Source organism: Bufo bufo, chromosome 2 (genome assembly GCF_905171765.1).
Source record: "Bufo bufo chromosome 2, aBufBuf1.1, whole genome shotgun sequence".
In the NCBI taxonomy this organism is placed as follows: Eukaryota; Metazoa; Chordata; class Amphibia; order Anura; family Bufonidae; genus Bufo; species Bufo bufo.
In genome coordinates, this window is record NC_053390.1 from 840,427,611 (window position 1) to 840,571,789 (window position 144,179).

Here is a 144,179-nt window from a genome sequence, read left to right on the forward strand (position 1 = left end):
GCTGTACACTGGGGGCGGGGCTCTGTGTGTCTGGAGCAGGAGAGCTGTACACTGGGGGAGGGGCTCTGTATGTCTGGAGCAGGAGAGCTGTACACCTTGGGGGCGGAGCCCTGTATGTCTGGAGCAGGAAAGCTGTACACTGGGGCGGGGCTCTGTGTGTCTGGAGCAGGAGAGCTGTACACTGGGGCGGGGCTCTGTGTATCTGGAGCAGGAGAGCTGTACACTGGGGCGGGGCTCTGTGTATCTGGAGCAGGAGAGCTGTATACCTTGGGGGCGGGGCTCTGTATGTCTGGAGCAGGAGAGCTGTACACCTTGGGGGCGGAGCCCGGTATGTCTGGAGCAGGAGAGCTGTACACTAGGGGCGGGGCTCTGTGTGTCTGGAGCAGGAGAGCTGTACTCCTTGGGGGCGGGGCTCTGTGTATCTGGAGCAGGAGAGCTGTACACTGCGGGCGGGGCTCTGTGTGTCTGGAGCAGGAGAGCTGTACACTGGGGGCGGGGCTCTGTGTATCTGGAGCAGGAGAGCTGTACACCTTGGGGCGGGGCTCTGTATGTCTGGAGCAGGAGAGCTGTACACCTTGGGGGCGGAGCCCTGTATGTCTGGAAAAGGAGAGCTGTACACTGGGGGCGGGGCTCTGTATGTCTGGAGCAGGAGAGCTGTACACCTTGGGGGCGGAGCCCTGCATGTCTGGAGCAGGAGAGCTGTACACCTTGGGGGCAGGGCTCTGTGTGTCTGGAGCAGGAGAGCTGTACACTGGGGGCGGGGCTCTGTATGTCTGGAGCAGGAGAGCTGTATACCTTGGGGGCGGAGCCCTGTATGTCTGGAGCAGGAGAGCTGTACACTGGGGGCGGGGCTCTGTATGTCTGGAACAGGAGAGCTGTACACCTTGGGGGCGGAGCCCTGTATGTCTGGAGCAGGAGAGCTGTACACTGGGGGCGGGGCTCTGTATGTCTGGAGCAGGAGAGCTGTACACCTTGGGGCGGAGCCCTGTATGTCTGGAGCAGGAGAGCTGTACACTGGGGTGGGGCTCTGTATGTCTGGAGCAGGAGAGCTTTACACCTTGGGGGCGGAGCCCTGTATGTCTGGAGCAGGAGAGCTGTACACTGGGGGCGGGGCTCTGTATGTCTGGAGCAGGAGAGCTGTACACCTTGGGGGCGGAGCCCTGTATGTCTGGAGCAGGAGAGCTGTACACTGGGGCGGGGCTCTGTATGTCTGGAGCAGGAGAGCTGTACACTGGGGGCGGAGCCCTGTATGTCTGGAGCAGGAGAGCTGTACACTAGGGGCGGGGCTCTGTGTATCTGGAGCAGGAGAGCTGTACACTGGGGGCGGGGCTCTGTGTCTGGATCAGGAGAGCTGTACACTAGGGGCGGGGTTCTCTGTGTATCTGGAGCAGGAGAGCTGTACACTAGGGGCGGGGTTCTCTGTGTATCTGGAGCAGGAGAGCTGTACACTGGGGGCGGGGCTCTGTGTCTGGAGCAGGAGAGCTGTACACTGGGGGCGGGGCTCTGTGTATCTGGATCAGGAGAGCTGTACACTGGGGGCGGGGCTATGTGTGTCTGGAGCAGGAGAGCTGTACACTGGGGGCGGGGCTCTGTGTGTCTGGAGCAGGAAAGCTGTACACTGGGGGAGGGGCTCTGTATGTCTGGAGCAGGAGAGCTGTACACCTTGGGGGCGGAGCCCTGTATGTCTGGAGCAGGAAAGCTGTACACTGGGGCGGGGCTCTGTGTGTCTGGAGCAGGAGAGCTGTACACTGGGGCGGGGCTCTGTGTATCTGGAGCAGGAGAGCTGTATACCTTGGGGGCGGGGCTCTGTGTGTCTGGATCAGGAGAGCTGTACACTAGGGGCAGGGCTCTGTGTGTCTGGAGCAGGAGAGCTGTACACTAGGGGCGGGGCTCTGTATGTCTGGAGCAGGAGAGCTGTACACCTTGGGGGCGGAGCCCGGTATGTCTGGAGCAGGAGAGCTGTACACTAGGGGCGGGGCTCTGTATGTCTGGAGCAGGAGAGCTGTACTCCTTGGGGGCGGGGCTCTGTGTATCTGGAGCAGGAGAGCTGTACACTGCGGGCGGGGCTCTGTGTGTCTGGAGCAGGAGAGCTGTACACTGGGGGCGGGGCTCTGTGTATCTGGAGCAGGAGAGCTGTACACCTTGGGGCGGGGCTCTGTATGTCTGGAGCAGGAGAGCTGTACACCTTGGGGGCGGAGCCCTGTATGTCTGGAAAAGGAGAGCTGTACACTGGGGGCGGGGCTCTGTGTATCTGGAGCAGGAGAGCTGTACACCTTGGGGGCGGAGCCCTGCATGTCTGGAGCAGGAGAGCTGTACACCTTGGGGGCAGGGCTCTGTGTGTCTGGAGCAGGAGAGCTGTACACTGGGGGCGGGGCTCTGTATGTCTGGAGCAGGAGAGCTGTATACCTTGGGGGCGGAGCCCTGTATGTCTGGAGCAGGAGAGCTGTACACTGGGGGCGGGGCTCTGTATGTCTGGAGCAGGAGAGCTGTACACCTTGGGGGCGGAGCCCTGTATGTCTGGAGCAGGAGAGCTGTACACTGGGGGCGGGGCTCTGTATGTCTGGAGCAGGAGAGCTGTACACCTTGGGGCGGAGCCCTGTATGTCTGGAGCAGGAGAGCTGTACACTGGGGTGGGGCTCTGTATGTCTGGAGCAGGAGAGCTTTACACCTTGGGGGCGGAGCCCTGTATGTCTGGAGCAGGAGAGCTGTACACTGGGGGCGGGGCTCTGTATGTCTGGAGCAGGAGAGCTGTACACCTTGGGGGCGGAGCCCTGTATGTCTGGAGCAGGAGAGCTGTACACTGGGGCGGGGCTCTGTATGTCTGGAGCAGGAGAGCTGTACACCTTGGGGGCGGAGCCCTGTATGTCTGGAGCAGGAGAGCTGTACACTGGGGGCGGGGCTCTGTATGTCTGGAGCAGGAGAGCTGTACACCTTGGGGGCGGAGCCCTGTATGTCTGGAGCAGGAGAGCTGTACACTGGGGCGGAGCCCTGTATGTCTGGAGCAGGAGAGCTGTACACTGGGGGCGGGGCTCTGTGTATCTGGAGCAGGAGAGCTGTACACTGGGGGCGGGGCTCTGTATGTCTGGAGCAGGAGAGCTTTACACCTTGGGGGCGGAGCCCTGTATGTCTGGAGCAGGAGAGCTGTACACTGGGGGCGGGGCTCTGTATGTCTTGAGCAGGAGAGCTGTACACCTTGGGGGCGGAGCCCTGTATGTCTGGAGCAGGAGAGCTGTACACTGGGGCGGAGCCCTGTATGTCTGGAGCAGGAGAGCTGTACACTGGGGGCGGGGCTCTGTGTATCTGGAGCAGGAGAGCTGTACACTGGGGGCGGGGCTCTGTATGTCTGGAGCAGGAGAGCTGTACCCTGGGGGCGGGGCTCTGTGTATCCAGAGCAGGAGAGCTGTACACCTTGGGGGCGGAGCCCTGTATTTCTGGAGCAGGAGAGCTGTACACTGGGGGCGGGGCTCTGTGTATCTGGAGCAGGAGAGCTGTACTCCTTGGGGGCAGGGCTCTGTGTGTCTGGAGCAGGAGAGCTGTACACTGGGGCGGGGCTCTGTGTGTCTGGAGCAGAAGAGCTGTACACTGGGGCGGGCTCTGTGTGTCTGGAACAGGAGAGCTGTACACCTTGGGGGAGGGGCTCTGTGTATCTGGAGCAGGAGAGCAGTACACTGGGGGCAGGGCTCTGTGTGTCTGGAGCAGGAGAGGTGTACTCCTTGGGGGCGGGGCCCTGTATGTCTGGAGCAGGAGAGCTGTACACTGGGGGCGGAGCTCTGTGTGTCTGGAGCAGGAGAGCTGTACACCTTGGGGGCGGGGCCCTGTATGTCTGGAGCAGGAGAGCTGTACACTGGGGGCGGAGCCCTGTATGTCTGGAGCAGGAGAGCTGTACACTGGGGGCAGGGCTCTGTGTGTCTGGAGCAGGAGAGCTGTACACTGGGGGCGGGGCTCTGTGTGTCTGGAGCAGGAGAGCTGTACACTGGGGGCGGGGCTCTGTGTGTCTGGAACAGGAGAGCTGTACACTGGGGGCGGGGCCCTGTATGTCTGGAGCAGGAGAGCTGTACACTGGGGGCGGAGCCCTGTATGTCTGGAGCAGGAGAGCTGTACACTGGGGGCGGGGCTCTGTGTGTCTGGAGCAGGAGAGCTGTACTCCTTGGGAGCGGGGCTCTGTATGTCTGGAGCAGGAGAGCTGTACACTGGGGGCGGGGCTCTGTGTGTCTGGAGCAGGAGAGCTGTACACCTTGGGGGCTGAGCCCTGTATGTCTGGAGCAGGAGAGCTGTACTCCTTGGGGGCGGGGCTCTGTATGTCTGGAGCAGGAGAGCTGTACACTGGGGGCGGGGCCCTGTATGTCTGGAGCAGGAGAGCTGTACACTGGGGGCGGGGCCCTGTATGTCTGGAGCAGGAGAGCTGTACACTGGGGGCGGGGCCCTGTGTATCTGGAGCAGGAGAGCTGTACACTGGGGCGGGGCTCTGTGTGTCTGGAGCAGGAGAGCTGTACACCTTGGGGGCAGGGCTCTGTGTGTCTGGAGCAGGAGAGCTGTACACTGGGGCGGGGCTCTGTGTGTCTGGAGCAGAAGAGCTGTACACTGGGGCGGGGCTCTGTGTGTCTGGAACAGGAGAGCTGTACACCTTGGGGGAGGGGCTCTGTGTATCTGGAGCAGGAGAGCAGTACACTGGGGGCAGGGCTCTGTGTGTCTGGAGCAGGAGAGGTGTACTCCTTGGGGGCGGGGCCCTGTATGTCTGGAGCAGGAGAGCTGTACACTGGGGGCGGAGCTCTGTGTGTCTGGAGCAGGAGAGCTGTACACCTTGGGGGCGGGGCCCTGTATGTCTGGAGCAGGAGAGCTGTACACTGGGGGCGGAGCCCTGTATGTCTGGAGCAGGAGAGCTGTACACTGGGGGCAGGGCTCTGTGTGTCTGGAGCAGGAGAGCTGTACACTGGGGGCGGGGCTCTGTGTGTCTGGAGCAGGAGAGCTGTACACGGGGGGCGGGGCTCTGTGTGTCTGGAACAGGAGAGCTGTACACTGGGGGCGGGGCCCTGTATGTCTGGAGCAGGAGAGCTGTACACTGGGGGCGGAGCCCTGTATGTCTGGAGCAGGAGAGCTGTACACTGGGGGCGGGGCTCTGTGTGTCTGGAGCAGGAGAGCTGTACTCCTTGGGGGCGGGGCTCTGTATGTCTGGAGCAGGAGAGCTGTACACTGGGGGCGGGGCTCTGTATGTCTGGAGCAGGAGAGCTGTACTCCTTGGGGGCGGGGCCCTGTATGTCTGGAGCAGGAGAGCTGTACACTGGGGGCGGGGCTCTGTGTGTCTGGAGCAGGAGAGCTGTACTCCTTGGGGGCGGGGCTCTGTATGTCTGGAGCAGGAGAGCTGTACACTGGGGGCGGGGCCCTGTATGTCTGGAGCTGGGCTCTGGCTGTTTTCACCCCGCCCCCGGTGTACAGTAAGACCGCCCCTTCTGTTCTCCAGTGCAGGAAGAAGCCGAGCCCATCAATAATAAGGCGCCTGCTGGGAATAGCTGACTGGTCCTAGCACTGGGACCCTCCCCCGATGGAGATATATAACGTACGGAGCGTCTGTCTCCGCCATCGCCGTATTCCGCTGCCATCTGATGGGTGTCTACACCGTTAGGGCTCATTCACACGGCCCTTGCCCCTCTCTTGCCGGATTGTGGGGTCAGCAATACACGGGGCCCCGGCCGTGTGCATCATCCGGAGATGTGGTGTGGAGCGGGAGCACGGAATGGAACCCCGCGAAAGCCTCTGTGCTGTCCCGTTCTGTAGGACGTGCTCTATCTTTCTGTGGAACGGACGGATCGCGGACCCCACATGTGGCTGGCCCACGCTCGGTGCTCGTGCATTGCAGGCGGCGATTTGCGGTCCACAGAACGGGCACGGCGCCCTTATTCTTAGGCAGGTGAGGTGCTCGGAGCACTGGGGGGCCCGGGGCCCGGGTGACAGACGCTTCTCACAGCATCAGGCCGATTTACATGGCTCCTCCGCGAAAACCTCCAGGAAGGATCCGTGTCACGGACACTGCACAGCAACTCCTGGAAATGGTCCACGAAATCCGGCCTGCGTCGTCCACGGACACACAGATGGGCGAGCCGCCCCCCCACTAAAACACGGATGTGCGAGTCCGGGCCGTGAGCTGGAGCCACCGGATAACATCAGAGGCATGGAAAACAGATTATTACTCCTGGAGGGACCCCCAAAACCTGCAGTCCCATGTAAATACCATCACCCCTCCTCCAATATGCAGTCCCATGTAAATACCATCACCCCTCCTCCAATATGCAGTCCCATGTACGCCCTGTCAGTAACCCGCGAGGCCCCGCCTCTTTCAGTGACGTCATTCTCACAGGAGCAGCTTTCTCCTGTCGCGGACAATAAAGCTTGTTGCAGCAGGGGGCGGGGCTCCGTACACAATATGGCGGCCTCCTTGTGGAGATGGGCTCGGGTTGTCGGTGGGGCTCGGTGCTCCGGTGTGTGTGCCGTCAGAGCTCGGGCTTTCTTCTCGGGTGATTCGGGTTTACGTTCTGACAACGTCCATGGTTCGCGGGGCGCAGGGTCGGGTGAGGGCGGGTGTCGGGGTTCAGGGGCGCTGTATCTTGGGGCGCTTGTTGGGGCGGGGCTCGGTGTGTGGAGTTGGGGGCGGAGTTCAGACTCGAGGCTCCGGGTGGAGGCGGCAGAACCTGTCCCCCCGCCCGGTGACCCCCCGGAATCCGAGCCCCCGAACCCCCGGAAAGTCTTCAACTTCATAGCGGACGTGGCGGAGAGGTGCGGGCCGGCCGTGGTCAACATCGAGACCCTGGGCCGGTGAGGGACCCCCGGACATGTGACAGGGACCCCCGAATATCTGATAGGGACCCCCGGACACGGGACAGGGACCCCCAACACCCAGCAGGGACCCCGACTATGTGATAGGGACCCCCGGACATGTGACAGAGACCCCCAACACCCAGCAGGGACCCCGACTATGTGATAGGGACCCCCGGACATGTGACAGGGACCCCCAACACCCAGCAGGGACCCCGACTATGTGATAGGGACCCCCGGACATGTGATAGGGACCCCCAACACCCAGCAGGGACCCCCGACTATGTGATAGGGACCCCCGGACATGTGATAGGGACCCCCAACACCCAGCAGGGACCCCGACTATGTGATAGGGACCCCCGGACATGTGATAGGGACCCCCAACACCCAGCAGGGACCCCCGGACATGTGACAGGGACCCCCAACACCCAGCAGGGACCCCGACTATGTGATAGGGACCCCCGGACATGTGATAGGGACCCCCAACTATGTGATAGGGACCCCCGGACATGTGATAGGGACCCCCAACACCCAGCAGGGACCCCCGGACATGTGACAGGGACCCCCAACACCCAGCAGGGACCCCGACTATGTGATAGGGACCCCCGGACATGTGATAGGGACCCCCAACACCCAGCAGGGACCCCCGACTATGTGATAGGGACCCCCGGACATGTTATAGGGACCCCCCCAAACACCCAGCAGGGACCCCCCCAAACACCCAGCAGGGACCCCCCCAAACACCCAGGAGGGACCCCCGGACATCTGATAGGGACCCCCGACACACCGCAGGGACCCCCGAATATCTTATAGTGACCCCCGACACACCGCAGGGACCCCCGAATATCTTATAGTGACCCCCGACACACCGCAGGGACCCCCGAACACCCAGCAGGGACCCCCAATACTTCATAGCGGACGTGGCGGAGAGGTGCGGGACGGCCGTGGTACTCCACAGTGACCCCCCCCCCAGGTACTCCACAGTGACCCCCCCCCCAGGTACTCCACAGTGACCCCCCCCCAGGTACTCCACAGTGACCCCCCCCCAGGTACTCCACAGTGACCCCCCCCCCAGGTACTCCACAGTGACCCCCCCCCCAGGTACTCCACAGTGACCCCCCCCCCCAGGTACTCCACAGTGACCCCCCCCCCCCCAGGTACTCCACAGTGACCCCCCCCCCCCCCAGGTACTCCACAGTGACCCCCCCCCAGGTACTCCACAGTGACCCCCCCCCCCCAGGTACTCCACAGTGACCCCCCCCCCCCCAGGTACTCCACAGTGACCCCCCCCCCCCCCCAGGTACTCCACAGTGACCCCCCCCCAGGTACTCCACAGTGACCCCCCCCCCCCCTCCCGGTACTCCACAGTGACACCCCCCCCCCCCCCCCGTACTCTAGTGACTCCTCTGCCTCCGGTATTCCACAGTGACCCCCCCCCCCGGTACTCCACAGTGACCCCCCCCCCCCGGTACTCCACAGTGACCCCCCCCCCCCCCGGTACTCCACAGTGACCCCCCCCCCCCCGGTACTCCACAGTGACCCCCCCCCCCCCGTACTCTAGTGACTCCTCTGCCCCCGGTATTCCACAGTGACCCCTCTGCCCCCTCCGGTTCTGAGGGGGTTAAATCGAGGCTGTATGTTCAGACAGGAGCGGGGCTCTGGGGTAAGGTGTCTGGATCCCGCTGTGTGAGTGCCGCCGTCTGCTGCTTCTTACTGTATCACCACTGTGATGATCTCGGGGTGGTGTTGGAGGACGGCGTGGACTTCATCACCAACTGATCATGGGAGGAAATGGGGGTGGTAGTTGTAGTTCTGGCCGTGATGATCTCCTGATTTATTTATTATACGCTGATATACTCTGCTGGACAGACATTAGCGCTCTGTCCCCAAGAGCTCACAATCTAAGGTCCCTATCAGGATGTCTTTGGAGTGTGTGAGGAAACCGGAGTATCTGTACCCTGAGGAAACCCACACAAACACGGGGAGAACATACAAACTCCATGCAGATGATGTCCTGGGTCGGATTCAAACCTGGTGCACTAGTGCTCACCACTTGGGGAGATGTGTTGAGACCTGATCCTGGAGCCATGTGTGATGGTCTTCTGGTCAGGGAGATTGATCCTGGAGCCATGTGTGATGGTCTTCTGGTCAGGGAGATTGATCCTGGAGCCATGTGTGATGGTCTTCTGGTCAGGGAGATTGATCCTGGTGCCATGTGTGATGGTCTTCTGGTCAGGGAGATTGATCCTGGAGCCATGTGTGATGGTCTTCTGGTCAGGGAGATTGATCCTGGAGCCATGTGTGATGGTCTTCTGGTCAGGGAGATTGATCCTGGAGCCATGTGTGATGGTCTTCTGGTCAGGGAGATTGATCCTGGAGCCATGTGTGATGGTCTTCTGGTCAGGGAGATTGATCCTGGAGCCATGTGTGATGATCTGGTCAGGTAGATGTGTTGAGGCCAGATCCTGGAGCCGTGTGTGATGGTCTTCTGGTCAGGGAGATTGATCCTGGAGCCATGTGTGATGGTCTTCTGGTCAGGGAAATTGATCCTGGAGCCATGTGTGATGATCTGGTCAGGTAGATGTGTTGAGGCCAGATCCTGGAGCCATGTGTGATGATCTTCTGGTCAGGTAGATGTGTTGAGGCCAGATCCTGGAGCCATGTGTGATGATCTGGTCAGGGAGATGTTTTGAGGCCATGCCTTGAGATATCCCTGTAATATTGGACTATAAATAAGAGTTGAGCTCCATCTGGACCATCTGGCTGCTGTATGAAGGATCCTTAAGTTGTCCCTTTGTTGTGACACCCCAGACAACTAATAGTCACTCGTTATGTTCTACATTGACCCAATACAGGCCACAATGACTCCATAGTGACCCCATACTTCCTGTAGTTTCCCTGTACACTTGGCATTCCCCCATTGTACTCCATATTGACCCTGACACCCAACAGTCATCCCATATTCTCAGTAGTGACCCAGTACACTTCACATTGACCATCCTCTTACAAGAGGCAGTGACCCTCACCCCATAGTCCTATCACGGGAAGCCTCCTTGGCTTTATGAGAACAGCTGGTGTAGACTTGTGTTTTGAGGTGCGCCATTTTGTTTGCCCCCACAGGCACCCGTTCACCGGCCGGGAGGCGGTCATCTCCAGCGGCTCCGGCTTCCTGGTCTCCTCGGATGGGCTGATTGTCACTAACGCCCATGTGGTGGCCAATAAGAGGAGGGTGAGAGTGAAACTGTACAACGGGGACACGTACGAGGCCAGCGTCTGTGCCATGGACCCCGTGCAGGACATTGCTGCCGTGCGCATCACCCCAAAGGTAACGGCGAGATCCCCCCACCAATGAGGGTGTGTATCCTGGAGATGAGTACCGGGGGGCTCTGTGTGTGTCTCCTGGAGATGAGTACCGGGGGGCGCTGTGTGTATCCTGGTGATGAGTACCGGGGGTTGCTGTGTGTATCCTGGTGATGAGTACCGGGGGGCTCTGTGTGTGTCTCCTGGAGATGAGTACCGGGGGGCGCTGTGTGTGTCTCCTGGTGATGAGTACCGGGGGGCGCTGTGTGTGTCTCCTGGTGATGAGTACCGGGGGTTGCTGTGTGTATCCTGGTGATGAGTATCTGGGGTTGCTGTGTGTCTCCTGGTGATGAGTACCGGGGGGCGCTGTGTGTGTCTCCTGGAGATGAGTACCGGGGGGCGCTGTGTGTGTCTCCTGGTGATGAGTACCGGGGGGCGCTGTGTGTGTCTCCTGGTGATGAGTACCGGGGGTTGCTGTGTGTCTCCTGGTGATGAGTACCGGGGGGCTCTGTGTGTGTCTCCTGGAGATGAGTACCGGGGGGCTCTGTGTGTGTCTCCTGGTGATGAGTACCGGGGGTTGCTGTGTGTCTCCTGGTGATGAGTACTGGGGGGGGGCGCTGTGTGTCTCCTGGAGATGAGTACTGGGGGGGCGGGGGGGGCGGTGTGTGTCTCCTGGTGATGAGTACCGGGGGGCGCTGTGTGTCTCCTGGTGATGAGTACCGGGGGTTGCTGTGTGTCTCCTGGTGATGAGTACCGGGGGGCGCTGTGTGTCTCCTGGTGATGAGTACCGAGGGGCGCTGTGTGTCTCCTGGTGATGAGTACCGGGGGGCGCTGTGTGTCTCCTGGTGATGAGTATCTGGGGTTGCTGTGTGTCTCCTGGTGATGAGTACTGGGGGGCGCTGTGTGTATCCTGGTGATGAGTACTGGGGGGGGCGCTGTGTGTATCCTGGTGATGAGTACTGGGGGGGGCGCTGTGTGTATCCTGGTGATGAGTACTGGGGGGGGCGCTGTGTGTATCCTGGTGATGAGTACTGGGGGGGGCGCTGTGTGTATCCTGGTGATGAGTACTGGGGGGGGCGCTGTGTGTATCCTGGTGATGAGTACTGGGGGGGGCGCTGTGTGTATCCTGGTGATGAGTACTGGGGGGGGCGCTGTGTGTATCCTGGTGATGAGTACTGGGGGGGGCGCTGTGTGTCTCCTGGTGATGAGTAACGGGGGGCGCTGTGTGTCTCCTGGTGATGAGTACTGGGGGGGGCGCTGTGTGTAACCTGGTGATGAGTACTGGGGGGCGCTGTGTGTCTCCTGGTGATGAGTACCGAGGGGCGCTGTGTGTCTCCTGGTGATGAGTACCGGGGGGCGCTGTGTGTCTCCTGGTGATGAGTATCTGGGGGGCGCTGTGTGTCTCCTGGTGATGAGTACCGAGGGGCGCTGTGTGTCTCCTGGTGATGAGTACTGGGGGGGGCGCTGTGTGTCTCCTGGTGATGAGTACTGGGGGGGGCGCTGTGTGTATCCTGGTGATGAGTATCTGGGGTTGCTGTGTGTCTCCTGGAGATGAGTATCTGGGGGGCGCTGTGTGTCTCCTGGTGATGAGTACCGAGGGGCGCTGTGTGTCTCCTGGTGATGAGTACTGGGGGGGGCGCTGTGTGTATCCTGGTGATGAGTACCGGGGGGCGCTGTGTGTCTCCTGGTGATGAGTATCTGGGGTTGCTGTGTGTCTCCTGGTGATGAGTACCGAGGGGCGCTGTGTGTCTCCTGGTGATGAGTACTGGGGGGGGCGCTGTGTGTATCCTGGTGATGAGTACCGGGGGGCGCTGTGTGTCTCCTGGTGATGAGTATCTGGGGTTGCTGTGTGTCTCCTGGTGATGAGTAACGGGGGGCGCTGTGTGTAACCTGGTGATGAGTACCGGGGGGCGCTGTGTGTCTCCTGGTGATGAGTACCGGGGGGCGCTGTGTGTCTCCTGGTGATGAGTATCTGGGGTTGCTGTGTGTCTCCTGGAGATGAGTACTGGGGGGCGCTGTGTGTCTCCTGGTGATGAGTACCGAGGGGCGCTGTGTGTCTCCTGGTGATGAGTACTGGGGGGGGCGCTGTGTGTATCCTGGTGATCAGGCTTTAGAGCTGGAGGAGCGGTGACGGTGATGAGTGGGAGGCGGGAGCGCCTTCTCGGAGGGCCGTTCATGTAAAGTTGGGGGAACTGATGCGTTCTGCTAGGTTGAGTCCAGACAATACCCCACCTCCAGTGTGACCTCCGTTCCACAGTGACTTGTGACCCCTGACCTTGTCCATGTTGACCAGTCTGTCCCTCTCCGCAGGGTCCTATGCCCACGCTGCCGCTGGCTCGCTCTTCTGAGGTTAGACAGGGGGAGTTTGTTGTGGCCATGGGGACACCGTATCTGCTGCGTAACACGATCACCTCCGGCATCGTCAGCTCTGTGCAGCGAGGGGGTCGGGAGCTCGGGCTCTCCAACAAGGACATGGACTTCATCCAGACAGACGCCATCATAGATGTAAGTGTACCAGGGGTCAGCAGAGAAAGGGTTAAGAGAAGTGGTGATATGCGTTACGGAGTGCCCTCCTCACCTTCTCATCAACTGTCACTTTCAGGTTGGTAACTCTGGGGGGCCCCTGGTCAATCTGGTGAGTACAAGTGGTCCTACGTTACAGTACAACAACCGTCATATTACACTGACCGTCATATTACACTGACCGTCATATTACACTGACCGTCATATTACACTGACCGTCATATTACACTGACCGTCATATTACACTGACCGTCATATTACACTGACTGACTGGTGTAGAACACACACTGACTGACTGACTGGTGTAGAACACACACTGACTGACTGACTGGTGTAGAACACACACTGACTGACTGACTGGTGTAGAACACACACTGACTGACTGACTGGTGTAGAACACACACTGACTGACTGACTGGTGTAGAACACACACTGACTGACTGACTGGTGTAGAACACACACTGACTGACTGACTGGTGTAGAACACACACTGACTGACTGACTGGTGTAGAACACACACTGACTGACTGACTGGTGTAGAACACACACTGACTGACTGGTGTAGAACACACACTGACTGACTGGTGTAGAACACACACTGACTGACTGACTGGTGTAGAACACACACTGACTGACTGACTGGTGTAGAACACACACTGACTGACTGACTGGTGTAGAACACACACTGACTGACTGACTGGTGTAGAACACACACTGACTGACTGACTGGTGTAGAACACACACTGACTGACTGACTGGTGTAGAACACACACTGACTGACTGACTGGTGTAGAACACACACTGACTGACTGACTGGTGTAGAACACACACTGACTGACTGACTGACTGGTGTAGAACACACACTGACTGACTGACTGGTGTAGAACACACACTGACTGACTGACTGACTGGTGTAGAACACACACTGACTGACTGACATATTACACCCTGTATTATACACTGACTAGTATATTACACACTGACAAGTTATCCTTTGTCCCCTTGTATTTCCGGTTGCAGGACGGTGAGGTCATTGGTATTAATACTCTTAAAGTGACGGCTGGCATTTCCTTTGCAATTCCATCAGACAGAGTAAGAAATTTTCTCCAACAGGCGGAGAAGCGGGGTCAGGGTAGGTGCACGGGGGTGGAGTTAAAGCACAGAGGCGGGGTCTTGGGGTATTTGGGGTGGGCACTCAGCCTCTGTCTTCTCCAGGTTCCTGGTTTGGTCGTTCTGAGGTGAAACAGAAATACATTGGAATCATGATGCTGACGCTAACGCCAAGGTACTGAGGGGGCGTATCTATGGTGGAGGGGGGCGTGTTTATGGTGGAGGGGGGCGTGTCTATGGTGGAGGGGGCGTGTCTATGGTGGAGGGGGGCATGTATCTGTGGTGGAGGGGGGGCGTATCTGTGGTGGAGGGGGGGCGTATCTGTGGTGGAGGGGGGGCGTATCTATGGTGGAGGGGGGGCGTATCTATGGTGGAGGGGGGGCGGTTCTGTGGTGGAGGGGGGGCGGTTCTGTGGTGGAGGGGGGGCGTATCTGTGGTGGAGGGGGGGCGTATCTATGGTGGAGGGGGGGCGTATCTATGGTGGAGGGGGCGTGTCTATGTTGGAGGGGGGCGTGTTTATGGTGGAGGGGGGCGTGTCTATGGTGGAGGGGGCGTGTCTATGGTGGAGGGGGGCATGTATCTGTGGTGGAGGGGGGGCGTATCTATGGTGGAGGGGGGGCGTATCTATGGTGGAGGGGGGGCGGTTCTGTGGTGGAGGGGGGGCGTATCTGTGGTGGAGGGGGGGCGTATCTATGGTGGAGGGGGGGCGTATCTATGGTGGAGGGGGGGCGTATCTATGGTGGAGGGGGGGCGTATCTATGGTGGAGGGGGGCAGACTATTTGTATTTTGTATGGGGGATTATATATATATTGTATAGGTGAGGTGTGTATGTATTAATGTCGGTATATATAGTATGGGGGAGAGGCGTATATAGTATGGGGGATGTATATCTATATATTAGAGGTGTGTGCACACATTCATGACTGTTTTACCTCTTGTACGGCCCATGTCTATCAAACACCTCCCCTAAGTACAAGATGGAAACTATCAGAGACTGCTTTACCCTCAGACCAGTGAAGTGTTCTCCCTGATAACATGAATCCTCAACCAGACCGCTAAAAGGGGCTTCACCCTGCACTTCCACCTGCATCCTCAAACCTCTTTACTCTGTGCTCCTCCTTCTAGACCTGTCCTCTGCCTTCTACATTACTCTGTGCCCCTCCTTCTAGACCTGTCCTCTGCCTTCTACATTACTTTGTGCCCCTCCTTCTAGACCTGTCCTCTGCCTTCTACATTACTCTGTGCCCCTCCTTCTAGACCTGTCCTCTGCCTTCTACATTACTCTGTGCTCCTCCTTCTAGACCTGTCCTCTGCCTTCTACATTACTTTGTGCCCCTCCTTCTAGACCTGTCCTCTGCCTTCTACATTACTCTGTGCTCCTCCTTCTAGACCTGTCCTCTGCCTTCTACATTACTGTGCTCCTCCTTCTAGACCTGTCCTCTGCCTTCTACATTACTCTGTGCTCCTCCTTCTAGACCTGTCCTCTGCCTTCTACATTACTCTGTGCCCCTCCTTCTAGACCTGTCCTCTGCCTTCTACATTACTTTGTGCCCCTCCTTCTAGACCTGTCCTCTGCCTTCTACATTACTCTGTGCTCCTCCTTCTAGACCTGTCCTCTGCCTTCTACATTACTCTGTGCTCCTCCTTCTAGACCTGTCCTCTGCCTTCTACATTACTCTGTGCTCCTCCTTCTAGACCTGTCCTCTGCCTTCTACATTACTGTGCTCCTCCTTCTAGACCTGTCCTCTGCCTTCTCATTACTCTGTCCTCCTCCTTCTAGACCTGTCCTCTGCCTTCTCATTACTCTGTCCTCCTCCTTCTAGACCTGTCCTCTGCCTTCTCATTACTCTGTCCTCCTCCTTCTAGACCTATTTTCTGCCTTCTACATCACTGTTCTCCTTCTAGATCTGTCCTCTGCCTTCGACATTACTCTCCTGATACCTCCTCACACATAACCTCCAGTCCACAACCTGTCCTCTCCATACATCTCTGACCTAATCTCCTGATAGCTCCTCACATGTATTCTCCAGTCCACACCCTGTCTTCTCCATATATCTCTGACCTAATCTCCTGATACCTCCTCACACATAATATCCAGTTATGGTGGATGTGAATTATGGGGAGTGATGGAATATGACAGGTGGTGGGGTTCATATTTGGGTGTCGTGTGTCATACCCCATTTATTTTTGTCTTACGTTGGCAGTATCTTGGCAGACATGAAGTTCAGGGATCCTGGATTTCCTGATGTTCCTCATGGGATCCTTATCCATAAAGTGATCATTGGATCACCGGCTCACCAGTAAGTGCTGTCATATACAGAGAGGTTTGTGCCCCCTGCTGGCTGTGATCTCTTACCCCTTCTTCTTCCTCAGGGCTGGTCTGAAGGCTGGAGACATTATCCTGGAGATAAATTCCCAAGCAGCCACCACCGCTGAAGACGTCTTTGATGCTGTAAACTCTCAGGCGAAGCTCACCATGACGATCCGCCGCGGGTACGAGACCCTGATGGTGAACGTCATCCCTGAACCGGTGGAGTAATGGACGTTTGTTCTAAGTGACCTTTGTGTTAAGAACAGGGGGAAGATATGGACTCGGCGTGTGCCAGTCTGACCTCATGAACCAGGTGCATTGTGGACAATGCCCACTCCCCAGGACTCAAATGACTTCTGCTAGTCTTGCAGGATAATATGGCTCAGAAGACTCCATCCTGCATGTGACAGGAGAGGGCGGACTTCCTAATATCGGGTTCAGTACAGTCGCTGCAGAATTTCCAGCTGAGGCATAATTTGCATTTAATTTACCAGTTCGTCCTTGAAGTGAGGTGCTGATATCAGTGACTACTCCCCATGTATGATGACTCTAACCACAGACACTTCAGTTATTTTGATGCGGAAGACCCCTTAAATTATAATTGTTTGCCTGGGATCTCCTGTGTGTGATGTTGTTACTACGTGAAATCATGTCCTGCCGGGTGTAATACCTTCTTCATCGTCACCTGTCTGCCATCTTCATAGTCACCCGACTGCCATCTTCTGTATCCTTTTGCCATTAGATTTAGGAAAACATTCAGGGAAAGCCAAAGTCAGCCGAGTTATTGTCGGTTATTCCTGGTTCTCCGCTTCATTACTTTCCATCTGTGTCATTACCTGATGGTCATCGTCATCTGGTTTTTTACCCATCATGTCTGCTTCCTTATCTGTTGTCTGCCATCTTCCTTCAGTTCCTGTCATCTACCAGCTTCTATTCTGTATACTTGTCACCTGCCAGGGCGATGGATGCTTCATGATAGTATTTTCATAACTTCTGAGGTCTTGTTACGCTATTGAGAAAATTGCTGACTTCACTGCTGGCCATGATGACATTTAAGAACACACAGGGCATACCCACAGAGTGCCCGTGTGACCTCTGCCCACCACCAAAAGCTTTTACTATGGACAAGTGAGCATCAAAACTGGAGCATAGAGCAATGGAAGATGGCGACCTGGTCTGATGAATCACACTTACATCAAGTGGATGGCTGGGTGCATGTGTGTTACCTGAAGAAGAGAGTGCACCAGGAGTCACTGTGGGAAGAAAACAAGTCTGTCTCTCGACAGGTCAGAGAGGGGGAATATACAGCAGGATCCCCTTGGTCAATGCATACTGGTCATTGAATATCATTTCCCTCATCCACACTCTGATACTTCTCTGTAGACCACTGTCACTCTTCAGTGTAGGAGACGGGAGCGCCGTCACCTTGTTTTCTCTTGTTTACATGTGGATACCGCCACTCTTTGGTGTAGGAGACGATACCGCCCTCACCTTGTTTTCTCTGGTTTAGGTGTGGATACCGCCCTCACCTTGTTTTCTCTGGTTTAGGTGTGGATACCGGCATCACCTTGTTTTCTCTGGTTTAGGTGTGGATACCGCCCTCACCTTGTTTTCTCCGGTTTAGGTGTGGATACCGCCCTCACCTTGTTTTTTCTGGTTTAGGTGTGGATACTACAATCACTCTTCGGTGTAGGAGATGATACCGCCCTCACCTTGTTTTCTCCGGTTTAGGTGTGGATACCGGCATCACCTTGTTTTTTCCGGTTTAGGTGTGGATACCGCCCTCACCTTGTTTTTTCTGGTTTAGGTGTGGATACTACAATCACTCTTCGGTGTAGGAGATGATACCGCCCTCACCTTGTTTTCTCCGGTTTAGGTGTGGATACCGCCCTCACCTTGTTTTCTCCGGTTTAGGTGTGGATACCGGCATCACCTTGTTTTTTCTGGTTTAGGTGTGGATACCGCCCTCACCTTGTTTTCTCCGGTTTAGGTGTGGATACCGGCATCACCTTGTTTTCTCTGGTTTAGGTGTGGATACCGCCCTCACCTTGTTTTCTCCGGTTTAGGTGTGGATACCGCCCTCACCTTGTTTTCTCCGGTTTAGGTGTGGATACCGGCATCACCTTGTTTTCTCTGGTTTAGGTGTGGATACCGCCCTCACCTTGTTTTCTCCGGTTTAGGTGTGGATACCGCCCTCACCTTGTTTTCTCCGGTTTAGGTGTGGATACCGCCCTCACCTTGTTTTCTCCGGTTTAGGTGTGGATACCGCCCTCACCTTGTTTTCTCCGGTTTAGGTGTGGATACCGCCCTCACCTTGTTTTCTCCGGTTTAGGTGTGGATACCGGCATCACACTTCGGTGTAGGAGATGATACTGCTCTCGCCTTGTTTTCTCCGGTTTAGGTGTGGATACTACCATCACTCTTTGGTGTAGGAGATGATACTGTTGTCACCTTGTTTTCTCCGGTTTAGGTGTGGATACCGCCCTCACCTTGTTTTCTCCGGTTTGGGTGTGGATACCGCCCTCACCTTGTTTTCTCCGGTTTAGGTGTGGATACCGCCCTCACCTTGTTTTCTCCGGTTTGGGTGTGGATACCGCCCTCACCTTGTTTTCTCCGGTTTAGGTGTGGATACCGCCCTCACCTTGTTTTCTCCGGTTTAGGTGTGGATACCGGCATCACCTTGTTTTCTCCGGTTTAGGTGTGGATACCGCCCTCACCTTGTTTTCTCCGGTTTAGGTGTGGATACCGCCCTCACCTTGTTTTCTCCGGTTTAGGTGTGGATACCGCCCTCACCTTGTTTTTCTCCGGTATAGGTATTTTATGTTTGTCTTTTCCATAGATAAATCCTCTCGCACTCAGCCGATTTCTCTCTTTTCACTCATTTCTTTAGTTGTACATCTTTCTGTCCTGATGATCTGACTTCATCCTCACGCTACCAGTTTTTCTGTTTATACCCTTCCCATTTTCTTTATACTCCCTCCACATTTTACCCACAGCTGACCAGGAACAGCCCTCATCTTCTGTGCACTCCAGGCTCCTCTTCCATATTGGTGTTTCCTCGTCCCTTGCACCGACATACCTGGCAGCTCTCTACTTGGGGCCAAGTTCTTTTCATGTCTCTCAGAAACATTTACATTTTTACACTTGTAATTTACATCCAGCAAAGGTCCGGCACCAGCTGGTTCCAGAATGTCTTCCTCTACTTGATCTGGAAGAACACCATTAATCATAATGATTTCCTGTCATGTTTGAGATCTGAGGTCTCATTAAGCAGAACGTTCCGCCATTAAACATTGCTGTCACTTCTCTGATTTGTGGAAGTCCTCTACGTGCGGGGATTCCAGGCTGTGCCTGGGCTTGTATAGTGAGTAGTGTTCTGCTGTATAATGCAGAGTCTGGGCTTAGGCATGTTATATAAGAACAGTGCCGACATCCATGTGTAGTTTAGCGGTGGTCCTCAGGGCCCACCTGATGGTTGTGTTTTCTGGATTTCCTTAGTATTGAGCAGGTGATACAATTAGTGTCCATGCATCAGGACTGACCAGCGATTCATTCTGTGGGATATTCTCAAATCCTGATCGCAGGTGGGCCCTGAGGACAGGAGTATTATAGTGTATGGATAGTCACTGTCCTGCCTCGTATATTATGTAGTGACTGATACCTCTGACTGCAATTGGCCATTTTTAGTAATTTGCTGCAGTCACCAGTTCAAAATGGAAGAATTTAGGAGAAAAACCCACAACTTTTAATAGCAAAAATAACCATAGATTTGTGGGAGCAGCCCATCGTGTGACAGAATGTAAACCTCGTAGGACGAGCAGAAGACTTGTATGTTAGTAGCACCCATAGAATGTAGAGGACACAAGTAATGGCTATATGTGAACATGTCGGTACATCTTTAGTAAATGGGTTGTTTAAAGACACTGAAGTCCTGAAGGAACTTCAGAGTACAGTTCACAGCCTCTTCGCTGGCTTTTGGGTTGATATCAGAAGCGGCTGATATGTAGTGTGGTGTTCACCTTACATCCCATCTTGTGCACCTCAACAACTCAGCTTAGCACCAAGAGATGAGCACAAAAACAAAGTATGATGGCTGATCCAGCACCGAGCCGCCAGTGCGTGGATAGTACGTGAGATGACACCAGGTAATGGACACCCACATCACCAGACCCCAACAGCTCCTCCTGTAAATGACCATGTTGAGGATTCTTGGATGATGCTTGCAAGAGGTGAAGGAACTTTCATGGTGGCGTTAAAGGATCTGGTTGTTGAGCTGTCCCCTATACTGTTCAAACCGCTTGTTAGCTTCTTCACTGAGTGCGTCGCCTGAAACGAGACAAGATGCAACATGGAGTCACACAAGAGCTAGCTGGGGGCAGGGTGTTATACTGCCGTCATGGGGTCTGTACCCCCACACTTTACCGATCTACAGGAGTCAGCATGTGGGTGCTCTATGGTCAGGACCCTCGTCAGTGGGATGAAGTGTCTTCTAGCTGTCCATCTGATAGATGGCTGGGTCTACAAGTAACCATGTTAGGTGGAGCTACTCTACCTAGAGACCACCTGTGTCTTTAGCAAGGCTGGGGGTCACCTGTACTCCACTCTATGGGGGGGGGATATGACCCAACTGCATTTAATAATTAGAATCACGGTGAAGCTTCCTGCAGGGGAATGTTTTCGCTGATGATCTGACCTAGGCCTCATGCACACTAATGTATTTTCATTCCGTGTCCGTTCCATTTTTTTTTTGCGGAATGTATACAGAACTATTCATTTCAATGGGTCCGCAAAAAAACAAAAAACGGAAGGTACTCCATGTGCATTCCGTTTCCGTTCCGCAAAAAAATAGAACCTGTCCTATTATTGTCCGTAATACGTACAAGGATAGTACTGTTCTATGAAGGGCCAGCTGTTCCATTCCGCAAAAAACTGAATGCACATGAATGTCAAGAGGCCTTAGGCCATATGGCTTTTTTAGTATTTTGTGGTCCTCAAAAAACTGATCCAGAAAAAATACGGATGATGTCCGTGTGCATTCTGTTTTTTGTGGAATGGAACAGCTGGCCCCTGATAGAACAGTACTATCCTTGTCATGGGACATGTTCTATCTTTGAATAGAAATGGAAGGCATACGGAGTACCTTCGTTTTTTTTTGCGGATCCGTTGAAATGAATGTTTCCGTATACGGAACGCAAAAAAAACTAAAAAATAAAAGATTTGTGTGCAAGAGGCCTTATGGTGTCTGATGGTTGTGTAAGCGGTTTAGACTTGTAGGGTGTAACGTGTCCGCAGCATTGGCCTGAGGGCGACACCGCGTTTAGAATATCTCCTGAGATCAGTTACTGTGAGGAGTCGGATGTTGAGCAGCGTCTCGCGGACGGTGGGTTCTCTCACTACTCCACCTTTGTAATCTCGACTGTGTATATGAAGAGCGAAGCCGAGGTTTTACCCATCACAACTAATCATCTCACTGCTTCCATGTAGTTTATATGACGGGTTGTCCGCTTCTCTGAACGCATGTACCGCCATCTCCTCAATGCTACAGCTGCCCATGTGACTCCTCCGTGGCTTCTCACCTATATGACAGTTGTGTATCCAGATTCGGTGCCCGTCGTATTTGCAGTTACATTTCATGGCGTTGTTGGTGAAGTCGCTCTCGGCCACTTCAAAATTGGGATTAATGACAACCTTATAACAGAGAAAGAGGGATGAGTATTCCTAGACGGCCTGTCTAGTGGCCCAACCTCGAGGGACACTTCCTGCACAGAAGATGATGAGAGCGCTTACCTGAAGAATGTAGTTCCCTGGCTTCACATCAGTTATATCGATCCATTGGCAGTCAATGTCATGACGATACAAATCCCAACATCCTACGGTGATGCCCTGCTCTCCGAAGTTGGCACATTCATACCTCTTACTGACCACTGCAAAGAGAGTGCAGGGTGAGCGCAGTGCACAGAGTCGGAGACGGCTGGGTTATTTCACCTAGATGTCTCCTCCAAGAGAGTCAGCAATTATGACATTAATTTCAACTTCTGCCATCAGAGGTCCCAGGTGAAACCAGCTGTGGTGGCAGAAGTTGTCCAACACTAGTCAATATCTATTAAGCTGACCCTACACAAGACATATGTAGACTGTACACCTGTGTGTGTCAGGGCAGCCCCCATCTAGAGTGTGTACCACCGAGTGTCATATAATGGTCACAGTCTCCGATATATCAATGGGAACCGCATAAAATGGATCAACGTCTTGTGTTGTCAGCCTGGCCGTGTGCTGAGCTTATCCTGTGATGGCAGTCTTCTAGTTGGCACTTACACTCTTGGCATTCAGAGTCCTCCAGGCAGAAGCTTGCTTTGTGGCCCTCAGCCACTTTAGTTCCATTGGGTGTCAGCAGGTCGTAGTGAGTGAAGATGTCCATGCTGTGGTAGTGCCTGCAGAGAACACAAATACAAGGCTCCTATATAATGCATACGCTCCTATACTGCACATGGTGTCCATCTACAGACAGGAGCACAGATTCAAAAGGTACAGAGTTGGCAGCAAATCAATTCAAATTCTCACGAATGGAGAAGAGAATTCTTAAAGATTCTATATTGTCAACCTACATAAGGACTCAGCAGATTCCTAAACAAAAAACAACAACTTTCTACCCAGATTATGAAGTCCTGCTAAGACCAGACATTTAAGAGGGGCCAAATACCTGCATGAAAGCTAAACAAGGCTTACCCATGGCACTCATGCCACACCCAGGAGTGTCTGCCAGCTTTGGGCCTAAAGTCAGCTCGCCCGTTATTGTGTATCTGGGAGGAGAAGCGGAGGAGCCGTCTGTGTCCGTAAGGCCAGTTGGCATGGCGGGCAGTGCTGGACAGACAGTTCTCTTCGGCTGCACAGTATAACATATGTAGTGGACGGTCTTCAATATATGCGGTCTCCTGGACAAGAGGTGCGTGTAGGATGAGGTCAGAAGCACCTGCAGATTACAGAAGGGACAGAGATGGAGGTGGTTCACTACGCTCACACTGGGGTCTGATCTTCTGTCATTGAAGCCTCCATCCACCAGAGCTTTGGTTTAGTGCCCAACGACTCCAGAAAACCCACCAGAACACAAAGCTACATCTTCTGCAGGTAGAGGAGGCAATGACCATCATGTGAGAGGTTAGGGGAGATGCTTACTCTCAGAACAGATGACTCCAGCCGCGTGCCTGGTGGCAGTGTTTTTGCAGCTGACTGACTTGTGGCGGGAGCACTGCTGAAGAGTCATCTCTGTGCCGCTGCAACGAACTCCACTCATAATCATCTCCGTCACGTTTGAGGCGTCCCAATACCAGGTTTCCTAAATGGAAAGGGTGACACATAACAGCAAGAGCGGAAGAAACGCCCAGAAACCATCTGATGATACAAATCCCATCCTGTCTGAGGAGAACTACCTATAACGGTCACAATGAGCAGAGATGCAACTACGCTAGGTGATGAGGAGGGCATACAGCTGTGCCCAAATCTACTATTACTGCTGGCATCATGTGTAAGACCCAGAAGTGTGGAAAACTGAACCTCCAGCTGTAATTATTATACATGTCCAGCTCTACAGCAACATGGACAATGTCTTCTCCCACCACCCAGATAGTCTTGTGGTCCCATTTCTTTAGTGTCACCTATGTGAGACTCCGCTGTACATACCGTCACCGCATGCAGAGAGTAACCCAAACCGAGCTGCCGACATGCCACCATTGCTTCTTTAGTAGTCCAGCCATCACTGCACAGGTAGCCCCAAGAGTTTCCAAACTTCATCTCCACGCGACCCTCAAACTGTGTGCGCCCCCCGATAATGCGTATCTGATAGGGTCAGCCCAGGAGCAGCAAGCGATGACACGCAGTAACAACATGTGAGCCGGACAAGGACAGAGAAGTGGATGTAAATTAGACTGCTCCGCAGAGCGTCGGTCATAAAGCAGAGGCAGACATGTACACAAGGCAAAGGTGAGGCAAGACATGAAGACCTCCGAGATGGCATACAAGACAGTTTTATTTGTGTAAGTCATGCAGCAAGATGGAAAACCATAAATGATCACCATAACAAGCACATGGCAGAGCACATACATGACCAAAGCCAAACTCTGCACACAAACTAGCCATGACCAAGCACATACATGACCAAAGCCAAACCAAGCACACCCAGACTCCACATTTCCAAACACGACAGAGCAGAGTACATACGTGACCAAAGCCAGCCCCACATGGCAGGTGCAACTAAAACTAATGAGAATCACTTGCGATGGTGTGGACCATGACGGGCATCCTCTATAAGGATGTGCTCATCTGCCGGGATCTTTCTGATGTTGAGCAGTACATAGGGTATTGGAAGCCATTAAGATGAGTGGCCAGAATCCTGGCTAAAAGTTTTGAGGCCTACACAGATTTTGGCTTTCACAAGTCAGCTGCTGAGGAGCGATCAGAGGCATTGCTATTAATTGTAAAGTTGTTCCTTGCCATGAAAATTAACTTCATCACAAAATCTCAATTTCCATTGCATTTCAGCCCTGCCACAAAATGGCCTGCTGACATCATGTCAGTGATCTGCTCGTTAGCTCAGAAGAAAGTGTTAAGGAGGACAAGGTGGCTGATATCGCTCTGAACTGCTGACTGCTTTATAAAGGGGATGCTTGAAATCAATGTGTTCTTCTATTAACCATGGTTACCTCCACAGAAACACGTGCACTCATCCGTTTTTTTTGCATCAAAAAGGCTTCACAGGGAAAGGCATTGCTGCTTGTAAGATAGCACCTATATCTACCATGTATCTGATCATCAAGAACTTCAAGAAGGAAGGCTCCAGGGAGATAAACAGTTCAGCAAATGTCAGGACCGTCTCCTAAAGAGGATTCAGCTGTGGGATCGGGTCATCACCAGGGCAGCTTGTTCAGAAATGGCAGCAGTGAGGTCATCTGGAGCATGATCTGGTGTCCAGAAGGGCACAAAATAAGCCATTTCTCTGCAAGCAAAAACATCAAGGACCGAATGACATTCTGCAGAAAGTACAAGGACTGGACTGCGGAGACTGAGACACCTCGAGAAGAAAAGGTGAGTGCTACCACGAGTCCTGTGTCATGCCTGCAGTAAAGCATCATGAGGCCCTTCATGTGTGGGGTTTCTTCTTATCCGAAGCAGCGGGCTCACTCACAATTTACCTAAGAGCCACGAATAAAGAATGGGATCCAAACCTCTTCTGGGATCAACTTCTCCCAACCATCCACAAGCAATCGGGGGTGATAACAAATGATTTTTCCAGCATGACGGACACCGTGTCACAAGGAAAAAGAGGCTCCGTGAACAAAACATCAACATTTTGGGTTGATAGCCAGGAAACTCCCCAAATCTCAATCCCATTGGGAATCTGCGGTCAATCCTTAAAAAACAGGTGGACAAAGAAAACCCCCCAAAATTGTGATAAATGCCAAGCACTGACAAGGCAAGAATGGGTTAATATCAGTCAGGAGCTGATATCTAGCATGCCGGGGCGAACGGCAGGAGTCTGTAAAATGAAGGAAATATTGAGTCTGCAGAAACTTGATTACTTGTAAAAAAAAAGTTAAAAACCTATGAAATGCTTATAACTGTACCACAGAAACATCTGCCAAAAACACTGCAGCAGCAAACCAGCTGTGAAAACCAAAATTTGTATCGGTCTCAAAAGTTTTGAGTGTTTAGAGAGGAGCACCTGGTTAGAAGTGGACAGTCACTGCACTCCCTAGATATCTCCTCCTGACCCCAGGGAAAATATGTGGATGGAACATGGTGGATAGGACTACTGAGGCTTCTTAGGTGGGACCTCACCTAGCATGACTGTGATCCACTACCCTCCTGTGTATGGCCCTAGCCATCGACCTATACACCACAGGACCTCATACATACCTGAAGGGCACTGCTGACAAATCCTAGACCCAACTGTTGGCAGACAACTGCAGCCTCTCTGGTTCCCCAGCCTTCTCCACAAACAAATCCCCAGCGCTCTTCTCCACGTGGACCCCACAAAACCTCCACCCGCCCCTCTTGCTGGCTCCGACCCCCTGCCAGGCGGATCTGAGGGGAATAAGGATCCCATGTTTCATGTCATCATAACACAGATCAGGTTAGGATACGTCTGAAGACTTCTGGGGTCACTTTTTTCCTGCCCAGACCATACTGTTCCTCATGCTATATCTACTACTTACAGGAGACCACACGGACAGATCACTAATGGGGAACAGCAGGGCGACCAGATTAGTTATTAGTGTGCCAAACTGGTTCTAATGAGCAAATAGACTTCTACCATACCACGGCCTGCGTGTGGCTTCATAAAGTATAGTGGGCACAATGCAGGCCTCTGTGTATCCTAATAGTGGGACCACAAATCAAGGAGCTTAAATCTCATTGTCACTCATTTGTGTTAGGCCTACATGGGTGCTATACACCGTAACCTTCTCCACACCTACACGTGTACAGATGGAACACTATACATGGGGCGTCCTCAAATGTACAGACCACAGAACATGGAACTCCACCAACAGTCCTTGTACCCTCAAGAACCTTTATTTTCCTTCCATATTAAAAACAGGTAAAATCATGTAGTGTACCAGCGACGTCTAGACCAGAAACGCGTCAGCAATACGCAACATGCTATAAATATGGATGCCATGAAGATTCTTAAGGCCACGAGGACTGTTGGCGGAGTTCTATTTTCTGTGGTCTGTGCTCCAGCCATTTCAGCTGTTCTCTGTACAACACTGACAACTGGACAAGATTGCCTGGAGTTAGGAAGTGCACAGGACGGGCTGAGGATGGTTTCTTTCATGTGAAGTTGTCCTAAGATGTACAGACTTACACTACAAAGTAGCATCTCCCACTCCTCTACGTCTCAGTGTAGACACAGAATAAGGATCAACTCTGTCTCGATAACCTCAATGATCCTGATAAATCCTCCACTGTTCCCCTATGTGATGCATACAATGTATGGTTGACACTTTCTCTGTCACACAATTGTGTCATGTGCGAATGGTGCTTGTAGTGTCAGGACAATGAGAGAGGCATAAGGAGAAGATGCCAGGATACAGATGATGGAGGTGAAGGCTCTGGTAGAGGTTTCCTCAGCTTGGGTCATGTTCTTCTATTCTCTATCATAAACTGAAACTCCATGACATGGTCCCATGATGGTCAGCTTCCAGCCACAAACACAATGTAATTGTAGGACAATGGCAACAGAATTTTCTTGACTGTTCATCTGACTTATGGATCCATTGCACGTCTACAGTGTCATCCAATCGGCCGTTACCTAAAGGGGTCCACCGGGATGACAGAATGGGCTGCTTTAGTTTTCCCCAGAAATACCAGTAAGAGCCTGCAAACATAATTGGTGCTCTTTTGGTGGTGGACCAGATGACAATTTTTTCCTATCATGGACAACCTCTTTGATCAATGTGTAAAATTTCTCAATTCTTACACAAACATAGAAGAGGATTCTTTACGGTAAGAGCAGTGACACTATAGACTCTTTACTGTAAGAGCAGTGAGACTATGGACTTTACTGTAAGAGCAGTGAGACTATGGACTCTATACTGTAAGAGCAGTGAGACTATGGACTCTTTACTGTAAGAGCGGTGAGACTATGGACTCTTTACTGTAAGAGCAGTGAGACTATGGACTCTATACTGTAAGAGCAGGGAGACTATGGACTCTTTACTGTAAGAGCAGTTAGACTATGGACTCTGTACTGTAAGAGCAGTGAGACTATGGGCTCTTTACTGTAAGAGCAGTGAGACTATGGACTCTATACTGTAAGAGCAGTGAGACTATGGACTCTTTACTGTAAGAGCAGTGAGACTATGGACTCTATACTGTAAGAGCAGGGAGACTATGGACTCTTTACTGTAAGAGCAGTTAGACTATGGACTCTGTACTGTAAGAGCAGTGAGACTATGGGCTCTTTACTGTAAGAGCAGTGAGACTATGGACTCTTTACTGTAAGAGCAGTGAGACTATGGACTCTTTACTGTAAGAGAAGTGAGACTATGGACTCTTTACTGTAAGAGCAGTGAGACTATGGACTCTTTACTGTAAGAGCAGTGAGACTATAGACTTTACTGTAAGAGCAGTGAGACTATGGACTCTTTACTGTAAGTGCAGTGAGACTATAGACTTTACTGTAAGTGCAGTGAGACTATGGACTCTTTACTGTAAGAGCGGTGAGACTATGGACTCTATACTGTAAGAGCGGTGAGACTATGGACTCTTTACTGTAAGAGCGGTGAGACTATGGACTCTATACTGTAAGAGCAGTGAGACTATGGACTCTTCACTGTAAGAGCAGTGAGACTATGGACTATACTGTAAGAGCAGTGAGACTATGGACTCTTCACTGTAAGAGCAGTGAGACTATGGACTCTATACTGTAAGAGCAGTGAGACTATGGACTCTTTACTGTAAGAGCAGTGAGACTGTGGACACTTTACTGTAAGAGCGGTGAGACTGTGGACTCTTTACTGTAAGAGCGGTGAGACTATGGACTCTTTACTGTAAGAGCAGTGAGACTATGGACTCTATACTGTAAGAGCAGTGAGACTATGGACTCTTTACTGTAAGAGCAGTGAGACTGTGGACACTTTACTGTAAGAGCGGTGAGACTGTGGACTCTTTACTGTAAGAGCGGTGAGACTATGGACTCTTTACGGTAAGAGCAGTGAGACTGTAGACTCTATACTGTAAGAGCAGTGAGACTATGGGCTCTTTACTGTAAGAGCAGTGAGACTGTGGACTCTTTACGGTAAGAGCAGTGAGACTGTAGACTCTTTACTGTAAGAGCAGTGAGACTGTGGACTCTTCACTGTAAGAGCAGTGAGACTATGGACTCTACTGTAAGAGCAGTGAGACTATGGACTCTTTACTGTAAGAGCAGTGAGACTATGGACTCTTTACTGTAAGAGCAGGGAGACTATGGATTCTTTACTGTAAGAGCAGTGAGACTATGGGCTCTTTACTGTAAAAGCATGGAGACTATGGACTCTTTACTGTAAGAGCAGTGAGACTATGGGCTCTTTACTGTAAGAGCAGTGAGACTATGGACTCTTTACTGTAAAAGCATGGAGACTATGGACTCTTTACTGTAAGAGCATGGAGACTATGGACTCTTTACTGTAAGATCAGTGAGACTATGGGCTCTATACTGTAAGATCAGTGAGACTATGGGCTCTTTACTGTAAGAGCATGGAGACTATGGACTCTTTACTGTAAGAGCAGTGAGACTATGGACTCTATACTGTAAGAGCAGTGAGACTATGGGCTCTATACTGTAAGAGCAGTGAGACTATGGACTCTTTACTGTAAGAGCAGTGAGACTATGGACTCTTTACTGTAAGAGCATGGAGACTATGGACTCTTTACTGTAAGAGCAGTGAGACTATGGACTCTTTACTGTAAGAGCAGAGACTATGGACTCTTTACTGTAAGATCAGTGAGACTATGGACTCTTTACTGTAAGATCAGTGAGACTATGGGCTCTTTACTGTAAGAGCATGGAGACTATGGACTCTTTACTGTAAGAGCATGGAGACTATGAAACTCTCTGCCTGAGGAGGTGGTGATGGTGAGTTCACTATAAGAGTTCAGGAGAGGCCTGGATGTATTTCTGGAGTGTAATAATATTACAGGTTATAGCTACTAGAGAGGGGTCATTGATCCAGGGAGTTATTCTGAGGCCTGAATGGAGTCGGGAAGGAATTTTTTCCCCATAAGTGAGGAAAGTTGACAAATAACCAAGAAGACACAAACAGAAGATGGGACAGCATCTACCATGATGGTACCACAGAGTAGAGACCATAGGCAACACTTCTCTGACCCTTCTGTAACCTGTGCTCTAGGTCTGGACAGACATGTAAATTTGCATCAACACTTAACGGAACTGTACGACTAATAAAGAAGTAGGGATCGAGCTGCATGAAGACCGCAGAGGATGACTGCTTTATTCTGCATGGAGTCTTGTTCTGCCATCATTGTACTCGTCAGTGGAGCACAGAGATGGAGTCTGCTGGAGGATGACTGCTTTATTCTGGATGGAGCCTTGTTCTGCCATCATTGTACTCATCGGTGGAGCACAGGGATGGAGCCTGCTGGAGGATGGCTGCCTTATTCTGGATGGAGCCTTGTTCTGCCATCATTGTACTCATCGGTGGAGCACAGGGATGGAGTCTGCTGGAGGATGACTGCCTTATTCTGGATGAAGTCTTGTTCTGCCATCTTTGTACTCATCGGTGGAGCACAGGGATGGAGTCTGCTGGAGGATGACTGCTTTATTCTGGATGAAGTCTTGTTCTGCCATCATTGTACTCATCGGTGGAGCACAGGGATGGAGTCTGCTGGAGGATGACTGCTCTATTATGGATGGAGTCTTGTTCTGCCATCATTGTACTCATCGGTGGAGCACAGGGATGGAGCCTGCTGGAGGATGACTGCTTTATTCTGGATGGAGTCTTGTTCTGCCATCATTGTACTCATCGGTGGAGCACAGGGATGGAGTCTGCTGGAGGATGGCTGCTCTATACTGGATGGAGCCTTGTTCTGCCATCATTCTAAGGTGAAGACAGATAAGTCACAGGGGCCTGATGAGATACACCCAAAATTATTAAAAGAGCTTAGTGGTGAGCTGGCAAAACCGTTAACAGATTTATTTAACCAATCATTAGTAACAGGAGTCGTCCCGGAAGATTGGAAATTGGCAAATGTCGTGCCCATTCACAAGAAAGGTAGTAGGGAGGAATCGAGCAACTATAGACCAGTGAGTCTGACATCAATAGTAGGCAAATTAATGGAAACCCTATTAAAGGATAGGATTGTGGAACATCTAAAATCCCATGGATTGCAAGATGAAAAACAACATGGGTTTACTTCAGGGAGATCATGTCAAACAAATCTTATAGATTTTTTTGACTGGGTGAATAAAATAATAGACGGTGGAGGTGCAGTAGACATCGCATATCTAGATTTTAGTAAGGCTTTTGACACTGTCCCACATAGAAGACTTATCAATAAACTGCAGTCATTGAGCATGGACTCCCATATTGTTGAGTGGATTAGGCAGTGGCTGAGTGACAGACAACAGAGGGTTGTAGTCAATGGAGAACATTCAAAACAAGGTAATGTTACCAGTGGGGTTCCACAGGGATCTGTACTGGGACCGATTTTGTTTAATATCTTCATAAGTGATATTGCAAAAGGCCTCGCTGGTAAGGTTTGTCTTTTTGCTGATGACACAAAGATATGTAACAGGGTTGATGTTCCTGGAGGGAAACGCCAAATGGAAAAGGATTTAGGAAAACTAGAAGAATGGTCAGAACTCTGGAAACTGAAATTTAATGTGGATAAGTGCAAGATAATGCACCTGGGGCGTAAAAACCCAAGGGCAGAATATAGAATATTTGACACAGTCCTGACCTCAGTATCTGAGGAAAGGGATTTAGGAGTAATTATTTCAGAAGACTTAAAGGTGGGAAGACAATGTAATAGAGCAGCACGAAATGCCAGCAGAATGCTTGGATGTATAGGGAGAGGTATAAGCAGTAGAAAGAGTGAAGTGCTTATGCCGCTGTACAGAACACTGGTGAGACCTCACTTGGAGTATTGTGCGCAGTACTGGAGGCCATATCTCCAGAAGGATATAGATACTCTAGAGAGAGTTCAGAGAAGAGCTACTAAACTAGTACATGGATTGCAGGATAAAACTTACCAGGAAAGGTTAAAGGACCTTAACATGTATAGCTTGGAAGAAAGAAGAGACAGAGGGGAGATGAGAGAAACTGCTAAATACATAAAGGGAATCAACTCGGTAAAGGAAGAAAGCATATTTAAAAGAAGAAAAACTACCACAAGAGGACACAGTTTTAAATTAGAGGGGCAAAGGTTTAAAAGTAATATAAGGAAGTATTACTTTACTGAGAGAGTAGTGGATGCATGGAATAGCCTTCCTGCAGAAGTGGTAGCTGCAAATACAGTGGAGGAGGTTAAGCATGCATGGGATAGGCATAAGGCCATCCTTCATATAAGATAGGGCCGGGGGCTATCCATAGTATTCAGTATATTGGGCAGACTAGATGGGCCGAATGGTTCTTATCTGCCGACACATTCTAGGTTTCTATGTTTCTATTGTACCCATCGGTGGAGCACAGGGATGGAGTCTCCTGGAGGATGACTGCCTTATTCTGCATGGAGTCTTGTTCTGCCATCATTGTACCCATCGGTGGAGCACAGGGATGGAGTCTCCTGGAGGATGACTGCCTTATTCTGCATGGAGTCTTGTTCTGCCATCATTGTACTCATTGGTGGAGCACAGGGATGGAGTCTCCTGGAGGATGACTGACTTATTCTGCATGGAGTCTTGTTCTGCCATAGCTGTATCTAAAAGGACGAGTACAGTGATCTTAGCTACATAACTCTCTTGGGGTGGTTCTTCCAGATTGTCGGGTGTTATTCTCAGTGCAGATCTTTCATTGCCTCTGCTACGTGTAACCTGGAGAAGGGGGGGGGGGGAGGAGGTTCCATTCAGGAAGTTCTGGGATGACAGCAGCTTGTTCTATAATTTCCATCTCTTCCCATCCAAAGTAAATACAAATGCTAAGTCCGTGTATGGAGGAGCTGGCACGTAAATCAAGAAGCTTCTGTCTGGGCGTCTTGTATGAGGTGGATGGATTACTAAATTCTGTGCTGATTATATGTACCAGCAAATTCCTGGGGCCGAAAACTGGCAGCAGCAGCAGGGCCAGGGGCCAGAAGGAGAAAATGAGAGGAAGCTGAGGAATAAGAGCGCAATCTGGAGACAGCCGAGGCTGACGTCAACAGTCAGGATAGTGAGGGGACAGCCGTCCAGCGTCCCTTCATCACTAATGGAGTCTGTCATGTGAAGCAAGTTCATATTTTCTGACATCCAGGTCTCAGATGCCGCCACAGGTATGGGGTACACAGCATTGTGGGGATGGGGTGCACCCAGTGCATCAATGTGTTGTGTAATGAAAGCTCCAGGGTTTATATAATCTACAATAACGTAGATAAATTGCGTAGTGCGGTGTTAGCCATAATAAATCTGGCAGTATTATGGGAGTGACACCTGGCTGACCAGCCAAATCATACTGCAAGCCTGACAGCACCGGGCTCCTTCTTCAGGAGAGTCTAAATTCCTAGACTTGGACACCTTCTACATATGGGGAGACTGTGCAGAAACTACGATCCAGGATGAATTTACAGACATCGGATAAAGCAGCGGGAATAGATCTATAACGCACATGTAATAATGGCGCTGCATGTAATGTGGGCATCGCAGGGAGCATCTCACCTTCTGGGACCCCTACACCGGTCATATTTGGTATTAGAACAATCGGCATGATGTGTTAAAAAAACATGTCGGGGCCCGGATATCTATTAGTGTGGACGGGAAGCCATGTTTTATGGATAAGTCATGTCTCCCAGCTGAATGAGAGAGGTGGAGCCTGCACAGGTAATGAGGGTCTTCCCAGGAGACCCTCAGCTCCACCCTCTGCCGAATGGGGATAAGACGAGGGATTCTGAACCTCTCTTTGACACAATCTGGGGATCGGATTGACATTGGGTGGTGTTCCACGGGACCAGAATGGACTCTTATTAAGCCCTTCGCTAAGTATCGAGAACCTTTCTCTCTCTGCTCGTCTATGTATTTCTGTAAGTCCTGCACATCTTTAATGGTTTTGCCTTGTGGCCTTAATGATCCCAGTAACCTCCATTATACGGATGCGGTTAGCGTTGCCGTGTATTTGCTATCAGTGTGGCCTGTGCTACTGTGGCCTGCCCGTGAGAGGGGCGCTGTGGGGTTTTCTATGAGCCCCTGAGTAATTTGTATGTGACTTTAAATGTCATAGATGGCAGCGTGTCGGGGTGTGATCTATGTTCAATCAGTGGCAGGTGTGGAGGGGCATGCGAGATTGAGTGTGTGGAATAGATGGACCCTTGGTAGTCCCACCCAGGTCACATGACAGGGAGGTCACGTACGTGACGTGGCCGTTCCTCAGGAGGCTTGCAGTATTTCTGTTGTTCAGCCAATAAAGCTTTCACTCCTCAGTCGATACTGCTGGAAGTATTCTACATCACATAGTTATAATCTACCGCGATGATGTCATCAGCTGACCGCAGAGTTGAAAGCAGCAGAATATCCATGCATTTACCATTCCTGCACTGAACAATGGAGAATACAACGATTTGGGAGGATACACCATAGGTTAGGGTTAGTCATGTAGATCCTGACAGCTCTAGTGTATGGGGCCACAGTGGCGGTATAAAGCTTACAGCAATTTTGGGATCATGGAGATGTATGAAGCTCAGGGAAATCCTGGGGATATGACGCTCAGAGAGATTGTACGGTCAGAGACTGGAGGAAGATCAGAGGGTTTGTACGGTCAGAGACTGGAGGAAGATCAGAGGGTTTGTACGGTCAGAGACTGGAGGAAGATCAGAGGGTTTGTACGGTCAGAGACTGGAGGAAGATCAGAGAGATTGTACGGTCAGAGACTGGAGGAAGATCAGAGAGATTGTACGGACAGAGACTGGAGGAAGATCAGAGGGTTTGTACGGTCAGAGACTGGAGGAAGATCAGAGAGATTGTACGGTCAGAGACTGGAGGAAGATCAGAGAGATTGTACGGTCAGAGACTGGAGGAAGATCAGAGAGATTGTACGGTCAGAGACTCAGGGAATATGTGGGATCACACGGACTGTATGAAGCTCAGGGAATATGTGGGATCACACGGACTGTATGAAGCTCAGGGAATATGTGGGATCACACGGACTGTATGAAGCTCAGGGAATATGTGGGATCACACGGACTGTATGAAGTTCAGGGAATATGCGGGATCACACGGACAGTATGAAGCTCAGGGAATATGTGGGATCACACGGACAGTATGAAGCTCAGGGAATATGTGGGATCACACGGACTGTATGAAGCTCAGGGAATATCTTGGATCACACGAACTGTATGAAGGTGGTCAGTTAAGGACTGCAGCCATGTGGACACTAGGTGGAGGGCTGAGGTCACGAGGATGGCCCAGTGACTGCAGATCCCTGCGATGATTCCACAAGCCGTCTCATTCATACTGTAGTATTTGCCCCGCGTGTGCACTGAACTGTCTGCAGGACACAGGGGCCACCACCATAACAGCGTTCATCTCATCCACCCGTCATGTAGTGCTCCACACACCCCTCATCCTGCCACTACATGACCTGGCAGTGCACAGAGGTGGCATACTGACCGTCTTCTCGTAGCCCATGTATGGGATGTTGCACCTGACGGCGGCGTCCTCGCTGTGCTTGCAGTCCTCTTCTGTGATGTTCTTGTACTGACAGTCCAAGATGGACTGCTCGTGTCCGGTGCACTTCACCTCATTCATGTGAATGGAGCCCATACCTGTCCAAGAGGAACAATTGCCATTAAAAGGGCGCTTCCATAGACGGGGTATTTTTTAAATTCAATACTGATAGAAAAAACATGTTGGCAGTACTACAGTCAGGTCCATAAATATTGGGACATGGACACAATTCTAACATTTTTGGCTCTATACACCACCACAATGGATGTGAAATGAAACGGACGTGCTTTACCTGCAGACTGTCAGCTGTAATCTGAGGGGATTTACATCCAAATCAGGTGAACGGTGCAGGAATTACAGCAGTTTGCATATGTGCCTCCCACTTGTTAAGGGACCAGAAGTAATGGGACAATTGTCTTCTCAGCTGTTCCATGGCCAGGTGTGTGTTATTCCCTCATTATCCCAATTACAATGAGCAGATAAAAGGTCCAGAGGTCATTTCCAGTCTGCTATCTGCATTTGGAATCTGTTGCTGTCAACTCTGAAGATGAGATCCAAAGAGCTGTCACTATCAGTGAAGCAAGCCATCATTAGGCTGAAAAAACACCACAAACCCATCAGAGAGATGGCAAAAACATTAGGCCTGGCCAAAACAACTGTTTGGAACATTCTTAAAAATAAGGAACGCACCGGTGAGCTCAGCAACATCAAAAGACCCGGAAGACCACGGAAAACAACTGTGGTGGATGAGCGAAGAATTCTTTCCCTGGTGAAGAAAACGCCCTTTACAACAGTTGGCCAGATCAAGAACACTCTCCAGGAGGTAGGTGTATGTGGGTCAAAGTCAACAATCAGGAGAAGACTTCACCAGAGGGAATACAGAGGGTTCACCACAAGATGTAAACCATTGGTGAGCCTCAAAAACAGGAAGGCCAGATTAGAGTTTGCCAAACGACATCTAAAAAAGCCTTCACAGTTCTGGAACAACATCCTATGGACAGATGAGACCAAGATCAACTTGTACCAGAGTGATGGGAAGAGTATGGAGAAGGAAAGGAGCTGCTCATGATCCTAAGCATACCACCTCATCAGTGAAGTATGGTGGTGGTAGTGTCATGGTGTGGGCATGTATGGCTGCCAATGGAGCTGCTTCTCTTGTATTTATTGATGATGTGACTGCTGACAAAAGCAGCAGGATGAATTCTGAAGGGTTTCGGGCAATATCATCTGCTCCTATTCAGCCAAATGCTTCAGAACTCATTGGACGGTGCTCCACAGTGCAGATGGACAATGACCCAAAGCATACTGCAAAAGCAACCAAAGAGTTTATTAAGGGAAAGAAGTGGAATGTTCTGCAATGGCCGAGTCAATCCCCGGACCTGAATCCGACTGAGCATTTCACTTGCTGAAGACAAAACTGAAGGGAAAATGCCCCAAGAACAAGCAGGAGCTGAAGACAGTTGCAGTAGAGGCCTGGCAGAGCATCACCAGGGATGAGACCAGCGTCTGGTGATGTCTATGCGTTCCAGACTTCAGGCTGTGATTGACTGCAAAGGATTTGCAACCAAGTATTAAAAAGTGAGAGTTTGATTTATGATTATTATTCTGTCCCATTACTTTTGGTCCCTTAACAAGTGGGAGGCACATATGCAAACTGCTGTAATTCCTGCACCGTTCACCTGATCTGGATGTAAATACCCTCAAATTACAGCTGACGGTCTGCAGGTAAAGCACATCTTGTTAGTTTCATTTCAAATCCATTGTGGTGGTGTATAGAGCCAAAAATGTTAGAATTGTGTCCATGTCCCAATATATTTATGGACCTGACTGTATACCAGCAGACAGCCCAACTGAGAGGTAATCCACTATCTGTATAAGACATCCTATCAGTTTACTTTTGCTATGAGGGGAAGATGTCATCTGCAGGGTAGTCTTCATAGTAACAGTAGGTATAGAATTGGGATGACAGTATGACAGCTCCTATGTTCTCCTCACAGGACGACACAGACAGAAGAGCCTTGCATGGATTAGTATCATGTGTGACGGTCTAACTGAGTCACTACATGGGATGGGGGTCTCTCTCGCCACAGTGACGGTGGAAAGTTGTCGGCAGTGTAACAGGAATGTGACATGCCTCCCACTGTGGCTGCATTCTCTATGCATGGGGCAGGCTCTGAATATGGAGCTGTAAGTCTACAGGGCTGTTCACACTTGTGGATTTCTCCATGGCTGTAATTCTGTAGCTTTTAATATGCAGCATGATCTATCAGATGGCAAGTGACTGCCCTGCGTCCCCATAGGAGTCAATGGAGGTCTTCTCCCCTAGAAGCCATGCCTCCCATACCTGCTTACATGCAGAGTCCGATCCGACAGGCTGTGATTTTATAGGAAATCAGAGACATGTGGAGGTAGAGAGGACATCTCTATGGCAGTCTACTACCGCTCAGACATGTGGAGGTAGAGAGGACATCTCTATGGCAGTCTACTACCGCTCAGACATGTGGAGGTAGAGAGGACATCTCTATGGCAGTCTACTACCGCTCAGAGACATGTGGAGGTAGAGAGGACATCTCTATGGCAGTCTACTACCGCTCAGACATGTGGAGGTAGAGAGGACATCTCTATGGCAGTCTACTACCGCTCAGACATGTGGAGGTAGAAAAGACATCTCTATGGCAGTCTACTACCGCTCAGACATGTGGAGGTAGAGAGGACATCTCTATGGCAGTCTACTACCGCTCAGACATGTGGAGGTAGAAAAGACTTCTCTATGGCAGTCTACTACAGCTCAGAGACATGTGGAGGTAGAGAGGACATCTCTATGGCAGTCTACTACTGCTCAGAGACATGTGGAGGTAGAGAGGACATCTCTATGGCAGTCTACTACCGCTCAGAGACATGTGGAGGTAGAGAGGACATCTCTATGACAGTCTACTATCGCTCTCAGAGACATGTGGAGGTAGAGAGGACATCTCTATGACAGTCTACTACCGCTCAGAGACATGTGGAGGTAGAGAGGACATCTCTATGACAGTCTACTATCGCTCTCAGAGACATGTGGAGGTAGAGAGGACATCTCTATGACAGTCTACTACCACTCAGAGACATGTAGAGGTAGAGAGGACATCTCTATGGCAGTCTACTGTTACATCAGGAGAGCAAGTGCCATGGTTGTGTGTCACGAACTGTGCAGAGGTCATCTCTTCCCCTATGCAGAATGAGGGCTGTAACTGTGTCCACCACCCCCTGCGGAGACTCTGCCCGGCAACAACAGAATAACAGCTGGACTTAAGGTTGTTTACCTGTAAAGCCTTATAAGGGCAATGGAATGTGATAATGTCATGTGACCTGCCATGAGAGAGGGGGGACTCGAAACTGTTGTTATCCCTCACATCTTGGGGAGGGGGATATGAAAACTGTTGTTTTACCTCAATAAATCAGTTTATGTTCTGAGTTCACATGAACCAGAGGTGTGTGGTGTCTTCTCTGAGGAAAAGGGGACATTAGGATCGCATGGTTCTGGATGTCCGAATGGTGTGATCTTGGGACAGTACGGAGCTACTCATTTGGGTTATAAGGGCCCCGTTACAATTTGGTGGCAGCGGCGGGATAGATCCCACCACTAGGGTGACGATCAAATCACCAACTGGGACCCCCCTTTGTAATGATGGAGCTTTACTATGAGACTCTAAAGAGGGAGACCCTGAAAGATCTGCTGGAGACTCGAGGAAGGACGTCTGGTAATAAGACCAAAGCCGTGATGAGCAAGGAGTTGTGTGAGTTAGACCAGCAACAAGGAGCGGTCCGAGTTGAGAGTCCTGTCCTACGGGACACACAGAAGCAGGTGGAGTGGCGACTTGCCCTTTATGGAGATCACCCCACGGTTGAGCAGGTGAACCAGGTGCTGTATCAGGTGCACGAGCTGGAGCGGGAAAGGCAGATGACCCTGCAGGAAGCAGTAGCCCCGGCCCTGAAGATAGGGGGGAACAAGCTACCCTATGGGGCATTCCAAGCATTTAAAGAGGAATCGGAAGACATTGACGAGTTCCTTGAGGTATTTGAGCGACAGTGTGGGAACTTATGTCTGGAGCCGGATGAGTGGGTCCCTGTGCTAGTGAGTAAGCTTACCGGCCGAGCACAGACTGCCTATAAGAGCATATCTGCTGAGGACTGCCAGGACTATGAACGAGTAAAGGAGCGGCTGCTTGCCCGATATGGAATAACCCCGGAGGCGCACCGAGTAAAATTCTGTAGCCTCAGAAGGAAGGTACAGCAGTCCTTGGTGGAGTGGACCCACTGTATGAAGCGGTCTGCGGAAGGCTGGATCTTGGGCAACCGGGCAGAGACTGTTTCGGACGTTATCCAGTTAGTACTGCTGGAGCAATTTTATAAGTTTGCTCCCCCTGCGGTCACAGAGTTTGTGAAAGACCGTAAACCCAAAACTGTGGACAAAGTAGCAGTTCTTGGGGACGAGTACCTGGACTCTCAACGCAACTGGCACCTCGACAATAATAGGCAAGTACTGAATGCGCCTACTCCAACCCGAACCCCGTTCCAGCCCCGACCCAGTCCGGCAACCCTTTCTCCCATAGCTGCCAGACCATCCTACCCTCTCTCAGCTGCCCGAAACCCTTACCGGACACAGTCTACTGAGAACAGAGTTGTGCTAGCAAGACCAACCCGTCCAGACCTGCGAACCTGTTTCCGTTGCGGGCAAGCGGGACATATACAGCTACACTGCACAAACACCTGGGGTCCCAAGAACAACCCTCCTTCTGCCCAAACTCCCGTTCTCTGCCTAGAAACCGAGGAGGACTTTGGGACCCTGCATGAGGTGGACCCAGTCCGAGTTGCCTCTGGAGATAACAGGGAACACCACCAGCAGGATGTGTGGGTCAATGGCAAGAAAGCTGAGGGGCTACAAGATACAGGGGCTACTATCACCCTTGTTAAGCCCCACCTGGTCCCCCCTGCAGGACAGTTGTCCAAATTCATAGCTGCTGAGTGGCCAGAGGCAACGTACATCGGATTCCCCTTGCCCAAGTTAAAATGAATTGGGGCAACGGGAGCCAACAGGTCCAAGTTGGAGTTATGCAGGAGTTACCAGCTGAAGTGCTTCTGGCCAATGATTTGGGCTACTTAACTTCTCACTATCAGAAGTATACCGTAACCCCAGAGACATGTACGGTGGTAACACGGCAGCAGAGCCAGAGGGGCACTCGAGGAGGAGAACCAAGTGAGTGAGACTGCCCCTAACTGCAACCCTGAAAAGTCCCAAGGTAGTGCCTCAGATAGCGGTCCTGACCCGCCCAATAGGCCGTGGGCCACCTTCGCAGAGTTTCGGAAAGCCACGCTTGCTGATCCAACCCTAGCAGGGTATAGAGAATGTGCTGGGGCTGAGCCGGCAAAGCCAGGCAATGGTAAAATTATATGGAGCCAGGGGTTGTTATACCGGCTTACAGAGGGTACCAAGCCCACTAAGATACCCAAGAAGCAGCTGGTTGTGCCCCAGCAGTACCAAATTGACCTCATGCGAGTTAGCCATGACATTCCCCTGGCTGGCCACCTCAGAATAAACCGTACCAGGGATCTCTTGACTCTGAACTTTTATTGGCCCGGGCTATCCGAGGATTTGAAAATGTACCTGCGAACTTGTGATGCCTGCCAGCGGGCAGGCAAGCGAGGCGACAACCCCAGGGATAAACTGCACCCCTTACCCGTTTTGAGGAGCCCTTTAGCCGCATAGCAGTCGATATTATCGGGCCCCTGACTAAGCCCAGCCCCACTGGTAAAAAGGTTCATCCTCACAGTTGTAGACTTTGCTACCAGGTACCCCGAGGCTGTCCCGTTAAACAATATCACCGCCAAGTCAGTGAACAATGCACTGTTTAGTATTTTCTCCAGGGTGGGTTTTCCCCGAGAGGTGCTTTCCGACAATGGGTCTCAGTTCTGTGCTGAACTGACCTGGCAGGTCTGGGATCTGTGTAAGATCCACAGTCTGCGAACATCCCACTATCACCTCCAGACCAATGGTCTCTGCGAGCGCTTCAATGGGACCCTGAAGCAAATGCTTCGGACATTCTCCCTGCAGTACCGGGACTGGGAGAGGTGCCTGCCCCACCTTCTGTTCACTTACAGGGAGGTTCCGCAGGAGTCTACTGGGTTTTCTCCCTTCAAGCTTTTGTACGGGAGAAGAGTTAGAGGACCCCTAGATTTGGTTCGAGACCATTGGAAGGGAGACAGGGAGGAGGAAGGGACCCCACTACATCAGTATGTCCTAAATCTCAGAGACCGGCTGACGGAGCTAACTGCCTCTGTGGCGGCGATCCTTCGGGCAGCCCAGAGTCGACAAAGAGTTTGGTACGATCGTACCGCTCGGAGCCGTATTCTAGCAGTAGGGCAGAAAGTGCTGGCACTGAAACCGGTAAGGACAGATAAGCTCCAAGCCAAATGGCAAGAACCTTATCGGGTGGTGAAGCAGCTCTGTGACACCACGTACCTACTGGCCAAGTGTTCAGATGAGAGGATTCAAGGAACCTTTCATGTGAACATGCTAAAGGCATACGAGGAGAGGGCAGGGGAGGTTCCACTTCCCGAAATCCCCAGACAGGGGGGGACCCGAGTAGGGATAGAGGGCATACAGATATCCAAGCAGTTAGGGGATATCCGGCAGAGGCAGGTCAGAGAAGTACTAGCCTGAGGTAGGGACCTGTTCTCGATGATCCCAGGAGTCACGGATCTAGCCATGCACCATGCAGAAACCCCAGGGCAGCCTCCCCTCAATAAAGCCGCTTATAGGGTACCAGAGACCGTTAGAGCAGGGATGAGGCAAGAGATTAGAGAGATGTTTGATTTAGGGATCATCGAGGCATCTGAGAGCCCCTGGGCTTCTCCGGTAGTCCTCGTACCTAAGAAAGATGGGACGACCAGTTTTTGCGTGGACTACCGGTGACGCAATGACCGGACCACAACTGATGCCTACCCCATGCCCCCGTATCGATGAGGTGTTAGACCGCATTGCCCGGGGCAAGTTTCTCACCACCTTAGATCTCTGCAAGGGGTACTGGCAGATTCGTCTGGACCCGGAGACTATTCTAAAGTTGGCGTTCGTCACCCCCTTTGGACTGTACCGGTTTAAGGTGATGCCGTTTGGGATGAAGAACACACCAGCAACGTTCCAGCGGATGATAGATAGGCTCCTAGATGGCCTCCAGGAGTATGCCTGCGCATACCTGGACGACATTGCTATCTACAGCAATATCCGGTGAGGAACACTTGGGTATTGTATTGGACAGCATACAGGCAGCGGGACTCAACCTTAGGCCCAACAAATGTGTAATTGGGATAGCGAAAGTCTCATACCTCGGTCACCGAGTGGGTGCCAGCGTCCAGAGCCGGCAAAGATAGAGGCAGTTCCCCGATGGCCCACCCCCCGCACCAAGACCCAGGTCTTAGCGTTCTCGGGTACCGCTGGCTATTACCGCAAATTTGTTCCCGAGTACAGCTCCATAGCCAAGCCCCTGACTGACCTGACAAAGAAAAATCTGCCTAAATAAGTCCTGTGGTCTCCGGAGTGTGAAGCTGCCTTCCAGAAACTCAAACATGCCCTGGTTACTGCACCCGTACTGACTGCACCTGACCCCAAACGGTTTTGTGTTCACACAGATGCCTCTGCTTTTGGACTTGGAGCAGTACTAAGCCAAGTGGGGGACGATGGCTGTGAGCACCCGATGATGTACATTAGCTGCAAGTTGTTACCTCGGGAGGTAGGATATGCAGCCGTCAAGAAGTTCCAGCCTTATCTGTATTGGCAGTCCTTCACGGTGCTCACTGACCACAACCCTCTTGTATGGCTTCACCGTGTCTCTGGGGACAATGGCCGAATCTTGAGATGGAGACTTGCCCTGCAGCCCTATGACTTCAGGGTTCAGTACTGACCGGGGAAGAAGAACGGGAATGCTGATAGTCTGTCCCGGCAACTGGAGCTCGAGAACTGAACAATGCTGATCTTCCCGGACAGCCCCTAGCCGACCCGTTAGGATCTGGCTGGGTCTTCCGGTCCTTTGGACAAAGAGGGGAAATTGTTACATCAGGAGAGCAAGTGCCATGGTTGTGTGTCATGAACTGTGCAGAGATCATCTCTTCCCCTATGCAGAATGAGGGCTGTAACTGTGTCCTCCATCCCCTGCGGAGACTCTGCCCGACAACAACAGATTAACAGCTGGACTTAAGGTTGTTTACCTGTAAAGCCTTATAAGGGCAATGGAATGTGATAATGTCATGTGACCTGCCATGAGAGAGGGGGGACTCGAAACTGTTGTTATCCCTCACATCTTGGGAGGGGGATATGAAAACTGTTGTTTTACCTCAATAAATCAGTTTATGTTCTGAATTCACATGAACCAGAGGTGTGTGGTGTCTTCTCTAAGGAAAAGGGGACATTAGGATCGCATGGTTCTGGATGTCTGAATGGCGTGATCTTGGGACAGTACGGAGCTACTCATTTGGGTTATAAGGGCCCCGTTACATCTACTACCGCTCAGAGACAGGTGGAGGTTGAGAGGACATCTCTATGGCAGTCTACTACCGCTCAGAGACATGTGGAGGTAGAGAGGACATCTCTATGGCAGTCTACTACTGCTCAGAGACATGTGGAGGTAGAGAGGACATCTCTATGGCAGTCTACTACCGCTCAGAGACAGGTGGAGGTTGAGAGGACATCTCTATGGCAGTCTACTACTGCTCAGAGACATGTGGAGGTAGAGAGGACATCTCTATGGCAGTCTACTACCGCTCAGAGACATGTGGAGGTAGAGAGGACATCTCTATGGCACTCTACTACCGCTCAGAGACCTGTGGAGGTAGAGAGGACATCTCTATGGCAGTCTACTACCGCTCAGAGACCTGTGGAGGTAGAGAGGACATCTCTATGGCAGTCTACTACCGCTCAGAGACCTGTGGAGGTAGAGAGGACATCTCTATGGCAGTCTACTGCCGCTCAGAGACCTGTGGAGGTAAAGAGGACATCTCTATGGCAGTCTTCTACCGCTCAGAGACATGTGGAGGTAGAGAGGACATCTCTATGGCAGTCTACTACCGCTCAGAGACCTGTGGAGGTAGAGAGGACATCTCTATGGCAGTCTACTACCGCTCAGAGACATGTGGAGGTAGAGAGGACATCTCTATGGCAGTCTACTACCGCTCAGAGACATGTGGAGGTAGAGAGGACATCTCTATGGCAGTCTACTACCGCTCAGAGACCTGTGGAGGTAGAGAGGACATCTCTATGGCAGTCTACTACCGCTCAGAGACCTGTGGAGGTAGAGAGGACATCTCTATGGCAGTCTACTACCGCTCAGAGACGTGTGGAGGTAGAGAGGACATCTCTATGGCAGTCTACTACCGCTCAGAGACGTGTGGAGGTAGAGAGGACATCTCTATGGCAGTCTACTGCTGCTCAGAGACCTGTGGAGGTAGAGAGGACATCTCTATGGCAGTCTACTACCACTCAGAGACATGTGGAGGTAGAGAGGACATCTCTATGGCACTCTACTACCGCTCAGAGACATGTGGAGGTAGAGAGGACATCTCTATGGCACTCTACTACCGCTCAGAGACATGTGGAGGTAGAGAGGACATCTCTATGGCAGTCTACTACCGCTCAGAGACATGTGGAGGTAGAGAGGACATCTCTATGGCAGTCTACTACCGCTCAGAGACATGTGGAGGTAGAGAGGACATCTCTATGGCAGTCTACTACCGCTCTGTAATACGGCTGATTGCATGAAGTCACATGAATGAGCGTGTCCATTGTAACCCCCTTAGTACACAAAACGTAGCGGTATCACACACCGCACATGAGGCGCTTAGCTTCCAGCGTCTCTGGATCTTCTACAGTAGTACGCGCTCGGCTACATGGCAGGAGATGACTTGTTATTATGCTCCTGCCACAAGCATCTATTATAAGGTGGTGACACTACTGATTCGCACCGTCACGGCACGCAGGATCTGTGTGACGTACGGCACCGGGTGTGTCCTCTCATGTCAGAGGGACCTGTAATCTGTAAATGAGGTCCTAGGGTGCCCTAAGGAATGCTGAAGACAGTGGAAGCAGCCAGTCTCCCCAGCCCCCTTCCCCCATAGCGTCGGTCCCTATCACTGTCCGGAGGCGTCTACTATGGCACCGATGGTCCCGCGCTTTCAGTAGTGGTCTCACTCCATCACTTTGACATTCGTCAGGAAAGGTGATGTTGGTTTACTGCTCTGCTGACTGTAGATGGCGGCAGGACACGTTCCTCCAGTACTTATATATGTCCTTACTACTGGTTCCAGCCTCTTCAGCCTCCATCTGTTCAGGACGCCGGCCCCAGCCAGTGGAGATCATTACCCACAATACTTCAGGAGACTCATTTTCCTGGACTGAGTGATGCAGTGACCTCACTTCCATTATGTGCAGCTGTTTACAGTCTGGGCTCAGACTCACAGGCCACCGGCCAACGGTGATGGCTTCCAGATGTTGCTTGTTCCTCGCTTCACGTTAATATCCGTCCTCTTTCAGCTGCATCTGATGGGGCTCTTCAGGGTCTTCTTTGGCATCATACTTCTCCCCCTGGAAGCTCGCAGGGATCACACACTCCATCTCAAGATCCTGGGTTAATCCTTATCTCAGTAGTTCGTGGGTATAAAGTCCTCTCATCAATCGACATCAGTGTATAGACAGGATGGTGTCCGTGTTGGAGACGTCATGACCAGTCTTCTGACTTACAGCATAATCTCCTTCAAGGCATGTCAAAGGCTGCAGCCCTCCCTTCATCAATATCAGATCCCCGGCACCCCCGCCGATCAGCTGTGCGAGCGCAGCCCTCCCTTCATCAATATCAGATCCCCGGCACCCCCCGCCGATCAGCTGTGCGAGCGCAGCCCTCCCTTCATCAATATCAGATCCCCGGCACCCCCCGCCGATCAGCTGTGCGAGCGCAGCCCTCCCTTCATCAATATCAGATCCCCGGCACCCCCCCGCCGATCAGCTGTGCGAGCGCAGCCCTCCCTTCATCAATATCAGATCCCCGGCACCCCCCGCCGATCAGCTGTGCGAGCGCAGCCCTCCCTTCATCAATATCAGATCCCCGTCACCCCCCGCCGATCAGCTGTGCGAGCGCAGCCCTCCCTTCATCAATATCAGATCCCCGGCACCCCCGCCGATCAGCTGTGCGAGCGCAGCCCTCCCTTCATCAATATCAGATCCCCGGCACCCCCGCCGATCAGCTGTGCGAGCGCAGCCCTCCCTTCATCAATATCAGATCCCCGGCACCCCCCGCGATCAGCTGTGCGAGCGCAGCCCTCCCTTCATCAATATCAGATCCCCGGCACCCCCGCCGATCAGCTGTGCGAGCGCAGCCCTCCCTTCATCAATATCAGATCCCCGGCACCCCCGCCGATCAGCTGTGCGAGCGCAGCCCTCCCTTCATCAATATCAGATCCCCGGCACCCCCGCCGATCAGCTGTGCGAGCGCAGCCCTCCCTTCATCAATATCAGATCCCCGGCACACCCCGCGATCAGCTGTGCGAGCGCAGCCCTCCCTTCATCAATATCAGATCCCCGGCACCCCCCGCCGATCAGCTGTGCGAGCGCAGCCCTCCCTTCATCAATATCAGATCCCCGGCACCCCCCGCCGATCAGCTGTGCGAGCGCAGCCCTCCCTTCATCAATATCAGATCCCCGCACCCCCCGCCGATCAGCTGTGCGAGCGCAGCCCTCCCTTCATCAATATCAGATCCCCGGCACCCCCCGCCGATCAGCTGTGCGAGCGCAGCCCTCCCTTCATCAATATCAGATCCCCGGCACCCCCCGCCGATCAGCTGTGCGAGCGCAGCCCTCCCTTCATTGTTTACTTGCTCGCCATCGACATTGCAGCAGTGAGCAGTGTAATAACAAGCGGTCACATTCACTTCTATGGGACGGCTTCTTTCCACTGCAGAGCCGTCCATAGACGCCACCACTGCAGAGCCGTCCATAGACGCCACCACTGCAGAGCCGTCCATAGACGCCACCACTGCAGAGCCGTCCATAGACGCCACCACTGCAGAGCCGTCCATAGACGCCACCACTGCAGAGCCGTCCATAGACGCCACCACTGCAGAGCCGTCCATAGACGCCACCACTGCAGAGCCGTCCATAGAAGCGACCACTGCAGAGCCGTCCATAGACGCCACCACTGCAGAGCCGTCCATAGAAGTGAAGCTTCTTGTAATCACACCTGATCACCGCTGCGATGGCAAGCAAGTAAACAATGAAGGGAGGGCAGCGCTCGCACAGCTGATTGGTGGGGTGCCGGGTGTCAGACTCCCTCCGTTCTGGTATTGCTGAAATAATCTGACGATAGGTCATCAATATTAAAATCCTGGAAAAACCCTTTAGCCTCCAGCTTTTTGGAAAATCCCATCATGCCCCAACAGCCTCACGTTGGTGTCCATTCATCTGTCACAATCTACACAGTTCGATGTTGTTTCCAGGATTTCCAGTTTAGTAATGGAGGAACACCACTGTTTCCTGTTCATATATCTGTGACCACTCACCTTGACCCATGCGACCACCAGTTAAGGCTTCTTTGGCACTTCCAAAGCCCAGCATTCTACAGACCACACTGGCTGCTTGCAGATCCCAGCGGTCATCGCACACGGTGCCCCACTGCCCATTCTTCAACACTTCAATACGACCCTCACCGGGGCGAGAACCTCCTTTCAGTCGGATGGTCTCCTGTAGGATAGAGCAGAAGACAATGATGAAGCCACAAGATGCGGCAGAGCCCAGTGATGCTTTTCACTTACTGACCTCTCGTTGCGGTTGTTGTACCACTTTCTTCTTCTTTACTGCTGTCTGAGCTGCATTTTGAGCTGCAAATACGGGCCCAAGAGTGCAACTTACAACCACTGGGCCCCCATCCTGGCAGGCAGCTGAGCTGTTCACTTTGTAGAACTCAAAAGGACACAGAGACAAGTGAACCTCTGTGCCTGAGCACTTCACCGAGTGCAAGCGAAACGATGGCTTCTGTTTGTCCAGATAGAGCCTGTGCATGAGAGATGAAGTAATAGGGAAACAAATTAACAAACCAAGGACAATGAACGCTAATCTGACAAGCTGAGCCAGTATAGGCATTGGACACCCATCTGAGAAGCTCAACCACAGTGGACAATAGACCCTCATCTGAGCAGCTCAACCAGTATGGGCATTGGACCCTCATATGTGAAGCTAAGTAAGTGTGGGCATTGAATCCCCATCTGAGAAGCTGAGGCAATGTGAACATTGGACCCCCATCTGAGAAGCTGAGGCAATGTGGGCAATAGTCCCTCATCTGAGAAGCTCAGCCAGTATGGGCAATAGTCCCTCATCTGAGAAGCTCAGCCAGTATGGGCAATAGTCCCTCATCTGAGAAGCTCAGCCAGTATGGGCATTGGACCCTCATCTGAGAAGCTCAGCCAGTAAGGGCATTGGACTCTCATCTGAGAAGCTCAGCCAGTAAGGGCATTGGACCCTCATCTGAGAAGCTCAGTCAGTATGGGCATTGGACCCTCATCTGAGAAGCTCAGCCAGTGTGGACAATAGACCCTCATCTGAGAAGCTCAGCCAGTAAGGGCATTGGACCCTCATCTGAGAAGCTCAGCCAGTATGGGCATTGGACCCTCATCTGAGAAGCTCAGCCAGTATGGGCATTGGACCCTCATCTGAGAAGCTCAGCCAGTATGGGCAATAGTCCCTCATCTGAGAAGCTCAGCCAGTATGGGCAATAGTCCCTCATCTGAGAAGCTCAGCCAGTATGGGCAATAGTCCCTCATCTGAGAAGCTCAGCCAGTATGGGCAACAGTCCCTCATCTGAGAAGATTAGCCAGTATTGGCATTGGACCCTCATCTGAGAAGCTCAGCCAGTGTGGACAATAGACCCTCATCTGAGAAGCTCAGCCAGTAAGGGCAGTAGTCCCTCATCTGAGAAGCTTAGCCAGTATGGGCAATGGACCCTCATCTGAGAAGCTCAGCCAGTATGGGCATTGAACCCTCATCTGAGAAGCTCAGCCAGTATGGGCAATAGATTCTAACCCTGCAATGGAAGGGTGGAGAATGGAGAAGGAGCCTTAGAAGGCTGAAGATAATTTTCCCTCTAGACAGATATAGGTCTCCTAATCTGCGGCCAGTGCTGTGAGGACAGTCACCTTTATATCGTTATACACACAATGAGTTGAAAATTACAATTTATAAGGTCCCATGTGAGAGATGACAACACCAATGTTACTAAGCCTTTCCTTGTTAGAGCTGATTACACTAGAACAGGCATGCTCAACCTGCGGCCCTCCAGCTGTTGTAAAACTACAACTCCCACAGTGCCCTGCTGTAGGCTGATAGCTGTATGGGGCATGCTGGGAGTTGTAGTTTTGCAACAGCTGGAGGGCCGCAGGTTGAGCATGCCTGCACTAGAAGAGCAGGTAAGATGACAACACTGTCCATAGCGACATGGAGACTGGACAGCAGAGGTTCTCCAGAGTGAGGTGGAGAGAGGTCTGTCTATGTAGAGGTTATTAATAATGATTACTGACCCCAGAGCACATCACACAGGCCTTCATATCATCATCACCACACCCAACATGCAAAGAGGAACTCCAGCAGGACCACCACAGCCCAGATGTAATCCGAGGCTGGAGCTAGGGATGAGCAGATGTAGGTCTTCAGTCCTGATGGCCCAATTATTGTAGGTTTGTCTCACTGAATGAGTTTTTACAAGACAGAGTTAGGCTACTTTCACACTAGCGTTCGGGGCTCCGCTTGTGAGTTCCGTTTGAAGGGTCTCACAAGCGGCCCCGAACGGATCCGTCCACTCCTAATGCATTCTGAATGGATGCGGATCCGCTCAGAATGCATCAGTCTGGCTCCGTTTGTCCTCCGCTCAGCAGGCGGACACCTGAACGCAGCTTGCATCGTTCGGGTGTCCGCCTGGCCGTGCGGAGGCAAACGGATCCGTCCAGACTTACAATGTAAGTCAATGGGGACGAATCCGTTTGAAGTTGACACAGTATGGCTCAATTTTCAAACGGATCCGTCTCCCATTGACTTTCAATGTAAAGTCAAAACGGATCCGTTTGCATTATCATGAACAAAATGGTAATGCAAACGGATCCGTTCTGAACGGATCTAAGCGTTTGCATTATAGGTGCGAATCCGTCTGGGCACATACCAGACGGATCCGACCTAAACGCAGGTGTAAAAGTAGCCTTATCTAATTATCCTCTGTGTGAGAAAGTAGTGCCCCCACATTGATCTGACTTCACTGAAGGAACATTTAGGAGGACCATTAATGCTTAGTCTGTAATAACTCTGGAGGTTCCCTGAGCCTCTCTTAGGGAGAACAGATATTATGGGGCTCTGCAGTAAGACAATGAATCCAAACACAAGGAGGAGTCCGGACCTGACCGCAAGAAGGATGACCGGACCATGCAGGAAACCTCCCATCAGTTCTCCTTCGTATAATAAGAAACCATTCAATGTGACAAATAGAGATCCAAAACAGTAGATAGCTGGAAGGGGGCAAAAACATTTTGGGAAAGCATCATATTGTGAAAACCTGCAAATGCTCAACTTTAGCCACAAGCCGTGACGGACACTGTGTGCCTGGTACCTGTTGTTGGTCTTCAGGTCCTTCTTTTGAGGATCTTGGTTAGGAGGGGATCTGTCAGACAGAGGGCAGCAAAACACAAAGTGTATAAGAAGGAGGATTCTGAATTTCAGCCGCAGGGCCAGATGTACTCTACGGGAGGTCTGGTCATCTCAACATTGATCACCTTGGAGCTCATATGGCCTGCTCCTCCCAGGCAGCACCCTTAACTACAGGAACATTCAAGTGTCACCTCACCAGCAGATTCTGTACTACAGGGAGCAATGTCCTGTTCACAGGAGAAGGGAATAGGACAGCGATGATGATCAGCTACAAGTACATGGACGGCTGAGATATCTGGTCTGAGGTTCCTTAGCAAAAATGTGTCCAGCTAAAGAAGTGCTAGGCCCAGACTCAGGGAAGTGCCCATGCTATGTCTCCAGTCCAACCTGTATTAGCCATGTGGACTAATGACTGATCTGGGTGCCTGCTGATATAAGCCATGAGCTGGTGCCAGAAGACCATCATAGTGGAGAAGCCTTTTGATCTTCGTGGGGCCTAGCTGTGGGGTAACTATGAAGGTGTCCACAGAGGCCACCCGGGTGAGCTGCAGCTGTAATCATGGACTCCTTATCATGTGTCCAGAAGGAACTTTATTCTCCAATTCTTACAGTGAAGGAATCACTTGAATAAACTCTCTGGATACCTTGGGCTTGGAGCCACCATCCTGGAGCCCCACTTAGAGGTGGTAGCGTGCAGGTAGTAAGAGGTCTTCTATAGAACTTGCCCATGCTATGTCTTCAGTCCAACCTGTATTAGCCACGTGGACTAATGACTGATCTGGGTGCCTGCTGATCCATGCCTTGAGCTGGTGCCAGAAGACCATCATAATGGAGAAGCCTACGTGTTTAGATCTTGATGAGGCCTAGCTGTGGGGTAACTATGAAGGGATCCGCAGAGGCCACCCGGGTGAGCTGCAGCTGTAATCATAGACTTCTTATCATGTATACAGACAAAAGTTTATTCTCCAATCCTTACAATGAAGGAATCACAGGAATAAACTCTCTGGGTACCTTGGGCTTGGAGCCACCATCCTGGAGCCCCACTTAGAGGAGGTAGCGTGCAGGTAGTAAGAGGTCTTCTACAGAACTTGCCCATGCTATGTCTCCAGTTTCTGTATTAGCCACATGGACTAATGACTGATCTGGGTGCCTGTTGATCCATGCCTTGAGCTGGTGCCAGAAGACCATCATAGTGGAGAAGCCTATGTATTTAGATCTTCATGAGGCCTAGCTGTGGGGTAGCTATAAAGAGGTCTGCTGAAGCTACCAGGTGAGGTGCAGCTGTAATCATGGACTTCTTATCATGAGTACAGACAGAAGTTTATTCTCTGATCCTTACAGTGAAGGAATCACAGGAATATACTCTCTGGGTACCTTGGGCTTGGAGCCACCACCTTGGAGATTCGTTTGGAGGCGTCTTGTTTCTTCACACGTCTGAGGACAGAGAATATTGAGGTGAATGTATGAGAACGTTGGGTTAGTAAACGCAGAATGTTATCAGAAGGGATGGGCAGATGCAGCGTGGCGATCAGGGATGGCAGGTTACAGCATGTTCCTCCAGACGTCACCATATTATCCAAGCGCTGAGCAGAGGTGTTACCCTGGGTATGTTCAGGGAGTATTGCTAGGCTAAGGTGTTAGGGCGTACTGCCAGAGTGGCCCCGGGGCCATCAGTGCTGCAGCTGATGTGGTTAATACAGCACATGGGAGTTTATTTGCCATCATGAAATAAACTGCCCGGAGTTACCTTCTGTGGCGACGCTTTGACTTGGTGGAACGTTTTTTGTTTGAAGACGTTTTAACTTCTCTGAAAAATGTGAGACGAAATGTGAAGAGTCAGAAATAAGTGGCCGAAATGGAACATGATGCCTGCTATCCCTCCACTCTGACTGACCAGGATGGGAACCACCAGAGGTGCAGCAGACACCAGGCCAGTGACACAAATCTCTGTCCAGAAGAAGACTACTACTGACCCCTGCTCATCGGGTAGACTGAGTTATGGAGAGCACCTGTGGATATGACAGATGAGGCAGCCAGTGGGCTCACCCTTCTGTTCCAGGTCATGTCCACCTGAAGTGGTCAGCCCACTAAATACCTGCTGATGTGCGGCTGGAGGTCTCACTTCCTGTGACATCACTACTTGAGGCAGCGGGTGTCCTCACCTGTGACTCTGCAGTCAACCACATTGCTGGACAGAGGAAAGAGGAGGAAAAGCAGCTGCCGACATCGGTCCCCTCCAAACCTCTGTCCTCCCCCAGACTCCTCTGTCCTATCCCCCAGACTAGGGTTGGGCGATATCAAAAATATTCCCACGATAACGATATTAAGAAATATTGATAAATACCCATTTAGAAAAAAATAAATAAAAAAACTTGGGGCCACAAGGAGACGTTATACTGTATGGGGGCAGCCACAAGGAGACGTTATACTGTATGGGGCGGCCACAAGGAGACGTTATACTGTTTGGGGGCAGCCACAAGGAGACGTTATACTGTATGGGGGCAGCCACAAGGAGACGTTATACTGTATGGGGGCAGCCACAAGGAGACGTTATACTGTATGGGGGCAGCCACAAGGAGACATTATACTGTATGGGGGCAGCCACAAGGAGACGTTATACTGTATGGGGGCAGCCACAAGGAGACGTTATACTGTATGGGGCAGCCACAAGGAGACGTTATACTGTATGGGGGCCACAAGGAGACACTATACTGTATGGGGGCAGCCACAAGGAGACGTTATACTGTACGGGGGCAGCCACAAGGAGACGTTATACTGTATGGGGGCAGCCACAAGGAGACGTTATACTGTATGGGGGCAGCCACAAGGAGACGTTATACTGTATGGGGGCAGCCACAAGGAGACGTTATACTGTATGGGGGCAGCCACAAGGAGACGTTATACTGTATGGGGGCAGCCACAAGGAGACGTTACACTGTATGGGGGCAGCCACAAGGAGACGTTATACTGTATGGGGGCAGCCACAAGGAGACGTTATACTGTATGGGGGCAGCCACAAGGAGACGTTATACTGTATGGGGGCAGCCACAAGGAGACGTTATACTGTATGGGGCGGCCACAAGGAGACGTTATACTGTATGGGGGCAGCCACAAGGAGACGTTATACTGTATGGGGGCAGCCACAAGGAGACGTTACACTGTATGGGGGCAGCCACAAGGAGACGTTATACTGTATGGGGGCAGCCACAAGGAGACGTTATACTGTATGGGGGCAGCCACAAGGAGACGTTATACTGTATGGGGGCAGCCACAAGGAGACGTTATACTGTATGGGGGCAGCCACAAGGAGACGTTATACTGTATGGGGGCAGCCACAAGGAGACGTTACACTGTATGGGGGCAGCCACAAGGAGACGTTACACTGTATGGGGGCCACAAGGAGACATTATACTGTATCGGGGCCACAAGGAGACATTATACTGTATGGTGGCCACAAGGAGACATTATACTGTATGGGGGCCACAAGGAGACATTATACTGTATCGGGGCCACAAGGAGACATTATACTGTATGGTGGCCACAAGGAGACGTTATACTGTATGGGGGCCACAAGGAGACGTTATACTGTATGGGGGCAGCCACAAGGAGACATTATACTGTATGGTGGCCACAAGGAGACGTTATACTGTATAGGGGCCACAAGGAGACGTTATACTGTATGGGGGCCACAAGGAGACATTATACTGTATGGTGGCCACAAGGAGACATTATATACTGCATGGGCAGACAGCGGGCCACAAGGAGACGTTATGTTCTGTATGGGATGGCCGCTAGGCAGGCAGTGGGATACAAGAGTCACTATACTGCATGGGCCACCAGGAGACATTATACTGTCTGGGACAACAGTTTGTAAACCCCCCCATCAGTATAATAATGTCTTGTGGCCCCCATACAGTAATGTCTTCTTCCTGCTCCTGTATGGGGGCCACAAGAAAAGACATTATACTATATGGGGGCCACAAGGAGACGTTATACTGTATGAGGCTATTATACTGATGATGACCTATTATAAGTAGATTGGCACACAGAGCATATTCAGAAAAAAAGAAGGAGAAATGCAGCAGAGATATCCGACATATGAACAGGAACCTATTATTGGCTACACCTGTAGAAACAAAGGGACAAAAACCAGAGAGACATCTAATCCTGAAAGAAAAAATATTTTTGTCACACAATACAGTAAGGAATACACCCAAATTTGCAACATCGTTAAAAAGCACTTCCCAGCGCTAGCATGTGACAAAATATGGGCATCCATGGCACAGAATGGCATCAAATGTGCAGCCCGGAAGGCCCCCACCATAGCCAGCTCCGGGGCCCATCTCTCTTTAAAAATGACAAGTCCCGAACAACACAAAGCACATGGCTGTCAACAACAGGAATATATAAATGCGGTCGCTCCATTTGCATCTGCTGTAGATATATGAAGATCCAGCACGAACGGCCAGGTTTTTAAAATAAAATCCTTTTTAAATTGTAACACTACCCATGTGATTTACTGCATAACATGCTACAATATGTGGGATGTACAACAAACGCAATAAAAACACGCATCAGAAAACATATATCCGACATACCGCACCATGAGAACCGCAACATATCTGCGGCAAGTCTCCATTTTGCCATGGTACATGGTGGTGATGTCTCCTATATGTCAGTACAAGGCATTGAAAAGGTTAAAAAACCAATAAGAGGCGGCGACAGAAAACGGAAACTCTTAAACAGAGAATGATATTGGATTTTCTGACTAAAAAAGTCGCCGGCCCCAAGGTCTAAATAAGAGACTGGATCTAATTCTACAGCATTAATCAAAAGTTTATCTCTCTTTTTTATTTTTTTCCTTCCTTTCCCTATTTTCTTTAATCTGTTGTTTTTTATGGATTATACGAATTGATTTTGGCATGTTTTTATCTATGCACACATTTGTGGAAGGGAGGGGTTGATTATCCCAGGTGAGGGATCCCCCCTCCTGACAGCGTATCTGAATCAGTCATGAGTAAGGGCTGAGATTGCGTTGTGCCCGAAACATGTCGACGCTGCTTTCTGGACCGGGATTTTATACTGAATATTCAATAAAGAGCCTTTTTGGATTACCACAACCACAAGCTGGACAAAACCCTATTTTTTCTTTATACTTCCGTATTTCTCCTGGTTCGGGTGAAGGAGTTGTTCCGTGCTACAACAGTGGAATCCTCGGCAGGTGAGAGCGGCTCAAAACCTTAGATTTTTTCATGATGATGACCTGTATATTATCCCCTAATGGCTGCTATGCTATCAAGTGCCATCACCCTGTGCAGTGCAGCTTGCAGGCAGAGCCAGGGCAGCAGAAGACCTAGACAACCTTTATTTCTGACACCCGGGTCTCCCACTCCTCTCCTCTAGGTTCTCCCACTCCTCTTCTCTAGGGTCTCTCACTCCTCTTCTCTAGGGTCTCCCTCTCCTCTCCTCTAGGGTCTCCCACTCCTCTCCTCTAGGGTCTCCCACTCCTCTCCTCTAGGGTCTCCCACTCCTCTCCTCTAGGGTCTCCCACTCCTCTCCTCTAGGGTCTCCCACTCCTCTCCTCTAGGGTCTCCCACTCCTCTCCTCTAGGGTCTCCCACTCCTCTCCTCTAGGGTCTCCCACTCCTCTCCTCTAGGGTCTCCCACTCCTCTCCTCTAGGGTCTCCCACTCCTCTCCTCTAGGGTCTCCCACTCCTCTCCTCTAGGGTCTCCCACTCCTCTCCTCTAGGGTCTCCCACTCCTCTCCTCTAGGGTCTCCCACTCCTCTCCTCTAGGGTCTCCCACTCCTCTCCTCTAGGGTCTCCCACTCCTCTCCTCTAGGGTCTCCCACTCCTCTCCTCTAGGGTCTCCCACTCCTCTCCTCTAGGGTCTCCCACTCCTCTCCTCTAGGGTCTCCCACTCCTCTGCCCCCACCTTCGCTTGGACATGGACTGCTGACTGACTTTGCCCGTCTCACTCCTGCTCGGCCAGTGAGCGGAGACTTCAATATGGGAGCGAGGTGGAGCTAGGGGCGGTCTCTCACTCCTCTTCTCTAGGGCAGTGTTTCCCAACCAGTGTGCCTCCAGCTGTTGCAAAACTACAACTCCCAGCATGCCCGGAGAGCCTTTGGCTGTGCGGGCATGCTGGGAGTTGTAGTTTTGCAACAGCTGGAGGCACACTGGTTGGGAAACACTGCTCTAGGGTCTCTCACTCCTCTCCTCTAGGGTCTCCCACTCCTCTCCTCTAGGGTCTCTCACTCCTCTTCTCTAGGGTCTCTCACTCCTCTCCTCTAGGGTCTCCCACTCCTCTCCTCTAGGGTCTCCCACTCCTCTCCTCTAGGGTCTCTCACTCCTCTCCTCTAGGGTCTCTCACTCCTCTCCTCTAGGGTCTCTCACTCCTCTCCTCTAGGGTCTCTCACTCCTCTCCTCTAGGGTCTCTCACTCCTCTCCTCTAGGGTCTCTCACTCCTCTCCTCTAGGGTCTCCCACTCCTCTCCTCTAGGGTCTCCCACTCCTCTCCTCTAGGGTCTCTCACTCCTCTCCTCTAGGGTCTCTCACTCCTCTCCTCTAGGGTCTCTCACTCCTCTCCTCTAGGGTCTCCCACTCCTCTCCTCTAGGGTCTCCCACTCCTCTCCTCTAGGGTCTCTCACTCCTCTCCTCTAGGGTCTCTCACTCCTCTCCTCTAGGGTCTCTCACTCCTCTCCTCTAGGGTCTCTCACTCCTCTCCTCTCCTCTAGGGTCTCTCACTCCTCTCCTCTCCTCTAGGGTCTCTCACTCCTCTCCTCTCCTCTAGGGTCTCTCACTCCTCTCCTCTCCTCTAGGGTCTCTCACTCCTCTCCTCTCCTCTAGGGTCTCTCACTCCTCTCCTCTCCTCTAGGGTCTCTCACTCCTCTTCTCTCCTCTCCTCTCCTCTAGGGTCTCTCACTCCTCTCCTCTCCTCTAGGGTCTCTCACTCCTCTCCTCTCCTCTAGGGTCTCTCACTCCTCTCCTCTCCTCTAGGGTCTCTCACTCCTCTCCTCTCCTCTAGGGTCTCTCACTCCTCTCCTCTAGGGTCTCTCACTCCTCTCCTCTCCTCTAGGGTCTCTCACTCCTCTTCTCTCCTCTCCTCTAGGGTCTCTCACTCCTCTTCTCTCCTCTCCTCTCCTCTAGGGTCTCTCACTCCTCTCCTCTAGGGTCTCCCACTCCTCTCCTCTAGGGTCTCCCACTCCTCTAGGGTCTCCCACTCCTCTCCTCTAGGGTCTCCCACTCCTCTCCTCTAGGGTCTCCCACTCCTCTCCTCTAGGGTCTCCCACTCCTCTCCTCTAGGGTCTCCCACTCCTCTCCTCTAGGGTCTCCCACTCCTCTCCTCTAGGGTCTCCCACTCCTCTCCTCTAGGGTCTCCCACTCCTCTCCTCTAGGGTCTCCCACTCCTCTCCTCTAGGGTCTCCCACTCCTCTCCTCTAGGGTCTCCCACTCCTCTCCTCTAGGGTCTCCCACTCCTCTTCCCCCACCTTGGCTTGGACATGGACTGCTGACTGACTTTGCCCGCATCACTCCTGCCCGGCCAGTGGGCGGAGACTTGAATATGGGAGCGAGGTGGACCTGGGGGCGGCAGCTGCAGGAAGTAATATGTACGGTACGCATATGCACAATGCAGGGGCGGGCTTACACAGATTTAGGAGCGGTAAGCGCGCATATGACCACTCCTATGACGTCACAAAATACCGCCGTTATTTGGAAACAGCAATATCGCTGTTTCTTAATACCGCAGTATATCGTTGACACCGGTTTACCCCTCTGTCCTGACACCGGTTTACCCCTCTGTCCTGACACCGGTTTACCCCTCTGTCCTGACACCGGTTTACCCCTCTGTCCTCCCCCCAGACCCCTCTGTCCTCCCCCCAGACCCCTCTGTCCTCCCCCCAGACCCCTCTTTTCCCTGAAGACACCTCTAACAGTCTGATATCTCTCATGGTAACAAAGGACCAACCATGTCCAGACCTAACACGTATGATCCCTCTTCTCCTTCGGACACTGGAGGAAACAAGAGACACATGGCCAATTCCCCACAGTTCAGGCAGTGCAGCCAGAGCGGGAGAGTGTAATACACAGTGTGGACACTAGAGGCACCACAACATCTATGTACAGGGCTTGATTACACGGGTGTGAACAGAGTCTGTCCTCATGGCCAGCAGTGTGTCTCCAGCACCTCAGCCAGCGCTGTGGGCAGAAACGGAAACCGCAATGGAATGTAAAGGAGCATGAGATTAAAGAGGAGGAGTACGGGAGGGTTTCATATCAGCAGACTCATCCTGTGACGGCCTATAAATAGACCCCATTATCATGGAGGGGATCTCCTCACTGCCAGCATTATACATCTCATCTACACTGAAGATCTGGGAGGGGATCTCCTCACTGCCAGCATTATACACCTCATCTATACTGAAGATCTAGGAGGGGATCTCCTCACTGCCAGCATTATACATCTCATCTATACTGAAGATCTAGGAGGGGATCTCCTCACTGCCAGCATTATACACCTCATCTATACTGAAGACTGGGAGGGGATCTCCTCACTGCCAGCATTATACACCTCATCTATACTGAAGATCTAGGAGGGGATCTCCTCACTGCCAGCATTATACATCTCATCTATACTGAAGATCTGGGAGGTGATCTCCTCACTGCCAGCATTATACATCTCATCTATACTGAAGATCTGGGAGGGGATCTCCTCACTGCCAGCATTATACACCTCATCTATACTGAAGATCTAGGAGGGGATCTCCTCACTGCCAGCATTATACACCTCATCTATACTAAAGACTGGGAGGGGATCTCCTCACTGCCAGCATTATATACATCTCATCTATACTGAAGATCTAGGGGGGGTTCTCGTCACTGCCAGCATTATACATCTAATCTATACTGAAGATCTGGGAGGGGATCTCCTCACTGCCAGCATTATACACCTCATCTATACTGAAGATCTGGGAGGGGATCTCCTCACTGCCAGCATTATACACCTCATCTATACTGAAGATCTAGGAGGGGATCTCCTCACTGCCAGCATTATACACCTCATCTATACTAAAGACTGGGAGGGGATCTCCTCACTGCCAGCATTATATACCTCATCTATACTGAAGATCTAGGGGGGGTTCTCGTCACTGCCAGCATTATACATCTAATCTATACTGAAGACTGGGAGGGGATCTCCTCACTGCCAGCATTATACACCTCATCTATACTGAAGATCTGGGAGGGGATCTCCTCACTGCCAGCATTATACACCTCATCTATACTGAAGATCTGGGAGGGGATCTCCTCACTGCCAGCATTATACACCTCATCTATACTGAAGATCTGGGAGGGGATCTCCTCACTGCCAGCATTATACACCTCATCTATACTGAAGATCTGGGAGGTGATCTCCTCACTGCCAGCATTATACACCTCATCTATACTGAAGATCTGGGAGGGGATCTCCTCACTGCCAGCATTATACATCTCATCTATACTGAAGATCTGGGAGGGGATCTCCTCACTGCCAGCATTATACACCTCATCTATACTGAAGATCTGGGAGGGGATCTCCTCACTGCCAGCATTATACACCTCATCTATACTGAAGATCTGGGAGGGGATCTCCTCACTGCCAGCATTATACACCTCATCTATACTGAAGATCTGGGAGGTGATCTCCTCACTGCCAGCATTATACATCTCATCTATACTGAAGATCTAGGAGGGGATCTCCTCACTGCCAGCATTATACATCTCATCTATACTGAAGATCTGGGAGGTGATCTCCTCACTGCCAGCATTATACATCTCATCTATACTGAAGATCTAGGAGGGGATCTCCTCACTGCCAGCATTATACACCTTATCTATACTGAAGACTGGGAGGGGATCTCCTCACTGCCAGCATTATACACCTCATCTATACTGAAGACTGGGAGGGGATCTCCTCACTGCCAGCATTATACATCTCATCTACACTGAAGATCTGGGAGGGGATCTCCTCACTGCCAGCATTATACATCTCATCTATACTGAAGATCTGGGAGGGGATCTCCTCACTGCCAGCATTATACATCTCATCTATACTGATGATCTGGGAGGGGATCTCCTCACTGCCAGCATTATACATCTCATCTATACTGATGATCTGGGAGGGGATCTCCTCACTGCCAGCATTATACACCTCATCTATACTGAAGATCTAGGAGGGGATCTCCTCACTGCCAGCATTATACATCTCATCTATACTGAAGATCTAGGAGGGGATCTCCTCACTGCCAGCATTATACATCTCATCTATACTGAAGACTGGGAGGGGATCTCCTCACTGCCAGCATTATACACCTCATCTATACTGAAGACTGGGAGGGGATCTCCTCACTGCCAGCATTATACACCTCATCTATACTGAAGATCTGGGAGGGGATCTCCTCACTGCCAGCATTATACACCTCATCTATACTGAAGACTGGGAGGGGATCTCCTCACTGCCAGCATTATACATCTCATCTATACTGAAGATCTAGGAGGGGATCTCCTCACTGCCAGCATTATACATCTCATCTATACTGAAGATCTGGGAGGGGATCTCCTCACTGCCAGCATTATACATCTCATTTATACTGAAGATCTAGGAGGGGATCTCCTCACTGCCAGCATTATACACCTCATCTATACTGAAGATCTAGGAGGGGATCTCGTCACTGCCAGCATTATACACCTCATCTATACTGAAGACTGGGAGGGGATCTCCTCACTGCCAGCATTATACACCTCATCTATACTGAAGATCTAGGAGGGGATCTCCTCACTGCCAGCATTATACATCTCATCTATACTGAAGATCTAAGAGGGGTTCTCCTCACTGCCAGCATTATACACCTCATCTATACTGAAGATCTAGGAGGGTATCTCCTCACTGCCAGCATTATACACCTCATCTATACTGAAGATCTAGGAGGGGATCTCCTCACTGCCAGCATTATACACCTCATCTATACTGAAGACTGGGAGGGGATCTCCTCACTGCCAGCATTATACACCTCATCTATACTGAAGATCTGGGAGGGGATCTCCTCACTGCCAGCATTATACACCTCATCTATACTGAAGATCTAGGAGGGGATCTCCTCACTGCCAGCATTATACATCTCATCTATACTGAAGATCTAGGAGGAGATCTCCTCACTGCCAGCATTATACATCTCATCTATACTGAAGACTGGGAGGGGATCTCCTCACTGCCAGCATTATACATCTCATCTATACTGAAGATCTGGGAGGGGATCTCCTCACTGCCAGCATTATACACCTCATCTATACTGAAGACTGGGAGGGGATCTCCTCACTGCCAGCATTATACACCTCATCTATACTGAAGACTGGGAGGGGATCTCCTCACTGCCAGCATTATACACCTCATCTATACTGAAGATCTAGGAGGGGATCTCCTCACTGCCAGCATTATACATCTCATCTATACTGAAGATCTAGGAGGAGATCTCCTCACTGCCAGCATTATACACCTCATCTATACTGAAGACTGGGAGGGGATCTCCTCACTGCCAGCATTATACATCTCATCTATACTGAAGATCTGGGAGGGGATCTCCTCACTGCCAGCATTATACACCTCATCTATACTGAAGATCTGGGAGGGGATCTCCTCACTGCCAGCATTATACATCTCATCTATACTGAAGATCTAGGAGGGGATCTCCTCACTGCCAGCATTATACACCTCATCTATACTGAAGATCTGGGAGGGGATCTCCTCACTGCCAGCATTATACACCTCATCTATACTGAAGATCTAGGAGGGGATCTCCTCACTGCCAGCATTATACATCTCATCTATACTGAAGATCTAGGAGGGGATCTCCTCACTGCCAGCATTATACATCTCATCTATACTGAAGATCTAGGAGGAGATCTCCTCACTGCCAGCATTATACACCTCATCTATACTGAAGATCTAGGAGGGGATCTCCTCACTGCCAGCATTATACATCTCATCTATACTGAAGACTGGGAGGGGATCTCCTCACTGCCAGCATTATACATCTCATCTATACTGAAGATCTAGGAGGAGATCTCCTCACTGCCAGCATTATACACCTCATCTATACTGAAGATCTAGGAGGGGATCTCCTCACTGCCAGCATTATACACCTCATCTATACTGATGATCTGGGAGGGGATCTCCTCACTGCCAGCATTATACATCTCATCTATACTGAAGACTGGGAGGGGATCTCCTCACTGCCAGCATTATACATCTCATTTATACTGAAGATATAGGAGGGGATCTCCTCACTGCCAGCATTATACACCTCATCTATACTGAAGACTGGGAGGGGATCTCCTCACTGCCAGCATTATACATCTCATCTATACTGAAGATCTAGGAGGGGATCTCCTCACTGCCAGCATTATACACCTCATCTATACTGAAGACTGGGAGGGGATCTCCTCACTGCCAGCATTATACACCTCATCTATACTGAAGATCTAGGAGGGGATCTCCTCACTGCCAGCATTATACACCTCATCTATACTGAAGACTGGGAGGGGATCTCCTCACTGCCAGCATTATACATCTCATCTATACTGAAGATCTAGGAGGGGTTCTCCTCACTGCCAGCATTATACACCTCATCTATACTGAAGATCTAGGAGGGGATCTCCTCACTGCCAGCATTATACACCTCATCTATACTGAAGACTGGGAGGGGATCTCCTCACTGCCAGCATTATACATCTCATCTATACTGAAGACTGGGAGGGGATCTCCTCACTGCCAGCATTATACATCTCATCTATACTGAAGACTGGGAGGGGATCTCCTCACTGCCAGCATTATACATCTCATCTATACTGAAGATCTGGGAGGGGATCTCCTCACTGCCAGCATTATACATCTCATCTATACTGATGATCTGGGAGGGGATCTCCTCACTGCCAGCATTATACATCTCATCTATACTGAAGATCTAGGAGGGTATCTCCTCACTGCCAGCATTATACATCTCATCTATACTGAAGATATAGGAGGGGATCTCCTCACTGCCAGCATTATACATCTCATCTATACTGAAGATCTAGGAGGAGATCTCCTCACTGCCAGCATTATACATCTCATCTATACTGAAGACTGGGAGGGGATCTCCTCACTGCCAGCATTATACATCTCATCTATACTGAAGACTGGGAGGGGATCTCCTCACTGCCAGCATTATACATCTCATCTATACTGAAGACTGGGAGGGGATCTCCTCACTGCCAGCATTATACATCTCATCTATACTGAAGATCTGGGAGGGGATCTCCTCACTGCCAGCATTATACATCTCATCTATACTGAAGATCTAGGAGGGGATCTCCTCACTGCCAGCATTATACACCTCATCTATACTGAAGACTGGGAGGGGATCTCCTCACTGCCAGCATTATACATCTCATCTATACTGAAGACTGGGAGGGGATCTTCTCACTGCCAGCATTATACATCTCATCTATACTGAAGATCTAGGAGGGGATCTCCTCACTGCCAGCATTATACACCTCATCTATACTGATGATCTGGGAGGGGATCTCCTCACTGCCAGCATTATACATCTCATCTATACTGAAGATCTAGGAGGGGATCTCCTCACTGCCAGCATTATACATCTCATTTATACTGAAGATATAGGAGGGGATCTCCTCACTGCCAGCATTATACATCTCATCTATACTGAAGATCTAGGAGGGGATCTCCTCACTGCCAGCATTATACATCTCATCTATACTGAAGACTGGGAGGTGATCTCCTCACTGCCAGCATTATACACCTCATCTATACTGAAGATATGGGAGGGGATCTCCTCACTGCCAGCATTATACACCTCATCTATACTGTAGATCTAGGAGGGGATCTCCTCACTGCCAGCATTATACATCTCATCTATACTGAAGATCTAGGAGGAGATCTCCTCACTGCCAGCATTATACACCTCATCTATACTGAAGATCTAGGAGGGGATCTCCTCACTGCCAGCATTATACATCTCATTTATACTGAAGATCTAGGAGGGGATCTCCTCACTGCCAGCATTATACATCTCATCTATACTGAAGATATAGGAGGGGATCTCCTCACTGCCAGCATTATACATCTCATCTATACTGAAGATCTAGGAGGGGATCTCCTCACTGCCAGCATTATACATCTCATCTATACTGAAGATCTAGGAGGAGATCTCCTCACTGCCAGCATTATACACCTCATCTATACTGAAGACTGGGAGGGGATCTCCTCACTGCCAGCATTATACACCTCATCTATACTGAAGATCTAGCAGGGGATCTCCTCACTGCCAGCATTATACACCTCATCTATACTGATGATCTGGGAGGGGATCTCCTCACTGCCAGCATTATACATCTCATCTATACTGAAGACTGGGAGGGGATCTCCTCACTGCCAGCATTATACACCTCATCTATACTGAAGATCTAGGAGGGGATCTCCTCACTGCCAGCATTATACATCTCATCTATACTGAAGATCTAGGAGGGGATCTCATCACTGCCAGCATTATACATCTCATCTATACTGAAGATCTAGGAGGGGATCTCCTCACTGCCAGCATTATACATCTCATCTATACTGAAGATATAGGAGGGGATCTCCTCACTGCCAGCATTATACATCTCATCTATACTGAAGACTGGGAGGGGATCTCCTCACTGCCAGCATTATACATCTCATCTATACTGAAGACTGGGAGGGGATCTCCTCACTGCCAGCCTTATACACCTCATCTATACTGAAGACTGGGAGGGGATCTCCTCACTGCCAGCATTATACATCTCATCTATACTGAAGACTGGGAGGGGATCTCCTCACTGCCAGCATTATACATCTCATCTATACTGAAGACTGGGAGGGGATCTCCTCACTGCCAGCCTTATACACCTCATCTATACTGAAGACTGGGAGGGGATCTCCTCACTGCCAGCATTATACACCTCATCTATACTGATGATCTGGGAGGGGATCTCCTCACTGCCAGCATTATACATCTCATCTATACTGAAGACTGGGAGGGGATCTCCTCACTGCCAGCATTATACATCTCATCTATACTGAAGATCTAGGAGGGGATCTCCTCACTGCCAGCATTATACACCTCATCTATACTGAAGACTGGGAGGGGATCTCCTCACTGCCAGCATTATACATCTCATCTATACTGAAGATCTAGGAGGGGATCTCCTCACTGCCAGCATTATACACCTCATCTATACTGAAGATCTAGGAGGGGATCTCCTCACTGCCAGCATTATACACCTCATCTATACTGAAGACTGGGAGGTGATCTCCTCACTGCCAGCATTATACACCTCATCTATACTGAAGACTGGGAGGGGATCTCCTCACTGCCAGCATTATACACCTCATCTATACTGAAGACTGGGAGGGGATCTCCTCACTGCCAGCATTATACACCTCATCTATACTGAAGATATAGGAGGGGATCTCCTCACTGCCAGCATTATACATCTCATCTATACTGAAGATCTAGGAGGGGATCTCCTCACTGCCAGCATTATACACCTCATCTATACTGAAGATCTAGGAGGGGATCTCCTCACTGCCAGCATTATACATCTCATCTATACTGAAGACTGGGAGGGGATCTCCTCACTGCCAGCATTATACACCTCATCTATACTGAAGATCTAGGAGGGGATCTCCTCACTGCCAGCATTATACACCTCATCTATACTGAAGACTGGGAGGGGATCTCCTCACTGCCAGCATTATACACCTCATCTATACTGAAGACTGGGAGGGGATCTCCTCACTGCCAGCATTATACACATCATCTATACTGAAGATCTGGGAGGGGATCTCCTCACTGCCAGCATCATACACCTCATCTATACTGAAGACTGGGAGGGGATCTCCTCACTGCCAGCATTATACACCTCATCTATACTGAAGATCTAGGAGGGGATCTCCTCACTGCCAGCATTATACACCTCATCTATACTAAAGACTGGGAGGGGATCTCCTCACTGCCAGCATTATACACCTCATCTATACTGAAGACTGGGAGGGGATCTCCTCACTGCCAGCATCATACACCTCATCTATACTGAAGACTGGGAGGGGATCTCCTCACTGCCAGCATTATACATCTCATCTATACTGAAGACTGGGAGGGGATCTCCTCACTGCCAGCATTATACATCTCATCTATACTGAAGATCTAGGAGGGGATCTCATCACTGCCAGCATTATACACCTCATCTATACTGAAGATCTGGGAGGGGATCTCCTCACTGCCAGCATTATACATCTCATCTATACTGATGATCTAGGAGGGGATCTCCTCACTGCCAGCATTATACACCTCATCTATACTGAAGACTGGGAGGGGTTCTCCTCACTGCCAGCATTATACACCTCATCTATACTGAAGATCTAGGAGGGGATCTCCTCACTGCCAGCATTATACATCTCATCTATACTGAAGACTGGGAGGGGATCTCCTCACTGCCAGCATTATACATCTCATCTATACTGAAGACTGGGAGGGGATCTCCTCACTGCCAGCATTATACATCTCATCTATACTGAAGACTGGGAGGGGATCTCCTCACTGCCAGCATTATACACCTCATCTATACTGAAGATCTAGGAGGGGATCTCCTCACTGCCAGCATTATACACCTCATCTATACTGAAGATCTAGGAGGGGATCTCCTCACTGCCAGCATTATACACCTCATCTATACTGAAGACTGGGAGGAGATCTCCTCACTGCCAGCATTATACACCTCATCTATACTGAAGATCTAGGAGGGGTTCTCCTCACTGCCAGCATTATACACCTCATCTATACTGAAGATCTAGGAGGGGATCTCCTCACTGCCAGCATTATACACCTCATCTATACTGAAGATCTAGGAGGGGATCTCCTCACTGCCAGCATTATACACCTCATCTATACTGAAGACTGGGAGGGGATCTCCTCACTGCCAGCATTATACACCTCATCTATACTGAAGATCTGGGAGGGGATCTCCTCACTGCCAGCATTATACATCTCATCTATACTGAAGATCTAGGAGGGGATCTCCTCACTGCCAGCATTATACACCTCATCTATACTGAAGACTGGGAGGGGATCTCCTCACTGCCAGCATTATACACCTCATCTATACTGAAGATCTAGGAGGGGATCTCCTCACTGCCAGCATTATACACCTCATCTATACTGAAGACTGGGAGGGGATCTACTCACTGCCAGCATTATACATCTCATCTATACTGAAGACTGGGAGGGGATCTCCTCACTACCAGCATTATACACCTCATCTATACTGAAGATCTAGGAGGGGTTCTCCTCACTGCCAGCATTATACACCTCATCTATACTGAAGACTGGGAGGGGATCTCCTCACTGCCAGCATTATACATCTCATCTATACTGAAGACTGGGAGGGGATCTCCTCACTGCCAGCATTATACATCTCATCTATACTGAAGATCTAGGAGGGGATCTCCTCACTGCCAGCATTATACACCTCATCTATACTGAAGATCTAGGAGGGGATCTCCTCACTGCCAGGATTATACATCTCATCTATACTGAAGATATAGGAGGGGATCTCCTCACTGCCAGCATTATACACCTCATCTATACTAAAGACTGGGAGGGGATCTCCTCACTGCCAGCATTATACACCTCATCTATACTGAAGACTGGGAGGGGATCTCCTCACTGCCAGCATTATACACCTCATCTATACTGAAGATCTGGGAGGGGATCTCCTCACTGCCAGCATTATACACCTCATCTATACTGAAGACTGGGAGGGGATCTCCTCACTGCCAGCATTATACATCTCATCTATACTGAAGACTGGGAGGGGATCTCCTCACTGCCAGCATTATACACCTCATCTATACTGAAGATATAGGAGGGGATCTCCTCACTGCCAGCATTATACATCTCATCTATACTGAAGACTGGGAGGGGATCTCCTCACTGCCAGCATCATATACAGTACCTCATGTTTATATTGATGACATCATGTGCCCCCTTTTTCTTACTTGTAAAAGTTCTTGTTGTACTTCTTGTCAGATGGGAATCCCATCATTCCACAGACCACGTGACTGTTCTTCTGGGTCCAACCCACATCACACACCTGTTCCCAGGTATCCCTGTATTTGATCTCTAGGATGCCCTCATTGATGGGTAGTCGGTTCTTGGCGCTGGCGATGACCGGACGCAATCGGATCTCCTCTAGCTGTCTCTGTTCTGCCTGCAGGAGAAAAATAACAACCAAGATCACAGCACAAGGAACCCTGCGGTGTCTGCAGATAGTGCTATTGGCCCCTGTTATCAGCCATGTCAGAGGGGAGGATGACTGTAGGACAGGAGAATACAGTCTATTGCTCCCTGTTATCAGCCATTTCAGGGGAGAGGATGACTGTAGGACAGGAGAATACAATCTATTGCTCCCTGTTATCAGCCATTTCAGTGGAGAGGATGACTGTAGGACAGGAGAATACAGTCTATTGCTCCCTGTTATCAGCCATTTCAGAGGAGAGGATGACTGTAGGACAGGAGAATACAGTCTATTGCCCCCTGTTATCAGCCATTTCAGGGGAGAGGATGACTGTAGGACAGGAGAATATAGTCTATTGCCCCCTGTTATCAGCCATTTCAGTGGAGAGGATGACTGTAGGACAGGAGAATACAGTCTATTGCCTCTTGTTATCAGCCATTTCAGGGGAGAGGATGACTGTAGGACAGGAGAATACAGTCTATTGCCCCCTGTTATCAGCCATTTCAGGGGAGAGGATGACTGTAGGACAGGAGAATACAATCTATTGCCCCCTGTTATCAGCCATTTCAGGGGAGAGGATGACTGTAGGACAGGAGAATACAGTCTATTGCTCCCTGTTATCAGCCATTTCAGAGGAGAGGATGACTGTAGGACAGGAGAATACAGTCTATTGCTCCCTGTTATCAGCCATTTCAGGGGAGAGGATGACTGTAGGACAGGAGAATACAGTCTATTGCCCCCTGTTATCAGCCATTTCAGTGGGGAGGATGACTGTAGGACAGGGGAATACAATCTATTGCCCCCTGTTATCAGCCATTTCAGGGGAGAGGATGACTGTAGGACAGGAGAATACAGTCTATTGCTCCCTGTTATCAGCCATTTCAGGGGAGAGGATGACTGTAGGACAGGAGAATACAGTCTATTGCCCCCTGTTATCAGCCATTTCAGGGGGGAGGATGACTGTAGGACAGGAGAATACAGTCTATTGCCCCCTGTTATCAGCCATTTCAGGGGAGAGGATGACTGTAGGACAGGAGAATACAGTCTATTGCCTCCTGTTATCAGCCATTTCAGGGGAGAGGATGACTGTAGGACAGGAGAATACAATCTATTGCCCCCTGTTATCAGCCATTTCAGGGGAGAGGATGACTGTAGGACAGGAGAATACAGTCTATTGCTCCTGTTATCAGCCATTTCAGGGGAGAGGATGACTGTAGGACAGGAGAATATAGTCTATTGCCCCCTGTTATCAGCCATTTCAGGGGAGAGGATGACTGTAGGACAGGAGAATATAGTCTATTGCCCCCTGTTATCAGCCATTTCAGCGGAGAGGATGACTGTAGGACAGGATAATACAGTCTATTGCCCCCTGTTATCAGCCATTTAAGAGGAGAGGATGACTGTAGGACAGGAGAATACAGTCTATTGCCCCCTGTTATCAGACATTTCAGGGGAGATGACTGTAGGACAGGAGAATACAGTCTATTGCTCCCTGTTATCAGCCATTTCAGGGGAGAGGATGACTGTAGGACAGGAGAATACAGTCTATTGCCCCCTGTTATCAGCCATTTCAGGGGAGAGGATGACTGTAGGACAGGAGAATATAGTCTATTGCCCCCTGTTATCAGCCATTTCAGAGGAGAGGATGACTGTAGGACAGGAGAATACAGTCTATTGTCCCTGTTATCAGCCATTTCAGGGGGGAGGATGACTGTAGGACAGGAGAATACAGTCTATTGCTCCCTGTTATCAGCCATTTCAGGGGAGAGGATGACTGTAGGACAGGAGAATACAATCTATTGCCCCCTGTTATCAGCCATTTCAGAGGAGAGGATGACTGTAGGACAGGAGAATACAGTCTATTGCTCCCTGTTATCAGCCATTTCAGAGGAGAGGATGACTGTAGGACAGAGGAATACAGTCTATTGCCCCCTGTTATCAGCCATTTCAGAGGAGAGGATGACTGTAGGACAGGAGAATACAGTCTATTGCTCCCTGTTATCAGCCATTTCAGGGGAGAGGATGACTGTAGGACAGGAGAATACAGTCTATTGCCCCCTGTTATCAGCCATTTCAGGGGAGAGGATGACTGTAGGACAGGAGAATACAGTCTATTGGCCCCTGTTATCAGCCATGTCAGAGGGGAGGATGACTGTAGGACAGGAGAATACAGTCTATTGGCCCCTGTTATCAGCCATGTCAGAGGGGAGAGGATGACTGTAGGACAGGAGAATACAGTCTATTGCTCCCTGTTATCAGCCATTTCAGAGGAGAGGATGACTGTAGGACAGGAGAATACAGTCTATTGCCCCCTGTTATCAGCCATTTCAGGGGAGAGGATGACTGTAGGACAGGAGAATACAGTCTATTGCTCCCTGTTATCAGCCATTTCAGGGGAGGATGACTGTAGGACAGGAGAATACAATCTATTGCTCCCTGTTATCAGCCATTTCAGGGGAGAGGATGACTGTAGGACAGGAGAATACAGTCTATTGCCCCCTGTTATCAGCCATTTCAGGGGAGAGGATGACTGTAGGACAGGAGAATACAATCTATTGCCCCCTGTTATCAGCCATTTCAGGGGAGAGGATGACTGTAGGACAGGAGAATACAGTCTATTGCCCCCTGTTATCAGCCATTTCAGGGGAGAGGATGACTGTAGGACAGGAGAATACAGTCTATTGCTCTCTGTTATCAGCCATTACAGGGGAGAGGATGACTGTAGGACAGGAGAATACAATCTATTGCCCCCTGTTATCAGCCATTTCAGGGGAGAGGATGACTGTAGGACAGGAGAATACAGTCTATTGCCCCCTGTTATCAGCCATTTCAGGGAGAGGATGACTGTAGGACAGGAGAATACAGTCTATTGCCCTCTGTTATCAGCCATTTCAGGGGAGAGGATGACTGTAGGACAGGAGAATACAGTCTATTGCTCTCTGTTATCAGCCATTTCAGGGGAGAGGATGACTGTAGGACAGGAGAATACAGTCTATTGCTCTCTGTTATCAGCCATTTCAGGGGAGAGGATGACTGTAGGACAGGAGAATACAGTCTATTGCCCCCTGTTATCAGCCATTTCAGAGGAGAGGATGACTGTAGGACAGGAGAATACAGTCTATTGCCCCCTGTTATCAGCCATTTCAGGGGAGAGGATGACTGTAGGACAGGAGAATACAGTCTATTGCTCCCTGTTATCAGCCATTTCAGGGGAGAGGATGACTGTAGGACAGGAGAATACAGTCTATTGCCCCCTGTTATCAGCCATTTCAGAGGAGAGGATGACTGTAGGACAGGAGAATACAATCTATTGCCCTCTGGTATCAGCCATTTCAGAGGAGAGGATGACTGTAGGACAGGAGAATACAATCTATTGCCCTCTGGTATCAGCCATTTCAGGGGAGAGGATGACTGTAGGACAGGAGAATACAGTCTATTGCTCCCTGTTATCAGCCATTTCAGGGGAGAGGATGACTGTAGGACAGGAGAATACAGTCTATTGCTCCCTGTTATCAGCCATTTCAGGGGAGAGGATGACTGTAGGACAGGAGAATACAATCTATTGCCCCCTGTTATCAGCCATTTCAGGGGAGAGGATGACTGTAGGACAGGAGAATACAGTCTATTGCCTCCTGTTATCAGCCATTTCAGGGGGGAGGATGACTGTAGGACAGGAGAATACAGTCTATTGCCCCCTGTTATCAGCCATTTCAGGGGAGAGGATGACTGTAGGACAGGAGAATACAGTCTATTGCCCCCTGTTATCAGCCATTTCAGGGGAGAGGATGACTGTAGGACAGGAGAATACAGTCTATTGCCCCCTGTTATCAGCCATTTCAGGGGAGAGGATGACTGTAGGACAGGAGAATACAATCTATTGCCCCCTGTTATCAGCCATTTCAGAGGAGAGGATGACTGTAGGACAGGAGAATACAGTCTATTGCCCCCTGTTATCAGACATTTCAGGGGAGAGGATGACTGTAGGACAGGAGAATACAATCTATTGCCCCCTGTTATCAGCCATTTCAGGGGAGAGGATGACTGTAGGACAGGAGAATACAGTCTATTGCCCCCTGTTATCAGCCATTTCAGGGAGAGGATGACTGTAGGACAGGAGAATACAGTCTATTGCCCTCTGTTATCAGCCATTTCAGGGGAGAGGATGACTGTAGGACAGGAGAATACAGTCTATTGCTCTCTGTTATCAGCCATTTCAGGGGAGAGGATGACTGTAGGACAGGAGAATACAGTCTATTGCTCTCTGTTATCAGCCATTTCAGGGGAGAGGATGACTGTAGGACAGGAGAATACAGTCTATTGCCCCCTGTTATCAGCCATTTCAGGGGAGAGGATGACTGTAGGACAGGAGAATACAGTCTATTGCCCCCTGTTATCAGCCATTTCAGGGGAGAGGATGACTGTAGGACAGGAGAATACAGTCTATTGCCCCCTGTTATCAGCCATTTCAGGGGAGAGGATGACTGTAGGACAGGAGAATACAATCTATTGCCCCCTGTTATCAGCCATTTCAGAGGAGAGGATGACTGTAGGACAGGAGAATACAGTCTATTGCCCCCTGTTATCAGACATTTCAGGGGAGAGGATGACTGTAGGACAGGAGAATACAATCTATTGCCCCCTGTTATCAGCCATTTCAGGGGAGAGGATGACTGTAGGACAGGAGAATACAGTCTATTGCCCCCTGTTATCAGCCATTTCAGGGAGAGGATGACTGTAGGACAGGAGAATACAGTCTATTGCCCTCTGTTATCAGCCATTTCAGGGGAGAGGATGACTGTAGGACAGGAGAATACAGTCTATTGCTCTCTGTTATCAGCCATTTCAGGGGAGAGGATGACTGTAGGACAGGAGAATACAGTCTATTGCTCTCTGTTATCAGCCATTTCAGGGGAGAGGATGACTGTAGGACAGGAGAATACAGTCTATTGCCCCCTGTTATCAGCCATTTCAGAGGAGAGGATGACTGTAGGACAGGAGAATACAGTCTATTGCCCCCTGTTATCAGCCATTTCAGGGGAGAGGATGACTGTAGGACAGGAGAATACAGTCTATTGCTCCCTGTTATCAGCCATTTCAGGGGAGAGGATGACTGTAGGACAGGAGAATACAGTCTATTGCCCCCTGTTATCAGCCATTTCAGAGGAGAGGATGACTGTAGGACAGGAGAATACAATCTATTGCCCTCTGGTATCAGCCATTTCAGAGGAGAGGATGACTGTAGGACAGGAGAATACAATCTATTGCCCTCTGGTATCAGCCATTTCAGGGGAGAGGATGACTGTAGGACAGGAGAATACAGTCTATTGCTCCCTGTTATCAGCCATTTCAGGGGAGAGGATGACTGTAGGACAGGAGAATACAGTCTATTGCTCCCTGTTATCAGCCATTTCAGGGGAGAGGATGACTGTAGGACAGGAGAATACAATCTATTGCCCCCTGTTATCAGCCATTTCAGGGGAGAGGATGACTGTAGGACAGGAGAATACAGTCTATTGCCTCCTGTTATCAGCCATTTCAGGGGGGAGGATGACTGTAGGACAGGAGAATACAGTCTATTGCCCCCTGTTATCAGCCATTTCAGGGGAGAGGATGACTGTAGGACAGGAGAATACAGTCTATTGCCCCCTGTTATCAGCCATTTCAGGGGAGAGGATGACTGTAGGACAGGAGAATACAGTCTATTGCCCCCTGTTATCAGCCATTTCAGGGGAGAGGATGACTGTAGGACAGGAGAATACAATCTATTGCCCCCTGTTATCAGCCATTTCAGAGGAGAGGATGACTGTAGGACAGGAGAATACAGTCTATTGCCCCCTGTTATCAGACATTTCAGGGGAGAGGATGACTGTAGGACAGGAGAAAACAATCTATTGCCCCCTGTTATCAGCCATTTCAGGGGAGAGGATGACTGTAGGACAGGAGAATACAGTCTATTGCCCCCTGTTATAAGACATTTCAGAGGGGAGGATGACTGTAGGACAGGAGAATACAGTCTATTGCCCCCTGTTATCAGACATTTCAGGGGAGAGGATGACTGTAGGACAGGAGAATACAATCTATTGCCCCCTGTTATCAGCCATTTCAGGGGAGAGGACGACTGTAGGACAGGAGAATACAGTCTATTGCCCCCTGTTATCAGCCATTTCAGAGGAGAGGACGACTGTAGGACAGGAGAATACAGTCTATTGCCCCCTGTTATCAGCCATGTCAGAGGGGAGGACGACTGTAGGACAGGAGAATACAGTCTATTGCCCCCTGTTATCAGCCATTTCAGAGGAGAGGACGACTGTAGGACAGGAGAATACAGTCTATTGCCCCCTGTTATCATCCATTTCAGGGGAGAGGATGACTGTAGGACAGGAGAATACAGTCTATTGCCCCCTGTTATCAGCCATTTCAGGGGAGAGGATGACTGTAGGACAGGAGAATACAGTCTATTGCTCCCTGTTATCAGCCATTTCAGGGGAGAGGATGACTGTAGGACAGGAGAATACAGTCTATTGCCCCTGTTATCAGCCATGTCAGGGGAGAAGATGACTGTAGGACAGGAGAATACAGTCTATTGCTCCCTGTTATCAGCCATGTCAGAGGGGAGGATGACTGTAGGACAGGAGAATACAGTCTATTGCTCCCTGTTATCAGCCATTTCAGGGGAGAGGATGACTGTAGGACAGGAGAATACAATCTATTGCTCCCTGTTATCAGCCATGTCAGGGAGAGGATGACTGTAGGACAGGAGAATACAGTCTATTGCCCCCTGTTATCAGACATTTCAGGGGAGAGGATGACTGTAGGACTGGAGAATACAGTCTATTGCTCCCTGTTATCAGCCATGTCAGGGAGAGGATGACTGTAGGACAGGAGAATACAGTCTATTGCTCCCTGTTATCAGCCATTTCAGGGGAGAGGATGACTGTAGGACAGGAGAATACAGTCTATTGCCGCCTGTTATCAGCCATTTCAGGGGAGAGGATGACTGTAGGACAGGAGAATACAATCTATTGCCCCCTGTTATCAGCCATTTCAGAGGAGAGGATGACTGTAGGACAGGAGAATACAATCTATTGCCCCCTGTTATCAGCCATTTCAGCGGAGAGGATGACTGTAGGACAGGAGAATACAATCTATTGCCCCCTGTTATCAGCCATGTCAGAGGGGAGGATGACTGTAGGACAGGAGAATACAGTCTATTGCTCCCTGTTATCAGCCATTTCAGAGGAGAGGATGACTGTAGGACAGGAGAATACAGTCTATTGCCCCCTGTTATCAGCCATTTCAGGGGGGAGGATGACTGTAGGACAGGAGAATACAGTCTATTGCTCCCTGTTATCAGACATTTCAGGAGAGAGGATGACTGTAGGACAGGAGAATACAGTGTATTGCCCCCTGTTATCAGCCATTTCAGGGGAGAGGATGACTGTAGGACAGGAGAATACAGTCTATTGCCTCCTGTTATCAGCCATGTCAGAGGGGAGGATGACTGTAGGACAGGAGAATACAATCTATTGCCCCCTGTTATCAGCCATTTCAGCGGAGAGGATGACTGTAGGACAGGAGAATACAGTCTATTGCCCCCTGTTATCAGCCATGTCAGAGGGGAGGATGACTGTAGGACAGGAGAATACAGTCTATTGCTCCCTGTTATCAGCCATTTCAGAGGAGAGGATGACTGTAGGACAGGAGAATACAGTCTATTGCTCCCTGTTATCAGCCATTTCAGGGGAGAGGATGACTGTAGGACAGGAGAATACAGTCTATTGCTCCCTGTTATCAGCCATTTCAGGGGGAGGATGACTGTAGGACAGGAGAATACAGTCTATTGCCCCCTGTTATCAGCCATTTCAGGGGAGAGGACGACTGTAGGACAGGAGAATACAGTCTATTGCCCTCTGTTATCAGCCATTTCAGAGGAGAGGACGACTGTAGGAAAGGAGAATACAGTCTATTGCTCCCTGTTATCAGCCATTTCAGGGGGAGGATGACTGTAGGACAGGAGAATACAGTCTATTGCTCCCTGTTATCAGCCATTTCAGGGGAGAGGATGACTGTAGGACAGGAGAATACAGTCTATTGCCCCCTGTTATCAGCCATTTCAGGGGAGAGGACGACTGTAGGACAGGAGAATACAGTCTATTGCCCCCTGTTATCAGCCATTTCAGGGGAGAGGACGACTGTAGGACAGGAGAATACAGTCTATTGCCCTCTGTTATCAGCCATTTCAGAGGAGAGGACGACTGTAGGACAGGAGAATACAGTCTATTGCTCCCTGTTATCAGCCATTTCAGGGGGAGGATGACTGTAGGACAGGAGAATACAGTCTATTGCTCCCTGTTATCAGCCATTTCAGGGGAGAGGATGACTGTAGGACAGGAGAATACAGTCTATTGCCCCCTGTTATCAGCCATTTCAGGGGAGAGGATGACTGTAGGACAGGAGAATACAGTCTATTGCCCCCTGTTATCAGCCATTTCAGGGGAGAGGATGACTGTAGGACAGGAGAATACAATCTATTGCTCCCTGTTATCAGCCATTTCAGAGGAGAGGATGACTGTAGGACAGGAGAATACAGTCTATTGCCCCCTGTTATCAGCCATTTCAGGGGGAGGACGACTGTAGGACAGGAGAATACAGTCTATTGCTCCCTGTTATCAGCCATTTCAGGGGGAGGACGACTGTAGGACAGGAGAATACAGTCTATTGCCCCCTGTTATCAGCCATTTCAGGGGAGAGGACGACTGTAGGACAGGAGAATACAGTCTATTGCCCTCTGTTATCAGCCATTTCAGAGGAGAGGACGACTGTAGAACAGGAGAATACAGTCTATTGCCCCCTGTTATCAGCCATTTCAGGGGGAGGATGACTGTAGGACAGGAGAATACAGTCTATTGCTCCCTGTTATCAGCCATTTCAGGGGAGAGGATGACTGTAGGACAGGAGAATACAGTCTATTGCCCCCTGTTATCAGCCATTTCAGGGGAGAGGATGACTGTAGGACAGGAGAATACAGTCTATTGCCCCCTGTTATCAGCCATTTCAGGGGAGAGGATGACTGTAGGACAGGAGAATACAGTCTATTGCCCCCTGTTATAAGCCATTTCAGAGGAGAGGATGACTGTAGGACAGGAGAATACAGTCTATTGCCCCTGTTATCAGCCATTTCAGGGGAGAGGATGACTGTAGGACAGGAGAATACAATCTATTGCCCCCTGTTATCAGCCATTTCAGGGGAGAGGATGACTGTAGGACAGGAGAATACAGTCTATTGCCCCCTGTTATCAGCCATTTCAGGGGAGAGGATGACTGTAGGACAGGAGAATACAGTCTATTGCCCCCTGTTATCAGCCATTTCAGGGGAGAGGATGACTGTAGGACAGGAGAATACAGTCTATTGCCCCCTGTTATCAGCCATTTCAGGGGGAGGATGACTGTAGGACAGGAGAATACAGTCTATTGCCCCCTGTTATCAGACATTTCAGGGGAGAGGATGACTGTAGGACAGGAGAATACAGTCTATTGCCTCCTGTTATCAGCCATTTCAGGAGAGAGGATGACTGTAGGACAGGAGAATACAATCTATTGCCCCCTGTTATCAGACATTTCACAGGAGAGGATGACTGTAGGACAGGAGAATACAGTCTATTGCCCCCTGTTATCAGCCATTTCAGGGGAGAGGATGACTGTAGGACAGGAGAATACAGTCTATTGCCCCCTGTTATCAGCCATTTCAGGGGAGAGGATGACTGTAGGACAGGAGAATACAGTCTATTGCCCCCTGTTATCAGCCATTTCAGGGGAGAGGAGGACTGAAGGACAGGAGAATACAGTCTATTGCCCCCTGTTATCAGCCATTTCAGGGGAGAGGATGACTGTAGGACAGGAGAATACAGTCTATTGCCCCCTGTTATCAGCCATTTCAGGGGGGAGGATGACTGTAGGACAGGAAAATACAGTCTATTGCTCCCTGGTATCAGCCATTTCAGGGGAGAGGATGACTGTAGGACAGGAGAATACAGTCTATTGCTCCCTGTTATCAGCCATTTCAGGGGAGAGGATGACTGTAGGACAGGAGAATACAGTCTATTGCTCTCTGTTATCAGCCATTTCAGGGGAGAGGATGACTGTAGGACAGGAGAATACAATCTATTGCCCCCTGTTATCAGCCATTTCAGGGGAGAGGATGACTGTAGGACAGGAGAATACAGTCTATTGCCCCCTGTTATCAGCCATTTCAGGGGAGAGGATGACTGTAGGACAGGAGAATACAGTCTATTGCTCCCTGTTATCAGCCATTTCAGGGGAGAGGATGACTGTAGGACAGGAGAATACAGTCTATTGCCCCCTGTTATCAGTCATTTCAGAGGAGAGGATGACTGTAGGACAGGAGAATACAGTCTATTGCCCCCTGTTATCAGCCATTTCAGGGGAGAGGATGACTGTAGGACAGGAGAATACAGTCTATTGCCCCCTGTTATCAGCCATTTCAGGGGAGAGGATGACTGTAGGACAGGAGAATACAGTCTATTGCTCTCTGTTATCAGCCATTTCAGGGGAGAGGATGACTGTAGGACAGGAGAATACAGTCTATTGCTCCCTGTTATCAGCCATTTCAGAGGAGAGGATGACTGTAGGACAGGAGAATACAGTCTATTGCCCCCTGTTATCAGCCATTTCAGGGGAGAGGATGACTGTAGGACAGGAGAATACAGTCTATTGCTCCCTGTTATCAGCCATTTCAGGGGAGAGGATGACTGTAGGACAGGAGAATACAGTCTATTGCCCCCTGTTATCAGCCATTTCAGGGGAGAGGATGACTGTAGGACAGGAGAATACAGTCTATTGCCCCCTGTTATCAGCCATTTCAGGAGAGAGGATGACTGTAGGACAGGAGAATACAATCTATTGCCCCCTGTTATCAGCCATTTCAGCGGAGAGGATGACTGTAGGACAGGAGAATACAGTCTATTGCTCCCTGTTATCAGCCATTTCAGAGGAGAGGATGACTGTAGGACAGGAGAATACAATCTATTGCCTCCTGTTATCGGCCATTTCAGGGGAGAGGATGACTGTAGGACAGGAGAATACAGTCTATTGCCTCCTGTTATCAGACATTTCAGAGGAGAGGATGACTGTAGGACAGGAGAATACAGTCTATTGCTCCCTGTTATCAGCCATTTCAGGAGAGAGGATGACTGTAGGACAGGAGAATACAATCTATTGCCCCCTGTTATCAGCCATTTCAGCGGAGAGGATGACTGTAGGACAGGAGAATACAGTCTATTGCTCCCTGTTATCAGCCATTTCAGAGGAGAGGATGACTGTAGGACAGGAGAATACAATCTATTGCCTCCTGTTATCGGCCATTTCAGGGGAGAGGATGACTGTAGGACAGGAGAATACAGTCTATTGCCTCCTGTTATCAGACATTTCAGAGGAGAGGATGACTGTAGGACAGGAGAATACAGTCTATTGCTCCCTGTTATCAGCCATTTCAGGAGAGAGGATGACTGTAGGACAGGAGAATACAGTCTATTGCCGCCTGTTATCAGCCATTTCAGGGGAGAGGATGACTGTAGGACAGGAGAATACAGTCTATTGCTCCCTGTTATCAGACATTTCAGGGGAGAGGATGACTGTAGGACAGGAGAATACAGTCTATTGCTCCCTGTTATCAGCCATTTCAGGGGAGGATGACTGTAGGACAGGAGAATACAGTCTATTGCTCCCTGTTATCAGCCATTTCAGGGGAGAGGATGACTGTAGGACAGGAGAATACAGTCTATTGCCCCCTGTTATCAGACATTTCAGCGGAGAGGATGACTGTAGGACAGGAGAATACAATCTATTGCTCCCTGTTATCAGCCATTTCAGGGGAGAGGATGACTGTAGGACAGGAGAATACAGTCTATTGCTCCCTGTTATCAGCCATTTCAGGGGGGAGGATGACTGTAGGACAGGAGAATACAGTCTATTGCCCCCTGTTATCAGCCATTTCAGGGGAGAGGATGACTGTAGGACAGGAGAATACAGTCTATTGCTCCCTGTTATCAGCCATTTCAGGGGAGGATGACTGTAGGACAGGAAAATACAGTCTATTGCTCCCTGTTATCAGCCATTTCAGGGGGGAGGATGACTGTAGGACAGGAGAATACAGTCTATTGCCCCCTGTTATCAGCCATTTCAGGGGAGAGGATGACTGTAGGACAGGAGAATACAGTCTATTGCCCCCTGTTATCAGCCATTTCAGGGGAGAGGATAACTGTAGGACAGGAGAATACAATCTATTGCTCTCTGTTATCAGCCATTTCAGGGGAGAGGATGACTGTAGGACAGGAGAATACAGTCTATTGCTCTCTGTTATCAGCCATTTCAGTGGGGAGGATGACTGTAGGACAGGAGAATACAGTCTATTGCCCCCTGTTATCAGCCATTTCAGAGGAGAGGATGACTGTAGGACAGGAGAATACAGTCTATTGCCCCCTGTTATCAGACATTTCAGGGGAGAGGATGACTGTAGGACAGGAGAATACAATCTATTGCCCCCTGTTATCAGCCATTTCAGAGGAGAGGATGACTGTAGGACAGGAGAATACAATCTATTGCCCCCTGTTATCAGCCATTTCAGGGGAGAGGATGACTGTAGGACAGGAGAATACAGTCTATTGCTCCCTGTTATCAGCCATTTCAGGGGAGAGGATGACTGTAGGACAGGAGAATACAGTTTATTTCTCCCTGTTATCAGCCATTTCAGGGGAGAGGATGACTGTAGGACAGGAGAATACAGTCTATTTCTCCCTGTTATCAGACATTTCAGGGGAGAGGATGACTGTAGGACAGGAGAATACAATCTATTGCCCCCTGTTATCAGACATTTCAGGGGAGAGGATGACTGTAGGACAGGAGAATACAGTCTATTGCCCCCTGTTATCAGCCATTTCAGGGGAGAGGATGACTGTAGGACAGGAGAATACAGTCTATTTCTCCCTGTTATCAGACATTTCAGGGGAGAGGATGACTGTAGGACAGGAGAATACAGTCTATTGCCCCCTGTTATCAGCCATTTCAGGGGAGAGGATGACTGTAGGACAGGAGAATACAGTCTATTGCCCCCTGTTATCAGCCATTTCAGGGGAGAGGATGACTGTAGGACAGGAGAATACAGTCTATTGCCCCCTGTTATCAGCCATTTCAGGGGAGGATGACTGTAGGACAGGAGAATACAATCTATTGCTCCCTGTTATCAGCCATTTCAGGGGAGAGGATGACTGTAGGACAGGAGAATACAGTCTATTGCTCCCTGTTATCAGCCATGTCAGCGGAGAGGATGACTGTAGGACAGGAGAATACAGTCTATTGCCCCCTGTTATCAGCCATTTCAGGGGAGAGGATGACTGTAGGACAGGAGAATACAGTCTATTGCTCCCTGTTATCAGCCATTTCAGAGGAGAGGATGACTGTAGGACAGGAGAATACAGTCTATTGCCCCCTGTTATCAGCCATTTCAGGCCGGGGAGAGGATGCTGCTATCTGCTGTTACAGAAGTGAGTGTTGTGCCGTCCTCCTCACCTCTATAGTGTTGGGCTCCACATAACCGGGGATCCTCTCATCCTTGCACACGACCCCAGCGTCTTCCTCATGGGTGCAGTCGCTGTTGCCCCAGCCCCGGGACTTGCAGTCAGCGATGCTCTTCTCTTTTCCTGTACATATCACATTATCCAGCCAGATCCGACCTTTAAGAAGCCAAGCAGAAGTGTGATGTTACGACAGCCATCAATGTATAGATATGCAGGGTGTATGAACCCCATCTTCAGGAAACCAAAATCACTGCGGTGACAGTTCTCACAACTAGCCATATACTCCAGTTACACACACAGCTGCAGTCCTATTTATAAGTTGCATTGGGAACAAACTGGTTTGTGTGAGTGACTGCAGCTCTGGATGTGACTGGAGCAGGCTGGGAGTGCCACATCTGGGGCTTGAGCAGGGGTTTCCCTCAGTGATTGCATAGATACATTAGATTCTACAGCTGCACAGCAATCAATGCTGAGACAGAGGGGAGGCAACGGCTGGGCCTGGGGGTGGTGTAGGAAAGGAGAATTAAGGGGCAGTAACCACTCAACAACCTAAACCACCAGGGAAGCTGACGTTAACCTCTTCACTAGCCTAGACCACCAGAGAAGCGGATATTAACCTCTTCACTAGCCTAGACCACCAGGGAAGCTGATATTAACCTCTTCACTAGCCTAGACCTCCAGAGAAGCTGACGTTAACCTCTTCACTAGCCTAGACCACCAGAGAAGCTGACGTTAACCTCTTCACTAGCCTGGCCCACCAGAGAAGCTGATATTAACCTCTTCACTAGCCTAGACCACCAGAGAAGCTGACGTTAACCTCTTCACTAGCCTAGACCACCAGAGAAGCTGACATTAACCTCTTCACTAGCCTGGCCCACCAGGGAAGCTGACGTTAACCTCTTCACTAGCCTAGACCACCAGAGAAGCGGATATTAACCTCTTCACTAGCCTAGACCACCAGGGAAGCTGATATTAACCTCTTCACTAGCCTAGACCACCAGAGAAGCTGACGTTAACCTCTTCACTAGCCTGGCCCACCAGAGAAGCTGACGTTAACCTCTTCACTAGCCTGGCCCACCAGAGAAGCTGACGTTAACCTCTTCACTAGCCTAGACCACCAGAGAAGCTGATATTAACCTCTTCACTAGCCTAGACCACCAGAGAAGCCGACGTTAACCTCTTCACTAGCCTAGACCACCAGAGAAGCCGACATTAACCTCTTCACTAGCCTAGACCACCAGAGAAGCTGACATTAACCTCTTCACTAGCCTGGCCCACCAGAGAAGCTGATATTAACCTCTTCACTAGCCTAGACCACCAGAGAAGCTGACGTTAACCTCTTCACTAGCCTAGCCCACCAGAGAAGCTGACATTAACCTCTTCACTAGCCTAGACCACCAGAGAAGCTGACATTAACCTCTTCACTAGCCTAGACCACCAGAGAAGCCGACGTTAACCTCTTCACTAGCCTAGACCACCAGAGAAGCCGACGTTAACCTCTTCACTAGCCTAGACCACCAGAGAAGCCGACGTTAACCTCTTCACTAGCCTAGACCACCAGAGAAGCCGACGTTAACCTCTTCACTAGCCTGGCCCACCAGAGAAGCTGACGTTAACCTCTTCACTAGCCTGGCCCACCAGAGAAGCTGACGTTAACCTCTTCACTAGCCTGGCCCACCAGAGAAGCTGACGTTAACCTCTTCACTAGCCTAGACCACCAGAGAAGCGGATATTAACCTCTTCACTACCCCAAACCACCAGAGAAGCTGACATTAACCTCTTCACTAGCCTAGCCCACCAGAGAAGCCAACATTAACCTTTTCACTAGCCTAGACCACCAGAGAAGCCGACGTTAACCTCTTCACTAGCCTAGACCACCAGAGAAGCTGACGTTAACCTCTTCACTAGCCTGGCCCACCAGAGAAGCTGATATTAACCTCTTCACTAGCCTGGCCCACCAGAGAAGCTGATATTAACCTCTTCACTAGCCTGGCCCACCAGAGAAGCTGATATTAACCTCTTCACTAGCCTGGCCCACCAGAGAAGCCGACGTTAACCTCTTCACTAGCCTAGACCACCAGAGAAGCGGATATTAACCTCTTCACTACCCCAAACCACCAGAGAAGCTGACATTAACCTCTTCACTAGCCTAGCCCACCAGAGAAGCTGATATTAACCTCTTCACTAGCCTAGCCCACCAGAGAAGCGGATATTAACCTCTTCACTAGCCTGGCCCACCAGAGAAGCTGACGTTAACCTCTTCACTAGCCTGGCCCACCAGAGAAGCTGACGTTAACCTCTTCACTAACCTGGCCCACCAGAGAAGCTGACGTTAACCTCTTCACTAACCTAGCCCACCAGAGAAGCTGACGTTAACCTCTTCACTAGCCTGGCCCACCAGAGAAGCTGACGTTAACCTCTTCACTAGCCTGGCCCACCAGAGAAGCGGATATTAACCTCTTCACTAGCCTAGCACACCAGAGAAGCCGACATTAACCTCTTCACTAGCCTAGCACACCAGAGAAGCCGACGTTAACCTCTTCACTAGCCTAGACCACCAGAGAAGCCGACGTTAACCTCTTCACTAGCCTAGACCACCAGAGAAGCTGACGTTAACCTCTTCACTAGCCTAGCCCACCAGAGAAGCTGACGTTAACCTCTTCACTAGCCTGGCCCACCAGAGAAGCCGACGTTAACCTCTTCACTAACCTGGCCCACCAGAGAAGCTGACATTAACCTCTTCACTAACCTAGCCCACCAGAGAAGCTGACGTTAACCTCTTCACTAGCCTGGCCCACCAGAGAAGCGGATATTAACCTCTTCACTAGCCTAGCACACCAGAGAAGCCGACATTAACCTCTTCACTAGCCTAGCACACCAGAGAAGCCGACGTTAACCTCTTCACTAGCCTAGACCACCAGAGAAGCCGACGTTAACCTCTTCACTAGCCTAGACCACCAGAGAAGCTGACGTTAACCTCTTCACTAGCCTAGCCCACCAGAGAAGCTGACGTTAACCTCTTCACTAGCCTGGCCCACCAGAGAAGCCGACGTTAACCTCTTCACTAACCTGGCCCACCAGAGAAGCTGACATTAACCTCTTCACTAACCTAGCCCACCAGAGAAGCTGACGTTAACCTCTTCACTAGCCTGGCCCACCAGAGAAGCGGATATTAACCTCTTCACTAGCCTAGCACACCAGAGAAGCCGACATTAACCTCTTCACTAGCCTAGCACACCAGAGAAGCAACTTTCTCTGGTGGTATTAGTCACTATCTTAATATTATTCAAAATATGGCAGCATTAGTCACAGTCTGGTGGTTTTATTTACTGTTGGTATTTGTCACTGTTTGGTGGTAATTATTTTCTGGTGGTATTAGTTACTGTCTGGTAATACTAGTCACCTTATGGTGGTATTAGTCACAACCTGGCGGTTTTATGTACTGACTGGTGGGATTAATTACAGTCTGGCGGTATTATTTACTGACTGGCTATATTAATCACAGTCTGGCGGTATTACATACTGACTCGCGATATTAGTCACTGTCTGGCGGTATTATTTACTAACTAGCGGTCTAGTCATAGTCTGGTGGTATTATTTACTGACTGGCTTTATTAGTCACAGTATAGTGGTTTTATTTACCGTCTGGCAGTATTAGTCACTGTGTGGCAGTATTATTTACTGACTGGCAGTATTAGTCACCGTTTGGCTACTTTATTTACTGACTGGCGGTATTAGTCACTGTCTGGTGGTATTATATACACAGTCTGGTGGTATTAATCACTGGTGTTGTTTTTTTTTACTGTCTGGCGGTATTAGTCAATGTCTGACCAGGTTACTCATTGTATGGTTCACTCAATGAAGATGAACAATGTGCTCCAACCTTCTGGTAGATTGGAGTGTGCTGTGTAGGTCGGGCCCTGACTGTCCGGACGGTGACCCACCTATTCCTTTCCCATACTTGGCGCTGTGCGTCCATGCAGTTGCCTCCGTAAATCCCAGGTGACGGCAGAGAATGTGCGCGTTCTCCATTGTGAAGTCGTCATCGCAGATGGTGCCCCATTCCTGGTTGTAGAAGACTTCTATCCGACCCTCATTGTGTTTCCGCGGGTATCCTGCCAGGCGGAACTTCAGAGGACTGCTCTGTGCGGAGGGCCGGTTGGTGGGCGCTGCGGTTTGTTGGGTCCATGTGGGAACAATGGTGGAGAGTGTGCAAAACGCCCAGAGAGCAGCCGATAGAGGGAGCATAGTGTTTGACCCTGAGAAGACCAACCACAGACGTTACCAACGTGTCCACGACTAGTGGATGATGAGCTCCATCATGTTATCACACAGCGCCTGGTGGATTATGACCCCCACCACCACACCCCATGATGTTATCATCACACACAACCCGGCAGATGATGACCCCCTCCACCACACCCCATAAATGATCTCATCACACACAACCCGGCAGATGATGACCCCCCTCCACCACACCCCATAAATGATCTCATCACACACAACCCGGCAGATGATGACCCCCCTCCACCACACCTCATAAATGATCTCATCACACACAACCCGGAAGATGATGACCCCCTCCACCACACCCCATAAATGATCTCATCACACACAACCCGGAAGATGATGACCCCCTCCACCACACCCCATAAAGGATCTCATCACACACAACCCGGAAGATGATGACCCCCCCACCACACCCCATAAATGATCTCATCACACACAACCCGGAAGATGATGACCCCCTCCACCACACCCCATAAATGATCTCATCACACACAACCCGGAAGATGATGACCCCCTCCACCACACCCCATAAATGATCTCATCACACACAACCCGGAAGATGATGACCCCCCCACCATCACCACACCCCATAATGTTATCATCACACATGTTATCATGCTGCTTGGGGACATGTCACCACTGAGGCCAGTCACTGGCTGCTTAAGTACACATTGAAGTTCAGCGAAGATGGCCCGGGACCCACGGAGCCAGAACTGAGCGGCAGGGACAAAGTAAGTGTAGTTCACTTCACAAAAAAGTAAGTTGTAAAAAGAAAACTTTAATTACGCTAGACCAGCAGTGATACTGGCATTAATAGTTATCTGTCCTTGACCACCATGGGTGCCGACATAAACCACTACACAGCTCTAGACCATTAAAGATACTGACATGAACTCCTTCACTGTCCTAATCCACAAAGGAAACTAGCAGTAACCCATTCACTGCCCAAGACCACCAAGGATTCAGGCATGAACAACTTTACAGGCCCAGACCACCAAGAAATTAAGATATTGACCCTTTCACTGTCCTGGACCACCAGGGATACAGACATGAACCTATGCACTGTGTATTTAGGAGTTGTAAGGTAGGGCCAGGTAACAGAGGCTTGGCACCAGGGAACAGGACAGCCTCGGAGCTAATAATGGTCAACAGCTGGTCAACCTAGACTTCCACTAACAGAATAGATGCCAGTGGTGGATGTAGCCTCAGTGGTTGCTGGGTGCATAGGTGGTACATCACACAACATTATGGGGTGTGGTGGTGCCGCCCCTTCTATCTATGTGAATTAAAGTGGAGTGGTGAAGAGACCAAGTACTAGACGAGACCTGTCTACTACACATCGGAGGACCATAGGAAGGAATATCACAATACACTAAAGACGAGATCCAGTGACCTAGACCAGCAGTAGCCTCCATACTTCTGGAGAACATGAGAGTCCATTATAAATCCACTAATATAACCGTCTCTTTCTGAGGGAGCTGCTGAATGAAGCATCTGTACTCTACACAAAGTCTGGACCCCGGAAAAACAAACACAGCAAGGCCGGGATAACACGGCTGGAAAATCCTGGCCAGACGTCTGGTGGTCGCTAGTTCCTTCTCATACAGATTCCTGTGTCATGACTACATAGATCTGATCTTCATTCCACAGAAAAAACCTCCAGAAGACACTGAGCAAAAATAAATCCACGTATAATGTACTGAGGCAGAGTCACATCACAGCTGAGAGGCCTCAGAGGCTTGTGGTGCTACAAGCTGATGGCTCTTCCATAGACGAGACTCCACCATCCTAAACTCATATCTACAGCACATTTACAAATCCAAATGTTCTTGTCAGGGTGACAAACATGCATTAGTCACCAACAACAGCAATACTGCAAGGTTTGATTTACTCATCATCATCATCATCATCAGGCTAAGGTGACCAGAACCCAATCACAAAAACCATTCCTCCAGATCAATCACAAACGGGGCTCCAGGTGATGAAGCAACCGGTATATCTGAATCCAGAACATGACTACAGAGTATATCTGTAAAGAATAAATCAAGGCAACTGGACTAGATTTCCTGAAAACGTTTCACTCGTTCTTCCAACGAGCTTTCTCAATTCTGAGTGACTGTACAAGAATTCTCTGGGAATAAATATGTAACTGAATCAACATCTGGTAATTTTACCCAGCATGGGGTCAGAGGTCATTATACCCAAAGGTGTTGATCCCATTATCCTAATTGGAGTCAGTAGGTGATAAAGACTTCCCAGAAAAAGGTGTCAAGACAGCATTGTATGTGGCAGACAATAGATGTCTAACCCCCCCCGCCTCTATTCAAGCTTGGCTTCTCCATTTTTACGTAGATGGCCTCCTTCACACCTCGTTTGTACCAATCGGCCTCCTTATCCACAACACGTACTTGACTTTCTTCAAAGGTGTGACCTGTCTCTTTTAGATGTAGTTGTTGTTTTGTTTCGCCGATATACAGTTCTGAGCATTCCTCATTGCACTGGACTGCGTACACATACAATGCTGTCCTGGATAAATGAGAACCTTCACAGACATATGAATACAGAGCTACAGTACTGGACAAATGCAGAGAGACCCGCAGAAGACCAGGCACAGATCAGCAGAAGACAAGGGAGAGAGGTCAGAAGATCTGGAAGAAAGATCACCAGAAGGGAGGTCAGAGAGATGAGCGGAATTCCTGGAAAAGAGATCACCAGAAAGAAGACCAGAGAGATCAACAGAAGACCAGGCATGAGAACCGAAAAAGCAGTGAGATCAGCAGAAGGTCCAGCATAAGGATCAGCACACAGATAAGGAGATTTCCAACATAAGAACCAGCACAACATACAGCATAAGGACCATCAGAAAGATGTGCAGGAGGTCTGGCATAAGGACCAGCGCAGGGATCAGCTGGCATTAGTACCAGGAGAGAGATCAGCAGAAGGTCCAGCATAAGGACCAGCGCAGGGATCAGCTGGCATTAGTTCCAGGAGAGAAATCAGCAGAAGGTCCAGCATAAGGACCAGCGCAGGGATCAGCAAAAGGACCAGGAGAGAGATTAGCAGAAGGTCCAGCATAAGGACCAGCGCAGGGATCAGCTGGCATTAGTACCAGGAGAGAGACCAGCAGAAGGTCCAGCATAAGGACCAGCGCAGGGATCAGCAAAAGGACCAGCATAAGGACCAGCTGGCATTAGTACCAGGAGAGAGACCAGCAGAAGGTCCAGCATAAGGACCAGCGCAGGGATCAGCTGGCATTAGTACCAGGAGAGAGATCAGCAGAAGGTCCAGCATAAGGACCAGCGCAGGGATCAGCAAAAGGACCAGCATAAGGACCAGCTGGCATTAGTACCAGGAGAGAGACCAGCAGAAGGTCCAGCATAAGGACCAGCGCAGGGATCAGCTGGCATTAGTTCCAGGAGATCAGCAGAAGGTCCAGCGCAGAGATCAGCTGGCATTAGTTCCAGGAGAGAGATCAGCAGAAGGTCCAGCATAAGGACCAGCGCAGAGATCAGCTGGCATTAGTTCCAGGAGATCAGCATAAGGACCAGCGCAGGGATCAGATGGCATTCGTACCAGGAGAGAGATCAGCAGAAGGTCCAGCATAAGGACCAGCGCAGAGATTAGCTGGCATTAGTTCCAGGAGAGAGATCAGCAGAAGGTCCAGCATAAGGACCAGCGCAGAGATTAGCTGGCATTAGTTCCAGGAGAGAGATCAGCAGAAGGTCCAGCATAAGGACCAGCGCAGGGATCAGCTGGCATTAGTTCCAGGAGAGAGATCAGCAGAAGGTCCAGCATAAGGACCAGCGCAGAGATCAGCTGGTATTAGTTCCAGGAGATCAGCAGAAGGTCCAGCATAAGGACCAGCGCAGGGATCAGCTGGCATTCGTACCAGGAGAGAGATCAGCAGAAGGTCCAGCATAAGGACCAGCGCAGGGATCAGCTGGCATTAGTACCAGGAGAGAGATCAGCAGAAGGTCCAGCATAAGGACCAGCGCAGAGATCAGCTGGCATTAGTTCCAGGAGATCAGCAGAAGGTCCAGCATAAGGACCAGCGCAGGGATCAGCTGGCATTCGTACCAGGAGAGAGATCAGCAGAAGGTCCAGCATAAGGACCAGCGCAGGGATCAGCTGGCATTAGTTCCAGGAGAGAGATCAGCAGAAGGTCCAGCATAAGGACCAGCGCAGGGATCAGCTGGCATTAGTTCCAGGAGATCAGCAGAAGGTCCAGCGCAGAGATCAGCTGGCATTAGTTCCAGGAGAGAGATCAGCAGAAGGTCCAGCATAAGGACCAGCGCAGGGATCAGCTGGCATTAGTACCAGGAGAGATATCAGCAGAAGGTCCAGCATAAGGACCAGCGCAGGGATCAGCTGGCATTAGTTCCAGGAGATCAGCAGAAGGTCCAGCATAAGGACCAGCGCAGAGATCAGCAAAAGGACCAGCAGAAGGCCCAGAGTTGGGCTCAAGGTGACGCTGGACCTCCTTCTGTCAGCTCTCCGTCATCTATCAATCTTAGCTGCCACCACTCGTCATATCAGGCTGACGAGACACCTTTGCATTAAATAACACCTAAGTACTCTCTACAGCTGCTAGCATTCACAGGGTTAATAAATCAATCTAGGTGACGCTTCTTCTAAGGTCCTGGAATCGTTAGAACACAAGAAGGCTCTTATTAACTCCTTCAGGACTGGACCATTTTTAGCAAATCTGACATGTGTCATAAATTTAGAACGCTTTGACTTATCCAGGCCATTCTGAGACATGTTGTACTTCATGACACTGGTAAATCTGAGTCAAAATATTTTATCTTTATTTATTAAAAAAAATACAAAATTTACCACAAATTTGGAAAAACTCAAATGTGCAAATCTCAATTTCTCTACTTCTATAATACATAGTAATACCTCCAAAACTAGTTATTACTTTACATTCCCCATACGTCTACTTCATGTTTGGATCATTTTGAAAATGACATTTTATTTTCCGGACATTAGAGGCTTAGACGCAAATCCTATAATGTTTAAGAAAATTTCCAAAACCCAATTTTTTCAGGACCAGTTCAGGTCTGAAGTCCCTTTCTGGGGCTTACATGTTAGAAACCACCCAGAAATCACCCCATTGTAGAAACTACACCTATCAAGGTATTCAAAACTGATTTTACAAACTTTGTTAACCCTTTAGGTGTCCTACGAGAATTAAAGGAAATTGGGAATGAAATTTCAAAGTTTCACTTTTTTTAGCAGATTTTAAATTTTAATCCATTTTTCAAGGGTTAACAGCCAAACAAAACTCAAAATCTATTACCCTGAATCTGGAGTTTACAGATACACCCCTTGTGTGCTCAAAAACTGAAGTATGGGCACACAGCAGGCCTCAGAGTGGAAGGAGCGCCATATAGCGTTAGGAGAGCGGATTTAGCTGGAATGGTAATTGGAAGCTATGTCGCATGTGAAGACACCCTGAGGTGGCCCTACAGTGGAAACCCCCAAATAGTGACCCCATTCCGGAAACTACACCCCTCAAGGAATATTTCAAGGTGTGTAGTGAGCACTTAGACCAATCGGGCGTTTCACAGAATTAGGAAACGCTTGGCTGTGAAAATGAAAAATTGCATTTTTTTGTCCACAAAAAACTTGCTTTACACCCAAATTTTTCACTTTCCCAAAGGGTTACAGGACAAAATGCACCCCACATTTTGTTCCCCATTTACCCCCAAATATGGCATCACTCCATATGTGATCAAAAAATGGGTTATGGGCGCACAGCCGGGCTCTAGAGTCAAACAGCTAAATATGGATTTTGCTGACCTGAATTGGCAGACATGGGTTTTAGGTGCCATGTCTCATTTAAAGGGTTTCTGTCCCCAGAATTAACCCTATTAAACTAGCTGACATTAGCGATGTGCTAATGTCAGCTGAACCTAACTAGTCTATTCCTACTTTTATCTGTGCCCCCGTTACTCCAGAAATATAAAACTTTTATAATATGCTAATTAGCCTCTGGGTGCAAGGGGGGCGTTGCCCCTGCTCCTAGAGGCTCAGTTTTCCCACCTCTGGCCACGCCCTGCTACACTAGATTGACAGGGCCAGGCAGCCTTCACCTCCAACTGCTGGCAACACCCACCCCCCTCCGCTCCTATAGGTTAATTAGCATATTATAAAAAGTTAGATTTCTGGCATAACGGGGCCATAGATAAAGGTAGGAATAGGCTAGTTAGGTTCAGCTGACATTAGCACATCGCTAATGTCAGCTAGTTTAATAGGGTTAATTCTGGTGACAGAAACCCTTTGAAAAATTCCTGAGGTCCCCAGAAATTAAAAACCCCAAGAAGTGACCCCATTTTGGAAAGAGCACCTCCGTACGAACATTTAAAGGGGTGGAAAGGGCATTTTTGACCGAAAGTGTTTCACAGAAATGAAAATGTAGTGGTTGGTGAGAAGTGGATCTGTAAGCGATGCAGACTAAATCAGATATATAAGGTGGTAAAACTACAGGGAGCATCATGGATGACATTAAATGAATACTCCATGGATGAGCGGTAGACTCTGAGACACTCCTGCATGCACAGACCAGGCTTCTTTGCTGTCTGGGGGACTTGACCTAGAAAATGTTGCCCTGGTAAGACACGGGCACCATGACTTCCTGAAGTACTGGGACCCTCCCCGGCCTGGCTTTAATAAATTAGAGCCTTGATAACCACCTCTTGGAACTGGATGAAAGTTCCTGTGTGGCCTGCAGACTGAAATAGCACGTACGCATTGTCGTCTGTACGAGGTGCACGGGCAGCTTCTTGTACCACACTTTTGTTTTTCGTGTGGCACTGTAGGGCTTCAGAAGTTGATCTGAAAGATCCACCCCTCCCATGTGCCTGTTGTAGTCCAGGATACAAACTGGTTTGGGGGTAGTGGTTGTGGTACCTCGTACAGGAGCAGGGGAGCTGGCGTTAGTGTGAATGGTGGTCAGTACAAGGACGTCCCTCTTGTCCATGTTCTCATGGAGGAGAGCCCTACATTCACCCATTCTCAGTGGTTGTGGTGCCTCGTACAGGGGCAGGGGAGCTGGTGTTAGTGTGAATGGTGGTCAGTACAAGGACGTCCCTCTTGACCATGTTCTCATGGAGGATAGCCCTGCTTTCACCCATTCTCAGTGGTTGTGGTACCTCGTACAGGGGCAGGGGAGCTGTGTTAGTGTGAATGGTGGTCAGTACAAGGACGTCCCTCTTGTCCATGTTCTCATGGAGGAGAGCCCTGCTTTCACCCATTCTCAGTGGTTGTGGTGCCTCGTACAGGGGCAGGGGAGCTGGTGTTAGTGTGAATGGTGGTCAGTACAAGGACGTCCCTCTTGTCCATGTTCTCATGGAGGATAGCCCTGCTTTCACCCATTCTCAGTGGTTGTGGTACCTCGTACAGGGGCAGGGGAGCTGTGTTAGTGTGAATGGTGGTCAGTACAAGGACGTCCCTCTTGTCCATGTTCTCATGGAGGAGAGCCCTGCTTTCACCCATTCTCAGTGGTTGTGGTGCCTCGTACAGTGGCAGGGGAGCTGTGTTAGTGTGAATGGTGGTCAGTACAAGGACGTCCCTCTTGTCCATGTTCTCATAGAGGAGAGCCCTGCTTTCACCCATCCTCAGTGGTTGTGGTACAACGAACAGGGGCAGGGGAGCTGGTGTTAGTGTGAATGGTGGTCAGTACAAGGACGTCCCTCTTGTCCATGTTCTCATGGAGGAGAGCCCTGCTTTCACCCATTCTCAGTGGTTGCCCTACCAGGGATCTAGGGAGGCCTCTCTGATTTTTGCGCACTGTGCCGCACACCGCAGTACCTCTGGCAGTTAGGTACCTGAATAGGGGTATGCTGGTATAATGGTTATCCACATAGAGGTGGTGACCCCGATCCAGCAGTGGGTGCAGTAAGTCCCACACAATCTTCCCAGTAACTCCTAGAACGGGGGGGGGGGGGCATTCTGGGGGTTCTATCCGGGAATCTCTCCCTTCGTAAACGCGGAACTTGTGGCTGTACCCGGAGCTACTCTCACAGAGTTTGTGTATCTTTATGCCATACCTTGCCCGTTTGCTAGGCAGGAACTGGCGGAATCTAACCCTCCCTTTGAACAGTAATAGGGACTCATCTTCACAGACATTTTTCTCTGGGTTGTTCACCTCAGCAAGGTCAATGACAGGCCTAACCTTGAACACACGGTCATATGTCGGGTCGTTTTGGGGTGGGCGCTGTGTATTGTCGTTGTAGTGTAGGAATTTCCTAATGGACTCAAATTGCTCCCGGGTCATGGTCTTACTGTAAATTGGAGGCTGGTAGAAAATGTCCGAACTCCAATATTGTCTGACGTTTGGCTTCTTTACAACGCCCATATGCAGCACGAGTCCCCAAAACATCATCATCTCTGCTGCATCTACTGGGGTCCAGCATATGGTGAACTAGGGTTCTGAGCAATGAATTGTTGGGCGAATAAATTGGTTTGGGCCACCATTAAGTTTACAAAATCTTCAGAAGATGATTTTGAAAAAATCTAGTTCAGTGAAGCCCGCACTGTCTATCTGTATTCCGGAGCTGCCCTCAAAATCTGGAATTTGGGGCTGATAATCATCAGGGGGTGGGGTCCATGTGGGCTCACTCTGGGGGGCTGCCTCCGCTGCTACCTTGGGGCAACTTCTAGAGGGTCCCTCATCACCGGATGATGAGGGGGTAGAGGAAAGTGGCCTCCTCTTCGCTCTCACTGGCAGACTCGGTATTGGAGGCAAGCATGGCGTGTGCCTCTTCAGCTGAGTACACACGTTGGGGCTGACCGGCCATTTTTATTTTATTGGGGTGTGACGTGTGAAACGTGTAAACCTTTATTTAGTGTGAGGGGTGTGTATGTTGTGTTTTCACACGGGAAGGGGCTTGTAATAAATTAGAAATATAGAGAAAAGAAGTAGAATTTTTTTTTTGTAGGTTGCACGGACAAAGATGTTGTGTGCGTACAAAAATCTAGACTAACACTACCAAACTAAAACTGATTTCTATTATATATGTATACGGAGATTATAATATATATATATATATATATATATACACAGTACAGACCAAAAGTTTGGACACACCTTCTCATTCAAAGAGTTTTCTTTATTTTCAAGACTATGAAAATTGTAGATTCACACTGAAGGCATCAAAACTATGAATTAACACATGTGGAATTATATACATAACAAACAAGTGTGAAACAACTGAAAATATGTCATATTCTAGGTTCTTCAAAGTAGCCACCTTTTGCTTTGATTACTGCTTTGCACACTCTTGGCATTCTCTTGATGAGCTTCAAGAGGTAGTCCCCTGAAATGGTCTTCACTTCACAGGTGTGCCCTGTCAGGTTTAATAAGTGGGATTTCTTGCCTTATAAATGGGGTTGGGGCCATCAGTGGCGTTGAGGAGAAGTCAGGTGGATACACAGCTGATAGTCCTACTGAATAGACTGTTAGAATTTGTATTATGGCAAGAAAAAAGCAGAAAGCTTCTCACCAGAGAGACTTTCTGGATGTTCCAATTGAATACCCGGATTCCAGCAGGATTACATAAGAGACAGGATTTAATTCTACAGTATAATTAAGTGTCTATGGGGTCATGTTGGAATACATCAGCCAATGTTGTGGGTTTCTTGTCACACATCTTTGATTTTAGTAACATATGTACAAGCTGTTTTTACATTATGTCTGTTTTAAATCCTACTAAACAGTTAAAAACCCATGTGATGCCTCAACCTCGTGGATTGGTGGAGGAGGGGTATATGCGTAACTGTTCAGTTTGGGGTTTTTAGGTCATGATTAAGGACTGATACACGAAGGTCCGAAACATGTTGACTATACTCTGCCTATGAGGATTGGAAGTTCTAAGTGTCTCCTGTTGTTCAAGAGCCGGATTTTCTCTTTTTGTTGATCTAAAAAACTAACTACACAAAAAAAAGTAAACTATGCAGACAGATCAGAAAAATGGATGTTATGTGCGTGCAAAAATCTACACTAACACTACCTAAAACTGATTTCTATGTAACACTAAATAAAACTGAGCTCAAAAGCGACCAGAAAAAAAAAAAAAAAAAAAAAAAAGGTACAACGCACGCAAGCGGACGTTTGGTGTGTCCTTGCAGACATTGCAGTATAAAAATTTACTGCAGATACAAAAAAAAAAGAACACTAGCTAAAAGTATATATATATATGATTCTAACCATTAGTTCTTAAAAAGAAAAGGCACAGATGAAAAAAATATATATCTGAACCAAAAAAATGAGGCCAGGTGCTGAACAGTGAATTACGGACTGATCAGAAAAAGCGCTGCAGAGCAGAAATAAAAAAGCCAGATAAAAGTGACAAAATAAGTCACAATTTGTTCGCCGTAGGCAAAGTCGGACGGGGGGGGGGATTGTTGATCTGGAACTTCTGTTGCAAAAAACATAAAAATCACTGCAGCAGATGTTCGTCTTTCTTCTTCTTGACAGGAAGCAGTAAAAGCAGTGGTGGTGAACCACAAATCCCAGCAAGCAGATACAGCACAGAGGGGCACAGGACTCTTCCGATTCCCTCTGCTGCTGTAGCGCTGCCATTGGTTGGAGCGTTGTTCCAGCCAATCACTGGAGTCCCCTGCCTGACCTCGGAGGAGACAGGTACTGACTAGTTCAGCACCGGTCACCTCCACATGACCCCCCCTCCGGCTCCATGCTGCTTCCGGTAAGAGCAGCTATCATGCTCCGGTTCCCCTGCGATCCTGCCGCAGAACCCGGTGGACCTTGCGCCATACATGTACAGCGCTAGTCCTTAAGTACGGTCCAGCTACATACGAGATAAAGTGAAGTATTAATATCAAAAAAGGAAAACATAACATACACAGACAGTGCAAGATAACAGCGCGGAAAATAAAAGGGAGAAAACAGAATTTAATACGCGGCGGTTCGTCCGGTTGCTGGTGATCCCCAAAGAACTGATAGTTTGCTTCTCTCCCTGCATGTTGGTAAAAATGTCCTACACACGTGTGTACCAAACATGGCAGAGGTAATGGCAGGATGGCTGGAGTTATCCAATTGCTCCGTTACTGAACTGAAATCTATTTGGTTTTGATACCATGGAAGCAGATACATGGCCCACGTATTTCTTTGATGTATATTGCAAGATAGGGGTTTAATGTGTGACCTCTACTAGAGAGGATGCTAGCCTTCTCCTGACCCCTCTAATGGTTTTGGTCTGTGAAAGAATTGTGTATGACCCATGATAGGGGTCGCTGTGAAGTGGTTCCATCTTACTGATTTTATGGCTACAATCTTCTGACCTGGCTTTGGGAAGGGAACTTGGATGAGGTTATGACCCAATACCAGAATGTGAAGGGAGGGGTTGCCTACTCCTAACAATTTTGATATCTGGATCCCTCAATCACCACACCCAGCATAAGAACCAGTGCAGAGATCAAAAGGCCCAGCAAAAAGAACAGCATAACGACCAACACAGATCAGCAAAAGGCCCAGTATAAGAACCAGTGCAGAGATCAGCAAAAGACCCATTATAAGAACCAGTGCAGAGATCAGCAAAAAGGCCCATTATAAGAACCAGTGCAGAGATGAGCAAAAGGCCCATTATAAGAACCAGTGCAGAGATGAGCAAAAGGCCCATTATAAGAACCAGTGCAGAGATGAGCAAAAGGCCCATTATAAGAACCAGTGCAGAGATGAGCAAAAGGCCCATTATAAGAACCAGTGCAGAGATGAGCAAAAGGCCCATTATAAGAACCAGTGCAGAGATGAGCAAAAGGCCCATTATAAGAACCAGTGCAGAGATGAGCAAAAGGCCCATTATAAGAACCAGTGCAGAGATGAGCAAAAGGCCCATTATAAGAACCAGTGCAGAGATGAGCAAAAGGCCCATTATAAGAACCAGTGCAGAGATCAGCAAAAGGCCCAGTATAAGAACCAGTGCAGAGATCAGCAAAAGGCCTAGTATAAGAACCAGTGCAGAGATCAGCAAAAGGCCCATTATAAGAACCAGTGCAGAGATGAGCAAAAGGCCCATTATAAGAACCAGTGCAGAGATCAGCAAAAGGCCCAGTATAAGAACCAGTGCAGAGATCAGCAAAAGGCCTAGAATAAGAACCAGTGCAGAAATCAGCAAAAGGCCCAGTATAGAACCAGTGCAGAGATCAGCAAAAGGCCCAGTATAAGAACCAGTGCAGAAATGAGCAAAAGGCCCAGTATAGAACCAGTGCAGAGATCAGCAAAAGGCCTAGAATAAGAACCAGTGCAGAAATCAGCAAAAGGCCCAGTATAGAACCAGTGCAGGGATCAGTAAAAGGCCCAGTATAAGAACCAGTGCAGGGATCAGTAAAAGGCCCAGCAAAAAGACCAGCAGAAGATCCAGCATAACGACCAACACAGATCAGCAAAAGGCCCAGCATAAGAACCAGTGCAGAGATCAGCAGACATGTGATGGTATGTATGACTGTGGCTCTGTATACAGAACATTGTAACTTTATGTGATGGTATATATGACCGCAGCTCTGTATACAGGAGTGTGACTACGGTCCTTTATACAGGACAATGTAACTGTACGAGGCTTGTTGTGAGTATATTTGACATGATGATATGTATGACCGCGGCTTTGTATACAGGATATTGGGACTGTACAAGGCTTGGTGTGTCTATTATAATTCCCGTCCCCATCATACATCTCAATCTGGATCTTCTCCAGCATGGTCCTATATACAGGTGACCAGAACAGTCTATTATAATTCCCGTCCCCATCATACATCTCACTCTGGATCTTCTTCCAGCTTGGACTTATATACAGTTGACCAGAATTGTCTATTATATTCCATGTGACATACTCTGGATCTGCTCAAGCTTGGTCTTATACAGAGGTGACTCGCTGCTCATTAATCTGTGGTTATCTTATCATAATCCCTAGTGGTTGCCAGACATACATTATGTATCATATGTTATACACACACAGCTTCTTGAGGGCAGATTTTGGAAGTCAATTCTGTAGCTCCATGCCCTCTTTTCGGTATACAGAATAGTCTTTATGTGGAGAACTACCTGTCCTGCCATGACCTCTCCAGACATCTAGAGCTCCTTCACCCATCATAAATGTCCACTAGGGTTACTAAAAATACCATAAACAGCACCTTAACGTGGATAGTGACTTTCACAACCCTCCAGCTTGCTAAATAGGACGTCCGAGATCTCAGACGACACCTACAATGCCTTACAATAACAGCCCTCATATACTCACTCCTTCGGCACTCTTCTCGACAGCACTCCTCCGGTACTCCTGCTTCTTTACAAACAAGATAGGACACATGGCCGCTGCAGCCAATCACGACCGAAAGCCATTGTGACTCCTCTTACTCTAAATCCTTTTAAATGGATATGCAGGAAAAGGCCACAATCACCAACTATACTCAAACCTGCCCATCTGCCTCATGGCTGTCACCATATTCACAATGTGGAGGCACACGTAGGCTCCATTCCCACCACTGAACCGCTACAGATATTGGCCTCCAGATCAATATCACTTCTAGTTGAAATTAACAAGGTGCTAATTTGCTGGTGCCTACCACCTCGTGGAGGACTCAAGCAGTTTCTAGATATTCCCCTTGTTGTTCTGGAGACAATCTCCAGGTGATACACTCCACAGCTGGTGGACCTGCCCCGGATTCATTCACCTCCCACTACTGTAGAGTGATCCAAGTGAAGGTCCCCTCTGAGGTACTGTTGACACATCCTCAATGCTTCCAAGCTCTTATCTCTTTTGCCTTCTTGTGCTGCTAGGACTGGACTTCTCTGAGGTTAAATGGCACCTTTCATGGTAAATGATGAGCAGAAAACTCACTCTATTCTTCAGGATAGATTTAGGCAGTCTCTGGATTGCATTGTATTGGCAACCAGTGCAATAACTGGCACAGGAGGCATCAGTAGTGACTGACACAGGGCACAGGCATCAGAGCAGTGACCGGCACAAAACAGAGGCATGGAAAGCAGTGACTGGCACAGGGCAGGGCCTCAGAGAAGTGACTAGGATGGACACATCGGAGTAGTGACTGGCACAGAACAGAGGCATGCGAGCAGTGACTGGCACAGGGCAGGGCCTCAGAGTAGTGACTAGAACGAACACATCGGAGTAGTGACTGACACAGAACAGAGGCATGGAAAGCAGTGACTGGCACAGGGCAGGGCCTCAGTAGTGACTAGGATGGACACATCGGCGTAGTGACTGGCACAGAACAGAGGCATGCGAGCAGTGACTGGCACAGGGCATGGCCTCAGTAGTGACTAGGACGGATACATCGGAGTAGTGACTGGCACAGAACAGAGGCATGGAAAGCAGTGACTGGCACAGGGCACGGCCTCAGTAGTGACTAGGACGGACACATCGGAGTAGTGACCGGCACAGAACAGAGGCATGCGAGCAGTGACTGGCACAGGGCACGGCCTCAGTAGTGACTAGGACGGATACATCGGAGTAGTGACTGGCACAGAACAGAGGCATGGAAAGCAGTGACTGGCACAGGGCATGGCCTCAGTGTAGTGACAAGGACGGACACATCGGAGTAGTGACCGGCACAGAACAGAGGCATGCGAGCAGTGACTGGCACAGGGCACGGCCTCAGTAGTGACTAGGACGGATACATCGGAGTAGTGACTGGCACAGCGTGGAGGCATCAGAGTAGCAGTTACATAGATGGGCCTGGCTGCTGCATTAAAGATAGACTGGAGAGGGTAAAGGCTGGTGAAGGGAAGACCAATAAATTATGAGTTACAGTAATCGAGGCAGGAATGGGTCAGGACAACAAATGAGAGTTTTTGTTGCTTCCATAGTGAGAAAGGGGCAGATTCTAGAGATATTTTTGGGGTACAGGCGACATGAGCGGGCAAGAAACTGAATATAGGGGGTAAAGGAGAGATCTGTGTCAAACGTCACACCGAGACAGTGGGCGTGCTGCCTAGGATTGATGGTAGTGCCACCCACTGAGAGGGAGATATCAGGTTTAGGTAGGTTAGTAGATGGAGAGAAGGCAAGAAGTTACGTTTTTGAAAGATTTAATTTCACATAGAGAGGACATGATATTACAGAGGACAGACAGTCACTGGAGGACATGATGTTAGAGGACAGACAGACACTGGAGGACATGATGTTACAGAGGACAGACAGTCACTGGAGGACATGATGTTAGAGGACAGATTCACTGGAGGACATGATGTTAGAGGACAGAGTCACTGGAGGACATGATGTTAGAGGACAGACAGTCACTGGAGGACATGATGTTAGAGGACAGAGTCACTGGAGGACATGATGTTACAGAGGACAGACAGTCACTGGAGGACATGATGTTAGAGGACAGAGTCACTGGAGGACATGATGTTAGGAGGACAGAGTCACTGGAGAACATGATGTTAGAGGACATGATGTTAGGAGGACAGATTCACTGGAGGACATAATGTTAGAGGACAGAGTCACTGGAGGACATGATGTTAGAGGACAGACAGTCACTGGAGGACATGATGTTAGAGGACAGACAGTCACTGGAGGACATGATGTTACAGAGGACAGACAGTCACTGGAGGACATGATGTTAGAGGACAGAGTCACTGGAGGACATGATGTTAGAGGACAGACAGTCACTGGAGGACATGATGTTAGAGGACAGACAGTCACTGGAGGACATGATGTTAGAGGACAGAGTCACTGGAGGACATGATGTTACAGAGGACAGACAGTCACTGGAGGACATGATGTTAGAGGACAGAGTCACTGGAGGACATGATGTTAGGAGGACAGAGTCACTGGAGGACATGATGTTACAGAGGACAGTCTCTGGAGGACATGATGTTAGAGGACAGAGTCTCTGGAGGACATGATGTTAGAGGACAGAGTCTCTGGAGGACATGATGTTAGATGACAGACAGTCACTGGAGGACATGATGTTAGAGGACAGATTCACTGGAGGACATGATGTTAGGAGGACAGAGTCACTGGAGTACACGACAGTCTTACGTTTTCTGAAGTACGGAAGCAGTGACGTTTTTAAGGTTCAACCTTATTTTATACTGAAAATTCACAGGATGTGACAGGTCTCCTTAAAAGAAGTGTTTAAAAGTGTGATTCAAACCGTATACTGAACCCTCTCTACCCCTCCAATGCCCGGGCCCTTCGTACACATTATACTTACCTGCTCCCCGGCACCCGCATCGCTCTGCATCTCCCCGTCATGCGGATTAAAAAATCCAGTGACAGGGAGCAGCAGATAGCAGGCTGCGATGGGGAGAAGGTAAGTAATGTATACGAGAGGCCCGGGCATTTGGGGGGGTCAGTATACAGGTTGGATAACCCCTTTAAGGCCTAAAAGCAGTGGCTGCTGGGAACGCACTTGATTGTAAGAGTGACGCATCCCAGAGAACTGGTGCAGCACGAGAATAATCCTGGGACAGAAGGCTAGGGTTAGACATGTTCTTCTTGGTCTGTTGGCAACGTACAGAACAAGGGTAAGATGGATGCTTTGTGGCAGGGGTGCACAACCTGCGGCCTTCGATACCATGGTGTGCGGCCCCCAACCCTCTGGTAACAGAAATGTATGTCTAGGTCTTGTGGCTGCTCACATGTATCTTTCATGTATTCTTCCATCAGATGGGAATCCTGGAAGTGTAACTAGACATTTCTGATATATCCTGTATGTTCAATATGCTGTAAACATAGTATTTCAGTTGGTAATACCACTTTAAGTTTTATTTTCAGCCCTTGGAAATGGTTCAGGCTGACCAGGTGGCCCCCAACCAGAAAAGGCTGTGCACCCCTGCTTTGTGGGATATGTCTTACTGATGATCTGAAGGATTAGACTCCCATGTGCTAGATTTAGAGAACCACTGATAAGCCAGGTATGCTCCTGTGTAGGAATGTTGAGGGAATGCATCATCTCCAGAGAAACTGACTTATTTCCATGTGTTCAGTGCTTACTGCCAAGATTCCCTGACCTAAATTCCATGTGGAAACAGGCAAAATCCCAATATCATTAGAACGTTCTCCATAGATTCCTCACAGTCCTGCTGTGGAGGATGACATTTAACTCTGAAATGCTTTCCTAGCTTCTTGTATACAAATGGATGTTTTGTGTTACGTCTGATGCTAATGACTTTTATAGTTAATGCTCGAGGCATTAGGGAGAATAACCCCGGACCCCAGGCATGAGCTTCAGACATGTAAGGGTTAGAGCCTTCATCCTTTGCGTCACTCCCTCTTCATCTCTGTGCCGATGACCCGCTTCCACAGTTTGATGCTAATTCGATCATAAAATCTTTCCTTCCTGGGTCATCCTCCATAAGACTTATGATTCTTTTCCCGCTGATTTAAGAATCTTGATTTTAACAAGTTGCTCCTCTCAAAATTCCTGCCAGGTCAAATTCCGTGGCTGTTGCCTTTCTGATTGAGTGGGTTTGGCTTTTCTCCTCCCTGTTCTAATGGGGGAAGCTACTCAGTCACACATTTTCACTGCAGCTACAAGTCAACCATTTAAATGAAAATGGCCTCTCATATAATCAGTGCGGAAGATTACAGGCTCTCCATTCTGGAACACAGTGAGGTCCTAGAAGAGGGTGTAAGGACATGAGCTGTCTTCTTGAGACAATTTCCTGGTATCTGCCATCAGACATGACGAGAACACTGGCCATACTGGAGGATGTTTTTCTTCCTCTGGATCCAGGGAGCATGAAAATATCTGAGTTTCATTGACATATCCATATGTGTAAAGACCACACATCCAAAATGTCAGCATGATAATGGATGTCCAAACACTGATGGATTATCATGTGTAGACACGTGAGGGCTATGAGCGTGACTAGGTTTGAGGCCAGTTGTAAAGATATGTACTTTGAGAGCCCTCAGACTCTGACTGGTATTCTATCTCCACATAAACCTGTCTTCATGTATTCTTCAGCAAATAACCCTGCCTATGATTCTAGCACAGGTCCTTAGATCAGCATGCACCTTCCATAGTGTGACTGTTCTTACAGTAAACCAGAGTCACCAGTCCTACAGTAGAGTGACTGCTTGGACAGAGGACCTCCATGATGTGGACAGACCACTGTGAGCACCTTCCATAGTGTGACTGCTCTTATAGCAAACCAGGGTCACCAGTCCTACTGTAGAGTGACTGCTTGGACAGTGGACCTCCATGATGTGGACAGACCACTGTGAGCACCTTCCATAGTGTGACTGCTGTTACAGTACAGAAACCAGGGTCACCAGTCTTACAGTAGTGTGACTGCTTGGACAGAGGACCTCCATGATGTGGACAGACCACTGTGAGCACCTTCCATAGTGTGACTGCTCTTACAGTACAGAAACCAGGGTCACCAGTCTTACAGTAGAGTGACTACTCGGACTCGCACTTCCTATTGTAAAAATCCCACAAAGGAGACTCACTGGAACAAGGCAGGTCTTGTTTCAACACAGCACAGTGGAGAAATCACAGTGGATTGGACCGTGTCGATCTACATACAAATGATGAATTCTTCACCCCAACATTTGTATGTGTTTTATAAAATGTGTTTTGGGTCACTTTTAAAAAAAAAACAAAATAGAACTGTTCCAAACAATCACCTTGTGGGAACAGCACGTCCAGGCGCCTCAACCTCCGGATGCTCACCAGGTGCTGTTAGGTCAAGTTGAAGGAACATGGTGATATAATAAATCTATTGATCAGGTCCAGAGACAACACAAAAACAGAGAGATAGATGGATGTCCACGGAGTGACTGTCCGGAGTGTTCGAGACAAAATAAGTCTTCTCTCCACTATGTACAGACACACATATGACAACAAGTATCACATCCACGTTGACTGAAACGTTATGAGGTGCCATATGTGCTACTGTGTGCACAGCCCTAAATCATCTGGCATCCCACACAACATGCTGCTAGCACCTGACATAACCATCTGCTCCAGCCACAGACCATCAAAGATCAAGACTAGTACATCACCACCTAGAGGAGAAACTCGCTCACTGACAAGGGGTATACCTGCTACAGACATGCAGATGTCTGTAGCAGAGAGTCCCGTGCGTTGCCCTTGTCCACCAGTCTTGTGATTTTCTTGGCTGTCCTATTGTAGGCTGGCAGACAGGAGTTGTATACACATAACAGGAGATCTGACCATTTAATTTTAGATGCATTGGGGCAGAAAAAAATATATTTGAAGATGGGGACCACCTTGTAACCCTCCGCAGTTATAAACATCCAAACCTCGGAGGAATAAGTCCCACAAAAAGAAATCAAGATGGTCGGATGATGGATCAGGACTGAAGGAACCGTGAGCTCAGACAATGGTCAATCAGAAATCTAACCAACAAGATGGAACATACATAATGACACGAGAAGCTCCTCATTCCTCAGCACATGAACCGGACCTGCTCAAGCTACCCAAAATATACTCGGAGGGTCATCAGTGGAAAACACCTCAGGCAAAATAATCAGGTCAGGGGTTTAGGACGCCACTTAACGCTCAGTCATCATGTCTCTGACGTATGACTCGTTGATATGTGACAAAGCCTGACCAGAAGGATAGGAGGATGTGCTGCAATCAGAACTGGAGTGAAAACTTGCAGGATCACAGGCTGCACTGGATGGACGGAGGGCTTTTTGCAGCCTTACAAACTATGTTACAATGACGGCATTATCTGCTTGTTATGGATGATTCCATACGTCACATCATATGAAGCTACTAATTCAACAATAACCAAGTGATACAGGGAGAGGCATCGGTGTCCTGTCCACCTGAAGATGAAACATTTGTATGACAGGAACCAGCCGAAGATTGCTGCTTGATAGCTCATAACTGGTTATAAAGGTGACAGCAGACACACTGTAAGAAGGTAAGGTGCTTAACACTTTACCCAATGGACACGGTTTTTAATGCCGAGTCTGTAGCAACGTCATTTCGTGTTGTGGTAGATATGCTCCTGCAGTCTAGCAGCAGCAGGTCAGGACCCCAAGGAGATGACACAAGTGGTTTACAAAGCTTGTGTCTCTCAGTCCAGACTACACACTACTCAAAAGGTTCAGGATATTTGGATCGTGGGTGAAATTTCAAGATGAACCTAAAAATGCCCTCTTACCTCTACAGGAGAACTTAGTGTGACCTTCTCCGAACTTCTGAATGCACACGTCCAACTGTTCAATGTTTCAGGACTTTTTGCACAACTTGCTGTTCTTAAGGAGCTTAAAGAGGACCTTTCATGGTTTTTATTTATTCTAGATAAATACCTTTACTTGTGGTTCAGGTTTTTTTTCCCCTCCCTGGCTGTGATTGGATTGCGGCACAGCCAGGGAGAAGGAGGCACTCATTGAGAAACCCTGGTGTCTCCTCCTCCCTGTACTGATGCTCAGTATTAACATACTGAGCGGGAAAACAGCAGGCAGGGTGGCAGCATCAGCTGGGGTTAGCCTGCAAGTAAAGTTATTTATATAGAATAAATTAAAAACCATGAAAGGTCATCTTTAATGGCAAAATTCAAACCAGGTGTTTGATCCATGAATCACCCAATAAATTTCCTGCTTCAATAAGAACTGGTATTAAACAGTCCTCCTCATCATGCTGTTCACAATGTGACATCATGAGACCAAGATGACACCTAACAATTGAGTACCAGTATCTCGCCATTGTGAGGCTTCAAGCAGAATGTTCGCAGATGGCAGGATGTTCTCCCATTGAAAACCTATTGATGCTCAAGGCCACAGGACAAGTTCCTGAGACGCTGACATTTTGTAGAGGTATGCCCACCACTGGTGTTGGCTTTTGTTTCAATAAATTGTCTAAGATGAGGAAATCACCATTCTGCTTCTACTTAAATGCCCGACATTCATGATATAATATCACTGGAACGGGAACTTCTTAAGTTTCCCATAAATTTCACCAAAAAGCCAAATATCCCTAGTAGTGTATATACTGTATGATCACCAGGTCTCTTAAGCCTGTATTACACATGCTGACTGAGCAAGCGATTGTCGTGAGGAAAGGGTCCCCCCCCCCCCCGGCAATCACCTGCCAGCTAGCGGAGACCGCTGCCATTACATACAGTGCTCGTCCCCAGGCTGTCTAGTGGTTTGCCAGCAGCAGATCATAATTAGACAGCGCGATCTGCTGCTGGCAAACAATGATTTTTAAGTGTTCTTAAAAACCACAATTGCCCGATGAACAAGTGTTTGCTCGTTCATCGGGCAATAGGCGGCAGTATTAGGGTACCTTCACACGCGGCAGATTTTGTGGCAGAAAATTCAGCGACTGAAATTCAGTTCCATTCACCTCAATGGGGCTTGCATAAATCCATGTTCAAATGAATGGAAGTGATTTTCAGTCGCGGAATTTTCCGCCACAAAATCTGCGCGTTTGAAAGCACACTTGAAGTGCAAGATGATCTCTAACGAACGTTCATCTACTGAAAAATCAGTAGGTGTAATACAGCCTTAAAGGATCTGCTGAATGTAAGCAAACCCAGTTCAACTTTTCCTGAAACCATCCTCATGATAAAAGTTTATCATTACTGTAACTACAGGGCTCCTACAGATGCTCCACTTTCAGTGAAGGAGCGAGTTTTCAGGTCACTTTGGAAAACTTGGATAGTGTGGGAAAGTTTAAAGTACTGAGATATTAATTCCAGAGCAGAGCATAGAGGATGCATGTGAAAAATATTGTAGGTGACTGTGTGACAAGTGAAGAAGGTCATGGGAGGATCAAAGATTATGTGAGAGATCAGATCAGAGATGTATGGAGAGGACAGGTTGTGGACTGGAGAATACATGTGGAGAGGTATCAGGAGATTAGGTCAAAGATGTATGGAGAGGACAGGTTGTGGACTAGAGGTTATATGTGAGGAAGTATCAGGAGATCAGACATGTAAGAGAGGACAGGTTGTGGACGGGAGATTATATGTGAGGAGGTATCAGGAGATTAGGTCAGATATGTATGGAGAGAGCAGGTTGTGGACTGGAGATTATGTGTGAGGAGGTATCAGAAGATCATATCAGAGATGTATGAAGAGGACAGGTTGTGGACTGGAGATTATGTGTGAGGAGGTATCAGGAGATCATATCAGAGATGTATGAAGAGAGCAGGTTGTGGACTGGAGATTATGTGTGAGGAGGTATCAGTAGATTAGGTCAGATGTATGGAGAAGACAGGTTGTGGACTGGAGATTATGTGTGAGGAGCTATCAGGAGATCATATCAGAGATGTATGGAGAGGACAGGTTGTGGACTGGAGATTATGTGTGAGGAGGTATCAGTAGATTAGGTCAGAGATGTATGGAGAGGACAGGTTGTGGACTGGAGATTATGTGTGAGGAGGTATCAGTAGATTAGGTCAGATGTATGGAGAAGACAGGTTGTGGACTGGAGATTATGTGTGAGGAGCTATCAGGAGATCAAATCAGAGATGTATGAAGAGGACAGGTTGTGGACTGGAGATTATGTGTGAGGAGGTATCAGTAGATTAGGTCAGATGTATGGAGAAGACAGGTTGTGGACTGGAGATTATGTGTGAGGAGCTATCAGGAGATCATATCAGAGATGTATGGAGAGGACAGGTTGTGGACTGGAGATTATGTGTGAGGAGGTATCAGTAGATTAGGTCAGAGATGTATGGAGGGGACAGGTTGTGGACTGGAGATTATGTGTGAGGAGGTATCAGGAGATCATATCAGAGATGTATGGAGAGGACAGGTTGTGGACTGGAGATTATGTGTGAGGAGGTATCAGGAGATCATATCAGAGATGTATGGAGAGGACAGGTTGTGGACTGGAGATTATGTGTGAGGAGGTATCAGTAGATTAGGTCAGAGATGTATGGAGGGGACAGGTTGTGGACTGGAGATTATGTGTGAGGAGGTATCAGGAGATCATATCAGAGATGTATGGAGAGGACAGGTTGTGGACTGGAGATTATGTGGGAGGAGGTGTCAGGAGATTGAAGGGGCACAAAGGCATTACAAGGGAGTCCACAGACGAGAATTCTGCAGTAGTCCAAGCGGAAGGAGGGCATGCACTAGCATTTCAAGGTTAAGGAAGGAGCAGATATGACAAAATATTTTTGAGTCGGAGGGGACGGGATGGTAAGGACTTGGATGTACAGTTTGAAGGACTGGGCAGAAATATATGCAATCTCGAGATGTGCGGGGGAAGTGAATGAGGAGGGAAAGATGATGAAATCATTTCTCTGTGTGAGGTGCGATTTCTGGCATGATCCTTCAGACATGTAGAGTAATGCTTCCAACTGAGGACACCGAAATACAGCACCCAATAAAAACAAAAGAATCCGCCATATATCACCAGACGCCTCATTGACCTGCTACAGCTTCATACAATACAGCGGGGTGCAGGATGAGCAGTCTCCAGAGTCCTCTGCCACATATCAGTCACACACCCTGCGCCCTCTCCCGCCTCACACCCTGCGCCCTCTCCCGCCTCACACCCTGCGCCCTCTCCCGCCTCACACCCTGCACCCTCTCCCGCCTCACACCCTGCACCCTCTCCTGTATCACACCCTGCACCCTCTCCCGCCTCACACCCTGCACCCTCTCCCGCATCACACCCTCTCCCGTCTCACACCCTGCACCCTCTCCTGTATCACACCCTGCACCCTCTCCTGTATCACACTCTGCACCCTCCTGTATCACACACTCTGCACCCTCTCCTGTATCACACACTCTGCACCCTCTCCTGTATCACACACTCTGCACCCTCTCCTGTATCACACTCTGCACCCTCTCCTGTATCACACTCTGCACCCTCTCCTGTATCACACTCTGCACCCTCTCCTGTATCACACCCTGCACCCTCTCCTGTATCACACTCCTACTCTGCACCCTCTTGTGTCACATCGTGCAGCTTTCTATTACTTAGGCACACTGATGTCTTCAGAACATTCCCCAGTGGTCTCACTTACCTTCAGAACTTCCTTGCACGTAGCCTTTTCCCAGTGTCCTTCTCCTTCCTGTTCCTCCTCTTGTCCTTCTTCTTCTTCTCCTCCTTCACTCTCTTCACCCTGGTGTCTTACTCTCTGAGACTGCCCCAGTGCTCTCCCCCCACTGTCTCTCCACTTCTGACTGTCTCAGTGTTCATACTTTTCCCTCTCTGTCCCGCAGGATTTTAAGCAAACAAGGACTGAGGGAAGGGGGGCTGTGAATGCCACATACACACACACACCTAACTAAACACACATGTATGCTCAGCTACCCGAGACATGTGCAGCCTCCCCTGCACTCTGAAAACTCACCAAACGCTTTATTCATCATTTTACTTTAATTCACAAAAAATTCATTGTAAGTAAGCCGTGCTTTGGTGGAGCCAGAAGAGAGGGGGGGGGGATACAAGTCTCCAGATCACACCCTGCTGCACAATCCACCAAATGTTTCAAGGGTCTGCATGATGTAAGGAACCTATATATATAGCCCAAAACAAGTTCAGGGCCCACCCCTGATTATAGCGTGAAAACCGACCAGAAGGAGCGGGTCAATAAGGTACAAAGAACACCACTGGTACCAAAGTAATCCAAAATAGCATCATTTTATTAGAAAATCACAAAAACACACATGATTGACACCAGTCACACACAGACATGTAACACAGGTCACAATACATATTAAAATCCAAGAGGCCGGATGGTGAACTGCTGGTCTATATTATAATAAAGTGCACGTGTAATAGTCTTAAAGTGAGGAAGCTATAAAACCAAATTAAAAGATAGCTCTAGATACAAATGGAAAAGGAATAAAGAATAAAGTATAAAGTGGAAAAAAGAAAAAGGAGGAGGAAAGGGGAAAAAAAAAAAAAAAAAAAAAAAAAAAAAAAGGGGGAGGAGAGAAAAAAAAGGAGGGAAGGGGGAGAAGAGGAAAGAAAGAGGGAAAGAAAGAAAGGGAAAGGAAAAGAAGAGGAAAAAAAAAAGGGAAAAAGAAAAGGAAAGAAAAAGAAGAAAAGAGGGGAAAAAAGGAGAAAAAAGGGGGAAAAGGAAAGGAAAAAAGGAAAAAAAAAAGAAAAAAGAGAAGGAGAAGAAAGGAAAGAGAAAAGAAAGAAAGAAAAAATAAATAAATAACAAGGAGAGGAAAAAAGGAAAACAGAAAACAAAAGGAGGATAAAGAAAGAAGAGGTGGAGAAAGGGGGAAAAAAAAGAAAAGGGGAAGAGAAAGAAAAGGAGAAGGGGAGAAAAAGAAAAAAAAGAGAAAAAAAAAAAAAAAAAAAAAAAAAAAGAAAAAGAGATCAAAAGGATATAGCACAACAAGGCATGGCTCCAAAAGCTAATAGACGCTCGGCCGACCTCTCTGGTCAGAAACCGGGGTCAAAAACTTGTGAAACAACAAGAATAGACCAGTTCCTGAGGTCTCCGAGGGTTAATACGAGGGGCGGACAAAAGGATTTGGCCTCTAAAAAAAATGACGACTCTGAGGTGACCGGGTTAGAACCACAAAAAGCCTCCAGACACCCTGAAGAGGAAGAGGGTATAATGGGGGAAGTTATGCCTAATGATAATTCCTCCCCGCTAGAAGAAATATTGCTAGCGGTTAAACAAAATGGGGATTTAATACAGGCTGTTACAACCCAACTCGGGTTTATCCAAGTTGATGTGGGACTAATAAAAGATGACTTGTCCAAAATGCGAGACAGAGTTACCAACCTGGAGAGTTCCGTCGCCCTGATACAGAATGAATCCCAAAAAACAAACTCTGAAGTCTCCACATTGAAATTAGAGTGTAGCCGGCTGAACAAAAAGGTAGTGGACCTTGAGGATAGATCACGAAGATATAACGTGAGAATAATAGGGATCCCTGAGGGTGTTGAAGAGAAGAACTCATCCGAATTCATACAGAATTTAATTTTTGAGAATTTTGGGAAAGACTCGTTCTCCCCATTGTTTCTGATAGAAAGAGCGCATCGGGTCCCAGGGGGTAAACCAATCCCAGGGAGACAACCTCGGACATTTCTTGTTAAGTTACTGGTCATAGGAGACAAAGATATGCTACTGAGAAGGGCGAGGGAATGTTCTCCGGTTGTATACAACGGTAATAGACTGGCCTTTTTTCCAGACTTCTCAAAGGACATACAAGAAAAGAGACGCACATTCATGACTGTTAAAAAGAGGTTAAGAGAAAGGGATATTAAATATTCTCTTATGTTCCCAGCAAAATTGCGGATTATTTCTAAGGATAAAACCCTATTTTTTGATACCCCGGATGAAGCCGTGGATTGGCTTGAACGAAATGATCTGTGATCCAATCGCTTTAGGATTTACTGGGAACAATAATTGTTATGGGGGGCTTATACCCCCAATTCTGTTTTTCCTTGTTTCTTAATAGGGGTGGCCGAGCGTGGGGAGTGTTGGAGGGATGGTCATAGGAGAGAAACCCACTACAATATGTGGTGGATTATCTGTATGGGGGGGTGGGGGCTAGGGTGGGGGTTGGGGGTGGGGTTGGGCTGTGGTGCGTCGGAAAAAAGAAAGAAAAGAGAGAGGAGGGATTATTTATTTTTTTTCCTTTTCCTTTTTTTTTTTTTTTTTTTTTTTTTTTTCCTTGTCCAACCTAACCGCTTCTGATAATGTCGACTAGAATTATTGCCTGGAATATACGCGGTCTGGGGGACAGAGGAAAAAAACAAGCGGTTTTTGATTTGACTCAGGTACATTTACCAGCAATAGTATGCTTGTTAGAGACCCATCTCACTGAAGAGACCTCCAGGGTGGTCGACAGGGGATGGGCTGCGCATTCGTATCATTCTACTTTTTCTAGCTACTCCAGAGGTGTTACTGTCTTGATACATAGACTGATTGATTTTTCCTGTGAGGCGTCCTCTGTTGACCACCTGGGGAGATTCATCTTCCTATATTGTAGACTAAGGGGGAAGACATGTATTTTGGCTTTTGTCTACATTCCACCGCCATTTTCCTTTTCGGTTCTTAATTCTTTGTTATTATTTATGGATAAATGGCCAGAGTGCCCAACAATGATTGTTGGCGATTTCAACTGTGTCATTGATCCTCTACGTGATAGGGTCTCTACGAGTGTCAAGGGAGATAGTCCGGTTCAGGGGTCTCCCCTGGCACGGTTTTGTTTGGAAGCTGGTTTTGAAGATGTTTGGGGATATTTAGGACAGGGGAAAAGGGCGTTTTCGTGCTTTAGTAAAGCAGGTAAATCTATGTCTAGAATAGATCTTGCATTGATAAGTAGTAAACACGTGAAATTGGTAAAACGAATGAAATATGAAACAAGGTCAATATCGGACCACTCACCGTTACTCCTCGAACTCTGTTTAACCCAGGAAAGATATACACAAAAAAAACCTTTTAGACTAAACCCTTACTGGTTATCAGTGATAAAGACACATGAAATAATTCAAAAGGAAATTGGCCTTTTCTGGGATAACAACTATGGCTCAGCAAAAACTCAAGTGGTATGGGATACCTTTAAGGCGTTTATGAAGGGAATGATGATTAGTAATATTGCGAACCTCAGAAAGGAGTACGGGAAAAAACAGAAAAATTTAGAAGAACTTGCATCATTGGCGACACAATCCTTTTATATGAATAAGACGGAGGAGAACAGGGAAAGTATGCAAAGAGCCACACAAGTATATTCCAACTTCCTATTGGATAAGGCCCAACAATCACTTTTTTTTAAAGGGCAAAAACACTTTACGGAGTCAGGGCGACCTGGTAAACTTTTGTCCAGAGTAATCTCAAGTCAACAATCTAAAAAATACATAGATAATGTTCGACTGAGTAATGGTAGGATGGTTAGTGGACAGGGTCCGACAGAGAAGGCCTTTGTGGACTATTTCCAGGACTTGTATAAAGCTGAATCTAAGATCACAGATGATAAGATGGATTCGTATCTTGATGGGATTACTTTTTCAACTATTACTGAGGCGCAAAAGGAAGCACTTGAACTAGAGATCTCAATTCAGGAACTGGAGGGAGCTATTAAATTATGCTCAGCCAACTCCACCCCTGGTTCAGATGGACTCCCATATGAATTTTATACTAAATACGGGGACTGTATTCTCCCCAGACTGTTGGAGGTCATTTCTGAATCAGTGGAGGATGGGAAGCTGCCAGACTCAATGATGGAAGCCGTGATAACATTAATTCCCAAAAAAGGAAAAGATCCACTAGATATAGAATCTTATAGACCAATCTCACTGCTTAATGCAGATGTAAAGCTTTATGCGAGGGTTCTCGCAACAAGGCTTTCTAGGGTTATTTCCTCTATTATACATCCGGATCAGAATGGCTTTATTCAAAATAAGGGAACCCATCATAATCTGCATCGGCTTTTTTCCAATATACAGGCCCCTGGGGGGACCGCTCGCTCCATCCTGTCACTGGATGCCTCTAAGGCCTTTGACAGGGTGGAGTGGCGCTTCCTCTGGAAGGTCCTGGCAAAGATGGGCTTTGGGGAAAAATTTATAGGCACTCTCAAACTACTGTATAGATCTCCCAGGGCAAAACTAAGTCTAAATGGGATGTTCACTACTAGTTTTGATTTAAATAGAGGTACGCGGCAGGGCTGTCCATTATCCCCATTATTATTTGACATTTATATTGAACCCCTTGCGATGGCCATTAGGCAGGACGATCGGATTAAAGGATTTGGTACGTTAGGAGTGCAAGACCGCATCTCCTTATATGCGGATGATGTTCTTTTTTTTATAGACCATACGGAAATAACTCTTCCTAGAGTTATTCAAATGGTTAAAGCATTTGGGGAGGTGTCGGGTCTTCTTATAAACTGGTCTAAGACCAGTTTGATGCCAATAGACCCCCTGCCACAGGATGGGGTTCTCATGACACAGTTGGATATCGTTGACACTTTTCAATACTTGGGCTTGAATATATCACCTCGGGTGGAAAATTTTGTACAACTTAATCTGATTCCCATAATGGCAAGGATTAGAGCTAAAATAGGGATCTGGTTGAAACTTCCCCTATCTAGAGCTGACCGAGTTTCACTGGTCAAGATGGTGATACTACCACAACTTCTCTATGTGCTTAGGAATTCACCTATTTGGATTCAAGACAAATACTTTAAACTCATGGAAAGAATAATTAATGATTTAATATGGGGAAGAAAACGAGTCCGATTAAAGTTGGAATATTTGTATAGATCACTGGAGTGTGGGGGCTTAAATCTCCCTTACTTTAAAGGGTATTTTATTGCAGCTCAGTTATTGATGTGTTATGAATCGGAAAACAGTGCACTGTTAGGGAAGTTGGTAGGGAGCTATGCTCATAATAATATATTTACCCTGTTGGAATCCGGGCTATTGAAGACCTATGAGCGGGGCTACAGAGAGACTATAAAACTACTCCTGAAAGTGTGGGTTACTACTAAGACATGGTTGAAGGTAAAGGGTTCACTTACATTCACGCCTCTCTGGCACAATGTGTATTTACAAAGGTTAGATGAAATTGCAGCTGACACATTTTGGCAAAGGAATAAAATTTTGTATATCTCACAGGTAATTAAAGGATAGAGATATTAAGCCATTTATAGAGATGACACATAATATAGAAAATTTTTCATGGTTTAGGTATTTTCAATTGCGTTCAGTACTATCTAGTCTGGACGATAAATTGGTGTTGGATATAGATAGCTCATCTTTTTTGAATAATTGGGTAGGGGGTACACTGTCTAGAATAAAGATTTCAAATATATATAAGCTGCTACTCAAGGCACGTTTTAGTGATATACAGTCACCAGGACAAAGAGCGTGGGAGCTGGATTGTCTGAATTTACAACCAGAAGGGTGGGAGAATATTTTTGGGAATTTAGGTTTACTATCCCTGAACTTCAACCATGTTGTAGTACACTTCTATATTTGCCACAGATTATATACTACCCCTTTATGGATGAATAAATGTGGACTAAGGGATACGTCTAATTGCCCTAAATGTGACACTTTAGGAGCGAACTTTCTTCATATGATCTGGACCTGCCCAGAACTTAAAAAATATTGGAATAGCATCAATAATTTCATTATGTACAAATTAAAAATACGAATCCCTTTTGAACTACAATTATTCTTGCTTAATGATTTTTCCAAAATAGATAATCCTAAGTATCAAAAGATCTTTCTGGGTAGGATACTGATGTTGGCCAGAGTTTTGGTCAGTCGGACCTGGTTTGCTCGTTATACTCCAGATATAAATTTATGGATAAACCTTACTGATAAGGTAAAAAACTATGAGAAAATTATCTTTAAACAGAGGGGAGCTGATGATAAGTGGACTAAGATATGGGGTGATTGGAGGATTTGACTAGTTATGATAGATGCTGTTGCTGTTTTTTTTTTTTTTTTTTTGTTTGTTTTTTTTGACGCACCACAGGCAGGGGGAAGGGGGGGGTTAGGGAATAGGGATATGGGGGAAAAACAGGGAAGGGGAAAAAATAATTCCTTTTTGTATTTTTTTGTAATCTGCTTGATATACTAATTAATAAAGATAATTAATATATAAAAAAAAAAAAAAAAAAAGTGCACGTGTAATAGTCTTGATTGGTCATCAGTAGAAAGGTGCATTAGACCTGACCGCTATGGCTCCACATTGCATCATACAGCCCATAGGCATATATTGTACAACAGATACCAGTTTTGGGGGCGATGATAGACACCACAAAGGCTGACTGAGGCAATATGGGGACTACAATTAGAATATACAGTGAGTGCAGAATTATTAGGCAAATGAGTATTTTGACCACATCATCCTCTTTATGCATGTTGTCTTACTCCAAGCTGTATAGGCTCGAAAGCCTACTACCAATTAAGCATATTAGGTGATGTGCATCTCTGTAATGAGAAGGGGTGTGGTCTAATGACATCAACACCCTATATCAGGTGTGCATAATTATTAGGCAACTTCCTTTCCTTTGGCAAAATGGGTCAAAAGAAGGACTTGACAGGCTCAGAAAAGTAAAAAATAGTGAGATATCTTGCAGAGGGATGCAGCACTCTTAAAATTGCAAAGCTTCTGAAGCGTGATCATCGAACAATCAAGCGTTTCATTCAAAATAGTCAACAGGGTCGCAAGAAGCGTGTGGAAAAACCAAGGCGCAAAATAACTGCCCATGAACTGAGAAAAGTCAAGCGTGCAGCTGCCAAGATGCCACTTGCCACCAGTTTGGCCATATTTCAGAGCTGCAACATCACTGGAGTGCCCAAAAGCACAAGGTGTGCAATACTCAGAGACATGGCCAAGGTAAGAAAGGCTGAAAGACGACCACCACTGAACAAGACACACAAGCTGAAACGTCAAGACTGGGCCAAGAAATATCTCAAGACTGATTTTTCTAAGGTTTTATGGACTGATGAAATGAGAGTGAGTCTTGATGGGCCAGATGGATGGGCCCGTGGCTGGATTGGTAAAGGGCAGAGAGCTCCAGTCCGACTCAGACGCCAGCAAGGTGGAGGTGGAGTACTGGTTTGGGCTGGTATCATCAAAGATGAGCTTGTGGGGCCTTTTCGGGTTGAGGATGGAGTCAAGCTCAACTCCCAGTCCTACTGCCAGTTTCTGGAAGACACCTTCTTCAAGCAGTGGTACAGGAAGAAGTCTGCATCCTTCAAGAAAAACATGATTTTCATGCAGTACAATGCTCCATCACACGCGTCCAAGTACTCCACAGCGTGGCTGGCAAGAAAGGGTATAAAAGAAGAAAATCTAATGACATGGCCTCCTTGTTCACCTGATCTGAACCCCATTGAGAACCTGTGGTCCATCATCAAATGTGAGATTTACAAGGAGGGAAAACAGTACACCTCTCTGAACAGTGTCTGGGAGGCTGTGGTTGCTGCTGCACGCAATGTTGATGGTGAACAGATCAAAACACTGACAGAATCCATGGATGGCAGGCTTTTGAGTGTCCTTGCAAAGAAAGGTGGCTATATTGGTCACTGATTTGTTTTTGAATGTCAGAAATGTATATTTGTGAATGTTGAGATGTTATATTGGTTTCACTGGTAAAAATAAATAATTGAAATGGGTATATATTTGTTTTTTGTTAAGTTGCCTAATAATTATGCACAGTAATAGTCACCTGCACACACAGATATCCCCCTAAAATAGCTAAAACTAAAAACAAACTAAAAACTACTTCCAAAAATATTCAGCTTTGATATTAATGAGTTTTTTGGGTTCATTGAGAACATGGTTGTTGTTCAATAATAAAATTAATCCTCAAAAATACAACTTGCCTAATAATTCTGCACTCCCTGTACTGACCAAGCAACTGAATATACCGCGCAGCAACACCACCGCTCCGCAACGCACGTTTCGCGTTCAGCTTTTTCAAGGGGTACTGGCTGGTGTGATGAGGATAGTCCCTGAAATGGGTGGAACGGCTATGTCCTATCTGCTGATCGGCAGTCATTCATCAGATCACCAATCTCATTGGCTGGCCTGTTATCCGTCTGAATACTATCAAATGGCGGATGCTCTCTACATGGCGCCCGGCAGTCTGCCATGAACGCCGCGCCGGAAGCCACGCCCAGCCGGTCCGGAGGAGGACAGTCACGCTATTACTGCGCGACGATCGTCATCCAGGAGCGGTGGGCGGCGCCCCAGACCGGCGGGCGCACCGCAACCGCCATATTGGTTGAGGGCATCTGGATCGGCCACTATCTGAATGGTTTACCACAAGATCATACTTGCAATATTTGAACTGAATACAAATAACCCACAGTTTAGCAATTTGTATAAATGTATAATAAGACCATTATTTTATATTGTATTTGAAATATACTTATGTGGATACAACACCCTCAGGGCAGGGGCGGCACACAGGGAGTTGGGTTACCACATTACTAGTCCCAACTGGGGTAAGAGTATATTTTAATATTTTTATATTATTTATTTTTATATTTAAGTTTTTTATGTTTTTTTTAGGGGAACACCAGTGTAAAACACGAGTGTACAGCGCAATTGCGCAATACCCCCATCCTACAATACACTGGAATGGCCATTATCCACATTATAGTCTCCAATACTTCAGTGTATAAAATAGGATCAAACTGAAATTAGAGGGAAGTGAAAATATAATCGCATGCGCAAAAAAAAAAAAATGTTCTATGTGATGGCGGTGTGAGGGCGAGTCTCTGGTGGGCTGTATGCGAATGAGTGTGTGTACGGCGTTCAGGTGGGGTACACATGGCGTGTTCTGCAGGTGATCATGGCGGTATACAGGGATGTATGGACTTTATAAATAGATCATGGGGACAGTTAATGGTTATTATCCATAAATAATGGGGGGGGGGGCATTATGACAATATGTGCACATTTAGAATTAGGCAATCATGAAGGGTTCAGGTCATATTTTATAGTATCTCTCACATGATGGATCCTATTCCATTCATGTTTCACTCTTTTTTTTGTGCCACTATTTTCCATTTTTATTATTTTTAGGCACTTACATCTCTCTCTCCCCCCGTGTGTACAGTTACATGTGGCACATAGGGATAAAGAGAGGAGCACTTTACTTCCAACCCTCAGGTAGGTCTTACATGTCATTTATATGTGATGTAGTATTGGGTATCATGATGTGTGTATGATATGTATCATTTTCACCAGTTTTTCACAGGTCACACTTGATCTTTTCATTCACAGCACATTCATATAGAAAAAAAAAATTAAAAAAATGTTTTTTGCGCATGCGATTATATTTTCACTTCCCTCCAATTTCAGTTTGATCCTATTTTATACACTGAAGTATTGGAGACTATAATGTGGATAATGGCCATTCCAGTGTATTGTAGGATGGGGGTATTGCGCAATTGCGCTGTACACTCGTGTTTTACACTGGTGTTCCCCTAAAAAAACATAAAAAACTTAAATATAAAAATAAATAATATAAAAATATTAAAATATACTCTTCCCCCAGTTGGGACTAGTAATGTGGTAACCCAACTCCCTGTGTGCCGCCCCTGCCCTGAGGGTGTTGTATCCACATAAGTATATTTCAAATACAATATAAAATAATGGTCTTATTATACATTTATACAAATTGCTAAACTGTGGGTTATTTGTATTCAGTTCAAATATTGCAAGTATGATCTTGTGGTAAACCATTCAGATAGTGGCCGATCCAGATGCCCCTAACCAATATGGCGGTTGCGGTGCGCCCGGTCTGGGGCGCCGCCCGCCGCTCCTGGATGACGATCGTTGCGCAGTAATAGCGTGACTGTCCTCCTCCGGACCGGCTGGGCGTAGCTTCCGGCGCGGCGTTCATGGCAGACTGCCGGGCGCCATGTAGAGAGCATCCGCTATTTGATAGTATTCAGACGGATAACAGGCCAGCCAATGAGATTGGTGATCTGATGAATGACTGCCGATCAGCAGATAGGACATAGCCGTTCCACCCATTTCAGGGACTATCCTCATCACACCAGCCAGTACCCCTTGAAAAAGCTGAACGGGAAACGTGCGTTGGGGAGCGGAGCGGTGGTGCTGCTGCGTGGTATATTCAGTTGCTTGGTCAGTATATTCTAATCCATTTGGCTCCAGGAGAAGTATATAGTGGGCTCAGCATGCATGCTGGTACTTGCATCCCTGGATCCGATGAAAGCTGTAATAGCACCGGACGGGGTTAAAGGCAGAGTGTGCTTGGCTTGCACGCTGACCTGCATTCCCTGGATTTTGTGTGGCTGTCATGGCCCATAAACAGGTAGGAACTAGTGTTAGGGACCACTCATGGAGGCGACCTTGACGTGGTGAGTGGCTTATTACACTTTGGCCAAAATGCACACCAATGTCTCATCCAGCATGGAGGGCAGAGTGCTGGATGTAGTGTGCGATCACATTTGTATATTCTAATTGTAGTCACCATATTGCCTCAGTCAGCCTTTGTGGTGTCTATCATCGCCCCCACAATTGGTATCTGTTGTACAATATATGCCTATGGGTTGTATGATGCAATGTGGAGCCATAGCGGTCAGGTCTAATGCACCTTTCTACTGATGACCAATCAAGACTATTACACGTGCACTTTATTATAATATAGACCAGCAGTTCACCATCCGGCCTCTTGGTTTTTAATATGTATTGTGACCTGTGTTAAATGTCTTTGTGTGACTTGTGTCAATCATGTGTGTTTTTGTGATTTTCTAATAAAATGATGCTATTTTGGATTACTTTGGTACCACTAGTGTTCTTTGTACCTTATTGACCGTCTCCTTTTGTTTTTTTTGCATGATGTAAACCAGCACAAGCCAGGATCTCACCAGAGTACAGCGGCTACTATCACTCACATATTACAGTACAGAGGTAGTATAAGAGGAGCAGTGGATATCACTCACATATTACAGTACAGAGGTAGTATAAGAGGAGCGGTGGATATCACTTACATATTACAGTACAGAGGTAGTATAAGAGGAGCAGTGGATATCACTCACATATTACAGTACAGAGGTAGTATAAGAGGAGCGGTGGATATCACTCACATATTACAGTGGTAGTATAAGAGGAGCAGTGGATATCACTCACATATTACAGTACAGAGGTAGTATAAGAGGAGCAGTGGATATCACTCACATATTACAGTACAGAGGTAGTATAAGAGGAGCAGTGGATATCACTCACATATTACAGTACAGAGGTAGTATAAGAGGAGCGGTGGATATCACTCACATATTACCGTACAGAGGTAGTATAAGAGGAGCAGTGGATATCACTCACATATTACAGTACAGAGGTAGTATAAGAGGAGCGGTGGATATCACTCACATATTACAGTACAGAGGTAGAAAAAGAGGAGCGGTGGATATCACATATTACAGTAGTATAAGAGGAGCGGTGGATATCATGCATGTATTACAGTATAGTAGTATAAGAGGAGCGGTGGATATCATCCATGTATTACAGTACAGAGGTAGTATAAGAGGAGCGGTGGATATCACTCACATATTATTACAGTATAGCAGCAGTATAAGAGGAGCGGTGGATATCACCCACATATTACAGTATAGCAGCAGTATAAGAGGAGCGGTGGATATCACCCACATATTACAGTATAGCAGCAGTATAAGAGGAGCGGTGGATATCACTCACATATTACAGTATAGCAGCAGTATAAGAGGAGCGGTGGATATCACTCACATATTATTACAGTATAGCAGCAGTATAAGAGGAGTGGTGGATATCACTCACATATTACAGTATAGCAGCAGTATAAGAGGAGTGGTGGATATCACTCACATATTATTACAGTATAGCAGCAGTATAAGAGGAGCGGTGGATATCACTCACATATTATTACAGTATAGCAGCAGTATAAGAGGAGCGGTGGATATCACTCACATATTATTACAATATAGCAGCAGTATAAGAGGAGCGGTGGATATCACCCACATATTACAGTATAGCAGCAGTATAAGAGGAGCGGTGGATATCACCCACATATTACAGTATAGCAGCAGTATAAGAGGAGCGGTGGATATCACTCACATATTATTACAGTATAGCAGCAGTATAAGAGGAGCGGTGGATATCATCCATGTATTACAGTATAGTAGTATAAGAGGAGCGGTGGATATCACTCACATATTACAGTACAGAGGTAGTATAAGAGGAGCGGTGGATATCATCCATGTATTACAGTATAGTAGTATAAGAGGAGCAGTGGATATCACTCACATATTACAGTACAGAGGTAGTATAAGAGGAGCGGTGGATATCACTCACATATTACAGTACAGAGGTAGTATAAGAGGAGCAGTGGATATCACTCACATATTACAGTACAGAGGTAGTATAAGAGGAGCGGTGGATATCACTCACATATTACAGTACAGAGGTAGAAAAAGAGGAGCGGTGGATATCACATATTACAGTAGTATAAGAGGAGCGGTGGATATCATGCATGTATTACAGTATAGTAGTATAAGAGGAGCGGTGGATATCATCCATGTATTACAGTACAGAGGTAGTATAAGAGGAGCGGTGGATATCACTCACATATTATTACAGTATAGCAGCAGTATAAGAGGAGCGGTGGATATCACCCACATATTACAGTACAGAGGTAGTATAAGAGGAGCAGTGGATATCACCCACATATTACAGTATAGCAGCAGTATAAGAGGAGCGGTGGATATCACTCACATATTACAGTATAGCAGCAGTATAAGAGGAGCGGTGGATATCACTCACATATTATTACAGTATAGCAGCAGTATAAGAGGAGTGGTGGATATCACTCACATATTACAGTATAGCAGCAGTATAAGAGGAGTGGTGGATATCACTCACATATTATTACAGTATAGCAGCAGTATAAGAGGAGCGGTGGATATCACTCACATATTATTACAGTATAGCAGCAGTATAAGAGGAGCGGTGGATATCACCCACATATTACAGTATAGCAGCAGTATAAGAGGAGCGGTGGATATCACCCACATATTACAGTATAGCAGCAGTATAAGAGGAGCGGTGGATATCACTCACATATTATTACAGTATAGCAGCAGTATAAGAGGAGCGGTGGATATCATCCATGTATTACAGTATAGTAGTATAAGAGGAGCGGTGGATATCACTCACATATTACAGTACAGAGGTAGTATAAGAGGAGCGGTGGATATCATCCATGTATTACAGTACAGAGGTAGTATAAGAGAAGCGGTGGATATCACTCACATATTACAGTACAGAGGTAGTATAAGAGGAGCGGTGGATATCACTCACATATTACAGTACAGAGGTAGAAAAAGAGGAGCGGTGGATATCACATATTACAGTAGTATAAGAGGAGCGGTAGATATCATGCATGTATTACAGTATAGTAGTATAAGAGGAGCGGTGGATATCACCCACATATTACAGTATAGCAGCAGTATAAGAGGAGCGGCGGATATCACCCACATATTACAGTACAGAGGTAGTATAAGAGGAGCAGTGGATATCACCCACATATTACAGTATAGCAGCAGTATAAGAGGAGCGGTGGATATCACTCACATATTACAGTATAGCAGCAGTATAAGAGGAGCGGTGGATATCACTCACATATTACAGTATAGCAGCAGTATAAGAGGAGCGGTGGATATCACTCACATATTATTACAGTATAGCAGCAGTATAAGAGGAGTGGTGGATATCACTCACATATTACAGTATAGCAGCAGTATAAGAGGAGTGGTGGATATCACTCACATATTATTACAGTATAGCAGCAGTATAAGAGCGGTGGATATCACTCACATATTACAGTATAGCAGCAGTATAAGAGGAGCGGTGGATATCACTCACATATTATTACAGTATAGCAGCAGTATAAGAGCGGTGGATATCACTCACATATTACAGTATAGCAGCAGTATAAGAGGAGTGGTGGATATCACTCACATATTATTACAGTATAGCAGCAGTATAAGAGGAGCGGTGGATATCACTCACATATTATTACAGTATAGCAGCAGTATAAGAGGAGCGGTGGATATCACCCACATATTACAGTATAGCAGCAGTATAAGAGGAGTGGTGGATATCACTCACATATTATTACAGTATAGCAGCAGTATAAGAGGAGCGGTGGATATCACCCACATATTACAGTACTCCTGGCAGAACTAGCTATTTTGGTTTTCCAGTTTACATCTGGAAGATTGAAGTCTCCCATAATGATAACTGTCATTTTAGCTATTTCCTCAACTAGTAGATCATCTAATTCTTTGACTTGGGTAGGTGGTCTATATATCACACCTACACGAGTTACCTTATGATTATCAAGCTGCAAGGTAACCCAAACTGACTCTAAATTGTTCTCGCTAACTTGTATCAAATTAGATTTTATGCTATCTTTCACATACAGGGCCACCCCTCCCCCTTCTTGCCTTCTCTGTCTTTCCTGTATAGAGAGAACACTGGTATTGATATATCCCAGTCATTACTCCCCTTGAACCACGTCTCAGTAACAGCCACTACATCTATATTCTCAGATGCCATTATAGCCTCAAGCTCATTGATCTTATTCCCTAAACTGCGAGCATTTGTAGACAAGACTCTGAGCTTGTCATTTCTTAACCTTTGTGCTACTGGCATCTTCTGGCATTGTTCCAGGGGGCAGTCGGACTGCTGGATTATCACTCTTTTGCCCCACTTTCCTAGTTTAAATGCTTCTTAGCAAATACTTGGAACTGTTCACCGAGGACATTCGTTCCCTTGAGAGAAAGATGCAAACCATCTTTCTTGTACAGTTCTTTTCCATTCCAACAAGAGCTAAAATAAGACACAAAGCCAAACCCTTGGTTCAGGCACCATTCACCAAGCCATACATTGAATTCCTTAATGCGCATCTTCCTGTCATGCTGAAGGTTATGCACAGGCAAAACTGCAGAGAATGAAACAGTCGATGCAACCTCCCGTATATCCTTTCCAAGTGTGTGAAAAGCTTCCTTCACCTTTGAAACCTCATTGCAAGCCAGATCATTTGTCCCAAGATGGACAATAACATCCACTTCCCTTTCCTGCTTTGCTTGCCTAACAATATTAAGGATCCGTTGTCTATCCCTGCTAGCGGTAGCACAAGGGAGATATCTCACAACACCATTTTCCTCAAACTTCACACCTCTTATGATGGAATCGCCCCCCACCAACAGCTGCTTACTATCAGTCCTCACCTTCTCCTTTTTGTCTTTGGCTGCAGTCTTACATACTTTAGGCTTGGGAGATGATTGTTCCTCACCCACTGTGCCTGAGCCATCCTCCATGTTGCTCTTGCACTCTGAAAGTGCTGCAAATGAATTATGGAGAGCCACAGACTGTGGGACATGTCTTCTATCCACAACTCTCAGTCTACCAGAACCTGCAGTAACCCATCTTCCATTTCTAGGCGGCCTGTGTGGCAGTGGCATTGCAATGTTCTCAGCCTGAGTTTGTTTAAAGGGAACCTGTCACCAGGATTTTGTGCATAGAGCTGGGGACATGGGCTGCTAGATGGCCGCTAGCACATCTGCAATACCCGGTCCCCACAGCTCTCAGCTCTTTTATTGTGTTAAAAAAACTTTTTGATCAATATGCAAATGACCTGATATGAGTCCTGTGTCCGGAGATGAGTCCAGCGGAAAGGAGCCCAGCACCGCCCCGCGTCCTCCGAATGTCCTCTTTGCTGGGTGACGTCACAGAGCTGGAGCGCCGAAATCTCGCGATGCGCGAGCTAGTGCATGCGTAGTTCGTTCCCTGTGATGATGCCAGCACAGGGAATGAACATGATGCTAGATCGCGCATCGCGAGATTTCGGCGCTCCAGCTCTGTGACGTCACCCAGCAAAGAGGACATTCGGAGGACGCGGGGCGGTGCTGGGCTCCTTTCCGCTGGACTCATCTCCGGACACAGGACTCATATCAGGTCATTTGCATATTGATCAAAAAGTTTTTTTAACACAATAAAAGAGCTGAGAGCTGTGGGGACCGGGTATTGCAGATGTGCTAGCGGCCATCTAGCAGCCCATGTCCCCAGCTCTATGCACAAAATCCTGGTGACAGGTTCCCTTTAATAGTCAATTTACAAATCTCAGATTTCAAAAATGAGATTTCCTGCTGCATTATGGAGAGCTGTCTACAGATCAGACAGTATCCAAACCTCCGAACAGTGGAACCTGAAATAAAAGCACAACCATTCCTGCACAGAACCAGGTCTGCCATTGTAAAGAGGGGGGAGATTATAACAAACAAATCTTTCCTATTTTTAGATTGTATCCACCTCATGAATATCTCAAATGCACTTATAAATGCTGCAAGCTATAATTAGGCAAGCTAATACTATGTTGCTATATATAGACAAAAGCTCCTCCCCCAACAACAAATTTAACACCTTAATCACCCTATGCTCAATAGCAAAAACCTATCTAACAAACGCCTTACCTGTTTTGAAGCAGTGTCTGAGTAGCCACCAAAAACACAGCTGAAGTTCTGCTACAGTGGAAAAGCTCTAAGTTAGTCTCCTGAATATCTCAGATGCACTTCGTAATGCTGCAAGCTATAATTGAGGAGCATATTATTACAGTATAGCAGCAGTATAAGAGGAGCGGTGGATATCACATATTACAGTATAGCAGCAGTACAAGAGGAGCGGTGGATATCACTCACATATTACAGTATAGCAGCAGTATAAGAGGAGCGGTGGATATCATCCATGTATTACAGTATAGCAGCAGTACAAGAGGAGCGGTGGATATCACTCACATATTACAGTATAGCAGCAGTACAAGAGGAGCGGTGGATATCACTCACATATTACAGTATAGCAGCAGTACAAGAGGAGCGGTGGATATCACTCACATATTACAGTATAGCAGCAGTACAAGAGGAGCGGTGGATATCACTCACATATTACAGTATAGCAGCAGTATAAGAGGAGCGGTGGATATCACTCACATATTACAGTATAGCAGCAGTATAAGAGGAGTGGTGGATATCACTCACATATTATTACAGTATAGCAGCAGTATAAGAGGAGCGGTGGATATCACTCACATATTATTACAGTATAGCAGCAGTACAAGAGGAGCGGTGGATATCACTCACATATTACAGTATAGCAGCAGTACAAGAGGAGCGGTGGATATCACTCACATATTACAGTATAGCAGCAGTACAAGAGGAGCGGTGGATATCACTCACATATTACAGTATAGCAGCAGTACAAGAGGAGCGGTGGATATCACTCACATATTACAGTATAGCAGCAGTATAAGAGGAGCGGTGGATATCACTCACATATTATTAGAGTATAGCAGCAGTATAAGAGGAGCGGTGGATATCACTCACATATTATTAGAGTATAGCAGCAGTATAAGAGGAGCGGTGGATATCACTCACATTACAGTATAGCAGCAGTATAGGAGGAGGTGGATATCACTCACATATTACAGTATAGCAGTAGTATAAGAGGAGCGGTGGATATCACTCACATATTACAGTACAGAGGTAGTATAAGAGGAGCGGTGGATATCACTCACATATTACAGTATAGCAGCAGTATAAGAGGAGCGGTGGATATCACTCACATATTACAGTATAGCAGCAGTATAAGAGAAGCAGTGGATATCACTCACATATTACAGTATAGCAGCAGTATAAGAGGAGCGGTGGATATCACTCACTTATTATTAGAGTATAGCAGCAGTATAAGAGGAGCGGTGGATATCACTCACATATTATTAGAGTATAGCAGCAGTATAAGAGGAGCGGTGGATATCACTCACATATTATTAGAGTATAGCAGCAGTATAAGAGGAGCGGTGGATATCACTCACATATTATTAGAGTATAGCAGCAGTATAAGAGGAGCGGTGGATATCACTCACATTACAGTATAGCAGCAGTATAGGAGGAGGTGGATATCACTCACATATTACAGTATAGCAGTAGTATAAGAGGAGCGGTGGATATCACTCACATATTACAGTATAGCAGCAGTATAAGAGGAGTGGTGGATATCACTCACATATTATTACAGTATAGCAGCAGTATAAGAGGAGCGGTGGATATCACTCACATATTATTACAGTATAGCAGCAGTATAAGAGGAGCGGTGGATATCACTCACATATTACAGTATAGCAGCAGTATAAGAGGAGCGGTGGATATCACTCACATATTACAGTATAGCAGCAGTACAAGAGGAGCGGTGGATATCACTCACATATTACAGTATAGCAGCAGTACAAGAGGAGCGGTGGATATCACTCACATATTACAGTATAGCAGCAGTATAAGAGGAGCGGTGGATATCACTCACATATTATTAGAGTATAGCAGCAGTATAAGAGGAGCGGTGGATATCACTCACATATTATTAGAGTATAGCAGCAGTATAAGAGGAGCGGTGGATATCACTCACATTACAGTATAGCAGCAGTATAGGAGGAGGTGGATATCACTCACATATTACAGTATAGCAGTAGTATAAGAGGAGCGGTGGATATCACTCACATATTACAGTACAGAGGTAGTATAAGAGGAGCGGTGGATATCACTCACATATTACAGTATAGCAGCAGTATAAGAGGAGCGGTGGATATCACTCACATATTACAGTATAGCAGCAGTATAAGAGAAGCAGTGGATATCACTCACATATTACAGTATAGCAGCAGTATAAGAGGAGCGGTGGATATCACTCACTTATTATTAGAGTATAGCAGCAGTATAAGAGGAGCGGTGGATATCACTCACATATTACAGTATAGCAGCAGTACAAGAGGAGCGGTGGATATCACTCACATATTATTAGAGTATAGCAGCAGTATAAGAGGAGCGGTGGATATCACTCACATTACAGTATAGCAGCAGTATAGGAGGAGGTGGATATCACTCACATATTACAGTATAGCAGTAGTATAAGAGGAGCGGTGGATATCACTCACATATTACAGTACAGAGGTAGTATAAGAGGAGCGGTGGATATCACTCACATATTACAGTATAGCAGCAGTATAAGAGGAGCGGTGGATATCACTCACATATTACAGTATAGCAGCAGTATAAGAGAAGCAGTGGATATCACTCACATATTACAGTATAGCAGCAGTATAAGAGGAGCGGTGGATATCACTCACTTATTATTAGAGTATAGCAGCAGTATAAGAGGAGCGGTGGATATCACTCACATATTATTAGAGTATAGCAGCAGTATAAGAGGAGCGGTGGATATCACTCACATATTATTAGAGTATAGCAGCAGTATAAGAGGAGCGGTGGATATCACTCACATATTATTAGAGTATAGCAGCAGTATAAGAGGAGCGGTGGATATCACTCACATTACAGTATAGCAGCAGTATAGGAGGAGGTGGATATCACTCACATATTACAGTATAGCAGTAGTATAAGAGGAGCGGTGGATATCACTCACATATTACAGTATAGCAGCAGTATAAGAGGAGTGGTGGATATCACTCACATATTATTACAGTATAGCAGCAGTATAAGAGGAGCGGTGGATATCACTCACATATTATTACAGTATAGCAGCAGTACAAGAGGAGCGGTGGATATCACTCACATATTACAGTATAGCAGCAGTACAAGAGGAGCGGTGGATATCACTCACATATTACAGTATAGCAGCAGTACAAGAGGAGCGGTGGATATCACTCACATATTACAGTATAGCAGCAGTATAAGAGGAGCGGTGGATATCACTCACATATTATTAGAGTATAGCAGCAGTATAAGAGGAGCGGTGGATATCACTCACATTACAGTATAGCAGCAGTATAGGAGGAGGTGGATATCACTCACATATTACAGTATAGCAGTAGTATAAGAGGAGCGGTGGATATCACTCACATATTACAGTACAGAGGTAGTATAAGAGGAGCGGTGGATATCACTCACATATTACAGTATAGCAGCAGTATAAGAGGAGCGGTGGATATCACTCACATATTACAGTATAGCAGCAGTATAAGAGAAGCAGTGGATATCACTCACATATTACAGTATAGCAGCAGTATAAGAGGAGCGGTGGATATCACTCACTTATTATTACAGTATAGCAGCAGTATAAGAGGAGTGGTGGATATCACTCACATATTATTACAGTATAGCAGCAGTATAAGAGGAGCGGTGGATATCACTCACATATTATTACAGTATAGCAGCAGTATAAGAGGAGCGGTGGATATCACTCACATATTATTACAGTATAGCAGCAGTATAAGAGGAGCGGTGGATATCACTCACATATTATTAGAGTATAGCAGCAGTACAAGAGGAGCGGTGGATATCACTCACATATTATTACAGTATAGCAGCAGTACAAGAGGAGCGGTGGATATCACTCACATATTATTACAGTATAGCAGCAGTATAAGAGGAGCGGTGGATATCACTCACATATTATTACAGTATAGCAGCAGTATAAGAGGAGCGGTGGATATCACTCACATATTATTACAGTATAGCAGCAGTACAAGAGGAGCGGTGGATATCACTCACATATTACAGTATAGCAGCAGTACAAGAGGAGCGGTGGATATCACTCACATATTACAGTATAGCAGCAGTACAAGAGGAGCGGTGGATATCACTCACATATTACAGTATAGCAGCAGTACAAGAGGAGCGGTGGATATCACTCACATATTACAGTATAGCAGCAGTATAAGAGGAGCGGTGGATATCACTCACATATTATTAGAGTATAGCAGCAGTATAAGAGGAGCGGTGGATATCACTCACATATTATTAGAGTATAGCAGCAGTATAAGAGGAGCGGTGGATATCACTCACATTACAGTATAGCAGCAGTATAGGAGGAGGTGGATATCACTCACATATTACAGTATAGCAGTAGTATAAGAGGAGCGGTGGATATCACTCACATATTACAGTACAGAGGTAGTATAAGAGGAGCGGTGGATATCACTCACATATTACAGTATAGCAGCAGTATAAGAGGAGCGGTGGATATCACTCACATATTACAGTATAGCAGCAGTATAAGAGAAGCAGTGGATATCACTCACATATTACAGTATAGCAGCAGTATAAGAGGAGCGGTGGATATCACTCACTTATTATTAGAGTATAGCAGCAGTATAAGAGGAGCGGTGGATATCACTCACATATTATTAGAGTATAGCAGCAGTATAAGAGGAGCGGTGGATATCACTCACATATTATTAGAGTATAGCAGCAGTATAAGAGGAGCGGTGGATATCACTCACATATTATTAGAGTATAGCAGCAGTATAAGAGGAGCGGTGGATATCACTCACATATTACAGTATAGCAGCAGTATAGGAGGAGGTGGATATCACTCACATATTACAGTATAGCAGTAGTATAAGAGGAGCGGTGGATATCACTCACATATTACAGTACAGAGGTAGTATAAGAGGAGCGGTGGATATCACTCACATATTACAGTATAGCAGCAGTATAAGAGGAGCGGTGGATATCACTCACATATTACAGTATAGCAGCAGTATAAGAGAAGCAGTGGATATCACTCACATATTACAGTATAGCAGCAGTATAAGAGGAGCGGTGGATATCACTCACTTATTATTAGAGTATAGCAGCAGTATAAGAGGAGCGGTGGATATCACTCACATATTATTAGAGTATAGCAGCAGTATAAGAGAAGCGGTGGATATCACCCACATATTACAGTATAGCAGCAGTATAGGAGGAGGTGGATATCACTCACATATTACAGTACAGCAGTATAAGAGGAGCGGTGGATATCACTCACATATTATTAGAGTATAGCAGCAGTATAAGAGGAGCGGTGGATATCACTCAATTATTACAGTATAGCAGCCGTATAAGAGGAGTGGTGGATATCACTCAATTATTACAGTATAGCAGCAGTATAAGAGGAGCGGTGGATATCACTCACATATTACAGTATAGCAGTAGTATAGGAGGAGCGGTGGATATCACTCACCCACATATTATTACAGTATAGCAGCAGTATAAGAGGAGCGGTGGATATCACTCACTCACATATTATTACAGTATAGCAGCAGTATAAGAGGAGCGGTGGATATCACTCACTCACATATTATTACAGTATAGCAGCAGTATAAGAGGAGCGGTGGATATCACTCACATATTATTACAGTATAGCAGCAGTATAAGAGGAGCGGTGGATATCACTCACTCACATATTATTACAGTATAGCAGCAGTATAAGAGGAGCGGTGGATATCACTCACTCACATATTATTACAGTATAGCAGCAGTATAAGAGGAGCGGTGGATATCACTCACTCACATATTATTACAGTATAGCAGCAGTATAAGAGGAGCGGTGGATATCACTCACATATTATTACAGTACAGAGGTAGTATAAGAGGAGCGGTGGATATCACTCACATATTATTACAGTATAGCAGCAGTATAAGAGGAGCGGTGGATATCACTCACATATTATTACAGTATAGCAGCAGTATAAGAGGAGCGGTGGATATCACTCACATATTACAGTATAGCAGCAGTATAAGAGGAGCGGTGGATATCACCCACATATTACAGTATAGCAGTAGTATAGGAGGAGCGGTGGATATCACTCACATATTATTACAGTATAGCAGCAGTATAAGAGGAGCGGTGGATATCACTCACATATTACAGTATAGCAGCAGTATAAGAGGAGCGGTGGATATCACTCACATATTATTACAGTATAGCAGCAGTATAAGAGGAGCGGTGGATATCACTCACTCACATATTATTACAGTATAGCAGCAGTATAAGAGGAGCGGTGGATATCACTCACATATTATTACAGTATAGCAGCAGTATAGGAGGAGCGGTGGATATCACTCACATATTACAGTATAGCAGCAGTATAAGAGGAGCGGTGGATATCACCCACATACTACAGTATAGCAGCAGTATAAGAGGAGCGGTGGATATCACTCACATATTATTAGAGTATAGCAGCAGTATAAGAGGAGCGGTGGATATCACCCACATATTATTACAGTATAGCAGCAGTATAAGAGGAGCGGTGGATATCACTCACATATTATTACAGTATAGCAGCAGTATAAGAGGAGCGGTGGATATCACTCACATATTATTACAGTATAGCAGCAGTATAAGAGGAGAGGTGGATATCACTCACTCACATATTATTACAGTATAGCAGCAGTATAAGAGGAGCGGTGGATATCACTCACATATTATTACAGTATAGCAGCAGTATAGGAGGAGCGGTGGATATCACTCACTCACATATTATTACAGTATAGCAGCAGTATAAGAGGAGCGGTGGATATCACTCACATATTATTACAGTATAGCAGCAGTATAAGAGGAGCGGTGGATATCACTCACATATTATTACAGTATAGCAGCAGTACAAGAGGAGCGGTGGATATCACTCACATATTATTACAGTATAGCAGCAGTACAAGAGGAGCGGTGGATATCACTCACATATTATTACAGTATAGCAGCAGTACAAGAGGAGCGGTGGATATCACTCACATATTATTACAGTATAGCAGCAGTATAAGAGGAGCGGTGGATATCACTCACATATTATTACAGTATAGCAGCAGTATAAGAGGAGCGGTGGATATCACCCACATATTATTACAGTATAGCAGCAGTATAAGAGGAGCGGTGGATATCACTCACATATTATTACAGTATAGCAGCAGTATAAGAGGAGCGGTGGATATCACTCACATATTATTACAGTATAGCAGCAGTATAAGAGGAGAGGTGGATATCACTCACTCACATATTATTACAGTATAGCAGCAGTATAAGAGGAGCGGTGGATATCACTCACATATTACAGTATAGCAGCAGTATAAGAGGAGTGGTGGATATCACTCACATATTATTACAGTATAGCAGCAGTATAAGAGGAGCGGTGGATATCACTCACATATTATTACAGTATAGCAGCAGTACAAGAGGAGCGGTGGATATCACTCACATATTACAGTATAGCAGCAGTACAAGAGGAGCGGTGGATATCACTCACATATTACAGTATAGCAGCAGTACAAGAGGAGCGGTGGATATCACTCACATATTACAGTATAGCAGCAGTACAAGAGGAGCGGTGGATATCACTCACATATTACAGTATAGCAGCAGTATAAGAGGAGCGGTGGATATCACTCACATATTATTAGAGTATAGCAGCAGTATAAGAGGAGCGGTGGATATCACTCACATATTATTAGAGTATAGCAGCAGTATAAGAGGAGCGGTGGATATCACTCACATTACAGTATAGCAGCAGTATAGGAGGAGGTGGATATCACTCACATATTACAGTATAGCAGTAGTATAAGAGGAGCGGTGGATATCACTCACATATTACAGTACAGAGGTAGTATAAGAGGAGCGGTGGATATCACTCACATATTACAGTATAGCAGCAGTATAAGAGGAGCGGTGGATATCACTCACATATTACAGTATAGCAGCAGTATAAGAGAAGCAGTGGATATCACTCACATATTACAGTATAGCAGCAGTATAAGAGGAGCGGTGGATATCACTCACTTATTATTAGAGTATAGCAGCAGTATAAGAGGAGCGGTGGATATCACTCACATATTATTACAGTATAGCAGCAGTATAAGAGGAGCGGTGGATATCACTCACATATTATTACAGTATAGCAGCAGTACAAGAGGAGCGGTGGATATCACTCACATATTATTACAGTATAGCAGCAGTACAAGAGGAGCGGTGGATATCACTCACATATTATTACAGTATAGCAGCAGTATAAGAGGAGCGGTGGATATCACTCACATATTATTACAGTATAGCAGCAGTATAAGAGGAGCGGTGGATATCACCCACATATTATTACAGTATAGCAGCAGTATAAGAGGAGCGGTGGATATCACTCACATATTATTACAGTATAGCAGCAGTATAAGAGGAGCGGTGGATATCACTCACATATTATTACAGTATAGCAGCAGTATAAGAGGAGAGGTGGATATCACTCACTCACATATTATTACAGTATAGCAGCAGTATAAGAGGAGCGGTGGATATCACTCACATATTATTACAGTATAGCAGCAGTATAGGAGGAGCGGTGGATATCACTCACTCACATATTATTACAGTATAGCAGCAGTATAAGAGGAGCGGTGGATATCACTCACATATTATTACAGTATAGCAGCAGTATAAGAGGAGCGGTGGATATCACTCACATATTATTACAGTATAGCAGCAGTATAAGAGGAGCGGTGGATATCACCCACATATTATTACAGTATAGCAGCAGTATAAGAGGAGCGGTGGATATCACTCAAATATTATTACAGTATAGCAGCAGTATAAGAGGAGCGGTGGATATCACTCACATATTATTACAGTATAGCAGCAGTATAAGAGGAGAGGTGGATATCACTCACTCACATATTATTACAGTATAGCAGCCGTATAAGAGGAGCGGTGGATATCACTCACATATTACAGTATAGCAGCAGTATAAGAGGAGCGGTGGATATCACTCACATATTATTACAGTATAGCAGCAGTATAAGAGGAGCGGTGGATATCACTCACTCACATATTATTACAGTATAGCAGCAGTATAAGAGGAGCGGTGGATATCACTCACATATTACAGTATAGCAGCAGTATAAGAGGAGCGGTGGATATCACTCACATATTATTACAGTATAGCAGCAGTATAAGAGGAGCGGTGGATATCACTCACTCACATATTATTACAGTATAGCAGCAGTATAAGAGGAGCGGTGGATATCACTCACATATTATTACAGTATAGCAGCAGTATAAGAGGAGCGGTGGATATCACTCACATATTATTACAGTATAGCAGCAGTATAAGAGGAGCGGTGGATATCACTCACATATTATTACAGTATAGCAGCAGTATAAGAGGAGCGGTGGATATCACTCACATATTATTACAGTATAGCAGCAGTATAAGAGGAGCGGTGGATATCACTCACATATTACAGTATAGCAGCAGTATAAGAGGAGCGGTGGATATCACTCACATATTATTACAGTATAGCAGCAGTATAAGAGGAGCGGTGGATATCACTCACATATTATTACAGTATAGCACTCACTGACCATAAGAGCTTACACTACAGGAGATAGAGGACCTCACTGACCATAGGAGCTGACACTCCATTATCTATCCCCCTCACCACCATAACCCCCATTCTCTATCCCCCTCACCACCATAAGGCCTCATGCACACGACCGTTTTTTTTGCGGTCCGCAAAACAGATTTCCGTTGTTCCGTGACCGTTTTTTCTTCCGTGGGTCTTCCTTGATTTTTGGAGGATCCACGGACATGAAAAAAAAAGTCGTTTTGGTGTCCGCCTGGCCGTGCGGAGCCAAACGGATCCGTCCAGACTTACAATGCAAGTCCATGGGGACGGATCCGTTTGACGTTGACACAATATGGTGCAATTGCAAACGGATCCGTCCCCATTGACTTTCAATGTAAAGTCAGGAGTTAATATACCATAGGATCAGAGTTTTCTCCAATCCGATGGTATATTTTAACTTGAAGCGTCCCCATCACCATGGGAACGCCTCTATGTTAGAATATACCATCGGATTTGAGTTACATCGTGAAACTCAGATCCGACAGTATATTCTAACACAGAGGCGTTCTCATAGTGATGGGGACGCTTCAAGTTAGAATATACTGAGAACTGTGTACATGACTGCCCCCTGCTGGGGGCAGATCCCCCCTCCCTGTATTTAACTCATTGGTGGCCAGTGCGGCCGGCCCCCCCCCCTCGTATTTAACACATTGGTGGCCAGTGCGGCCGCCCCCCCCTCCCTTGTATTAAACACATTGGTGGCCAGTGCGGCCGCCCCCCCCTCCCTTGTATTTAACACATTGGTGGCCAGTGCGGCCGCCCCCCCCTCCCCCTAATTAAAATGACCGACCCCCCCAACATTGGTGGCAGCGGAGAGTTCCGATCGGAGTCCCAGTTTAATCGTTGGGACTCCGATCGGTAACCATGGCAACCAGGACGCTACTGCAGTCCTGGCTGCCATGTTTACTTAGCAATTTTAGAAGCATTATACTTACCTACGCTGTCTGTGACCGGCCGGGCGCTCCTCCTACTGGTAAGTGACAGGTCTGTGCTATAGGCAATGCGCCGCACAGACCTTTCACTTACCAGTAGGAGGAGCGCCCGGCCGGTCACAGACATCGCAGGTAAGTATAATGCTTCTAAAATTGCTAAGTAACCATGGCAACCAGGACTGCAGTAGCGTCTTGGCTGCCATGGTAACAGATCGGAGCCCCAGCGATTAAACTGGGACTCCGATCGGTACTCTCCGCTGCCATCAATGATGGGGGGGGTCAGTCATTTTAATTAGGGGGGGGGGGGAGGGAGGGGGGGGTGACCGCACTGGCCACCAATGTGTTAAATACAAGGGAGGGAGGGGGGGCCGGCCGCACTGGCCACCAATGAGTTAAATACAGGGGAGGGAGGGTCTGCCCCCTGCTGCCTGGCAGCACCTGCCAGGCAGCAGGGGGCAGTCATGTACACAGTTCTTTTAGTATATTCTAACTTGAAGCGTCCCCATCACCATGGGAACGCCTCTCTGTTAGAATATACTGTCGGATCCGGAATGGGTCCGTGAACCGTTGTCCGTCAAAAAAATAGGACAGGACAGGAAACACGGATCACGGCCGCGGATGAACAACGGTGCATTTTCCGAGTTTTCAACTGACCCATTGAAAGTCAATGGGTCAGCAGAAAATCACGGAAAACGGAACAACGGCCACACACAACGGTCGTGTGCATGAGGCCTAACCCCTATCATCCATCCCCCTCATCACTATAACCCCCATCATCCAGCCTCCTCACCACGATAACCCCTATCATCCATCCTCCTCACCACTATAACCCCTAGCATCCAGCCTCCTCACCACTATAACCCCTAGCATCCAGCCTCCTCACCACTATAACCCCTAGCATCCAGCCTCCTCACCACTATAACCCCCTATCATCCAGCCTCCTCACCACTATCACCCCTATCATCCAGCCTCCTCACCACTATAACCACCTATCATCCAGCCTCCTCACCACTATCACCCCTATCATCCAGCCTCCTCACCACTATAACCCCTATCATCCAGCCTCCTCACCACTATAACCCCTATTATCCAGCCTCCTCACCACTATCACCCCTATCATCCAGCCTCCTCACCACTATAACCCCTATCATCCCGCCTCCTCACCACTATCACCCCTATCATCCAGCCTCCTCACCACTATCACCCCTATCATCCAGCCTCCACACCACTATAACCCCTATCATCCCGCCTCCTCACCACTATCACCCCTATCATCCAGCCTCCTCACCACTATAACCTCCCCTATCATCCAGCCTCCTCACCACTATCACCCCTATCATCCAGCCTCCACACCACTATAACCCCTATCATCCCGCCTCCTCACCACTATCATTCAGCCTCCTCACCACTATCACCCCTACCATCCAGCCTCCTCACCACTATAACCTCCCCTATCATCCAGCCTCCTCACCACTATCACCCCTATCATCTATCCTCCTCACCACTATAACCTCCCCTATCATCCAGCCTCCTCACCACTATCACCCCTATCATCCAGCCTCCTCACCACTATCACCCCTATCATCCAGCCTCCTCACCACTATCACCCCTATCATCCAGCCTCCTCACCACTATCACCCCCTATCATCCAGCCTCCTCACCACTATCACCCCCATCATCCAGCCTCCTCACCACTATCACCCCTATCATCCAGCATCCTCACCACTATAACCCCTATCATCCCGCCTCCTCACCACTATCATCCAGCCTCCTCACCACTATCACCCCTATCATCCAGCCTCCTCACCACTATCACCCCTATCATCCAGCCTCCTCACCACTATCACCCCTATCACCCAGCCTCCTCACCACTATCATCCAGCCTCCTCACCACTATAACCCCTATCATCCCGCCTCCTCACCACTATCACCCCTATCATTCAGCCTCCTCACCACTATCACCCCTATCATCCAGCCTCCTCACCACTATAACCTCCCCTATCATCCAGCCTCCTCACCACTATAACCCCTATCATCCCGCCTCCTCACCACTATCACCCCTATCATTCAGCCTCCTCACCACTATCATTCAGCCTCCTCACCACTATCACCCCTATCATCCAGCCTCCTCACCACTATAACCTCCCCTATCATCCAGCCTCCTCACCACTATAACCCCTATCATCCCGCCTCCTCACCACTATCACCCCTATCATCCAGCCTCCTCACCACTATAACCTCCCCTATCATCCAGCCTCCTCACCACTATCACCCCTATCATCCAGCCTCCTCACCACTATCACCCAGCCTCCTCACCACTATCACCCCTATCATCCCGCCTCCTCACCACTATCACCCCTATCATCCAGCCTCCTCACCACTATCACCCCTATCATCCAGCCTCCTCACCACTATCACCCCCATCATCCAGCCTCCTCACCACTATCACCCCTATCATCCAGCCTCCTCACCACTATCACCCCCATCATCCCGCCTCCTCACCACTATCACCCCTATCATCCAGCCTCCTCACCACTATCACCCCCATCATCCAGCCTCCTCACCACTATCATCCAGCCTCCTCACCACTATCATCCAGCCTCCTCACCACTATCACCCCTATCATCCAGCCTCCTCACCACCATCACCCCTATCATCCCGCCTCCTCACCACTATCACCCCTATCATCCCGCCTCCTCACCACTATCACCCCTATCATCCAGCCTCCTCACCACTATAACCCCTATCATCCCGCCTCCTCACCCCTATCATCCAGCCTCCTCACCACTATCACCCCCATCATCCAGCCTCCTCACCACTATCACCCCCATCATCCAGCCTCCTCACCACTATAACCTCCCCTATCATCCAGCCTCCTCACCACTATCACCCCTATCATCCAGCCTCCTCACCACTATCACCCCTATCATCCAGCCTCCTCACCACTATCACCCCTATCATCCAGCCTCCTCACCACTATCACCCCTATCATCCAGCCTCCTCACCACTATCATCCCGCCTCCTCACCACTATCACCCCTATCATCCAGCCTCCTCACCACTATCATCCAGCCTCCTCACCACTATCACCCCTATCATCCAGCCTCCTTACCACTATCACCCCTATCATCCAGTCTCCTCACCACTATCACCCCCATCATCCAGCCTCCTCACCACTATCACCCCTATCATCCAGCCTCCTCACCACTATCACCCCGCCTCCTCACCACTATCACCCCCATCATCCAGCCTCCTCACCACTATCACCCCCATCATCCAGCCTCCTCACCACTATCATCCAGCATCCTCACCACTATCACCCCCATCATCCAGCCTCCTCACCACTATCATCCAGCCTCCTCACCACTATCACCCCCATCATCCAGCCTCCTCACCACCATCACCCCTATCATCCCGCCTCCTCACCACTATCACCCCTATCATCCAGCCTCCTCACCACTATCATCCCGCCTCCTCACCACTATCACCCCTATCATCCCGCCTCCTCACCACTATCATCCCGCCTCCTCACCACTATCACCCCTATCATCCAGCCTCCTCACCACTATCACCCCCATCATCCAGCCTCCTCACCACTATAACCTCCCCTATCATCCAGCCTCCTCACCACTATCACCCCTATCATCCAGCCTCCTCACCACTATCACCCCTATCATCCAGCCTCCTCACCACTATCACCCCCATCATCCAGCCTCCTCACCACTATAACCTCCCCTATCATCCAGCCTCCTCACCACCATCACCCCTATCATCCAGCCTCCTCACCACTATCACCCCCATCATCCAGCCTCCTCACCACTATAACCTCCCCTATCATCCAGCCTCCTCACCACCATCACCCCTATCATCCCGCCTCCTCACCACTATCACCCCTATCATCCAGCCTCCTCACCACTATAACCCCTATCATCCCGCCTCCTCACCCCTATCATCCAGCCTCCTCACCACTATCACCCCCATCATCCAGCCTCCTCACCACTATCACCCCCATCATCCAGCCTCCTCACCACTATCACCCCCATCATCCAGCCTCCTCACCACTATAACCTCCCCTATCATCCAGCCTCCTCACCACCATCACCCCTATCATCCCGCCTCCTCACCACTATCACCCCTATCATCCCGCCTCCTCACCACTATCACCCCTATCATCCCGCCTCCTCACCACTATCACCCCTATCATCCCGCCTCCTCACCACTATCATCCCGCCTCCTCACCACTATAACCTCCCCTATCATCCAGCCTCCTCACCACTATCACCCCTATCATCCAGCCTCCTCACCACTATCACCCCTATCATCCAGCCTCCTCACCACTATCACCCCTATCATCCAGCCTCCTCACCACTATCATCCCGCCTCCTCACCCCTATCATCCAGCCTCCTCACCACTATAACCCCTATCATCCCGCCTCCTCACCCCTATCATCCAGCCTCCTCACCACTATCACCCCTATCATCCAGCCTCCTCAGCACTATCATCCCGCCTCCTCACCACTATCACCCCTATCATCCAGCCTCCTCACCACTATCACCCCTATCATCCAGCCTCCTCACCACTATAACCCCTATCATCCCGCCTCCTCACCCCTATCATCCAGCCTCCTCACCACTATCACCCCTATCATCCAGCCTCCTCACCACTATCACCCCTATCATCCAGCCTCCTCACCACTATAACCCCTATCATCCAGCCTCCTCACCACTATAACCTCCCCTATCATCCAGCCTCCTCACCACCATCACCCCTATTATCCCGCCTCCTCACCACTATCACCCCCATCATCCAGCCTCCTCACCACTATCACCCCCATCATCCCGCCTCCTCACCACTATCACCCCTATCATCCAGCCTCCTCACCACTATCACCCCTATCATCCAGCCTCCTCACCACTATCACCCCTATCATCCAGCCTCCTCACCACTATCACCCCTATCATCCCGCCTCCTCACCACTATCACCCCTATCATCCAGCCTCCTCACCACTATCACCACTATCATCCCGCCTCCTCACCACTATCACCCCTATCACCCCGCCTCCTCACCACTATCACCCCTATCATCCAGCCTCCTCACCACTATCACCACTATCTTCCAGCCTCCTCACCACTATCACCACTATCATCCAGCCTCCTCACCACTATCACCCCTATCATCCAGCCTCCTCACCACTATCACCCCTATCATCCCGCCTCCTCACCACTATCACCCCTATCATCCAGCCTCCTCACCACTATCATCCAG

At 48.3% G+C, this 144,179-nt stretch overlaps 2 protein-coding genes across 6 annotated transcripts; one reads left to right on the forward strand and one right to left on the reverse strand.

Annotated features, from left to right (window-relative positions):
• The first annotated feature begins 6,403 nt into the window (after nt 1-6,403).
• HTRA2 (HtrA serine peptidase 2) lies at nt 6,404-17,516 on the forward strand. The gene is made up of 8 exons (XM_040419502.1): nt 6,404-6,807; nt 9,928-10,132; nt 12,418-12,612; nt 12,710-12,742; nt 13,651-13,762; nt 13,846-13,915; nt 15,946-16,041; nt 16,115-17,516. Exons 1-8 carry the CDS (start codon nt 6,419-6,421, stop codon nt 16,278-16,280), a joined length of 1,266 nt encoding a protein of 421 aa, XP_040275436.1. The 5' UTR covers nt 6,404-6,418; the 3' UTR covers nt 16,281-17,516.
• A 23-nt stretch (nt 17,517-17,539) lies between these two features.
• On the reverse strand, nt 17,540-111,586 carry LOXL3 (lysyl oxidase like 3). 5 transcript variants are annotated; one of them, XM_040419498.1, is made up of 19 exons: nt 111,289-111,583; nt 86,988-87,302; nt 83,036-83,199; nt 69,213-69,424; nt 52,848-52,907; nt 52,475-52,534; nt 51,063-51,113; nt 48,233-48,467; nt 47,977-48,157; nt 35,344-35,498; nt 25,962-26,129; nt 23,226-23,385; nt 22,779-23,022; nt 22,368-22,483; nt 21,840-21,976; nt 21,629-21,740; nt 18,656-20,378; nt 18,176-18,365; nt 17,540-17,695 (listed from the first exon to the last, which is right to left on the reverse strand). In XM_040419498.1, exons 2-17 carry the CDS (start codon nt 87,289-87,291, stop codon nt 20,305-20,307), a joined length of 2,433 nt encoding a protein of 810 aa, XP_040275432.1. In that variant the 5' UTR covers nt 87,292-87,302; nt 111,289-111,583; the 3' UTR covers nt 17,540-17,695; nt 18,176-18,365; nt 18,656-20,304. The 5 variants fall into 5 exon arrangements, with proteins under 5 accessions (XP_040275432.1, XP_040275433.1, XP_040275431.1 ...); XM_040419499.1 differs by lacking the exons at nt 17,540-17,695; nt 25,962-26,129 and adding an exon at nt 23,730-23,885 and having other exon boundaries at nt 18,033-18,365; nt 111,289-111,586; XM_040419497.1 differs by lacking the exon at nt 17,540-17,695 and having other exon boundaries at nt 18,033-18,365.
• Nucleotides 111,587-144,179: the final 32,593 nt, after the last annotated feature.

Excerpts from the sequence above, each read along its gene's own strand:
- LOXL3 (XM_040419498.1), bottom strand. The coding sequence starts at position 87,291 with ATGCTCCCTCTATCGGCTGCTCTCTGGGCGTTTTGCACACTCTCCACC. Across the intron at positions 69,425-83,035 it reads TGGAGCCCAACACTATAGAG|GCAGAACAGAGACAGCTAGA; the intron begins GTGAGGAGGACG and ends TTTCTCCTGCAG. Across the intron at positions 52,908-69,212 it reads TACAACAAGAACTTTTACAA|AGAAGTTAAAACGTCTTCAA; the intron begins GTAAGAAAAAGG and ends CACATTTTTCAG.
- HTRA2 (XM_040419502.1), top strand. The coding sequence starts at position 6,419 with ATGGCGGCCTCCTTGTGGAGATGGGCTCGGGTTGTCGGTGGGGCTCGG. Across the intron at positions 13,763-13,845 it reads GGCGGAGAAGCGGGGTCAGG|GTTCCTGGTTTGGTCGTTCT; the intron begins GTAGGTGCACGG and ends TGTCTTCTCCAG. Across the intron at positions 16,042-16,114 it reads ATTGGATCACCGGCTCACCA|GGCTGGTCTGAAGGCTGGAG; the intron begins GTAAGTGCTGTC and ends CTTCTTCCTCAG.